General features: G+C 49.9%; 5 protein-coding genes across 15 annotated transcripts in view; 3 read left to right on the forward strand and 2 right to left on the reverse strand.

Moving 5' to 3' along the window:
- The first annotated feature begins 1,760 nt into the window (after window positions 1-1,760).
- PYCR2 (pyrroline-5-carboxylate reductase 2) lies at window positions 1,761-6,624 on the forward strand. The gene is made up of 7 exons (XM_003814915.5): window positions 1,761-2,457; window positions 2,730-2,800; window positions 4,123-4,302; window positions 4,427-4,648; window positions 4,862-4,954; window positions 5,136-5,299; window positions 5,887-6,624. Exons 1-7 carry the CDS (start codon window positions 2,391-2,393, stop codon window positions 6,050-6,052), a joined length of 963 nt encoding a protein of 320 aa, XP_003814963.1. The 5' UTR covers window positions 1,761-2,390; the 3' UTR covers window positions 6,053-6,624.
- A 20,745-nt stretch (window positions 6,625-27,369) lies between these two features.
- On the forward strand, window positions 27,370-40,493 carry LOC100969502 (left-right determination factor 1). 2 transcript variants are annotated; one of them, XM_034947848.3, is made up of 5 exons: window positions 27,370-27,537; window positions 36,591-37,955; window positions 38,740-38,986; window positions 39,134-39,373; window positions 39,682-40,493. In XM_034947848.3, the coding sequence occupies exons 2-5, from the start codon at window positions 37,706-37,708 to the stop codon at window positions 40,043-40,045; spliced, it is 1,101 nt and encodes a 366-aa protein (XP_034803739.2). In that variant the 5' UTR covers window positions 27,370-27,537; window positions 36,591-37,705; the 3' UTR covers window positions 40,046-40,493. The 2 variants fall into 2 exon arrangements, with proteins under 2 accessions (XP_034803739.2, XP_054963492.2); XM_055107517.2 differs by lacking the exon at window positions 27,370-27,537 and having other exon boundaries at window positions 36,593-36,962; window positions 37,595-37,955.
- A 1,257-nt stretch (window positions 40,494-41,750) lies between these two features.
- TMEM63A (transmembrane protein 63A) lies at window positions 41,751-81,279 on the forward strand. 4 transcript variants are annotated; one of them, XM_034947815.3, is made up of 25 exons: window positions 41,762-44,469; window positions 47,386-47,576; window positions 48,794-49,386; window positions 52,412-52,491; window positions 54,721-54,787; window positions 55,659-55,696; window positions 58,768-58,910; window positions 59,635-59,686; window positions 60,116-60,224; window positions 60,829-60,899; window positions 63,943-64,023; window positions 64,216-64,339; window positions 64,443-64,576; window positions 65,817-65,954; window positions 67,480-67,633; window positions 69,788-69,894; window positions 70,067-70,153; window positions 70,877-70,939; window positions 73,028-73,190; window positions 74,047-74,152; window positions 76,733-76,900; window positions 77,800-77,915; window positions 78,258-78,320; window positions 79,602-79,781; window positions 79,883-81,279. In XM_034947815.3, exons 3-24 carry the CDS (start codon window positions 49,201-49,203, stop codon window positions 79,773-79,775), a joined length of 2,424 nt encoding a protein of 807 aa, XP_034803706.1. In that variant the 5' UTR covers window positions 41,762-44,469; window positions 47,386-47,576; window positions 48,794-49,200; the 3' UTR covers window positions 79,776-79,781; window positions 79,883-81,279. The 4 variants fall into 4 exon arrangements, with proteins under 4 accessions (XP_063452621.1, XP_008966041.2, XP_034803706.1 ...); XM_063596551.1 differs by lacking the exons at window positions 78,258-78,320; window positions 79,602-79,781; window positions 79,883-81,279 and having other exon boundaries at window positions 41,751-44,469; window positions 77,800-78,219; XM_008967793.5 differs by lacking the exons at window positions 47,386-47,576; window positions 78,258-78,320; window positions 79,602-79,781; window positions 79,883-81,279 and having other exon boundaries at window positions 41,752-44,469; window positions 49,187-49,386; window positions 77,800-78,219.
- On the reverse strand, window positions 81,252-116,593 carry EPHX1 (epoxide hydrolase 1). 6 transcript variants are annotated; one of them, XM_055107504.3, is made up of 10 exons: window positions 116,343-116,525; window positions 115,245-115,416; window positions 97,797-97,984; window positions 94,809-94,989; window positions 87,898-88,125; window positions 87,433-87,562; window positions 86,763-86,971; window positions 84,314-84,422; window positions 82,167-82,292; window positions 81,252-81,669 (listed from the first exon to the last, which is right to left on the reverse strand). In XM_055107504.3, exons 3-10 carry the CDS (start codon window positions 97,977-97,979, stop codon window positions 81,468-81,470), a joined length of 1,368 nt encoding a protein of 455 aa, XP_054963479.2. In that variant the 5' UTR covers window positions 97,980-97,984; window positions 115,245-115,416; window positions 116,343-116,525; the 3' UTR covers window positions 81,252-81,467. The 6 variants fall into 6 exon arrangements, with proteins under 6 accessions (XP_054963479.2, XP_054963483.2, XP_063452701.1 ...); XM_055107508.3 differs by having other exon boundaries at window positions 115,245-115,478; window positions 116,343-116,412; XM_063596631.1 differs by having other exon boundaries at window positions 115,900-116,391.
- Window positions 116,594-136,262: 19,669 nt separating this feature from the next.
- SRP9 (signal recognition particle 9) overlaps window positions 136,263-140,095 on the reverse strand; it is a 12,703-nt gene continuing 8,870 nt past the window's right edge. Inside the window, exons 3-4 of one of the 2 annotated variants that reach the window (XM_008967791.4) lie at window positions 139,745-139,868; window positions 137,363-137,496 (exon numbers count right to left, since the gene is read on the reverse strand). In XM_008967791.4, coding sequence (XP_008966039.2) covers window positions 139,761-139,868 — 108 coding nt within the window. In that variant the 3' untranslated portion in view covers window positions 137,363-137,496; window positions 139,745-139,760. Of the gene's footprint in view, window positions 137,497-139,744; window positions 139,869-140,095 lie in introns of both variants that reach the window. The other variant, XM_003814910.5, reaches the window with a different exon arrangement.

Below are 140,095 nucleotides of genomic sequence, written 5' to 3' on the forward strand. Positions count from 1 at the left end.
TGGTGGCTCATGTTTGTAATCCCAGCACTTTGGGAGGCTGAGGCGGGTGGATCACCTGAGGTCAGGAGTTGGAGACCAGCCTGGCCAACATGGTGAAACCCCATCTCTACTAAAAATGCAAAAATTGGCCAGGCATGGTGACACATGCCTGTAATCCCAGGTACTCGGAAGGCTGAGACAGGAGAATCGCTTGAACCCAGGAGATGGAGGTTGCAGTGAGCCGAGATCGTGCCACTTCACTCCAGCCTGGGTAACAAAGACTCCGTCTCAAAAATAAATAAATAAATAACAATAAGAAATAATAATAAATTGATGTTTTATGAGGACAGGAACTTGTCTGTTTTGTTCATAGCTATACTCCCAGAACCTGGCTCAGTAAGTTATTATATAAATCAATAAACCTAACATTGACCTTTGAATGGTTAAATCAGTAAGGTACATACATATAATAAGTAGTCATTAAAACTGTCTTAAATAACTTTTCAGTGACATTGGAAAATGCTCATGTCTACTACAGAAATTTCAAAACTACATGTACATCATTTATTTTCAATGATGGAGAAAGTAGATATGCATAGGACATGATAGTGTAAGGAAATACACCAAAAATGTTTGTAAGAAACTATCCTTGGGAAGTATGATGTGGATGATTTTATTTTTACTTTTATCTCCAAACTTTCTTCAATATGTCTGTATTACTTTTCTAATTTAAAAAATACAGAGGCCAGGTGCTGTGGCTCACGCCTGTAATCCCAGCACTTTGGGAGGCTGAGACAGGCAGATCACCTCAGGTCGGGAGTTCAAGATCAGCCTGACCAACATGGAGAAACCCTGTCTCTACTAAAAATACAAAAAATTAGCCGGGCGTGGTGGCGCATGCCTGTAATCCCAGCTACTCAGGAGGCTGAAGCAGGAGAATCGCTTGAACCCGGGAGGTGGAGGTTGCAGTGAGCCGAGATTGTGCCATTGCACTCCAGCCTGGGCAACAAGAGCGAAACTCTGTCTCAATAAACAAATAAATAAATAAAACAGAGCATTATTTTGCTTAATAGTAAATATTATATTTGGTCCTCACTTTAAAGGGTGCACAAACTGAGGGCCTGGGGACTTGCTCAGGGAAGTTCACAGAAAGCAGCCCCTTGCCTGGGAGTGGGGCTGTGCATTACACGGAAAGGACTAGAAAAGCTAGCAGAGACACCATGGGAACTAAGGGTCCCCAGCTCTTCTGAGTCCTCTAGGAACACCACCTTCTTCCTCTCTACTTCTGTCATTTGTTCCCTGCGGCCCCTTATATTTACTACTGATAGAAAAGGAAACATCACATTGGTGGAGCTTTTAAAAGCAAAAGACAGGTCGGGCGCGGTGGCTCACGCCTATAATCCCAGCACTTTGGGAGGCCGAGGCGGGCGGATAACCTGATGTCAGGAGTTGAAGATCAGCCTGAACAACATGGTGAAACCCCGTCTCTACTAAAAATACAAAAATTATCCGGTCGTGGTAGCGGGCGCCTGTAATCCCAGCTACTCGGGAGGCTGAGGCAGGAGAATCGCTTGAACCCGGGAGGCGGAGATTGCAGTGAGCCGAGATCGTGCCACTGCACTCCAGCCTGGGCAACAAGAGTGAAACTCCGTCTCAAAAAAAAAAAGGAAAGTGACAGCAAGGGACTGGGGTGTGCGGGCTCGCGGAAGAATCGGAGACTCGAACTTGTCCTTCTTGTATCTAGTTTGGACAAATTCGCGAGAAACACTCAAGTTCAAGTGAATAAGCCGCGGCTGACCACCCTGGTGCCGCCTCTCCGCCACCCGGTCTGAACCTACGCCAGGAGGGCCTCGTTCATCCCCGCAAATCGGCAACCTGGAGAATTCCTGTGGGCCTTGAGGGGCATCTGATGGCCAGCGCCAGAAATAATATTAGCCAGGCCTGGGCCAGGCCTCAGCCCTGAGCCCGAGGTGGCTTAGGGACGGCGACCTCAGCCTTGGGGTGGGGGGGTGGGGGGGGGTCGGGCGTCCTGGGCCGGCGGGCGCCTGGAGCTCACGCCAAGCTGCCACAGGGGCTTCCGGGACTCCAGCTCGGAGTTCCACCCTCCAGTCGCGAGCGGAGGAGGCGGGCATGCGGCCCTGGCGAGGCCGCGGATTGGCCTGCCCCGAGATCCTGGCCACTGATTGGTCGCCCGGACGGGGCGGGGCCACGTGGCCTAAGGCGCCATCAGCCGCCCGGGAGATATCCGCCGGGGTAGAACAGAGTTGCACCATCCCAGAAGCTGCTGTTAGCTCTTCCGTCCTCGGCACGCCGCCCGTTCGCCCCTGCGCTGTCCGCCCTTCCCCTAGCGTTACTTCCGGTCCCGCGCTGAGGGGGTTTGTGCGGCTGCCAGGAGGCGTGAACCGCGGACCATGAGCGTGGGCTTCATCGGGGCCGGCCAGCTGGCCTATGCTCTGGCGCGGGGCTTCACGGCCGCAGGCAAGCGCGTGGAGGCGGGAGGCGGCTTCGCGGGCGGTCCCGAGGCCCGAGAGGGCCTCCGTCCCACCAGCATGAGCGAATGAAAGGGGAGTTTGCGTCCGGTGGGGTAGATGAGACTCTGGTTGAGCAGCAAGTGCGTCTTCTGTCCTCGCAGAGGGTTGAGGGGGAGAGGGAGACTGGCACTGTTAGGACGGCTCTGGGTTTTAGAGCCAGGGAAAGCGTGGTAACGGGCTGGGCCGCGACCCCTAGTTGAAAAGCTCTGTCTTCTGCAGGCATCCTGTCGGCTCACAAGATAATAGCCAGCTCCCCGGAAATGAACCTGCCCACGGTGTCCGCGCTCAGGGTAGGTGGAGCCGGGCGGAGTGGGAAGCGGGTGGAGGCCCAGGAAAAGGATGACCTGAGATGAAGTGAGTCTGGCCGGCCCCTGCGCCCAAGTGCTGGTCTTTGGCCGGCGGTGACCTTCACTCCAGGAACATCACAATCTTTCCACCTTCTCTTGGGCAGCTCAGTGTGGTGGGAACACCCAGGGAGACATACTGGGGGTCAGATCCAGACACTGGAGTGGTAGAGGATTAACTGAGGTGATTATATGATGAAAGCACCTGGCACATAGTAGGTACCTAATAAATACTCATTTTTTAAATTTTTTTTCAGACAGGGTCTTACTCTGTCGCCCAGGCTGGAGTGCAGTGGCGCGATCTCAGCTCACTGTAACCTCCGCCTCCCGGGTTCAAGCGATCCTCCCACCTCAGCCTCCCGAGTAGCTGGAATTACAGGCACCCACCACGCGCAGCTAATTTTTGTATTTTTGGTAGAGAATACTGTTGGCCAGGCTGGTCTCGAACTCCTGGCCTCAAGTGATCTGCCCGCCTTGGCCTCCCAAAGTGCTGGGATTACAGGGATGAGCCACTGCGCTCAGCCATTTTTCTTAATAGACGAGTTGTATGACCTTAAAGTACTCAGCCACTTTGAGGCTATTTCCTCATTTACAACAGTGGCCACTTTGCTGTTATTCTGAGTCGTGAATGAGCATATTGGGAAGAATCTGGTGAGTTAGTTGTTCTGTTCTCCAAAAACATATTCCAAGTCTTCACCCAAAACCTGTGCTCTGTGGGAGAGGATGGCTGATGAGGCAGGTGACAGGCAGTGTCTGTGCCTAGGGTGGGCTGATGTGCCTAGCACTGGAGGGTCCTGCTTCTCAGTTTGGAGTCATAGAGGGATGGATGGCTTCCAGCCTAGCCCTGGACCACATGGAGACTGTGCGGTCCCCACAAACAAGCGGCCAGGGTTAGGATAGGGCCTGACTCAGCTGTGCTTCTGACGACCAGGTATTAGCATTTCCCTTTGCCCTGCCACTTTCACCATAGGGCCTTCTTACCTGGCAGAGGAGTGCCTTAGATGCCAGAAGATTGGCAGGGAAGAAGGGCAGCCACTTCCTGGTTACCATGGAGAAGTTTGTCATGCTCCAAGCCTGTGCTTACTTGTCCAGCACCAACAATGGGAAACTGTATCATTTGGGGTAGGGGTAGAACCCTGAGGGCATAAAGCTAAGAATTCCAGGCTGCATCTGGCAGAATCGGTTTGGCAGGGGTTCAGCTGCTCCCTGGGAGGCCTTGGCATAGCCAGGCTGCTCCAGCACTGTGAGCTGGGAGTCTCCTCTTGCAGAAGATGGGTGTGAACCTGACACGCAGCAACAAGGAGACGGTGAAGCACAGCGACGTCCTGTTTCTGGCTGTGAAGCCACATATCATCCCCTTCATCCTGGATGAGATTGGGGCCGACGTGCAAGCCAGACACATCGTGGTCTCCTGTGCGGCTGGTGTCACCATCAGCTCTGTGGAGAAGGTGCCCATCTCAGCCCTGATGTCCCTTGTGTGAGGGGAGGGTTGACCCACGAATGGCAGCTAATGGGTGGGTGCTGGTGGGAGCCGTGCCCTGGCCACTCATTCGGCTCTCTCCCTCACCCTAGAAGCTGATGGCATTCCAGCCAGCCCCCAAAGTGATTCGCTGCATGACCAACACACCTGTGGTAGTGCGGGAAGGCGCTACGGTGTACGCCACGGGCACCCATGCCCTGGTGGAGGATGGGCAGCTCCTGGAGCAGCTCATGAGCAGCGTGGGCTTCTGCACTGAGGTGGAAGAGGACCTCATCGATGCCGTCACGGGGCTCAGTGGCAGCGGGCCTGCCTATGTGAGGCCCTCATTTGCTTGCTCAGCCTTCTAGGAACCCAGGCAGCAAGATGGGCTGGCAGGCAGGCTTGGACTGGGGGTGGTGCCCACCTCTTGGGCACAGCTGGCTGGTACAGGATGCTGACCCTTGGAGCTAGTTCTAGTCATCAGAAAGCAGACCTAAGGAAAGGCCCTTCAGTGCCTATGGCCTGGGGCTTAGTGAGTGTCTCCACAGGCATTCATGGCTCTGGACGCATTGGCTGATGGTGGGGTGAAGATGGGTTTGCCACGGCGCCTGGCAATCCAACTCGGGGCCCAGGCTTTGCTGGTCAGTATCTTTCCCCCGCATGTTCAGGACCAGGGTGTAGAATGGGGGTTCTTGTGCATCACTGAACTGGGGTGGGAGTTGGTTGGGAAGCTGGGGTAGCAGTTGGGCAGGAGCAGTGGGTATGGGGAAGCCTGTTCCAACGCACACCAGCAACTTTCTCCTAATGTGCCCTTCCCCATAGGGAGCTGCCAAGATGCTGCTGGACTCGGAGCAGCATCCATGCCAGCTTAAGGACAATGTCTGCTCCCCTGGGGGAGCCACCATCCACGCCCTGCACTTTCTAGAGAGTGGGGGCTTCCGCTCTCTGCTCATCAATGCAGTTGAGGCCTCCTGTATCCGAACACGGTGAGTCCATCCCGCGGACTTCTGTCCCAGACCCTTCAGTCCTGGTTGGTCCCTGGGCTGGGTTGAGCACCATTTGCGGAACCTGTTGTCTTGGGTCCCATTTAGCAGTGTTGGAGTCTGTGCTCTGTTAATAACCACAACTTAGTAGATTTTGTTTACCTAAGAGTTTGCAAGCCTTACTTCACTTAATTCTCACTGCATTTCAGATAACCAGGATTAACTTTGACTTGTAGATGGGAAGTTGAGGCTCAGAGATAATTTTCCCAAGGCCAAACAGTTAAAAAGTGATGGAGACAGGATTCTAATTTGAATCTATGACTCCAAAGCCTGTCACTCTCCCCGTGTGATCACAGATACCACTTGGGGCTCTGATCAAATGAGATAAATAAGCAAACCCTAACTTAGGTAACTAATACTTCTTAGAAGTACTAGTTGGGAAGTACTAGTTGGGAAGTGTTTGTCTTGGGGCTCTAATTTTTGGTGGTGTCAGATCAACAAGCTTGAGGGTTGTGTAGATAGTGGAGACTCAAAGCTCTGGCCCCAGGGTTTATTGCCTTCCTTTAATCCTTCTGGGGTTTTGTCTGCAGAGAGCTACAGTCCATGGCCGACCAAGAAAAGATCTCCCCAGCTGCCCTTAAGAAGACCCTCCTAGACAGAGTGAAGCTGGAATCCCCCACAGTCTCCACACTGACCCCCTCCAGCCCAGGGAAGCTCCTCACAAGAAGCCTGGCCCTGGGAGGCAAGAAGGACTAAGGCAGCATCTATCCCCTCTGATTCAGAGCCCTTAGTTGAGAGCCCCTGCCACCCCTGCCACCCCCCTGCCCCGCTCCCACCATTGCCCCTCCTCAGCTGTGCAAGGAGAAAGCATGCTTAGGAAGTTTTCAGGTCCTTGTGATAAAACCTCCTTAAATCTGTTCAGACCAAGCAATGCGAGCTTCCTCTCCTGTCCCATGTTGGAAGTTGCTCTGAAGGGGTGGTAGATGCTGGAAGCCAGACACAACCCTGCGTACGCTGCTCAGTTGGTGGAGACTGGGGCTGGGACTGGAGTCAGCCCAGCTGGGAGGAGGGGCTGGGGAGGATCTGCAGCTGAAGCCCAAGGCAGGGTTGGTTTGATGCCAAGGCAAAGTGGTGAGAGAGAAAACAGGAAAGGGGCTTTCTCTGAATTGGTAAATGGGAAAGAAGTGAGCAACTTAAGATTGTCACAATCACAAGTGTACAGGATTAGACTGTGTTTATATTTAACTCTTGCTTCATAGGTGTACCATTTAAAGAGTGTTATTTAATGCTAAGTTTAACTGCTTTAATAAAGTTTATTTTTAAATATCTTGCTTTTGTTAGGCTTAATCTTAAATAATCATCCTGGAGAACTTGATGCCCTTGTGAGGTCCTCCCTGCTTCTCTGCGAGAGCACTGTCCAAGGGCTAGAAGTAGGGATGAGAGGAATAAGGGGCCAGGCCCTTGGTCTGGATCAAGGTGTTGTTCTAGAATGAGCCAAAGCTAATGGCAGGGAAGAGCCAAGTGGGCTGCATGGGTTGTGGGTCAGCAGCCCAGAATAAAGGGGAAAGCCGTCTGCTTTGATGTGGGGCAGGCACTGTGCTGAGCATTTGATCCTCACAGCTGCCCTCTGAAGGAGGAACTGTTCTTTTCTCACCGTATAGATGTCGAGGCAGCCGGGCGCAGTGGCTCACGCCTGTAATCCCAGCACTTGGGGAGGCCGAGCCAGGTGGATCATGAGGTCAGGAGATCGAGACCATCCTGGCTAACATGGTGAAACCCCGTCTCTACTAAAAATTAAAAAAAAAAAATTAGCCGGGCGTGGTGGTGGGCACCTGTAGTCCCAGCTACTCGGGAGGCTGAGGCAGGAGAATGGCGTGAACCTGGGAGGCGGAGCTTGCAGTGAGCCGAGATCACGCCACTGTACTCCAACCTGGGCAACAGAGTGAGACTCCGTCTCAAAAAAAAAAAAAAACCATCTGGAGGCCTAGAGGGATAAGCAACTTACCCCCATTTGTGCTGCTGGTCAGTGGTGGGGCTGTCTGTGTTCTTAGCTATCAATTCTGCAGCCTCCCAGAAATAGCTGGGCATGCCATCCACATAGCCAGACATCCAGTGTTTCTCTAGGCAGGCTGGCGTGTGCCTGGTACTTGTTCCTAGGAGCTGCCTGCCTGTGCAGCAGGGCTGTTTGAAAAGGCATGCAAGGCCGGGCGCGGTGGCTCATGCCTGTAATCCCAGCACTTTGGGAGGCCGAGGTGGGCAGATCATGAGGCAAAGAGATCTAGACCATCCTGGCCAACATGGTGAAACCCTGTCTCTACTAAAAATACAAAAATTAGCCAGGCATGGTGGTGTGTACCCGTAATCCCAGCTACTCGGGAGGCTGAGGCAGGAGAATCGCTTAAACCTGGGAGGCGGAGATTGCAGTGAGCCAAGATCGCGCCACCGTACTCCACCCTGGCAAAAGAGCAAGACTTCATCTCAAAAAAAAGAGAAAAGGTATGGGCATTGGCATCAGCATCAGCTCTGGGTTCAAATCTTAGATTCCCCTGCTTTCTACTCCACAGCCCGGGAGAAGTTACCGAATTTCTCTGATCTCAGGGTTTCATCCCTTATAAATATGGAGCCCATGCTTCATCAAAAGGTTGTGGTGGGTGTTAAATGAGACCATGTGGCAGTGCTCAACAGAACATCTGGAACACCATGGCCCCTTCGTGTAAATGGTGTTCTTCCTTCACCCTCCTGCTGAGAAGAGAGTGGAGCCTTGTTCCATTCCACTGAGTCAGGGCAGCCCCAGCTCTAACTCCAAACCTGAGAGCACATGGGAAGTCATTCTTCTGGGCCAACACAGCAAGTGCAATACTAAAAACTCATTTAAAGCCCTCAGTATGTGGCCGGCCCTTTGCAGGCACTTCACATATACTCTCATGGCCTTAGGAGCTGGGTATAATTTTTTTTTTCCCCCAGAAAAGTGAGGCTCAAAGAGGTTAAATACAAGTTGCCCAAAAAGATTTGAACAGACATTTCACCAAAAAAGATAAACAAATGGTGAAGAAGCACGTCAAAAGATGCTCAGCCTTAAAATAGTTATTAGGGAAATGCAAATCAAAGCCCAATGAGGCACCACTTCACACCCACAAATATGACTGTTCTTGGTTTAAAAAAAAAATAGCAAATGTTGGCAAGCACGTGGAGAAATTGGAACCCTTGTGCATTGCTGGTGGGGATGTATAATGATGCAGCCACTTTGGGAAACAGTCTGGCACTTCCTTAAGAGATTAAACAAGCTGGGTGTGGTGGTGCACGCCTGTAGTCCCAACTACTCGGGAGGCTGAGAAGGGAAGATGGCCTGAGCCCAGAAGTTCAAATCCAGCCTGGGCAACATAGCAAGAGCCTACCTCTAAAAAAAAGAGTTACCAAATGACTCAGCAATTTCGCTCCAAGTTATACAGTGAAGAGAAAGACTTGCGTATGAATGTTCATGACAGTGTTATTAAGTAGCCCCAAGGTAGAAACAACCCAATTGGTCATCAGCTGGTGAATGGGTAAATATGTTACACCCACACAATGGAATACTCAGCAGTAAAAGAGATGCGAGTACAGACACATGAACCTGTAAGACATGCCAAGTAAAAGAAGCCAGTCACAAAAGGCCATGTATTACATGATTCCACTTATATGAAATGTCCAAAAAATGCAAATCTATACAGACAGAAATAGAGGTTGCCAGGGACTGGTGGCAATGGGAAGAGTGCAGAGTTTCTGTTGGAGCCATGGCAATGATGTAAAATAAGATCACGGTGATGGTTTGCACAACTCCATACATATGGTCATTGAATTGTACACTTAAAAGTGGGTGAATTTTATGGCATGTAAATCATACACAATAATGTTTTTAAAAATGAAATAAGCTGCCCAAGTTTTAATTAGCTAGGAAGTGGTGCCAGGATTCAAATCTGTATCTGATAGCAAATCCTATCCTCTCTGTGCTAGGCCTGCTGGCAAGTCATCCTAGATGACAATAGATTGTTGCCTGCATTTTCCTCTCCTCCATCCCCTGCAAGACCACCCCTTTTTCCAGGCCTAAATATACCAACATACATTTACTGAGGACCTACTGACTGCCAGGCCCCATCTTATGTCTTGGTGCAGGGGGTCACCCTGGCTAAGATGTGTCCTCACCTGCCGAGCACTGCTGCCCTTCCCTTCTGAACTTCAGTCAGGTATGATCAGGGCCAGATGGGAATGAGGGTGGTTGAGTCCCTGGTCCTGCTTCAGGGAGAGGAGGAGAGGGCCATTCCTTGGAGAAAATTTCCAGTCATCTCTCCCCAAGACCTCAGGCCTTTCTGGGGAGGCCAGGAAGTACCCAGGACTTCCGCCGCCCAGCTGCCCACCTTCTCACAGGGCTGATGAGCCTTGGGGCCAGAGCTGCCGGCAGTCAGGGCTGGCAACTCCCCGAGGTGGTCAAGAGAGCCCCCAGTGTGTCAGGCCCCAGACAGAGGCACTAGAGCTTGCATTCTAGGCCCATCAGGTGTCCAAGCCACCAGGAAAGCAACCAGATACCCCTGCAAGAGCTGGCATTGAGGGTTGGCGCAGCCTTTTCACTAAGGATTTGCTGAATGCTCCTCTCAGTGCCCTGTGAGGCCTGGGTGTGCCCTAGGCAGTCAGACTGTCCTGGCCCAGCACGATGGCTCACGCCTGTCATCCCAGCACTTTGGGAGGCCAAGGCAGGCAGGTCGCTTGAGCCCAGGAGTTTGAGACCAGCCTGGGCAACATGGTGAAACCCCGTCTCTACAAAAAAAAAAAAAAAAAAAAAAAAATGCAAAAATTAGCCAGGTGTTGTGGTGCATGCCTGTGGTTCCAGCTACTCGGGGTAGAGGTAGAAGGATCGCTTGAGTCCTTGAGGCGGAGGTCGCAGTGAGCCAAGATGGCACCACTGCACTGCAGCCTGGCCCACAGAGCGAGACCCTGTCTGAACAACAACAAAAGACTGTCCTTGTTCAGAGTTGTACAAGGGCTGAGAACAGATGTGGACACTGCAATGTGACAAATACGGGAAGCGAGAGAAGGCAGCCTGGAGTGGACTGAAAGTAGGGGAGCGTGCTGTTGGGAAAGACAGCCTCAGCCTTTCTGCCCCCTCTGAAAGGCCACATGAGAATGGGCCTGGAACATTCCTCACAAAGAGCTAAAGTGTTCTCAAGCCTGTGGTGGACTTGTCACTTTGCATGGGCGCGTCTTTCCTGTTTAGACTTGATGTATATTCCTTTAGTCTGCTTAAGTGTGTATCACATGGCACCTGGCCAAGCCCACCACTATATCTGTTCCCACTGGGGAGGGGCAAGGTCCTGCTGCTGCAGCACAGAGAGGTGTGTGCAGGCCCATGGCCCTGGGTCACCGCTGGGAGGGACCTGCTGGCCATGGGGACCGACACCCACCACTGAAGCTGTCTGTGTTTGCTGCTCTTTTCTAGTATGAGTAAAGTGGAGTAGCCTGGGCTTGACTGTGCTGTTGCCCCTGGCAACTCCAGTTACGAGACTCAGTGAGCAGAAGTGCTAGGATTTCTGCTCCTGATAATAGGCAACAGATGCCACTTGCGCACAGGAACCAGCCCCCTCTCCCTGTTCCCAGCTCCCTGCACTGCCCTCTTCTCAGGACCCCTGAGCAGCACAGCCTTAAGTACCCCCCAATCCTGATTTCCCAGTGGGTGTCTCTTAGGACCCCAGAAAAACGCTTCCTTACCTATTGCCTCCATGTTACTCTCCTGTAAAATGGGGCAAACTATTGCCCCAACTATTAATGATCATTACTTTGGGGAAGTAGGATTGAGATTGACTTTTCACTTAATTTCTTGATTTCTTTATTTTACTTTAGATTGTTGATTGCAGTAAGTAGGCATGATTTTGGTGGTTAAAAGATCTAAAGATTTTTCCCACTGCTCCCACTCGTGGGGCATGCTAGAAAACAAACGCACCCTCCCTCATCTCCTGCATCCTTCTTTCATCCCCCTGTCTGTGCGTGTCCCCTGCAACTGTTACTAAGCAACGCTCTCCAAAGAAACACCGAGAGTCAGCCTCAGCCCAAGGGGCTGGCTGCGCTTTCCTTCACTGTTTCAAGCAGGAGAGCTAGTCCTTTCTGCACATCTGAGCAAAATACTTGTAAAGCCTTGACTTGTATTCACTTTTACCAATAAACTAGATGGAACACAGAAGTGGATATTGTGATTATATGAAGTCCATAGCATTTTGAAAATGAAATACCCCGCTTTTCAAGGTCCAAGCCAGTGTGGGTAGTATACTACCTTTATGTAAGAAAGGGGGAAAATACAAAATTGGATAAAGAAATTCTAGAAGGATATACCAGAAACCACTAAAACAGCACCTGGTTGTGGGGGGCAGTGGGAATGTGGCAGATAGGGGCAGGGCAGGAGGGAGACCTTTCATTACAAACCTCTTTGTATAGTATTGATTTAGGAATCTCATAAGGGGATTGCTTAGTTACAAAATGCATTTGGACAGCCTTTAGAGGGGCCAGGCTGCCCTGGCCATGCGGTACTGAAGCAGGATGCGTGGCCCCACGTGGTCAGTCAAGGTGGGAGCACGTCCTGTGTGCCCTGCTTTGGCCTCGAGCTGTGTCTCGGACACTCCAGCAGGAATACTTAGCATGAGAGCTAGGCTGCAGGCCATCTTCCCAGTCCTAGTGCATGGTACCCAATAAACACAGCTGAACAAATGCTTGAATGAATGACAGCTCTTCTGCTTGAATGTCAGGTTGGACTGTTGCCTGAGTGCCCAACGAGGTCTCTGGTGTATTGGGGTGAAAACTCTGTGCAACTCCTAGACTGTCCTTGGACCTGGTCATTCCTGGTTTGGTTTTTAAAATTATTTATTTTTTTGTTTGTTTATTTATTTATTATTTTTTGACACGGAGCTCAGGCTGGAGTGCAGTGCAGATCTCTGCTCACTGCAACCTCCACCTCCCTGGATCAAGCGATTCTCTAATTTTTTTGGTATTTTTATAGAGACGGGGATTCCCCATGTTGGCCAGGCTTGTCTCAAACTCCTGACCTGGTGATCTGCCTGCCTTGGCCTCCCAAAGTGCTGGGATTACAGGCATGAGCCACCGCGCCTGGCCCTGGTTTGTTTTTGACTTTCTTTTATTCAATCAGCAGGTGTTGATTGAGCACTGAAGGGCTGTGCTTGTGCCCGATTGGCTGGGATGTGGGGAAGCCTAGTACATTTCTGTCCTGGCCACTTTGCCTCAGGGGTGCTCTATGAGTGTGCCTGCTCCTCCCCCCGTGTGTTGCCCAAGAGCCTGTTCGGTACGTGGATACTTCAGAGGCATCCTCCCAATTCTTACAACTTTAGGCTTCTTCAGGTAACAGGGAAGTACCTCAGGAATATTCAAGTAAAAAGGGATTGGGATGGTTATCAAATTTATAACAGTTTTCCATTTTAGGAAGGATTATGTGGATAAATGTTCTGTCCTCCTTGAAAATAAGTGACTGAAAACACATGCTGGTGGGCTGCAGCAGAGCATGTGAGGTTTGGCTGGACATCAGAGACTTGTCAATTGAGGTACTTTGATATTGAGCAACCACGAGAGGCTGAGAAACCAGTGTGGGGTCCGGCGCGGTGGCTCACGCCTATAATCCCAGCACTTTGGGAGGCTGAGACAGATGGATCACTTGAGGTCAGGAGTTTGAGATCAGCCTGGCCAACATGGTGAAACCCCGTCTCTACTAAAAATACAAAAGTTAGCCCAGTGTGGTGGTAGGTGCCTGTAATCCCAGCTACTCAGGAGGCTGAGGCAGGAGAATCACTTGAACCCGGGAGGCTGAGGTTGCAGTGAGCCAAGATCGCTCCACTGCACTCTGGCCCAGACGACCAAGCAAGACTGCATCTCAAAAAAACAATACAAAACAAACAAACAAAAAGAAACCAGTGGGGGTATGTACCTCTCAGTTACTGCTCCACCCTGAATTCTAAGATATGTGAATATGAAATTAGAATTTCATGTGTAGTATCTTTTCAATTAAATTACAATAAAGATTGCTTTCCTTCTGCCAGTGTAGTTAATGAACTTCTGGTAACAGTAAGAGCAAAGGCCTGAGTGCTAATCCTCACTGCTCAGGTGACTTCAGGTAAGTCATTAGTCTGCTTTAGTTTCAACTTATTATTTCATTAAAATGGGAAATAGATAATAATTGCTCATCCTTCTCTCAGGGTGGTCAGTTGCTTTGGGCAAAGCCTTTGGGTAACCTGGGTCACTGTGCAGCTGGGAGGCCCCTGGGCAGGTGACCATGTTGCTTTGACACAATCCCTCCCCCTTCTACAATCCCACACACTGCAAGCTTTCCTCTTTCCTAAGATGGGAAGCCCAGCCAATGCTCCTTGTCAAGCAACTTCACATATATGACTTGAAGCGTAGAAACTTTAAAAACAAACACGTGTCTTCTTTTTATGCACCAGATCTGGTTTTACGCATGCAAGGCCCATGATCTCATTTAATCTTTAATAATTATGATGTAGTTATTTGGAAAACTCAGGCTTGGACAAGTTGGGAGCACAGCCAGTGAGGGGAAAGGCCTGGGTGCCAATCCAGGTATGTCTAAAACCAAGACCCGTTTTACAGTGCACTGACCTGACCTGGCATGTGCAGGCACTGCTGCCCTCACTGCTCTCACTGAGGGGTCCTCTGGCTGGAAAACAAGGAATGATCCCCCAAAACTAGGCTAGGTGAGAAGGTGGAGGTGTAGGCAGAGGGTGATGCTGCGGGGATCCCTGGACAGGTGCCTGGGAAGAAGGCCCAAAAAACAGAGGGGGATGGGGACTGGCCTCCATATAGCCTGCAGTGGTGTGGGAACCTTGCCTGAGTCACTGGGAAACCCACTCAGAGAAGCAAATATTTTAATTGTTTTTTGTTTTGTAGAAACAAATATAACCATCATTACTGTCTGCTCTTTGAATTAAGGGAAAGGAACAAGAAATGAGCATTTATAAAGTTATGCCATTGCCCGGATCCCCGCATAATGCTCCCTTTGCCCTAAACAGTGTATCTTTCTGCTGAACCCCACGGCCTTCCCCAGTGCCCCGCTATCTTGCTCACGCCCCCTTTCCGGGGCTGCCTCCTCTTCTCTCCCCAGCTCCTTCCCGGGCCATTGGTCCTTGGCATCCTGGACTGTCAGTTATTTTCTCATGAACACAAGTCTTTGCTCTATAGTAGCGCTTCTGGGCTGACAAGGGGCTGTCACTCGTCGCATCCAGCAGGAGTCCCACGGCGATCTGGAGGCACGTAGGGAGGGGGCATCCCCATCCCTGTCCCCATCGCCATTCCCGTCCCCCATAGGAAGAACTCAAGGCACCCATCCAAGATGTCTGGGGAAGCTGGTGTCAAAGTCTCAGCCTCCAGACTCGAGTCTTCTTTCCCGTTTTCCCCACTCAGCTCACGGAAGAGTTCTTAAGACCCTTGAGGACAACATTGTATTTTTAGTAAAGACGGGGTTTCACCATTTTGGCCAAGATGGTCTCGATCTCTTGACCTCGTGATCCGCCCGCCTAGGCCTCCCAAAGTGCTGGGATTACAGGCGTGAGCCCCCCCCTCCCCCCCGCGCCTGGCTAGTGGTTCCTAGAAAACGTCCCTTCGCGGCTCCAAGCGGTCCCGGCCGCCCGCGACCGAGGAGGACCTCCCCGCGCCGCCAGAGGGCGCCAGGCGCCACAGCCGAACTCCCCAGGCCGCCTGCCCCGGCCTGGTTGGAGAGAAACCGGATGCAAACCCCCGCCCCGGCTGGGTGCCCACCTGCTAGTTGTGGCAGGTCATTTCGTGAGTTCACATAGCAAAGCAGCTCAGAGTTGGATCTAGGGGAAAGCGCTGGAATCCACGCTCCGCTTCCCCACGCAGCCTCGCCTGTGGCCCCAGCAGCGCCCTCTGCACACGGGAGGTCGGGCAGCTTAGCGGAGCTCCCCGGCCAGGGACTCAGGCCTCACCAGGGGCCCGCGTGTCCAGCCTGACGTGGGCCATCTGAATCGATATACACCCATCTTGCTCAAGACGAGGCCTAGAGAGTCAGTCACTTTAACGACAGGTGACCTTGGGTGAGTTATTCAACCTCCAAGAACTTATCTGTCAAGTGAGGGTGAGAAAGATCCCCACCTCATGGGCTGAGATGAGGATTCAATGAGATAAAGGCTGGGCTTGGTGTCTGGCAGGACAGCGCTAATAACCAGAGGTTGCTGTTGTGTTGATTATAACTGTTAGGGAAACTGAGGCCTGGAGAGGTTAACTAGAAAGACAGGACCCAGCACCGGAAGTGGGTCAGGCTCCACCCTGGGAGGGTTCAGGGTCCTTGTTCCCCAGGGCACCGCTGGCTCCAGACCTGGTTCCCAAACCTAATTGATCATCTGCCTTTTTAAATTAAGGGAAATAGAGAGGAAACTAGCATTTATTGAGTTCTGCTTCCAGCCTTATTACCCTTACTCCTCAAAATGCTTTTTCTATCTGAAAACCAGACCTGTGCTTAACTGTACAACCCACTGTTCCTAGTCACCTCATTTTCTCCACCAGAAATGCCTTCTCCTTGTCTTTTCTGCCTCTCTGAATGTGACAGACCCTCATCTCCCACCCCAAAGCTTGGAATCAGAATCTCTGGAGGTTCCACTGGAGATGCTGACCCTCAGCTGGGTGTGGGGCCACTGCCTGTGGAGCTTGATGAATCCTTGTTAAATTGAATTGAGCTGGTTGTGGCCTGCAGCCAACATTCCTAGGTGTCCAAAGAGATAGACCAGAAAGAAGGTGAAGAGGAAACACTGTAATTACCAGTCAATATATATTTATTTAGATCATGGGCACATAAAATGCAAATTATTCATGGACCAGGACCCCCCATGTTAGGGTGTCACTATCCTGACACATTCAGGGCCAGCCCTGGGAAATGGAGTTCCAGGCAAAGAGAAGCCTCAGGGCATTGTGGAGGTAAGGCTGGTGGGGAGGATAGAGAGAGAAGCTGGCCTTCCTGTAAACTTGAACTTCCTCTGCTGTGTAAAAATTCAGTGGGGTGAGGTGCAAAAAGCACCTGCCTCAACCCACCCTGCATGCATGCACACATTCATTCATTTATTTCAGTCCTCACCTACTGAGTGTCCACTGTGGGCCAGACCGGGCGCTATGCATACAATCCGACCTGATCACTTTATTCCCCACTGGAGTTCCTGGTCTGGTGGAGGAAATCCGGATACAAAGAAGTGATTGCAAATTCCATATGACAAGATAATAAATGGTGGCAGTGAGGAGCACTGGGAGAAGGGAGGAGGTGTTCAGGAAGACTTGGCAGAGAATGTCAGGTTGGACATGGGTTAGAAAAGATAAGGGGAGTTTTCCAGCTGAAGAAGTGTTAAAGGACCAGGGTGCTGAGGAGTGGCACCCTGGGTGATGGGCACTGCTTGTGCCCAGGTAGGGTGGCGGGAACCAGTGCCCAGTGTTGGTAAAGTCCTTCATATGATGGAGTGAAGAGTGAGTGTGTGCTGGGTGAGTGTGTGCTGGGTGTGTGTGTGACTGGACAACAGGTGAGTCTGAACAATGAAGATGCTGGACTTGGCACAGTGGAAGGCAGCTGAGGCAGCAAGAGGTTGATTTGTTCTGTTTTGTTTGAGAAAGTCTTGCTCTGTGTAGTGGCGCGATCTCAGCTCACTGCAACCTCTGCTTCCTGGGTTCAAGCGATTCTCCTGCCTCAGCCTCCTGAGTAGCTGGGACCACAGGTGTGTGCTACCACGCCTGGCTAATTTTTGTATTTTTAGTAGAAACGGGGTTTCACCATGTTAGCCAGGCTGGTCTCGAACTCCTGACCTCAGATGATCCGCCTGCCTCGGCTTCCCAAAGTGGCGGGATTACAGGCATAAGCCACCGTGCCCAGCCTAAGAGGTTTTTAAGTAGGGAGGGATCAGCCCTAATTTTTGCTTAAGAAAGAGAACTCCAGAAATGTTGGAAAACAGTGCCTTGAGTCTTGCAGCCATTTGGGTATAAAAGATAAGGGAAGCCAGTTGAAGAGGGTAATCCACAAGGCTTAAAGAGCCTTGGCTTCCCCCGGTGTATCCACCTAATATCAATTGCTTGTTTAAAATTCAATTTGTTTAATGCACAGATAAGCTGAAACCTCCATCTACAGGGTTCCTGCTGTTTGCTCAGTGCAGAGCACAATGGCTATTGTTTAGCAGGTATTTAATGGGGATTGTTGAGCCATGAGATGAGGGCAGGTGAGAGAGAAGCAGGTGTGGAAGCCAGGCCAAGGCTTCTGCTTGGTGACACCATTAACTGACCTGGAAAATCCTGGAAGGGGATAGGTTTGAGAGGAATAATAAAAATAAAAGCTGCGTTCATGGAGTGCCAGATACAGGTCAAAGCTGGAGCTGGACTTCCCCAACCTTCCCCAGTCCCCACAAACAACCCTATCCAGTGCGTGTTTCTATCCGACGCCCATTTTCACAAATGAGAAAAATGAGGCTCACTGGGGTTGCCCAGGGCCAAGATGAGATGAGCAGCATGGCTGGAGCCTGCGCTGAACCCCATTGCCATTGGGAGTTCCTCTTTAAGGGGAGGTGGGCCCCCCATTTTCAGACCATAGGGACAGAGGCAGGGCCTCAGAAGAATCTGGAGGCACAGATGTGGGTTTGCAACCTGGCACCATGACTGTGGACTTGGAGCTGAGTCCACATCAGTGTAGGCAGAGTGGCACATCACATTCCAGTTTGCATTACAGCAAAACTGTAATGACCAAGCCTGGGTCGCTTAAGCAACGGAAATGTGTTTGTCAACCTGGGCACGGTGGTGGCTCATGCCTGTAATCCCAGCTACTCAGGAGGCTGAGGTAGGAGAATTGTTTGAGGCCAGGAGTTCTAGACAAGCCTGGGCAACATGGTGAGACCCCTGTCTCTACCAAAGAAAGCCAGGTATGGTGGCTTATGCCTGTAATCCCAGTGCTTTGGAAGGGAGGCCAAGGTGGGAGGATTGTTTGAGGCCAGGAGTTTGAGACCAGCCAGGGCAATACAGCAAGACCCCATCTCTACAAAAAATAAAAGAAAAAGAAATGTATTTTCTCACAGTTCTGGAGGCTAGAAGTTCAAGACCAGGGACACCAGTCATACTGGATTAGAGTCCATCCTAGTGACCTCATCTAACTTAATTTTCTCTTTAAAGGCCCTATGTCCAAATAGACACATTCAGAGGTACTGAGGGTTAGAGTTTAAGCATATGAATTTTGGGGGTCCACAATTCAGCCCATGACAAGCAGCCTGGAGATCATGAAGAGTCAAGGGATGAGGGAGAAGAAGGAGACAGAGGGCCTGGGGAAGCAGGGGGAGGATTTCAGCACAAGGGTGGAGTGGAGGCTCCAGCTGGCCTGGGTGAGAGGGGCAGGGTGAGGAGGGCCACGTTCCTGAACCCAGACCCCTGGATAGGAGGATGCTCAGGAGAAGAATGAGGCTGCATGGCAAATGCACCCATCAGGCAGACCTACTTCAGACGAAGGTCAGTGTGGCTGTGGAGGCCCCGCTGGTCATCCCCAGCCAGGGCTGTGGTATCTTCATCATGGAGAATACAGGCCGCTCCCCAGAGCTGTGGTGTGCAGGGCTCAGGCCGCACTGACCCCTTCCCTGCTGGGCTGAGCAGCTGGAAATCCAGGCTGCAGGGGAGCCGTTTCCTCAGGGAGCCCTCCCACTCCTCACACAGGGTCTGCTTCAGGCCCAGGCCACCCCTGGAACAAAGGCGGTCACGACCACCCCTGAACCCCTGGCCACGGGACCCAGAGCCCCAGTTCAACCCCCACTGTGAACGACTGTGAGCACTCCTCATCTTGCCCACCTCTGAAGGGGCCAGCTTTGTTCTTTTCCTTCTCCTTGCCGCCTGTCTGGAATCGGCCTGTGGCAGCTCCCATCTGGTGGCCAAAGGACCTTGGGCTGTAAGATAGGAAAAGGCTGAACTCTGTTGTTGGACACATTCTGGGGGCTTCCAGCTACCAAGCAGGAGGATCAAACCTTCCCAGAGACCAGCATCTTTCATTAACAAAATCCAGCCTGTAATCCCAGCACTTTGGGAGGCCGAGGCGGGCGGATCACGAGGTCAGGAGATCAAGACCATCCTGGCTAACACGGTGAAACCCCGTCTCTACTAAAAATACAAAAAATTAGCCGGGCGTAGTAGCGGGCGCCTGTAGTCCCAGCTACTCGGGAGGCTGAGGCAGGAGAATGGCGTGAACCCGGGAGGCGGAGCTTGCAGTGAGCCGAGATCGCGCCACTGCACTCCAGCCTGGGCGACAGAGCGAGACTCCGTCTCAAAAAAAAAAAAAAAAAAAAAAAAAAAAAATCCAAAACCATGTCACAGGACCCTCAGGAGCCTACTCCGTGGGCATGGGGCAGCCACAGAGCCGGCCTTGGCCTCGGTGCTGCCCTCAGTCAGCTCGTGGTCTGGGAAGGGATCATACACACTGCCACAGTCACAGCCTCACACTTACACATGGACACACCCACACATGCTCCCACACACATGCGCGCACACACACATGCACACACACACACACACACACACACCATAGGATGCTTCTGTTTTATTTGACACCAAACTAACACATCTTGGAAACTTCTTATGGAAACACCAACAGTAAACATGGAAAGTGGAAATAAAACACACACCCGAGATGATTCCTAATTAGCGGAAACAGCCCTAGTCTAGATCCAGAGACCCTGGAGGGACACGAACGTGGTGCAGGTCAAATTCCCCGTTGTCCAGCGAGGGTCATGGGCTGCCCAAGGCCACACAGCTCACTGCCCTGTGCCATGTCCAATCCCCTTGCAGGCTCCCTCAGCTCATGCTCAAGTCACACAGGCCTCCCGGGGCCTGCCCTGTCAATGCTGACCCACAAACAGGCTCACATAATGCTCCCTCACAGGGGCACAGCAGCCTCGGCTTTGATCTGAGGTGGGGCTTTCCTGGCCTGAAAGTTGACGTGGCCAGCCTTCAACCTGTCCCCCATATCACCGTCTGCTTTTGGAGACCCAGGGCAGGAAGCTGAAGCCTTATGTGGGAAAATGAGGGCTGGTCCCACGGCAGCCCTGGGGACCAGCTCTCTCCTTCGCTTTATGTATTATTTCATTTTTAATTACAGAACCAAGGTAGCAGAGCCTCTCAGGCTGAGCCAGAAAATAATCAGCTTTTTAATTTGATTTTTGTTCTCCCAAAGGAGAACAAGGGGCTCCAGGGGCACCATGAGGCCTGGACCTTGGAGATATGGTTAGATCCTCTAACCTATAGATGCTTGACTCCAGGCTGGCTCACCATCTACAGTGGGGTGACCTCCGCAGGCCCCAGTTTCTCTCTCTGTGAAATGAGCGGTTGGACCAAAGCTTCCTCTCAGGTCCCTTCCAGCACCAAGCCTCTCTGATCTCTGAGCAGTCCTCATCCCACATGCGTGGCTTTGCAGGTTTTCCGACCTCTCTTCAATTTCTGAGCTTTCATCTTTTTCTGTAATGGCATAAAAATATCCTCCTTACCTCCCTGTCCCTGATTCTAGCGCCAGTCTGTGGCTGTCCAGGGGTGGGGTGGGGAGGGTCTCTTCCTGCCTCTCTCAGTTCTTTTCTGTCCCCTCTGGCTTTCCCCTTCTCTCCCCAAACCTCTAGCCACTAGTTATTTCCCAGAGTTTTTCCTCTGTGCTCCCCTCAGTATCATCTCTGCTCTTGTACCTCTGTAGCTGTGCCTGGCCATCTACTCTCCCTGCTCTCTTACCTCCTGCCAAAGACCCTGCATCTGACCTTCTGCAGAGTCCTGGATGTGGCCCCTGGACTTCCCATCAGTTCTTCAGACTGTCCCTGTCCAATCTTCTTTCCACTCCCCACTCCCGCACCTGCCTGTCCTCCCTTCCCTGCCTCAATGAATGGTGCCCCCTCCACCCTGCCTGATCTATGCCATGGGTCCAGGCAAGTGCAAGGTCTGGCCCTGGGACCAGAAGGATGGGCCTTGACTCAGGGCGAGGAAGGACCCTCTTCCTAGCTTCCCCCAAATAGCTTGATCCACCTCCCTTCTCAGTTACACTGTGCAGCTTTCTTGCTCTGAAAGGTTGGAGACATTTACTGTTTTTGAAATTGTAGGATCTCTGTTCCTCAGACCCAAGGTGCAGAATGTCCTGGTTATGAGTCGGTGACAGAGCCCTGCCAAATCCAGGTCTCCAGACTCCACCCCAGGGGTCTCCCTGGTCTGACACTGCAAGCTGTGCTCCTCCCCAACCTCCCAACATCTGGACTCGCTGGGAGCTCCCTGGAGCTGGGAGCATGGGCTGGTTTCAGCAAGGACCTGCTGTCACTGGGCTGAGGAGGACAGGCCACTGGTGCTGCCCCCTCACAGGAAGGTCCATGAACAATGCACTAGGTGCCTTCCTGTCGGAAGATGCTCTGGGAATTCCTGGGTGGCCAGAGCCCTCCACCCTGGGTCTAGGGAAACCGACCCTTAAAAGCTAGCCAGGCGCGGTGGCTCACACCTGTAATCCTAGCACTTTACAGGGCTGAGGCAGTTGGATCACTTGAGGCCAGGAGTTCAAGACCAGCCTGGCCAACATGGTGAAACCCCGTCTCTACTAAAAATACAAAAATTAGCTGGGCATGGTGGTGGGCGCTTGTAGTCCCAGGTACTCGGGAGGCTGAGGCAGGAGAATCCCTTGAACACAGGAGGCGGATGTTGCAGTGAGCCCAGATTGCACCACTGCACTCCAGCCTGGGCAACAGAGCAAGACTCCATCTCTAAATAAATGAATAAATAAATAAATAAATAATAGCTTATTTCCAGAGAAGGAGATGGAGTGGAGCCCACTTCTTATTAACACACAGCCGGCAGATGCTGGTCAGCCCAAGAGGGGAGAACCAACTGGTGTTCTGTGTGGACTCTGAATCCTGTTCCTTGCCAGAGCTGAGCCTTGGATGGCACAGAAACTTCCCAGTCCACACCAAGGATTGCTGACTGAGAAACAATCCGGCCTGCAGGCATGGGCCTGGGGCTCAGAGGGCTCTGGACAGCTGACTTCTGGATGGGAAACTGATTACCCTTCTCAGTCCTGGGAGACCTTCCTTGGCAGAGGCCTGGCAACATTTAGCACCAATGGGGGTTAATCCAGAGGGAAGTCCCAAGCACCCCTTTTCTCTCTCCTAGTGATTTAGAGCGGAAAGGAATGATCTCGTCTATCTACCTCATTTTACAAAAGAATTGAAATCCAGAGTTCACCAAGCTTGCACAGTGAGAATGCCCATCTTTTAATTCATTCGACAAATATTGATGAAGTGTCTACCATGATACCTCATTGTGCTGGTCATTGTTCTAGGCACAGGGACATAGCAGGAAACAGGTTAGACAAATTTTCTGAGCTCCTGGAAGCAACGCTCCAGCGGGGAGGCAGTCAATAGATGGTTAAAGAGGTGGAGAAGAAAATCTTAGATAGTACTAAGTACTATGAGGAAGATAAACCAGAATGATAAAGAGAAATAGTAATTGGTAGAGGCAGGAAGGAACATGTAGATATGTATGCATGGATAAGAGAGGCCTTTCTGAGGAGGTGACATCCGATCCTGAATGATAAGAACAAGTTAACACGCAAAGATCTGGGCACAGACCCTTGCAAGTAGAGAGAACAGCTTGTGCAAAGGCCTTGAGGTGCAACTGGCATGTCACGTTTGGGGAGAGTAAAGAGGCCTGTGTGCATTGTTCTCAGGGAGCAAGTGAGGAGAGGAGGAGAGGTAGGACCTGAGGTGGAGCAGGCAAACCTGGCCCAGGTCAGCTGGGCTTTAAGGACATGGGAAGAAATTTGAATTTTATCCAACGTGTAATAAGAAGTCACTGGAGGTTTGTTGTTTTTTTCTAGTAGACTTTATTTTTTAGAGCAGTTTTAGGTTCACAGCAAAATTGAGAGGAAAGCACAAAAAATTCCTATATACTCTCTCCCCCTACATGTATAAACTCCCCCACTATCAATGTCCCCACCAGCCTGGTACAGTTGTTAAATTTGATAAACCTACACAGACACATCATTTTGTTTGTTTTTTTGTTTGTTTGTTTTTTGAGACAGAGTCTTGCTCTGTCACCAGGCTGGAGTGCAGTGGCACAGCCTCGGCTCACTGCAACCTCTGTGCCCTTCAGGGTTCAAGGGATTCTCCTGCCTCAGCCTCCCGAGTAGTTGAGATTACAGGTGCCCACCACCACACCCAGCTAATTTTTGTATTTTTAGTAGAGATGGGGTTTCACTGTGTTGGCCAGGCTGGTCTCAAACTCCTGACCTCAGGTGATCCACTCGCCTTGGCCTCCCAAAGTGCTGGGATTACAGGCATGAGCCACCACACCCGGCCACAGACACATGATTATAACCCAAAGTTCAGAGTTTACATTAGGGTTGGCTCTTGGCGCACATTTGATGGTTTGAACAAATGTATAAACGCATGTGTCTACCAGTACAGTAACACACAGAGTAGTTTCACTGCCCTAAAAATTCTCTGTGCTCTGCCGGTTCATCCCTTCCTCCTCTCTAGCCCCTGGAAACCACACATTTTTTTACTGTCTCCATAGCTTTGTCTTTTCCAGAATATCATATAGTTGCAATCATATATATATGGCCTTTTCAGATTGACTTCTTTCACTTAGTAGTATGCATTTAAGATTCCTTCATGTCTTTTCATGGCTTGACAGCTCATTTTTTTTTTTAGCATTGAATAATATTTCATTGTTTGGATGTACCACAGTTTATTTACCCATTCACCCAATGAAGGACATCTTCCAAGTTTTGGCAATTATGAATAAAGCTACCATCAACATCTGCGTGCAGGTTCTTGTGAGGACATAAGTTTCCAGCTCATATGGTACTTGGTAAGTACCAAGGAGCGTGATTGCTGGATCATTTGATAAAAGTATGGTTAGTTTTGTAAGAAACTGCCAAACTATCTTCCAAAGGGACTGCCATTTTGCATACCCACCAGCAACGAGTGAGAGTTTCTGTTACTCTGCCTGTTACTTCATCAGTGTTTGATGTTGTCCATGTTTTGGATTTTGGCCATTCTAATAGTTGTGTAGTGATAGTTCATTGTTGTTCCCCACTGACATATTCCTTAATGACATATGATGGTTAGCATCTTTTTTTTTTTTTTTTTTTGAGACTGAGTCTCGCTCTGTCACCCAGGCTGGGAGTGCAGTGGCGCCATCTCAGCTCACTGCTGCTAGCTCCCACTCCTGGGTTCACGCCATTCTCCTGCCTCAGCCTCCCGAGTAGCTGGGATTACAGGTGCCCGCCACCATATCCAGCTAATTTTTTTGTATTTTTAGTAGAGATGGGGTTTTACCGTGTTAGCCAGGATGGTCTCAATCTCCTCACCTCGTGATCCGCCCGCCTTGGCCTCCCGAAGTGCTGGGATTACAGGCTTGAGCCACCACGCCCGGCCAATGGTTAGCATCTTTTTTTGGTTTTGTTTTTTGTTTTGTTTTTTTTTTTGAGACAGAGTTTCGCTCTTGTCACCCAGGCTGGAGTGCAATGGCATGATCTCGGCTCACTACAGCCTCCACCTCCTGGGTTCAAGCCATTCTCCTGCCTCAGCCTCCCAAGTAGCTGGGATTACAGGCGCCTACCACCACACCTGGCTAATTTTTTGTATTTGTAGTAGAGATGGGGTTTTGGCATGTTGGCCAGGCTGCTCTCGAACTCCTGGCCTCAGGTGATCCACCCACCTCGGCCTACCAAAGTGCTGGGATTACAGGCATGAGCCACCGTGCCTGGCCAGTTAGCATCTTTTTATATGCTTTCTTGCCATCTGTATATCTTCTTTGATGAGGTATCTGTCCAGGTCTTTTGCCCATTTCTTAATTGGGTGGTTAGTTTTCTTATTGTTGAGCTTTACAAGTTCTTCAGGCCAGGCACAGTGACTCACACCCGTAATCCCAGTACTTTGGGAGGCCAAAGCAGGAGGATCACCTGAGACAGGAGTTCAATATGGGCCTGAACCCCATCTACAAAAAATACAAAAATTAGCTGGGCACAATGGTGCACCCCTGTAATCCCAGCACTTTGGGAGGCTGAGGTAGGAGGATCACTTGAGCTCAGGTGGTTGAGGCTGCAGTGAGCCATGATTGTGCCACTGCACTCCAGCCTGGGCAACAGAGTAAGACCCTGTAAGACCCTGCTTCAAAAATTCAAAAAACAAACAAAAAAAAAAACACAGAAAAAAAGAGTTATTTGTATATTTTGAATAACAGTTCTTTATCAGATATGTCTTTTCCAAATATTTTCTCCCTGACTGCGGCTTTTCTCATTCTCTTGACAGTGTCTATTTCTTTTTCTTCTTGAAAGGTATAACTGAGGGAATGACAGTGTCTTTTGCAAAGCAGAGGTTCATTTTAATGAAGTCCAACTTTATATCAATTATTCCTTTCATGGGTCAAAAAATGTCATTGCCAAACTCAAGATGATCTATGTTTTCTACTATGTTCTCTTTTTGGAGTTTTATAGTTTTGTGTTTTACATGCAGGTGTATGATCCATTTTGAGTTAATTTTTGGAGAGTTTTGATTAATGGAACATGTTTTCTGATTAAAGTTTGTCACAGACCACTGTTGACTCCGAGGATGGAGAATGGGAGCAGGTGGAGGCAGTTGCAGTTGCCCTGGCAGGTGATGGAGGGTCACGAATGGATATAAAATGTGTTTTGGAAGTGAGACCAAGACACCTGCTGGGGACTGACTCTGAGGGATGTGGGATAGGAAGGATTCAAGAATGAGCCCTGGCCAGGTGCAGTGGCTCATGCCTGTAATCCCAGCACTTTGGGAGGCCAAGGCCGGTGGATCACCTGAGGTCAGGAGTTCGAGACCAGCCTGACCAACATGGTGAAACCCCACGTCTACTAAAAATACAAAAATTAGCCAGGAGTGGTGGCATGCGCCTATCATCCCAGCTACTTGGGAGGCTGAGGCAGGAGAATCGCTTGAACCTGGGAGGTGGAGGTTGCAGTGAGCCGATATCTCGCCATTGCACTCCAGCCTGGGCAACAGAGCAAGACTCTGTCTCAAATAATAATAATAATAATAATAATAATAACAACAGCAATAACAACAACAACAACAACAACAACAACAACAATAAGCCCCAGGGCTGGGTGCAGTGGCTCATGCCTGTAATCCCAACAGTTTGGGAGGCCGAGGTGGGTAGATTGCCTGAAGTGAGGAGTTCAGGACCAGCCAGACCAACATGGTGAAACCCCACCTCTACCAAAAATATAAAATTAGCCAGGTGTGGTGGCACACGCCTGTAATCCCAGCTACTTGAGAGGCTAAGGCAGGAGGATTTCTTGAACTCCGGAGATGGAGGTTGCAGTGAGCTGAGATCATGCCATTGCACTCCAGCCTGGGCAACAAGAGCAAAACTCTGTCTCAAAAACCAAACAAAACAAAAACAAAAAACAACAGAATGAGCCCCAGGTCTGGAGACCTGGCTGGGTGTACTGAGATGGGAACAGGTGGCAGTGGAAGGGCATTCAGGTAGATGATTCTGGTGCCCATTGGAGAGGCCAGGCTGGCAGTGGGAGCCCAGGAGGCAGCTGTGAATGACTGGCATGTGAAGTGGCACTTGGTATAGAGGAAAAAAGAGAAGCAGGCTCTTTTCTTGACCTCTGGCTGTTTGTAACACGCAATTCACACCCTGGGACCCTTCTGGCCAGGGGTTGGAGAGAGGGTAAGACACTATTAATTCACAGGACTGATTGGGTGTGGGCCAGGGCAAGGGAGATCAGTAGGGGCAGACTGAAGGCAAAGCCCCCAGACCTATTATCCCTCTGCAAACAGAGACCTCTTTCCTGAATGTGGATTTCCAATGGGTTCAAGAGTTTTGCTGGGGAAATAAAATAATTGGGCAATCAGCCAGAAGAAAGCGAATGTGGATTGGGAGACTGTTTACAATGGGCTGTTGCGTCCTCAGGAGGGAGGGCAGCCCCATCCTTTGTCATGCAGAGGAAGGAGCCTGGCTTCCTAGGCCTGTGGGTGGGTGGGGGTGGGGGATCTGGCTGGTCTGCAGGGTCAGATAGGGCCCAAAAGGCCAGGAATTGTGAAGTCATCCTGAAGCCACATCTGCTGTCCTGGAGGGCAGCAGGGGGCAGGAAATGGGAGAACGAGAGGAAGCTCACCACCCCCACTGAGGGCCCGGCCCTGGGACTGAACTTGAGGACATGATGCAGGGAGGAGGAGGAGGACCAGGTAGGAGGGCAGATGAGGAATGGGACCCTGTGCCCTCAGCCACCCTCCTGCCCCTGATAGGCCAGGATGTGACTCCAACCAGAGGCCAGGTTGCCAGGTGAGGGCCATGGGAAAACACAGGGGTCAGAGGTCATCCTGGGGCCTCCATGGGTGGGGATGAGCTGGACTCAGGCCTAGGCTCTGAGGTCAGCAAAGCTAAGAGTCCAGGAGTGGAGTGGCTTCTAATTCAGAGCCCAGCATCTGGGGTCTCCAGGGTGGCTTTTGTCCCCTCCCTGGGCAGGGGCAGACACTACTGAGAGTGCTCAGGAAATACCCCAAGGCCAGTCCAGGTGTCTTGGGCTGCCCCAACCCACACCATCAACCTCCCTGACCCCAGGCCTGAGGGCCCATGTGGCTCCTTGGGGTTTCCAGACATGCCCTGTGTGGGCCCTCCCTGTTGTCCTTGAGTAGCTCAGACTCCCATGGAGGACAGTGGGGAACGAGGCAGGAATAAAGACCCATGTTTCAGGTCATCCAGCCCCTTCCTGGCAAGAGTGAGTTCTCAGTTCAATCTCCAGTGTGCCACTCACCAGCTGTGTGGCCCTGGACAAGTCGCTGACCCTCCCTCTGATAGGCCGTCCACAAGTCAGTTGGTGAAGCCGGGAGCGGCTGGATTCCGAAAGATGGTGAGAGAGGACGCTTTGCAGCCAGGCCCCAGTGGTGGCTGGAACTTGTTGCCCAGGATGGCTCCGTGTGGTTGCCTGGCACGCATGTAATCCTCACTGTGTACTCGGGGCATAGATAGAATTGATGCCCCATCTCATAGTCAAGGAAGCTGAGGCACTGGCAGATGATGAATTTGTCCAAGGTCACCTAGCTAGGATTGCTCCTCCCCTGCCCCCCTACAGTGCTCTCGTTAACAATCTGTGACCTCGGGCAAGGATCTTAGATGCTCTGGGCCTCCTTTATGAAATGTCAACAATGCCTTCCTCTCAGGGCATGGGGGACAGCGAAGGAGAAAAGGAGAGGTAAGTGAAGCGAGGGGAGAAACCAGGCTTCCTGAAGGTGACTGTGGAACCAGCCACTGCAAGGGCAGCTCGGGCACCTGTGGGCTCTGGAACTCGCCTTTGCGGAGTGCCTGCCTGGCCCAGGTCCCCACACTGCACCTGTACTTCCTGTTGTTGAGGTTGCCCCTGTCTCTTCAGGTTCATTCAGGATACTGAAAAGGGGCAGAATCATCAACAAATATTTGCATAAGTAATTGAAAAGAAAGGGAGGCCGGAAGAGGAGCTTATGGAGATGAATGGCTTCTAGAATTTCCTTCTTCAAGGCAAGATTTGAGGACAGGGACTGGTTTATGTGAGTGTTTTCCTTTTTGAACATTTTTTTTTTTTGAGGCAGGGTCTTGCTCTATTGCCCAGGTTGGAGTGTAGTGATGCAATCTCGGCTCATTGCAACCTCTGCCTCCCAGGTTCAAGGGATTCTCGTGCCTCGGCCTCCCAAGTAAGCTGGGATTACAGGCACCCGCCACCATGCCTGGCTGATTTTTTGTATTTTTAGTAGAGACAGGGTTTTACCATGTTGCCCAGGCTGGTCTCGAATTCCTGACCTCAGGTGATCTGCTCACTTTGGCCTTCCAAAGTGCTGGGATTACAGGTTTGAGCCACCGCACCCGGCCTTCTTTGTCATTTCTCAATCCTGGAAAGACTTTTCTTTGAAAAGGGAAAGGAGGTGTTTTTGGATGGAGATGCTGGGAAGTAGCAGCTTTCAGGAGGCGTGGAAGGAGGGAAGTCGAGGCTAAAGTGTCAGCTGTGGAGAGAGTGGCAGGAGCAGCCGTCAATCATGAAATCACTTTTGCTATGGCACAAGGCAGTATGCACGTTTATGCTGCCACAGAGATGTGGTGGAATCAAAACACCGTCTAGGTGTTTTCCCCAACAGGAAGTGGTTCACTGATAAGTGGAGCTGAGGTATGACTTAAGCCACAAAGAGAACAAACAAACCAAACTTCACTGCATGAGCCTGGGCAGCTGGGGGCAGCTCCCTACACACAGGGCAGGCCTGGATCTAGGGAGATTGGGAAGCCAGTGGCACCTACTTCATCTGCCAGGGGACAACTTGCTTCTGTTGCTGCCAGCACTGGGTGGTGTTGAAACGCTGGGCTGGACTGTGGTCGCTTAGGCAGCAGACAGACTTCCCAATGAGGCCCTGGGGCTAGGAGGGCAGAGTGTTGGTGGGATAGGTCCCTGAATATAGGGGACACAGGTCCTCTTATAATTTCCACCTCCAGCTCTCTGCATGCCTGAGGGTATTTCCTGAAAAGTTTGTATACAATGACTGCACATAATCAAAATGAGTAACTGTAGAAGAAAATCGGAGGTGTAAATATTAGAAATGAGGAGCAGAATTATCACTATTAATTAGCAAATGACTGTTTTTCCTTCCCACAAAAGCAAACAAATCCATCTCTACACACTCTACTTCTGCATGGTTTTGAATTTTAAACAAATGGAATCGTATTCATCTTTCATGTCTGGCTTCTGTTCAATGTTCTGCTTGTGACATTTGCCAATGTTGTAGACAGTTTCGGTTCATTTTCTTTGCCATAAAGTATTCCATAAGACTATACTACATTTTATTTGTGCTTTACAGTGTCGATGGATATTTTTGGTGAGTTGCTTCAGTTTGGACTCTTATAAACAATGCTGCTGTATCATCAATCTTATGCATGCATTTCTGTCCAACTGAATGAAATGACTGTGCCTTTTTTCTTTCTTTTTTTTTTTTTTTGAAATGGAGTCTCACTCTCTTGCCCAGGCTGGAAGTGCAGTGGCGTGATCTCGGCTCACTGCAACCTCTGTGCCCCACCCCGCCACGGGGGTTCAAGTGATTCTTCTGCCTCAGCCTCCCGAGTAGCTGGGATTACAAGTGCCCATCGCCACGCCCAGCTAATTTTTGTAATTTTAGTAGAGATGGACTTTCACCATGTTGGCCATGCTGGTCACGGACTCCTGACCTCAGGTGATTGGCCCACCTCGGCCTCCCAAATTGCAGTGATTAGTGGCGTGAGCCACTGTGCCCGGCCCCTTTTTTGTTTTTAAGAGACAGGGTCTCGCTCTATTGCCCAGGCTGCTGTATTGCAGTGGTGCAATCATGGCTCATTGAAGCCTCGAACTCCTGGGCTCAAGCAATCCTGCCACCTCAGCCTCCCGAGTAGCTGGGAGTACTACAGGTGTGTGCCACCATGCCTGGCTGATTTTTTTTTATAGTAGAGATGAGGTCTTGCTATGTTGCCCAGGCTGGTCTTGAACTCCTGGCCTGAAGCCATCCTCATACCTCAGCATCCCAAAGTGTTGGGATTATAGGCATGAGCCGTGGTGCCTGGCCATTGGGTCTTAAGTTTACCTGGTATCTTGAACTGTAGTAAATACTGCCAAGTTCTCTAGTGTGGTGTAGCACTTTACGCTCTCACCAGTGATAGCTGAGAGTTCTCACTGCTCCAGATATTCATCAAATTGGTTTTACTCAACATCCATTATTATTATTATTATTATTATTTAGAAATAGGGTCTCACTCTGTCACCCAGACTGGAGTGCAGTGGCACAATCATAGCTCACTGCAGCCTTAGATCACTTGAGCCTCCTGGGTTCAAGTGATCCTCCTGTCTTAGCCTCCTGAGTAGCTAAGTGCACACCACCACACCTAATTTAAAAATGTTTTTGTAGAGATGGGGTCTTGCTATGTTGCCCAGGCTGGTCTTGAACTCTTGGCCTCAAGCAATCCTTCTGCCTTGGACTCTCAAAGTGCTAGGATTTAAGGCATGAGCCACCATGCTTGGCCCGTTCTTGATTTTTTTTTTTTTTTTTTTGAGATGGAGTCTTGCCCTGTCGCCCAGGCTGGAATGCAGTGGTGCGATCTTGGCTCACTGCAACCTCCGCCTCCTGGGTTCAAGCAATTCTCCTGCCCAGCCTCCCAAGTAGCTGGGATCACAGGCGTGCGCCACTACACCCAGTTAATTTTTGTATTTTTAGTAGACACGGGGTCTCACTACGTTTGTCAGGCTGGTCTCGAGCTCTTGACCTCGTGATGCGCCCGCCTTGGCCTCCCAAAGTGCTGGGATTACAGGTGGGAGCCACCGCGCCCAGCCCGTTCTTGATTTTTAAAAAATTCTATTATGGATACTTCGTTAACATGATAAAATGTATTTAGCTCAACCGTAAAGCTCATACTCAATGGGGAAATAGTAAAGGAGTCCTATTAAAACCAGGACAAAACAATGCTATCCATTATCATCACTTTTATTGAATATTGTTCTAGAAAAACTACTAAATGGAGTTAAACAATAGAAAAAAAAATCCAGAGGAATAAACTTTGAAAAAGAGGAATTAAATTATTAGTAGCAAATATTAAGATTTTGTACCTAGAAAATGCAAGAAATCAACTAAGAACTGTTAGGTACAATAAGAAGTTCCAGTAAAGTCTTCTATGCACCAATTTTGAACTCACTTTACTGGAATGTCTTATTGTTTGTAAGAAGTTTGAAGAGGACTTCTATGTACCAATTGGTACCATAGCCTGAAATCTTCAGGCTGGGCACAGTGGCTCATGCCTGTAATCCCAGCACTTTGGGAGGCCTAGGCGGGTGGATCACTTGAGGTCAGGAGTTCAAGACCATGAAAACCTGTCTCTACTAAAAATAAAAAATAGCCAGGTGTGGTGGTGTGTGCCAGTAATCCCAGCTACTCAGAGGCTGAGGCAGGAGAATCACTTGAACCTGGGAGGTGGAGGTGGCAGTGAGCAGAGATCGTGCCACTACACTCCAGCCTGGGCGACAGAGCGACTCTGTCTCAAAAAAAGAAAAAGAAAAAGAAATCAAGTCTTTAATGACACAAACAACACTTAAGCAGTGTGATGGTATAAAAAAATCCCATCTTCAATACAAATGAAAAGCAAACTACCCAGGAGTTGATTTAACAAGTTATTTATAAGATGTTTTAACAAGTTATATGTAAGACATAAGACAAACCATGAGGAAAGGCAAACTGTGTTCTTAGATGAGAAAATGCCAGTGCTTCCTAATCTGTGAATTTAACATAATTCAATAAAAACATTAGAGTATGACAAAAAAAAACAGCATAAACAAAGTATAAAACACAAATTATACATGGGAGAAATATTTGCAATGCATATAACAGAGAAAAGGCTAATGTCCCTGATATATAAAGTGTCTACATATCAATAAGAAAAAACAACTCAGTAGAAAATTGACACAAGGTATGAACAAACAGTTCTCAAAAACATTAACATAAGCTGAGCATGATGGCACACACCTATGTTCCCAGCTTCTCCAGAGGTTGAGACAGGAGAATTACTTGCACCCAGGAGTTTGAGACCAGTCTGGGCAACACGGCAAGACTTCCTCTTTACAAAGCATAAAAAATTTTGGCTGGGCACGGTGGCTCATGCCTGTAATCCCAGCACTTTGAGGGGGCGGAGATGGGCAGATCATCTGAGGTCAGGAGTTCGAGGCCAGCCTGGCCAACCTGGTGAAACCCCATTTCTACTAAAAATACAAAAATTAGCCGGGCGTGGTGGTGGGTACCTGTAATCCCAGCTACTTGGGAGGCTAAGACAGCAGAATCTCTTGAACCCTGGAGGAGGAAAATCTCTTGAACCTGGGAGGTGGAGGTTGCAGTGAGCCGAGATCCTGCCACTGCACTCCAGCCTAGGCAACACAGTGAGACTCTATCTCAAAATAATAATAATAATAATTCAGCTGGGTGTGGTGGTGCACATCTGTGGTTCCAGTTACTCGGGAGACTGAGGCGGGAGGATCCCTTGAGCCCAAGAGGTTGAGGCTGCAATGAGCTGAGATGGCACCACTGCACTCCAGGCTAAGCAACAGAGTGAGACCTTGTCTCAAAAAATAAATAAATAAAAATAAAATAAAAATGTGCAGATGAGGAACAAAAAGAGACTGACATTCTTCCATATTCCCTTTCCTATCTTTTGAAAGTTGTGCTATTTGTATTAATTACAAACAAAAACAAGGCCGGGCGCGGTGGCTCAAGCCTGTAATCCCAGCACTTTGGGAGGGGGAGATGTGCGGATCACGAGGTCAGGAGATCCAGACCATCCTGGCTAACATGGTGAAACCCCGTCTCTACTAAAAATACAAAAAAATTAGCCGGGCGCGGTGGTGGGCGCCTGTAGTCCCAGCTACTTGGGAGGCTGAGGCAGGAGAATGGCGTGAACCCGGAAGGCGGAGCTTGCAGTGAGCCGAGATTGTGCCACTGCACTCCAGCCTGGGCGACAGAGCGAGACTCCATCTCAAGAAAAAAAACAAAAAACAAAACAAAACAAAACCAAAAAAAAACCAAAAAAATTCAGTTTCAACACCAGAGGACAAAAAAGAAAAAGGAAACAAAATAAAAAGAAAAAAAGAAAAGAAAAAAGAAAAAAAGAAACAATGTTAACACACAATTTAAAAAATTTAAACATTTAAAAAATTACTAACAGTATAAGAGACTCCTACTATTTATTGGTCACCTAGTGTGTACCAAGAGGCTGTGCTAGGCACCCTGTAGATATCTCAATTAATACAAACACTGCAAGAAAAATACATTATTCCCATTTTATAGGTGGAAACGTATTGTATTGAAGAATGTGGAAAACCTGCCAGTGGCTGGGTGTGGTAGCTCACACCTGTAATCCTAGCACTTTGGGAAGCCAAGGCAGGAGAATGGCTTGAAGCCAAGAGTTCAAGACCAACTTGGCCAACATAGTGAGACCCCCGTCTCAGAAAAAAAAATTTAAAAATATGACAGGGCGCGGTGGCTCATGCTTGCAATCCCAGAAGTTTGGGAGGCCGAGGTGGGCAAATCACCTGAGGTCAGGAGTTTGGGACCAGACTGGCCAACATGGTGAAACCCCCGTCTCTACTAAAAATACAAAAAAATTAGCCAGGCATGGTGGTGGGCGCCTGTAATCCCAGCTACTCAGGAGGCTGAGGCAGGAGAATCGCTTGAACCCAGGAGGCGGAGGTTGCAGTAAGCCAAGATCACACCATTGCACTCCAGGCTGGGCAACAAGAGCGAAACTCCATCTCAAAAAATAAATAAATAAATAAAAAAGAATAATATTAAAAAATTAATTTGAAAAAGTAAAAGAAAACCTGCCAGAGGCCACACAGCTAGTAAATGTGAGTGGCATAGCAAGGTTTGAACTCACTCTTGCCAAGAAGGGTGTCATGCTGGACCCCCAAGCAGGCAAGCTGGGAGGGCACCACCTTGGAGAGACCAAAGAAAAGACCCAGAGACAGCAGGCAAGACATGAGCTTTATTCAAGGGACATACGCACAGGGGGAAGTCCAGGAGTGGCAGGCTGGACAGGAGCAACCGCTGCCATTTGTGAAAAGTGTGCAGGTCATGTAGAAACCTTCACATTGCAACTTTTGTTTGTTTGGTTGGCTTTTTTTGAGACAGGGTCTCACTCTGTCACCCAGGCTGGAGCGCAGTGGTGCAATCTCGGCTCACTGCAACCTCTGCCTCACGGGTTCAAGCGCATCTCCTGCCTCAGCCTCCTGACTAGCTGGGACTACAGGCGTCCGCCACCAAGCCCAGGTAATTTTTGTATTTTTAGTAGAGTCGAGGTTTTGCCATGTTGGCCAGGCTAGGCTCCAATTCCTGACCTCAAGTGATCCGCCCACCTTGGCCTCCCAGAGTGCTGGGATTATAGGCGTGAGCCACCACGCCCAGCCCAAAACCTTCACATTGCAACTTCCATCTAGCAACCTCTACTTAGCAGCCTCCACCTACCTCAAAACAATGGACCTCTGTTCCTTGTACAGCCTGTGTTCCAAGTAACAGGCCAGGGGCCTGACGTTCTTCATAGTTAAACATAATTAAACATCCAGGTTGGCCATTCCCAGGGTCCATAGCTTGGAACACTGAACAAACATCACCAAGGGACAAAGGGTCCTTCCCAGGCCATGCTTGAGTTGTTGCTGTCTGGCAAGATGTGCCCACCACACAAAGGCGCTGGATGAACTGAAACGGGTCCCTATTCCTGGTTTGTTTCCCACCCTCCTCAGCCCAGACAGAGCCCCAGGGAAGGACCCCTGATGATGCCAGAGTCTGAGCTACTTTGGGAGAACAGGAAGTGCCCACACAGGGGGTGCCTGGAACCACCAAGGAGCCACATGGGCCCCCAGGCCTGGGGTCAGGGAGGTTGATGGTGTGGGTTGGGGCAGCCCAGGACACCTGGACTGGCCTTGGGGCATTTCCTGAGCACTCTCAGAAGTATCTGCCCCTGCCCAGGAAGGGGGCAAAAGCCACCCTGGAGACCCTAGATGCTGGGCTCTGACTTAGAAGCCACTCCACTGCTGGACTCTTAGCTTTGCTGACGTCAGAGCCCAGGCCTGAGTCCAGCTCATCCCCATCCATGGAGGCCCCAGGATGACCTCTGACCCCCATGTTTTCCCATGGCTCTCACTTGGCAACCTGGCCTCTGGTTGGGGTCACATCCTGGCCCACCAGGGGCAGGAGGGTGTTCGAGGGCACAGGGCCCCACTCCTCATCCACCCTCCTACCTGGGCCCCCTCCCCCTCTCCCCAGCATGGCCAGACCACTGCCCTCCAGTGCCCTTAGCTCTGGGCCGAGGGCCAGGTCCAAATGTGCTCTGAGTCAGGGTAGGGATCACTCATTCCCTTGCCCCGCTCTCCTCCCTTAGATAGAAGATCTGGTTCTGGGGCCACTTTACCATCTCAAGCCCAATCTGGGCAGACCCAGGTGGGGATGGTTGGGGAAGCCAGGCTCCTTCTTCTGCATGACAAAGGGTGGGGCTGCCCTCCCTCCTGGCAACACTTCAGACCATTGTAAACAGTCTCCCAATCCACATTTGTTTTATTTTTCATTGTCAGATCTAGCAAATAAAAATATAGGACTCCGGTGAAATTTGAATGTCAGGTAGACAATGAATAATTTTTTTGGTATAATTATGTCCCAAATAGTGCCTTGTATTTTATCTGGTAGCCCTACCCCTGGCTGATCACCCAAATGTTTTATTTCCCCAGCAAAACTCTTCAACCAGCTCACAAATCCACATTCGGGATAGGGGTCCTCTGTCTTGGGGGATTGTCCCCCTGCCCCAGCCTAGACCTGATCACCTGGATTGAGACCACCTGGCTCCCTTTAGGGCATAGATCAAAACTAGGCTGTAAATAATTTGAGTGTGCCAAGAACTTTGTGAATTGCAAGACCTGACTTTATATGGACATTGATCATTAACTTTGTGAGCTTCAGGAAGTTGACACCTCTGAGCCTCGGTTTTTTTTCAGCTCAAAAATTGGGAGAGGTTGCCGTGAGCCGAGACTGTGCCATTGTACTCCAGCCTGGGCAACAAGAATGAAACTCTGTCTCAAAAGAAAAAAAAATTGGGGGAGAAGGTAGCCTGGATATTCCTTTCAACTCTAAACTCTAATTCTGTGAACAGCAGGGATGAGGGAGAGGATGAGGCTCCTTCCTTATTGGACAAAACCCCGTTGGAACTAAATGCTCCTAGGCTCCCTTGCCTAGGAAGGTCCCCCCAGAACAGTGGGAAATCTGGTTTCACAACTGGGGACCACCAGCTCAGGATCTCATGAGGCCCCAGGACCCTCTGGGCACGGGCCCGGATGCTCATCCCTGCAGACTGGATTGGTCCTTAGAGAGCCCTGGCGTTGCCCAAGCCATTCTGGTTCCTGTCAGTTGTTTGGTTGCAGCAAGGAACAAGACTCTAGGTCCACTTACCAGCAGCTGGGGGAACTGAGCCTCTTGCAGAGAACGAGAGCCCCACCTCTACTCTAGGAAATGAGCTTTTTAATTTAACTGGTCAGGCCTCAACCCACATTAGGGGTTCATGACCATTGTATAGACAGCTGTAGCCAGCTGTTCACAGCCCAGACAGACTTGCCCTATCTAGACAGCCCCCTCCTCCCAGCTCAGGGACCCGTCTGGCTGTGAGCTTCCAGGAGGTCTCAGGGGTGTGACCTCCCTCCCTCCTTCCCTCCCCACTCCCTACCTCCTCCCTCCACCCCAGGCTATAAAGCTGCCCAGGCTTGGCTCTCAGCACATCCAGCTGCCTGAGACCCTCCTGCAGCCTTCTCAAGGGACAGCCCCACTCTGCCTCCTGCTCCTCCAGGGCAGCACCATGCAGCCCCTGTGGCTCTGCTGGACACTCTGGGTGTTGCCCCTGGCCAGCCCCGGGGCCGCCCTGACCGGGGAGCAGCTCCTGGGCAGCCTGCTGCGGCAGCTGCAGCTCAGAGAGGTGCCCACCCTGGACAGGGCCGACATGGAGGAGCTGGTCATCCCCACCCACGTGAGGGCCCAGTACGTGGCCCTGCTGCAGCGCAGCCACGGGGACCGCTCCCGCGGAAAGAGGTTCAGCCAGAGCTTCCGAGGTGAGACCCTCCCTCCCTGCTGCCCCTGGTCCCATGGGGCAGGTCAGAGGTGCCCACTCCGGTGGTGTCAAAGGGCTCCTGGCCTTGCAGAGGTCTGTGGGAGGCTGGGTGAGGGCCACGGTCTAAGGGGCAGTGAGGTGGGGCCGGGCCTGTGAGGATGGCGGGGCCTCCGCATGCAGCGGTGCATGCAGTCAGGACTCCGGGGGTCTGTTTTCGTACTGCCACTCTGGTCTGAGTTCTACTTGGAGCATATTGCTTTAAAATCATCTCACAACCATTTGCTCACATGGAACTGGGGTATAACTATGTCTTGCCCATCTTCCAGCATTGTGAACATCAAAATGAGTCATTGTAAATAGAAGCGTGTTTGGGTAACTGAAAAATACTGCACTTGAGTAGACAACCTGGGTTATACCTGGCTGTCAGGGGTGCAGCGGGCCTGAATCCTCCTGCAGCCGGCCTGAATCCTCCTGCAGCCTCTCGCCTCCCTAGCTCCTCAGTGCCCAGAGCTAGACCCAATGCCAGGCACCTGGGTGAGGATTCTGCTCCCAGCATCTCAGCTGAGGCAAACTTGCTAGCTAGGGTCCCACAGGCGCCCCTGCCTGCTGGATGGAAATTGTTACTAAACAAGGCCCAGATCCAAGGGAGATTTGTAAACTGGGTTTGCCCCAGAGATAGAACAGGGCCGGTGTCTCCTAGCCTGGCTGCCAGCTCAGTGGCCCTGCCATCCTCAGAGCTCCCCTGGAGTCGGGGGAGGCCCTGCTGACCCTGCTCTTGTCCCCAGAGGTGGCCGGCAGGTTCCTGGCGTCGGAGGCCAGCACACACCTGCTGGTGTTCGGCATGGAGCAGCGGCTGCCGCCCAACAGCGAGCTGGTGCAGGCCGTGCTGCGGCTCTTCCAGGAGCCGGTCCCCAAGGCCGCGCTGCACAGGCACGGGCGGCTGTCCCCGCGCAGCGCCTGGGCCCGGGTGACCGTCGAGTGGCTGCGCGTCCGCGACGACGGCTCCAACCGCACCTCCCTCATCGACTCCAGGTGGGGGTCGCGCGGGCGCGCAGGGTAGGGGGAGGGCGCTGCTAGGCCCGGCTTGGGGGCGGGGACGCGGGGGGGCGGTGCGGGGTCCTCGGGGCCCGTCCCAGTCCCCGCCCTCAAGCGGCGCTGGGTCTCTGTGTCATGTCTCAGGCTGGTGTCCGTCCACGAGAGCGGCTGGAAGGCCTTCGACGTGACCGAGGCCGTGAACTTCTGGCAGCAGCTGAGCCGGCCCCGGCAGCCGCTGCTGCTACAGGTGTCGGTGCAGAGGGAACATCTGGGCCCGCTGGCGTCCGGCGCCCACAAGCTGGTCCGCTTTGCCTCGCAGGGGGCGCCAGCCGGGCTTGGGGAGCCCCAGCTGGAGCTGCACACCCTGGACCTTGGGGACTATGGGTAGGTGCTGAGGGTCAAACTGGTAAGCCGGAATAAAGAGACAGGCAATTACATTTATTTTGAAATGGACAACTTTTCAGAGTGCTGTGGGAATGAATGAGACAATGTATACAGTTCTTCCTCTGACTCTTAGGAGATCCTCTGTAAATATTGGTTATTAATTTTCAAGTTATTTCTAGCTGTCCATCCTATATCACAAACATCCAGCTTTTTGAAGTTGAGAGGTGGATCATAAATCTCCATCCCAGACGCCCTCTGACCTCAGCCCTCCCAGCTGACCGCTGACCCTGCTCTCTTTGCCCACACAGAGCTCAGGGCGACTGTGACCCTGAAGCACCAATGACCGAGGGTACCCGCTGCTGCCGCCAGGAGATGTACATTGACCTGCAGGGGATGAAGTGGGCCGAGAACTGGGTGCTGGAGCCCCCGGGCTTCCTGGCTTATGAGTGTGTGGGCACCTGCCGGCAGCCCCCGGAGGCCCTGGCCTTCAAGTGGCCGTTTCTGGGGCCTCGACAGTGCATCGCCTCGGAGACTGCCTCGCTGCCCATGATCGTCAGCATCAAGGAGGGAGGCAGGACCAGGCCCCAGGTGGTCAGCCTGCCCAACATGAGGGTGCAGAAGTGCAGCTGTGCCTCGGATGGTGCGCTCGTGCCAAGGAGGCTCCAGCCATAGGCGCCTAGTATAGCCATCGAAGGACTTGACTTGTGTGTGTTTCTGAAGTGTTCTAGGGTACCAGGAGAGCTGGCGATGACTGAACTGCTGATGGACAAATGCTCTGTGCTCTCTAGTGAGCCCTGAATTTGCTTCCTCTGACAAGTTACCTCACCTAATTTTTGCTTCTCAGGAATGAGAATCCTTGGCCACTGGAGAGCCCTTGCTCAGTTTTCTCTATTCTTATTATTCACTGCACTATATTCTAAGCACTTACATGTGGAGATACTGTAACCTGAGGGCAGAAACCCCAATGTGTCATTGTTTACTTGTCCTGTCACTGGATCTGGGCTAAAGTCCTCCACCACCACTCTGGACCTAAGACCTGGGGTTAAGTGTGGGTTGTGCATCCCCAATCCAGATAATAAAGACTTTGTAAAACATGAATAAAACACATTTTAATCTATAATTTTGTAATTTTCTATTTTATTTTAATTAATTAATTATTTTTGAGACAGAGTCTCACTCTGTCACCCAGGCGGGAGTGCAGTGGCCCAATCTCGGCTCACTGCAGCCTCCGCCTTCCAGGTTCAAGCGATTCTCATGCCTTAGCATCTTGAGTAACTGGGATTACAGGCATGTACCACCACGCCAAGCTAATTTTTTGTATTTTTATTATTATTATTATTGAGACAGCTCTGTCGCCCAGGCTGGAGTACAGTGGCGCTATCTTGGCTCACTGCAAGCTCTGCCTCCCGGGTTCACACCATTCTCCTGCCTCAGCCTCCCGAGTAGCTTGGGACTACAGGTGCCTGCCACCATGCCTGGCTAAATTTTTGTATTTTTTAGTAGAGACGGGGTTTCACTGTGTTAACCAGGATGGTCTCAACCTCCTGACCTCATGATCCGCCTGCCTCGGCCTCCCAAAGTGCTGGGATTACAGGCGTGAGCCACTGCACCTGGCCTAATTTTTTGTATTTTTAGTAGAGATGGGGTTTTGCCATGTTGCCCAGGCTGGTCTGGAACTCCTGACCTCAAGTCATTCGGCAGCCTCAGTCTCCCAAAGGGCTGGGATTACAGGCACAAGCCACTGTGCCCGGCTGTAATTTTCCATTTTAATCAAAGCTCTGCAAATTGAGGAAGGAGCAGAAAGTTCTACAGAGATTAGGTCAACCTGATTGTAAAACTAAGGAAAGAGCTTGAGTTGGCCAAGACTTGGTAAAGATCTTGGTTAGGTAATACATGAAACTAGGATTAAAATGCTTTCAGGGCCAGCACGATGGCTCACTTCTGTAATCCCAGCACTTTGGGAGGCCGAGGTGGGCGGATCACTTGAGGCCAGGAGTTCAAGACCAGCCTGGCCAACATGGTGAGAGTGCATTTCTACTAAAAATACAAAAATTAGCTGGGCATGGTGGTGTGCGTCTGTAATTCCAGCTACTCAGGAGGCTGAGGCATGAGAATCGCTTAAACCCAGCAGGCGGAGGTTGCAGTAAGCTGAGATCACACCACTGCACTCCAGCCTGGGCAATAGAGTGAGATTCTGTCTCAAAAATAAAATAAATAAAAATAAAATGCATTCTGATTCTAGAATCTATGGTACCTGCCCTCCCAGAATTGATACAGAAATTTCTTTTTTTTTTTTTTTTTTTTTTTTTGAGACGGAGTCGCCCAGGCTGGAGTACAGTGGCTGGAGTGCAGTGGCGCGATCTCGGCTTACTGCAAGCTCCGCCTCATGGGTTCACGCCATTCTCCTGCCTTAGCCTCCCGAGTAGCTGGGACTACAGGTGCCCGCCACCACGCCCGGCTAATTTTTTTGTATTTTTAGTAGAGATGGGGTTTCACCATGTTAGCCAGGATGGTCTCTATCTCCTGACCTTGTGATCCGCCCACCTCGGCCTCCCAAAGTGCTGGGATTACAGGCATGAGCCACCGCGCCGGGCCAATACTGAAATTTTTTTGTTCTTGACACTTTGACTTTCCTGGGCATAGTGACTGGGCTTTATTCCAATCCTACTTGCATCAAAATAAAATCTGTGATCAAAATTATCATCTATACTTAGAGAAGAAAATAAAGCTTCAGAGGATCTGGAATTTATAGCTGTAAGAGCTGTGCAGCTGGGCGCGGTGGCTCACGTCTGTAATCCTGAGGAACACCTGAGGTTGGGAGTTTGAGACCAGCCTGACCAACATAGAGAAACCCCATCTCTACTAAAAGTACAAAATTAGCCGGGTGTGGTGGCACATGCCTATAATCCCAGCTACTTGGGAGGCTGAGGCAGGAGAATCGCTTGAAGCCAGGAGGTGGAGGTTGCAGTGAGCTGAGATCACACCACTGTACTACAGCCTGGGCGACAGAGTGAGACTCTGTCTCAATAAGTAAATAATTAATTAAAAATTAAAAAATAAAATAGTGATTTTACAAGCACTTCACACAACTGACATAACAAAGGCTGTGGCTATCTCAACTCACATTTCGATCCATCAAGGCCTTCTCTTGATTTTGAAATAACCTTAACCTACTCAAGAACAAATTTAGAAATCCTTTCTCTCTCTGAAATCTTTGTCAGTGGCTCCAGCATTCTAATTACCAAGACCGGAACCTTGCACTTGCCTGGACCCATGGCACAGACCAGACAGGTGGGGGCACCATTCATTGAGGAAGGAAGGAGGACAGGCAGGTGCGGGAGTGGGGAGTGGAAGGAAGATTGGACAGGGACAGTCTAAGGAGCCAACGGGGAGTCCAGGGGCCACACCCAGGACTCTGCAGACCGTCAGATGTGGAGGTAAGAGAGCAGGGACGGGGGATGGCCAGGCGCAGCTATGGAGGGACAAGGGCAGAGATGATACTGGGGGGGCACAGAGGAAAAACCCTGGAAAATAACTAGTGGCTAGAGCTTTGGGGAGAGAAGGGGAAAGACAGATGGGACAGAAAAGAACTGAGAGAGGCAGGAAGAGACCCTCCCCACCCCACCCCTGGACAGCCACAGACTGGCGCTAGAATCAGGGACAGGGAGGTAAGGAGGATTTTTTTTTTTTTTTTTTTGAGACAGAGTTTCGCTCTTGTTGCCCAGGCTGGAGTTCAATGGTGAAATCTCAGCTCACCGTAACCTCCGCCTCCCAGGTTCAAGCGATTCTCCTGCCTCAGACTCCCTAGTAGCTGGGATTACAGGCATGTGCCACCACACCCGGCTAATTTTGTATTTTTAGTAGAGACGGGGTTTCTCCATGCGGGTCAGGCTGGTCTCGAACTCCAGACTTCAGGTGATCCGCCCACCTCGGCCTCCCAAAGTGCCGGTATTACAGGCATGAGCCACCGCGCCCGGCAATAAGGAGGATATTTTTATGCCGTTACAGAAAATGATGAAAGCTCAGAAATGGAAGAGAGGTCGGAGAACCTGCAAAGGCATGCATGTGGGGTGAGGACTGCTCAGAGCTCAGAGAGGGGTGCTGGAAGGGACCTGAGAGGAAGCTTTGGTCCAACCACTCATTTCACAGATAGGGAAACAAGGGCCTGCGGAGGGGTTGGTTTGCTCCTTGATTCCCAGGGCGCGCGGTCCTCCCCGAACCCAGCCTCGCTTCCCGCGCAGCGCCCAGCAGTCCCTGGCGCGGCGGGCCGGCCCTGCCCTCGCGAGCTTGCGGTCCGGTTGTGGAGGCCACCGGCTCCCTGGAAACATTTGGCTCCCGGCCGGGAGGCATGCCGCGCTCTCGGACCTGGGCTGGAGTAGGTGCCCTTGGCGGCCCTGGCTCGAGCAGTAATGGACTAGCCCCAGGGGGCGTTGGAAATGCTGCGACCCGCCCCCACATTTTTGCCCGAACGGAGACCCTCCGGGCTTTCACGGTCCGGCCTTCTACAGCGGCGGGGGAGCCGCGGCCTCTTGCAGGGCGCTCCGCGCGGTCCCCGACTACCCGGAGCCGAGGTGCGGGCTGAATCCTGCTGAGCTCCCCATGCTACCACCCCCGCAACCCCACTCTCCCGGGGCGGGTCTAAGAGCTCTTCGGGGAAATTCAAAGCACTACAGGGACCAACGTTTGCAGATGCTCTCCCTGCGCCGCGACCACCTTGTGCTTGGCCCAGTTCTCCCGGAGGCGTCCAGAGACTGGGCTCGTGCCGGGGGACGGAAGAGGGTGCGCCCCGGCGGATCCCTTCTTGGAGCCTGGACGTGAGCTGGCCGGTCCGGGGCTTGCAGACCTCCGGGAGGAGCTGCGGGGCTGAGCGGCAACCAGGAGGCCAGGCCGGGGCAGAGGACCGCCGAGGGCCACCGCGGGAGGCGCAGTCAGCTGCGTACAGGCTTGCGCCGCCGCGGGCCAAGACTCCAAATTGGGCAAGCGGTGGCCGCAGCTCTGCGCATGTGCAGGAGGCGCCGGAGTTTCACTTTGTAACTTTTAAGTGGTCGGAACACGCCCCGCGCTGCTGGGTCCCGCCAGACACGCCGCCGCCGCAGGTACAGGGGACAGGGGGCGTGAGGAGGGGCAATGCACCCTCCGCCTTTCCCGGGACGTGCGGGGCCGGGTCCACGTCGGGGTGCGCGCCAGGTGTCCGGTTCCGGAACGGCTCCCAGCCTACGCAGACCCCAGAGCCCCCGACCCCAAGCAGGGGGTGACGACGCGGGATTGGGTGGGAGGAGAGGGTCCGGGCAGCGCCCCCATTCCAGCCCTGCGCTCCTCGGGAATTCCTGGCGGCTTTTCAGGACTTTCCTCTCCGGCTTTTCGCTTTCAGGGCTGGTATCTCCTTCTTCCCCACCCCTCTCTTTGGGATTTGTCGGCGGAGTCCGACCTCCCACCTAACTAGGAGTGCAGCTATGGGCTCCTCGGACCCTATACGAGGCCGGGCTGGGAAAGGGCCAAGCGTCCGACTCTCCTGACGCCAGGAAGGCAGAGGCCACCCTCGGGCTGTTCCTGGGTGACCACTTCCTGCAGCCTTGGCGGAGTCCTGAGGAGGGAGGCTGGGGACTCGGGGACTGGGGGGAAGGGCGGGGGCGGAAAGGGTGAGGCGAGTTCTGCTAAGAAACCAAATCCGCAAAGGTTCCAGCACCTGATAAGACTAGCTACCTGAGGCCCTGGAGGGGCCTTGGTCATTCAGCCCCAGGCAGGTGGTGTGCTCTTCAAGGGCAGGGGTGGACAGCGTGGCGGACCCACTGACCCTCCCTTGACACCTCTCAGGTCATCCTCAAGTCTGCTGTGCCTTCAAGGGGGATATGAACGGAAGCCGAGGCTCCTTTTCCCTTCACGCCCCTCTCCTTTGTTTAGTGTGGGGGCAAAGGTCTCTCCTAGCTGTTCGTTGGGCTCTAACAGAGAAGACGTCAGGTGGGATCCTGCCCTTGTGTTTCCCATTAGCTGGAGGGGTGACTTAAAATAAAGGCAGACAGCTTCTAATTGCTTGCTAAGGCCGGGTCCTGGGCTAAGTGCTTTACAGGTGTTGTTTGGGATCTGTGCCTCCCAACAGCTCCGTGAGAGAAAGTCATCACTCGCATTTCCTGGCGAAGGAAGCCAAGGCACAGAGTGGTTAGGCTGCTTGTCTGAACTGCGTGGTGCTGAGACCCTAACTCCAGAGCCTGCTCACATAATCCCTGAGCCACACTGCCTCTGGTTTCAGCCAGGGGCTGTGTCATTTCCTTTGTGCTCCAGGGTAGAGGTAAACAGTTGTCCGGGTTACTGGGTCCTGTTTGGTGTTGCCATAAGGAGAAGTTTGTACTTTACTTTGCAACCTTATTCTGCATCTGAAAGACCAGAGTTAGCTCCTGAGGCAGAAGGCCTGGAGCTGCTTGTAGTTTCGCTATTGTCATCACAGGATTGAAAGATTTGGTGATGATAAAATTACCCTGAATTTGTACGGGCCTTCTTGCAAGAACGAACAATATCCATATACTTCCTGCAACATTCTGCTGGTATTTCTAGAGCTTGTCAAGTTGGCCACCAGGCCAGTCCTTGCTGCCAATGGAGACTGGCAGTGGATTAGCATAGGTAGTTTACTTTGGCAAATTTAGACCAGCTGTTGGATTTAGCCCTCTCCCACTGGCCACAATCAGACGCTTGCCTGCACATGGGTTGAACTTTGGGTTGGGAGCGTGAAGTCACCTGCTGCCCACTCTGGCTCTTGGGCCTCAGCAGTAATTCTTGGCTTTCCTACCCTCGGCATATTGAGTAGGAATAAGGGGATGAATGGAGAATTTCTGGAAGGCACAGGTAAGTGCTAGGCATTCACATACATCTAGGATGACTGAATATTGCCAGGGGTTCTCAGCCAGGCAGTGCCACTTCAACCACAGTGCCTAGCTGCTGGTTTGGCCTCCTCTATACAGCTGCCAGCTGGGTGCTCCCCTCCCCCTGCCTTCTCCTCAGCCTGGCAGCACTGTCGCATGGTGTCTGTGTTCCCAGCTGCCCGCTCAGAGCGTGCCTGTTTGTGAAGATGCAGAGGAGCTGTCCCATGGAGAGCCAGAGGGACGGAGCTGTTTCAGGGGGATCTGGACTTTACGTGTCTAATGGGCAGGGACAGGCTGGGACTGAGCTGAAAGGTCTGAGAGAGATTGTGGGTCCCCAGAGCTGTACCCTAACCTGGGTGCTCATCGGAGAGGGCAGACAGGACTGGCCACCTGACCTTACCTCCGTCTCAGGCTGATAGTATTTGCTAGCCACCTCCCTGAGTTCTTATCAAACTTTGTCAAACCACTCTGGGAAGCCTATTTGGCAAGAGACAAGTAACTTAGAGGCATGACTGGGGCTGGAGGAAGGGGGAAGAGGAGCCACAGGTGTTTCCCTCCGCAGAGGCCTCTCTCCTTCTCTGCAGCATTGGCGAGGGTATGCCACTCCCAGCACCACCACAGCACCCTCCCCTTTCCAGGGACAATGCTCCCTCTGTGAGCATTTTATGGGGATGTTTTTTCTTTCCACTTCACTTTTCAAGCCTTCCTTGTTCATGCTGCTGTGTTCCCTTTTCCTGATTCTAGCTCTTGGGGAACCGTGGGGAGCCTCCCCAGTAGCATTGGCCCTTGGGGCCCAGGTGAAGTCCTTTGCTTGGGGCCCTACTGTGAGCCCACAGCCTCCAGGGTTTCTGTGGGAGAGGGCTGCTCCCCTAGACCCAGCAGGTCCTTGAGCCATTGGCGAAGAGGAGAGAGGCTGGGGCCACAGGTGGTGCTGGCCGAGGAAGGAGGAGTAGGGTCACACAGAGGAGCACTGATGGATGGAGAACCAGTTCTGGGAGTTTGGGGAGAGATCCAGGCAGGAGGGAGCCCACTGGGCAGAACCTAAAGGTCCATATGGGCAGCATGCATACACGGGTGTGTGCTGGAGGGTTTCCATCCAGACCCCTACACTGGAAAAGGGTGGCTCCCATGTGATGCTTGGTGTCTGTGATCCTTCAGGAAAGTCTACAGTTTGGTACCCCAGGACTCACTGGTCAGGAAAGCCCTGCAGGACATGAGTGTTAGGCCCGACGCCTGGCCCTTGGCAGCTTGGGAGGTGGCCGGGGCTGCTTTTGCCTTTGCCAGAGACAGCTCCAACTGAGGACCTCTCCAACGGGCCCATCCACAGTCCTTCCTTCCCCTAGTGTCTGGTAAGTGTGGGGACAGGAAGGAGGAGGGGTAGGTGGTGGCCTCGAAGTGTTGGGCTGGGGTGTTCCATTGGGTGGTGCCACTGGGGGATTTTAAAGGGAAGCCAAGAACATCTGTGTTCCAGAGGTCACTCTTGTGACACTCTGTTCAGAGTCAGCAGCCCCATGACTCTGGCATCACAACCCCCACTACCTCCAGCCATTGCCAAGTCTCTTAGAAGGTTGAGAAAGTGACTTGGCTGTCTGTGGGATGCTCCCATGTTCTTGGGCTTTCCACTCATTCATGCTTCTTGTGCTTCGCGTGTGTGTGTGTGTGTGTAGGTAGGTAGGTAGGTAGGTAGGTGTCCATGTGTGATTGTCCCCAGCACTGCAGGCCTAGGGGTTACCCAACATACACACCTCACCAGCACTACTGGTATCCAAACATCTGTTTGGGTTCTCTATATCTTTTCTTCTTGTTCTCAAGATCTTTGTCCCTGTAACAGCTAGAAGCACCAGACTTAGCCGAAAAATCCCCTGGGAATTCTAGATTTACCAGATTTGGGCAGGTAGGATCTTAAGCAAGTCCAGGCTGAATATGTGTTCTGGCCCTTCAGCCACAGCATGAGAACTTGGACACTAACTCCCGGTCCTCTGGTGTCAGGGGACAGACACTGGAGATTTCTATTAGCTTCACCAGGGGCGCCAGGAGCCTCAGGAAGGAAGGGTCAACAACCCAGCCTGGAGCAGTGTTTGCTTTGGAAATGCTGGGCCTTGCAGTTAGACTGATGGTACCCAGGAGGGGTATGTGTGTGTGAAAGCGCAGAGCTAGGGGACCCAGAGGTCCCTGAGGAGGCCCTGGGACTCCTGGCTCCCTCCCCGTCCCTACCCTAGACCACCCCCTTTACTTTCTCCTCTGTGGCAAAGTAAAAAGAGAACTGGCATCTGAGAGTCAGGATATTGGGTTTGGGATTCAATTCTGCCCTGACCAGCTCGTTAACCTTAACTTTGGGGCAAGTTATTAAACCTCTGAGGCTTAGTTTCCAAGTATAGCAGATGGACCCATCTCTGAGGTCCCAGCTCTGACATTCTGTGAGCAGTGGGAGTGAGGTGTTGTCTGTGGCTCGTGGATGGACCATCGTGAATACTTGGATGTTCCCTTCTTCCCTGTTTGTTTATCCCGGTGTTTTCCTCTTCCTGCCTTTGTGTGCCTTTCTCCCTCTCCCCTGTCTGTACTCTAGATCCGCCAGTGGCTTCTGCAGGAGTGACTTTCCCAACACGAGTCCTCGAGGCTAGAGGAACTTTAGGACTTCTTAAGACAGCAGCTGCAGCAACTCTGTCCCTCCTTTGCTCCATATCGCCCCCTCTGGAGATCTGCCCACTGTGTCCTGGATGAGCCATCCACTCTGACCATCTGATCCCCTGAGATTGTCCCACAATGCAGCCATTCTCTGTGGACACTGCCAGGCATGCAGAGGTCCAATGTCTGGCTCTCCCGGACTCCTTGCTGCTGGCTCACTGTGCCCGATCAGTCCCTGGGGAAACGCCTACCTTTGGCTCTGCCAGCACTGGTGGGAACCTGCAAGAAATTTGAGCCCTGAACGTCTGCCTTGTCCTGTTGTCCTGTGCTCCAGGGAAGACAGGCGCGATGATGGACTCCCCGTTCCTGGAGCTGTGGCAGTCCAAGGCAGTGTCCATCAGGGAGCAGCTGGGACTCGGGGACCGGCCCAACGACTCCTATTGCTACAACTCAGCCAAAAACAGCACCGTGCTCCAGGGGGTCACCTTTGGTGGCATCCCCACTGTCCTGCTCATAGACGTCAGCTGCTTCCTGGTGAGAGCCCTCATGAGTCGTGTCCCACTGCCTCAGTTATTTGTTTAAATGCCCCACCCAGGGCCTTCTGGGAAACTTAGATGAGAAGTCAGACATAGCTGGGTTTAAATCCCAACTCTGCTGCTTACCAGCTCTGTGACTTAGGCATGTTACTTAGCTTCTGTGCACCTCCCCTTTCTGCTCCGGAAATGGAGATCATAATTCCTATCTCAGAGAATTTTGGAATTTGGATAAGGCCAGAATACTCACATAGCTATGCCTGTGATTACTACTGTGATTGCAGAGCTCTCAGCCTGTCGTATCTTTAAGGCCCTTGGGAAGGGTCATCTCAAGGGGTTGAGACATGTGAATGGAGAATACGGACTAGAATAGAGCAGCTGCAGTTCCCAAGTGTCACCTCCTGTTCCCCTCTGGCATCCCTGGGGTTTTTACAGAATCAGAAGCTGGGCCAGGTACGGTGGCTCATGCCTGTAATCTCAGCACTTTGGGAGGCTGAGGTGAGTAGATTGCCTGAGGTCAGGAGTTCAAGACCAGCCTGGCTAACATGGTGAAACCCTGTCTCTACTAAAAATACAAAAAATTAGCCGGGTGTGGTGGTAGGCGCCTGTAATCCCGGCTACTCTGGAGGCAGAGGCAGGAGAATTGCTTGAACCTGGGAGGCAGAGTTGCAATGAGCCGAGATCACGCCACTGCACTCCAGCCTGTGCAACAAGAGCGAGACGCTGTCTCAAAAAAAAAAAAAACAAAAAAAAAACAAAAAAAAGAATTAGAAGCTGATTCTTAGAGCGTACCTTCAGCAGGTGGCCTTTCTTTAACGTAGATCTCCTTGTTCACAAAGATGCCCCATGGCATTGTTCTTCTTTATGCAGACTCAACGTTGGCTGGCTGAGATTTATTGGGGTTAAAGTGCCCCTTCTTTTCACAAATGCCATGGGCTGGCCAGTGCCTCTTGATACTGTCTCCTAACATGTGGCAGAGACCATCTGAGTGAAGGGGGCAGATGGCTCTGATGGAGTAAACATCCTTGGACTGCTTGGAGCTGGAGACTAGGCTTGGGTGGGGAACATGGGGAGGGTGGCTTAGGGTAGCAAGGAGGAGTGGGCAGGGGTGTGGGGGTGGATTTCAGAGTTGGTGGGATTAGAGGAGGGTGGCCCTGGGTCTTCAGGGTGGGGAGAGTTTGGCCAAGGTGAGGAGTACAGAGAGCGGGGCCTGGGCAGGAACCCTAGCTGGGCTGGGTGGGTATTGTTGCAACAGCATTGGCTGAGAAGAGAGTCACCCTCTATTGTGCTGCTGAAGGTGAATTTTTTTTTTTTTTTTTTTTTTTTTTTTTGAGACAAGGTCTCACTGTCACCCAGGCTGAAGTACAGTGGCATAATCACAATTCACTGCGACTTCCTCCTCCTGGGCTCAAGCAATCCTCCCACCTCAGCCTCCTGCATAGCTGGGACTACAAGCACATGCCACCGTGTCTGGGTTATTTTTGTATTTTTGGTAGAGATGGGATTTCACACCATGTTGCCTAGGCTGGTCTCAAACTCCTGAGCTCAAGCAATTCACCAGCCTTGGCCTCCCAAAGTGCTGGCATTACAGGAGTGAGCCACGGTGCCCGGCCAGGGGTGGATTTTTATTGCAGTAAGTTTCGGGGGTGGGGGAGGGGGGACACATAAGAGCCAGAGGGCCCTGGAGAGCGTGGGTTTGTGGGAAGTGTCTGCACTGCACAGGCCAGGGCGGCAGCCGCTGTGGACAGAGAGGGCAGGCACCTGCTGAGCAGGTTTCGTGGTTTTCCTACAACATGACTCACCTGCCTTTGAAAATATGTCACCAACTTCCTGATTCACCTGAAGAAAATTCCACGAGAACTCAGTGCCTCTGGGGTTCAGGTCTTCTGGATTTCCTTTAGGAAAACAAAGCCTACCTTCAAAACCCCTGTTTCTGATCAGAGCAGGCAGGGGTGTGCTTACTAAGATGTATTTCTCTACCTCCCTGAACCTCAAAGAGAGGGACCCTGTCTAGGGAGGGAAGAGAGGCAGGAACATGGCAGGGAGCCTGCCAAGGTGGACTGTGGGGAGTGAGGACAGTCTAGAGTGTACAGATGTCTAGAGCTAAGCGGCTTAGTCCAGCCCTGAGGTTGCCATTGGACACAAGCTTGCTGAGGTGTCCCAGCTTACGGAGGCCAAGCCAGCCCGAGCACAGGTTCTCGTGGTGCCTTGCTGCCTGCATGCATGCTCTCTGCTGGGGGATTGCAGGGCCTGCGGGGCCTGCCTTCAGGGGAATCAAACTCAGAGGAAAAAACTGACCGTTTCTGGCTCAGCCTGAGGAGGCTCTGCTACCTTGGTTCTGTAATTTAAAATGAAATTTTCTGGCCAGCATGGTGGCTCACGCCTGTAATCCCAGCACCTTGGGAGGCTGAGGCAGGTGGATCACCTGAGGTCAGGAGTTCGAGACCAGCCTGACCAATATGGTGAAACCCTGTCTCTACTAAAATACAAAAATTAGCTGGGTGTGGTGGCGGGCACCTGTAGTTCCAGCTACTCTGGAGGCTGAGGCACAAGAATTGCTTGAACCCGGGAGGGGAAGTTGCAGTGAGCTGAAAGAAAAAAATTTTCTGTAAAGTGAAGAAGGATGCTGGTTCCTGGGGCTGCTCTGGGGCCAGACCTTACCCTCCTGCTCGGGGCCACTGAAGGCAGAGCAGGGCCCGAGACTGGGCCTTGTGGTGTTACTGCTGCCTTGAGAGCAAGAGACAGGGCTGACGTGCAGAACTAGGCAGGCTCCAGGCAAGCTTGGCATCAGCGCTGGCAGCCTTGGTGGCGTGGGCACAGGTGACAGGAGCTGGTGAAGGGGGTGAGCAAAGCATCCAGGCTACTGAGCTGCATGGCCTTGGGCACTTCAGTGCCCTCTCTGGGCCTGGGTGTTTTCCTTCTAGCCCTGCTGAGTGCGGGCAGGTGGGCTTTACCCCTGAGACCGCTGTGTCTTCTAATGAGAAGCCATCCAATATGCTTTTACTTGGTTTCTTTTCTGTTTTTAGTTCTTAATCTTGGTGTTTTCTATTATAAGAAGAAGATTCTGGGACTATGGCCGCATTGCCCTGGTGTCAGAAGCAGACAGGTAAAGACATATCGCCTAGGCTGTGAGCATGCGTGTGCGTACGTGTGAGTGTGTATATGTGCGTGAGTGTGTATAAGTGCATGTGTGCATATATGTGTGTATAGTGTGTGTGTGTGTCCCTGGAATGGGCTAGGGGCTTATGAAGCCCTCCATGTGGGCAGGACCCACACATGACACTGCTATGAGATTGTGTTCATTAAGTGTATCTACCTGGCCTGTACCAATAGCTGTTCTCTTTGCTCTTCCACACAGACCTATGAGGTCAGCCTCGCTACCCTCACTGTGCTCACAAACAAAAAACAAAAACAAAAATCCAGGCTCAGATGCTCAGCTCCCTCAGGGCTTCTGTTGGGCCAAGGCCATGAACCTTGTTGGCTTCAGACTGGTTGCTTTAGATACTGAGGGCTTTCATCATCCTCTGAAGAGGATGCCCATTTTCTTTCTCACCTTGAGTATTTTTAAGTGATCATCTTTGAAATTAATTAGCTTGGGGCCAGGGCTGAGTGAGGATCAAGGGCAGCAGAGCCATCAGGGAACTGCCCCACCCTCCTGCCAGGTCAGTGCCGGCTTTGGATGAGTCTGTTACAAAACACAGGCTCCCTCGGCCAGGCCTCAGGTCCTTTCAGTTCTGCATGGGGCTCCAGGATTCTCTGTTCATGTCGCCTGAAGGGTGACAGTGAATTCTGGATCTGCACAACCTGATGTTCCAGCTCCAGCTGGCTGTTTGCACCCAGGATCTTGTGTCAGATGTGGTAATAGGAAGTGAGTGATGAAAACTCAGGGACTGGCCCCAGCTGCCAGCCAGAGCCCCTCTGGGGCTCTGGCAGACCCTCCACTCTCGGGCGCCTCCTGACATGTGGCCTGTGCGGCAGGGTCCTTTGAACTGGGAAGAGGAGGTGTACCTGAAAATGCACCATCCTTCCCCGTGATCCCTGCTCTGGGATTTGCTAAAGCCTGAGGTGATGATGACCTTGGACTGTTGGAGAGAAACTTTTGGGACATCTGATGCCTGTATGGCACATTCAGCTGGAAGTGGGGCCATGTACTCTGGTTGAAAAGACCGCCTGGGGATCAGAGGGCCCTGCTGTATCCCTGGCTGTGCGACCTTGGTCAAGGCCCCAAACTTAATAGGGTCGGTCTCCTTCTGTCCTCTCTTCCCCATGAGGTCACTGTGAAGGTCAAAAGGGACAGTGTCTCTGCAAAGGCTTTTAAAGTTAAGTTTCGTCATGTGTTCTGTCTTTAGCAGGGGGGCAGTAGAACCAGGAATAGGAGACTAGAGAAAAGGAGTCACAGCCAGGCATGTTGGCTCACACCTATAATCCCAGCACTTTGGGAGGCCGAGGCGGGGGTGGATCATGAGGTCAGGAGTTCAAGACCAGCCTGGCCAAGATGATGAAACCCTGTCTCTATTAAAAATACAAAAATTAGCCAGGCATGGTGGCGGGTTCCTGTAAGCCCAGCTACTCGGGAGACTGAGGCAGAGAATTGCTTGAACCCGGGTGGCAGAGCTTGCAGTGAGCCAAGATCACCCCACTGCACTTCCAGCTTGGGTGACAGAGCCAGACTCTGTCTCAAAAAAAAAAAAAAAAGAAGAAGAAAAGCAGTCACATATACGTATTGCAAACACCTCAGATTTATAGCGCATGGGGTGTTTTTATGGGGGTACTCGCAAGAAAGGATCTGATTAAAATGCCACAATATAAAGTGCCATCATTTGTCCACTCTAAAACATATGTTTTGACATTTTCTCATCTCTGAAATTGGGAGGCATCTTGTTATTGATGGGTGGTCATAGTTTATTTGGCAGCATTTTTTCTTTAGTGTTTCATAAAATAATTGTGCAAATTACAACCAGTGGTATCTTAGATTTGATAAAATGTAGTATTTATTCCAAGTTTTATTTGATAATATAGGGAAATATGCTATAAATAGGCAACACTTTGAAGTCAGTTTAGCTAGACGAGTCACAGTGGTGTGGTTTCTGGGTGTTGACCCCTTGCTATTCATCCCGTACAACATAGAGTTTTATACCATGCCTGGGAATGGTCATTGTCCTTGTCTCTATCTTTCACAGAGTGAGTTATATTTTGTCCCAGCCATCGAGGGCTGGTAGCTTTGGTTCTGAGCTCCAAGAGGCAGCAAAATACTGGACGTGATCTTTTTGACCTGTTTGGCTTTTTTTTTTTTCCTAAGAATTATCTGTCATTTTTTTTCTTTTTGTGTCTCTAGCGAGTCCAGATTTCAGAGATTGTCATCGACTTCCTCCTCAGGTCAACAAGACTTTGAAAATGAGCTGGTTGGTATCTAAGGCCCAGTTGTGGTCATGGCCAGGGGGTGGGGACTGGCAGTCATGGTTTTGGGGAGGGAGCAGGGCAGATCTTGAGTGGCAAGTGCTGGAGAAAGTGCTTTTCTGCATCGACGAAGGCACCTGAACTTGGGAAATACCACAGGAGAGATGGCAGCTGGATGACCCGGGACCTTGAGACTGGATGAATTTGCAGGCAGGAAGGGGTACGGAATCCCTTGGGCTTCCCCAGCACTTCTCTCTCTTACACCTATGGCTTTGTATGACAGTTAATTATGGACTTGCTGGCTGGATTATGAGCCAGATGTGGGCAGGAGCCCTGCCCTCTCCAGCCCTGTTTCCCAGCGCCTGATGCATAGTAGGTGTTTAGTCATTGTTGAATGAATTATTGAACAAATATTTGTCTTTCCTAGCTGGATAACAGCCCAGCTGTAGGGGTATTAAGTTTGAGATGTGAAGGACAATAAAACCTGCAGACACCCTTTCCCCCTAACACCCACTCCAGTGGACCGTCCAATCCGTTAGGCTTGTTTCCTCTCTTTTGCCTCACCTCTTGGTCAGTGATTGTAAACAATCAAACAGCAGCCCATATCACTTTGCCCAGAGCTGCTCTGAGCTTTCATCAGCTTTTGATCTAAGTTTTGTGATTTGACCATGAAGTTGTCAGGAGATTTTAGCAAGAATTCCAGGCATGTGGTGTATATTGTGAAGTACTGGGCTCATGCTTGCTGAATATGGGATAAAAGCACTGTTTTTTATACAACAGGAGGTTAAATGGTTATTTAATGTCAAAGACAATGGTTACATCTGCCTGTCAAAGACACAGATGTTGGAAGCTAATCCCTGTTCTCTCCGTTTCCAGGGATGCTGTCCCTGGCTGACTGCCATCTTCCGTCTGCAGTGAGTACACCAGGGGGCAGCTGCTGGGGGGCCTTTGGGCTGGTTTTTTTGGGTGTTTGGCCAGTCAAGAGGCAAGAGCCAAGATGCTTGATTTTAAGATGGGGTCTCTTAGATACTTTTTAGTTAATGTCCAAAGCAGTATGTGAGGGCTGAGAATCATGGTGACCAGGCAGCCCGTGGGGTCAGGGGCAGAGGAAGGAGGCCTGTAGGATTGGAGCCTCCATGCTGGAGGGCACACAGTCCCTGCTGGAGCCTGGGGCTTCCCAAATTGAGCTGGATCCCAAGAGTTCTTGAAGATAGAGATGAACTTTATTTATTTCAACATATTCAGTGGAAATCATATGTTCATCTCTCATAATACTGCACAAACTAATTAAAGCTATTTTTTGCTTTAATTATTCAACTTAATATTTAACACCAATTAAATATCAATGGACGCTCTCCTAGGCAGGTTTGCATGTCTTTGAATTAGTGAAAAGTGAAGAAATATAATACATTCAATTCATTTGGTTACAAGTTTTCTTTTTTTCAATGGGGCCCATGGAGAGAAATCTAAAAGATTATTAAAGGTGATTAAGAGCCAGTTAGTTACCTCTCATGTGGTGGAGGGAGCCAGGAGGCGGTGCGGGGGGGGGGGGGGAGGTGGTGGTGACTGATGTGAGTCTTGGTTCTCACCTGCTGCCATATTCCATTGAATCTAAGAAGTTATTGTTGTAAGATGCATGTTTTTTTTTTTTCAGACCGAGTTTCGCTCTTGTCGCCCAGGCTGGAGTGCAATGGCACGATCTCGGCTCACCGCAGCCTCCGCCTCCCAGGTTCAAGCGATTCTCCTGCCTCAGCCTCCAGAGTAGCTGAGATTACAGGCATGCGCCACCATGCCCAGCTAATTTTTTTGTATTTTTAGTAGAGACGGGGTTTCTCCATGTTGGTCAGGCGGATCTCCAACTCCCGACCTCAGGTGATCTGCCCGCCTCGGCCTCCCAAAGTGCTGGGATTATAGGCATGAGCCACCGCGCCTGGCCCAGGTGCATGTTATTTTACATAGCACTAAGAACAAGAAAATGTTGTCAGCTAAGCTACCATCAACTATAACGATAGCGTACACCTCATTTCAGAGGAGTTGAAATATGGCTGGCTGCGGTGGCTGACGCCTGTAATCCCAACACTTTGGGAGGCTGAGGCAGGCAGATCACGAGGTCAGGAGTTCAAGACCAGCCTGGCCAACATGGTGAAACTCCGTCTCTACTAAAAATACAAAAATTAGCCAGGCTTGGTGGCGGGTGCCTGTAATCCCAGCTACTCGGGAGGCTGAGGCAGGAGAATCGCTTGAAACCGGAAGGCGGAGGTTGCAGTGAGCCAAGATCACCCCACTGCAACTCCAGCCTGAGTGAAAGAGCAAAACTGTCTCAAAAAAAAAAAAAAAAAAAAAGAAAAGAAATATGAAAATGATATCTTAGAATTGATGAAATGTGGTGGTTATATAATGAAATGTGGTGGTTATAAGGATGAAATGTTCTGGGCCTCAGTTTCCCCAACTGTAAAAGGAGGCTGAGGATAACATATGCTCAGCCTAATTCAAAGGAATGAATACATGTGAGAGCATGTTGTAAATGTTCGGTTTGGTAGGAGTTGTTCCCAGGGGAACTGGCAGGAGACAGAGCCCCATGGGAGACAGTCAACTCTGGTCTGGAACAGGAGGAAGCAGGAGGCGAGTTAGTTTATTTAGAAATGAGAACAATGTAGTTAATTGCAAAGCTTTGTCCTCTAGATAAATAGTAATCAGGACTCATATGAACAGGCATATTTCTGAGCATCTACTGATACCACGTACAGGACTAGGTGTTTGATGCTTATTATCTCTTGAGCCCCTGCTAAGCCGATGAGGTAGGCAGTGGGCAGTTTCCTTGCTCGAGGTCAGAGGCAGGTAAGCTCCATGACCTGCCCTCAGGTGGAGGCGGCTGCGCTGGATTACACTGTGGTCTGACTGCAAAGCCCACGCTGACATCTTTCAGATCTGCCTTTTTATGATGCAGCCCTTGCCCCCCTGAGCTCTTCCCAAAGCACTGCTTTCCCAGCCTAGAAGCTGCGCCTTCAGGGAGTGGGAAAGAGCAGAGTGCCCTGCCCCTTCTCCCTCTGTAGCACAGAAGTCTGGCTTGTGTGAACCTGGAATTTTCTGAGTCCCCAGTGGACCCAGAGCCTCCAAGTGTAGCACTCCAAGGGTGGGAAAGGGTGGAGCAAGTCACCTCCCCATCTCTGGGGACACAGGGAGGAGGCCAGGGTGGTAGGATGGACTGGGACTCTTGGCTCCACCTCAGGTCTCCACCTGAGGGGGAGACAGGAAACAGGTGGGGGCCTGGGGCCTGGGCATATTCCCGACTTTATTCTTTTTTTTTTTTTTTTTTTCTTTTTTGAGATGGAGTCTCACTGTGTCACCCAGGCTGGAGTTGCAGTAGTGGGATCTCGACTCACTGCAACCTCCACCTCCCAGGTTCAAGCAATTCTCCTGCCTCAGCCTCCTGAGTTGCTGGGATTATAGGCATGTGCCACCACACTTGGCTAATTTTTTTTTTTTTTTAGTATTTTTTAGTAGAGACAGAGTTTCACCGTGTTGGCCAGGCTGGTCTCGAACTCCTGACCTCAGGTGATCCACCTGCCTCAGCCTCCCAAAGTGCTGGGATTACAGGTGTGAGCCACTGCGCCCAGCCCTAACTTTATTCTGAATGTGATTCCTTAGAAGCAGGACAGGGCTGTGAGATGACTGTATTTACGTACCTTTCCCACACACGTAACTTGGGCACAAATGTTTCTAGCAACATCAGATGGAGTGCTGGTATTCCTTTACCTTGAGTATGGTACAGGGGCTAAGACGGTGGGCTCTGGAATTTATATCATGTGAGATCCTGAAAGTTATGCAAGTTTCCTGTGCCTTTATTTCCTCATATGTGAACAAAAATGTGGGGATAGCGATCGAACCATCTCATAAGAGTGTGGTGAGGATGATATGAGACACTTCATGCAGAGCCCCGAGGCCTGTTCCACTGCTCATTAAGATTCCTCTGTGTCTTGGCCAGTGATGACCAGATCCTGGAATGGTGTGGGGAGGACGCCATCCACTACCTGTCCTTCCAGAGGCACATCATCTTCCTGTTGGTGGTGGTCAGCTTTTTGTCCCTGTGTGTCATCCTGCCTGTCAACCTCTCAGGGGACTTGCTGGGTAATGACCCTCCTCACCCTTGTCTATGTTGTAATGGGGCAGAGTGGCAGTCCTAGGGAAAGGGCTCACTGTGGTAGACCAGAACCCCAGGAGTCATGCCCCACTTCAGATGTAAGATGGTCTCAGGGTGACTCTGAACATTTCTATCTGATTAAAGATCTGGAGCAAACCTAGGCTAAAACTGGGGCCCCAATATCAATGTCTGGTTCTATTTAAATAGGGAAAAAAGCCCCCCAAGATTTACAGAATCAGGGGCTATCAGAGAGTCTTTTATACTTTCCTGCCCTCACCCAAATTAGGAGGTCACAATTAATGGACCCAGAAGATATCCATGATACTTAATTAAAATCAGGGTGTGGCATTATATCTAAGGGCAACTGCAAGAATCCACCTTCCAAAATGCCACCATGAATCCACTTAGGATACCCAGTGGTTCCCAACGTTGGTTTTGTAACAACATAGGATGTTTTTAGTTTTCTCAAAACAAAATGAATTCACATTATGCCTTTACCTGCAATGAAAGGTTGAGAAGTTATCAGGGAGCATTTTGGTTTCAAGCAGAGGCCTTGATGGTGTAGCTCTGGAAAGACCAGTCAGACGTTGTCTTCCTGCTGGTCCAGACATGCTCCTCCTCCCCAGAGCTCCACAAACCAAGGCTGATTGGTTACGCCCTCTCCTGCTTCCCCACATGACCCTGGAACTAAGTATCTGTGCTTCTCTGCAGACAAAGACCCGTACAGTTTTGGGAGGACAACAATAGCAAACCTACAGACTGAGTGAGTATGGAGCCCGTGGGGATAGGTGCTGATGGGTGAGATCAAGGAGAAGGCAGGTCGGGAGCCCGGGGCAGGCCAGAGGTACTCCAAAGGGGGCCGGCTGGTATCTGAAGGCCCCTTGCAGCTAGTGTGTTGTTGAGCTGTGGGCATGAACACGCCACAGGCAGACACTGTTTTGCCAGGGTTTTAAGAAACACGGAGGGTCCTGTGGATCTGGAGTTCATTTGTCAGGACAGAGACGGGGACCCCTCTGAAGTATTCACTGTGGGCTGAGGGGTGCTGGCCACACAACCTCTGTGGGAGGCATCTCTTGTGGTGAAGCTGTTGGTCCTCAGTTCAGTGCCCACTGAGGGTAACCAGGCCCCAGCTCTGCACCCCCAGCTCCCTGCCTGGGATCCCAGCCCTGATGGCAGGTGGTTTCCCTCTCAGCAATGACCTCCTTTGGCTGCACACCATCTTTGCTGTCATTTACCTCTTCCTCACTGTGGGTTTCATGCGGCACCACACTCAGTCCATTAAGTACAAAGAGGAGAACCTGGTGAGTGAGGCGGGACTTAGGGACATGTGCTGGGAGGGACTCAGGTGGGAGTCGGAGTGGAAGGGCCTCCCAGGCTGTGCCACAGGCCCTGACCGCAATGAGCTCTGGGAGGGCCTCAGGAGCCCCGCTTGCTTATTCTTGCTCACACTTGGCACCATCTTTAAAAAAACAGTTTCCTGGTGGATTGTTTCAAGATTTGGACAGTTACTGGTGCTAAGTAAAGAAGTTTGGGTTGAGAGCAGCCCTTTCTCTTTGCCGCCCACAGCTTCACAGGGGAGGGGAGCTTCTGTGGCTTGGTTCCAGGCCTGGGTCCTCCTCTGATCTGCTGTGTGACCGCATTTGAGTCACTTCCCCTCTTTCTCAGTCTCCTGCCATGCAAAGAAGGCTCATAGAGTTGCTTTGGAAGTGGATTCTTTGTACAGCCTGGAAGAAGACGCTGTGTAAATGACATGCTTTGGGGCTCCCCCGGCCACAGAAGGAGAAAACTGGAGCCTTCTGATTTCCTGTTGTTTACTTTCCAGAGGCTGGAGTGGGGTAGGAAACCTGAGCATACCGGCACACTGGCTTGTGGGTGACTTCTCTCCCTGCTGTATTTCCCGGACAGGTGAGGCGGACCCTGTTCATCACAGGACTCCCCAGAGATGCCAGGAAGGAGACTGTGGAGAGCCACTTCCGGTAAGCAGGTGGGGTGGGAGGGGAGCTGAGCCCCCTCCACGTAGGACCAGCACAGCCCCACCCGCAGGGCGAGCACCTTAGGTGAGCGCCTTCTGTCTCTCACTTGGGTATCCAGGTGAGATCTGAGAAGGACCTGGCCCTGCCACACGTGTATGGAGTGGCTCCTGTGTGCCAGCCCTGCTGGTGCTGTGCAGTGAATAGCGCCCTGGTGGCCTATCCTCTTCAAGCAGCAGCCTGTGCACAGTGTCCAGAGCACAGACCAGGGTGTAGGTGCAAATAAACGTCTTGAGAGCATACGGGGGAAAAGATTGTTGAACCCGGGGTTCTTAGCATCACCTTTGCAGAATAAGAGAGACGTGAGCTGAGCATTTGTATGGACCCACAGGGCTAGGGTCTCACAGGTGGAAGGACCTTGGGGCCATCTCTGCGTTTGTTCGTTTGTCCACCCACTGAGCGGGTGTCTGTTGAGTGAGCACTGTGTCTGAGTCCAGGCTCTCCCTGGTAGAACCTCCTTTCCAGTGGCTCCCTTTGAGTATCTGCACCAATTCCTGCAGATGGAGGCTGGAGGAAAGTCTTTCCTGTGAGGAGATTACGTGTGCAGCCAGGGATGTGGGGAAAGGCCCAGAGCATCAGGAAAGGTGGTGGTGGGGTGCGGGGGGGCAGGGCAAGCAGGCCGGGAAGGCTCCCAGGACCCCATGCTGGAGGACCTGAAGGCTGGGCTGAGGAGCTGACATTTTATTCTTTCTTCATTCCTTTTTTTATTATCTTATTTTTTTAGAGACAGGGTCTTGCTCTGTTGCCCAGGCTAGAGTCCAGTAGTGCAATAATAGCTTACTGCGGCCTCAACTCCTGGACTTAAGGCATCTTCCTGCCTCAGCCTCCCAAGTAGCTGGGACTGCAGACACATGCCACCACACCCAGCTAATTTTTAAATTTTTTATGGAGATAGAGTCTTGCTATGTTGCCCAGGCTGGTCTCGAATTGCTGGGCTCAAGTGATCCTCCTGCCTTGCCCTCCCAAAGTGCTGGGATTACAGGCGTGAGCCACCATGCCCGGCCTCTCTTCATTCCTTATCAATACAGCAGCCACTAATTTGTTGCATGGACTAGGAGTTGGCTACACTTTAACTTTGCACTATTTGTGAAGAAAGCACTTGCTAAGCAAATTGCTAGACAGAATCGTAAACTGAATGTTTAAAATTTGAAAAACTTCTTCAGAAACTCTTAAGTATTTTAGAAATATTTACTAATATGTAAATACTCAATACCAGAATCATTTTTCTGTATTTCCTTGAAGCAACTCCTCAAAGTTGCCTGCTAGGCAACACCTGGAAACAGTAATTCCACTTAATGTATAACTTTAAAGAGAAAAAAAAAGTCTCCTCATTCTCATACAAACATTGCATGACTCATGCTTTCCCCTATTTTAAGAGGCCTTTTTAGTGAATGCTGTTGCAATCCGTGGGGATTGATGTATGAATTTGTCTTTCAAGCAGGGATGCTTAAATTGCAGTTTTCTTCCTCACAGCTCTTATTGAGACCAGAAATTGTCCTACTGTTTAATTTCATGATTGATATACCTATGGGCTGTCTCTCTCACTAAAATGTAAGCACATCCAGGCCCTGTTACCAGCACCTAGAACAGTGCCTGGCAGGTGGTAGGTGGGGATTTACATGGTTCTGGAATCCCCTGGAATTGTATGTATAATTTTGCGTGTATGGTGAGGGGGTATTGCATGGTGGCCATGAGCATTGACCTTGGAGCCAGGTTGCCTGTATTCACCTCCTGGCTCAGACACTCACTAGCTGTGTGATCTTGGGCACAAGCCACTTACCTCTGTCGGCCTCAGTTTACTCATCTGTAAAATGGGGACAAAACCTCACAGGTTATAATGAGGATTAAATAAATCAATATATGTAACAATACCTGGTCAATAGTGAGTATGTATTTTGCTGGTGGTTTTTTTTTTTTTTTTTTTTTTGAGACGGAGTCTCACTCTGTTGCCCAGGCTGGAGTGCAGTGGGGCAATCTTGCTCACTGCAACCTCTGCCTCCCAGGTTCAAGTGATTCTCATGCCCCAGCCTCCCGAGTAGCTGGATTACAGGTGTGTGCCACCACACCTGGCTAATTTTTGTATTTTTAGTAGAGACAGCGTTTCACCACATTGGCCAGGCTGGTCGCAAACTCCTGACCTCAAGTGATCCACCCGCCTCAGCCTCCCAAAGTGCTGGGATTACAGGCATGAGCCACCGCACCTGGCCTTGCTGGTTGTTAATATGTGTGTAGATATTTTCTGGTCTGAGGGTCGTTTGCTTTCCTTAGACCCTCTGAAAGGTCTGTGACCTTAAAAAAGGCTACCTGAATAGGATTTCAGTGATGGCTCAAGGTAGATACTGACCTAGCACAAACAATAAATCTGTTCCTTTGGGTCTTTAGAGGGGATAGAGATGTGTTCATTTTTCCCCAGGAGAAGTGCCAGCTGATTGCAAGCCAAGTGGGTATAAACTTGTCAGTTCCAGGCAGTTAGCTTCATACTACTAAAAAAGGCTAGCGGGTGCGGTGACTCACGCCTACAATCCCAGCACTTTGGGAGGCTGAGGCAGGAGGAATGCTTGAGGCCAGAAGTTCGAAATCAGCCTGGGCAACATAGCGAGACCCCGTCTCTACAAAAAATAAAAATCAGCGTGGTGGCATGTGCCTGTAGCCCCAGCTACTCAGGAGGCTGAGGTGGGAGGATTGATTGAGCCCAGAAGGTTGAGGCTGCAGTGAGCCATGATTGCGCCACTGTACTGCAGCCTGGGTGACAGAGTGAGACCCTGTCTCTAAACAAAACAAAACAAAACAAAAGCCCTCTTTGTATTAAATTTCAAAATTTCCCCCTTTTGGAGGATAAAAGACAAAGAGAAGAGAGGTCTCCGCTGGCACAGAAACCAGCAGCGAGATCACTCTGCCATCCTTTCCCTTGGATCCGTGGGCACGTCTCCTGCTTGGGGTGTTTTCTTTTCCAACGGTGTCTTTTGCCTCCTTCTCTCCCTGGCCACAGGGACGCGTATCCCACGTGTGAGGTGGTTGATGTGCAGCTGTGCTACAACGTGGCCAAACTGATCTACCTGTGCAAGGAGAAGTGAGTGGCGGGCGGGCCTTGCAAGATGCTTCCTCCTTCCTTGCTGGCCTTGCATCCCCCAGCTAGGAAGGGAGGCGGGAGGCCCTGGACCCCTCCTTCTCCCCTGGCGTTCGATGGTTGAACTGTGGGTATGGGGGTCCCTGCCACAGGATTCTGAATCTGAAGTTTGTGCCCCCGCTCCCACCCCTACAGAAAGAAGACTGAGAAGAGCCTGACCTATTACACAAACCTGCAGGTGAAGACAGGCCAGCGGACCCTCATCAACCCCAAGCCCTGTGGCCAGTTTTGCTGCTGTGAAGTGCTGGGCTGTGAGTGGGTAAGGGTCCCGCCCCCCGGCTGGGAGCAGAGGCATTGGCATCAGGGTGCCCCAGACACCAGCATGGGGCCACGTCATCCCAATGGGATGTGTCTTCTGGCAGGAAGACGCCATCTCTTACTACACACGGATGAAGGACAGGCTGCTGGAGAGGATCACAGAGGAAGAACGCCACGTCCAGGACCAGCCCCTGGGAATGGCCTTCGTCACCTTCCAGGAGAAGTCCATGGCCACCTAGTGAGTGTGGGCACATCCAGACCCCTTCTTGGCTGACTCCCTGTTCCCCTCCAGATAACTCACTGTCCCTCTCGGGTGGAGATGATACTGCTGACCCACCATCCCTGGGATTTATCTGTGGTGTTTCCTTCTCCTCCCTCAGCTACCCACACTCACTTTCAGCCAGCCCAGCCCATGTTTGTGTAACAGGCGGTGGGGGTGTGGGCAGCAGCCACGGAGTGGGTGATTCTGGCTGACCCCCTCGAGCTGATGTGGCCTGGCCCCACTGCCGGGCTCTTCCCTGCTGCCCTGGACCCATCCTGTTGGCTTCATGTGCCAACCTTGCCCCAGGGGAGATGGAGGCACCCTCCTTTCAGACATCTGCTCTGGGCCACAGATCCTTCTGTCTGTGGCTCCCCACCTTCCCACAAATGCAAAGCTGTGGGGAAGACCCCTGGGGCACGCTGGGGCGCTCACTGCAGTGGGGAGCTTGACCCTGGGGAGTGGCTTTTCACAGTGGCCCTTGGCACGGGACTCCGGCTCTCATGCCTGTGATCTCAGTGTCATCTCGCCTTAGGAGCAGCACGGGGTGGGTCGGGAGAGGGGTGTGGAAAGGTGTCCAGCCACTGCCCCTCCCCCTGCCTTCCCTGCCCCGGGCATTGTGACACTAGGAATGGACTCACACAGGACTTCCTGCCTCCTTGCAGACACTGGGGCAGGAGGAAAGGGGAAGGCATCTGAGGCAGGAGTAGAGGGGCTGCTGGGCTCCTTACGGGAGGTTAAAGGAGGAAAAGCTGTGACCTGTTGAGATGGTGAGGGTCGAGGTGGGAGCCCTGAGGAGGGAAGCTTGGGAACAGGCAGTGTGTAACGTGGTCTATTGCTACCCTTGGGCCTGGGGAAAAAGTGACAGAAGGAAAAGCTGAGCCACTGGCCTGGCAGTAGCATTGATCAGAGCTCCAGCTTAACAGGCAGGGTGGAGGGGGATGGCCCTATGGAAGAGCAGTGTGTTGCCCTCAGTTTCCTTATCTGTAAAATGGGAATCGTACTCCCTTTGTTGCTGGTGGTTGCGAGGATTAAACAAAATTCTCCACACAGTGTGCTTGCATGGCACCTCTTACATAGCGTTACTCATAATACACTAATCACAACAAAGCAAAGGTCCTATGCCACTGCCTCCCACTCCTACTCAGTCCCCACTTGCCGCATGTGTGCGTGGTAACCTGAGTAGCCTGGGCCTGGCTGTTGCTACATTTCCTTGCAGCATCCTGAAAGATTTCAACGCCTGCAAGTGTCAGAGCCTTCAGTGCAAAGGTGAGCCCCAGCCGTCCTCCCATAGCAGGGAGCTCTATACCTCCAAGTGGACAGTCACCTTTGCCGCTGACCCTGAGGACATCTGCTGGTGAGCTCCTAGACCAAGGAGAGGTGGGAGAGAGGCCTGGGTTCCTGGTGGGAGCTGCCCATCACCTGGAGCACAGGTGTGACCTGGCAGTCAATGGAGATCTCCACACATCTGCAATTCTGTGGGCCGTGATGCTGTGATGTGCTCGGTGTGGCCCAACTGGGGTATCTGCCCAGCCCTTCTCTCCAGTGTTCCTCCCTAGCATTCAAGTGCTACCCAGCAGAAATATAATGCCAGTTCTGTGTCTAATTTTAAATTTCCTAATAGCCATGCTAAAAAAGTAAAAAGAAACAGTTGAAATTAATTTTAATAATGTATCTCGCCCAATATATCCAAACTGTTATTTCAACATGCAGTCAATTTTTGAAAAATGTGAGATGTTTTACATTCTCTTTTTCACACTTAGTCTTCAAATATCTGGTGTGTATTTTACACTTCTAGCACCTCTCAATTCACACCAGCCACATTTAAAATGCTCAGTAGCCGCATGCAGCTTGTGCAGCCTTACTTAGGTCCAGTGTCAGCCTGGGGCCGTGCTGGGGAGCTGAGCTGTGTCCATGGGGGCCCTGGTGAGCCTCCAGCGCTGTGCTGAGGGTAAGGGCACCCAGCGCAAGCCCCAGCGCAGCTGCCTGTCCAGCCCTGCCTCAGCTCCTTGCACAGAATGAGCTTGAAGTGCTCCCCTCTGCTCGGTTCTAGTTCTGCCTCTGACAGTTTTGCTCTTTGGTTCACAAGGCTTCCTAAACTCAGGCTTGCTTTGTGGGTCTGTTCTTTGGGATGAGAGGCCAGGGCAGGTGCAAGCTATGCCTTCACTCCTTTGTCCCTGCCTTCCTCCTTCCTGTACCCCAGCTACAGCCCCGTTGGGAAGAATGTGTCGTTAGTCACAAAGCATTGCAGATGTGTCTAAGAAATGCCATGCTGGGGCCGGGCGTGGTGCTCACACCTGTAATCCTAGCACTTTGAGAGGCTGAGGCAGGCAGATTGCCTGAGCTCAGGAGTTCAAGACCACCCTGGGTAACATGGTGAAACCCTGTCTCTACTAAAAATACAAAAAAATTAGCTGGGTGTGGTGGTACACGCCTATAGTCCCAGCTACATGGGAGGCTGAGCAGGAGAATTGCTTGAATCTGGGAGGCAGAGGTTGCAGTGAGCCGAGATCACACCACTGCACTCTAGCCTGGGTGACTGAGCAAGACTCTGTCTCCAAAAAAAAAAAAAAAAAAAAAAACAGAAAAAGAAAAAATAAATGCCATGCTGGAGCCTTGTTTGGCCTGCTTGGGTGCTCATGCCATCTCTTTGGGTAGGTTCTGGCCCCCAGACTCTAGCTGGGGAGCCACATCTGAGAGAATAATTGTTCCCTCTGAGCTCTTGGGGACCTAAGATTTGGTCTTTCTGTAGTTGAAGGTCAGTGCGGAGAACTTGCCCCCAGGCTAGTCTCTTGGTCTGCCTAAATCTGACCTTCTGACCCACCTAAGCCACGAGCACTGGGAGACAAGCCTCAAGACCTGTATCCCCTCTCCCGCTGCAGGAAGAACCTCTCTATCCAGGGCCTCCGCTGGTGGCTACAGTGGCTGGGCATCAACTTCACCCTCTTCCTGGGGCTGTTTTTCCTGACCACACCCTCCATCATCCTGTCCACCATGGACAAGTTTAATGTCACCAAACCCATCCATGCGCTGAATGTGAGTAACTGTTCTGCAAGGCCCCTCCCAGGATAGCTGGTGAGAAGAGGGCTTGGTGGATGGGGAAGGAGTGGGGAGAGGAGTGGGGTGTGTGCGGGGAACTAAACCAGGGGGTCATGTTGCTCAGCTCACATCCTTGCTTTTAAGCCCTGAGCAGGCATGGCCACATTTATTACAAAGTCCTTATAGTAATGCCATACACACACACACACACACACACACATACACATACACACATATTATATGTATATATACACACACATGCATACATATATATTTTAATAGACTATCTAAATACTGAATGGTAGGCATCATTTGAGTTGAATGTGGTATATTCAGGTTGGTAGACTATCAAGCATCCATTCAAAATTGTATAGATTTTGTGGCACCCATGCAGGGCTCCTGACAGAAGCAGGGATGTACCAGTGAGGCATGTCTGTCATGGACACTACGGGGAGGGGCCAGGAAGGAAGGAAAAGAGCTTCGTTGATTGGGGTGGCAGGATCACAAATTATTTCTTTTACATTTTGGTTGCTAATGACCTTGTTATAAAACTATTTTGGGGCCGGGCACGGTAGCTCACGCCTGTAATCCCAGCACTTTGGGAGGCCAAGGTGGGCGGATCACCTGAGGTCAGGAGTTCAAGACTAGCCTGGCCAACATGGCACAACCCCATCTCTACTGAAAATACAAAAATTAGCTGGGCGTGTTGGTGGGCGCTTATAATCCCAGATAGTCAGGAGGCTGAGGCAGGAGAATCGCTTGAACCGGGAGGTGGAGGTTGCAGTAAGCCGAGATTGCACCACTGCACTCCAGCCTGGGCAACAAGAGCGAAACTCCATCTCAAAAAAAAAAAACAAAAAAAAAAACTATTCTGTATAGGTAACGAACGATTTTCAAAAATCTTAGATGAATCAGTGAGATAACAGCCAAACACTCACTCAACTGGCATCTACTCAAAAAGCTATTGGTTTCTCATGATTAGCTTTGCCAAACCATCTCCCTAGATTATTTTTCTTTTTAAATTTCACTTTGCATTTGGTTAATCATTCCCTGGGAAAGCACACGGGGCAGGTGGGCCTCCTTGTCTTCACTTTGCCATTCCCTATCTGATGAATTCTGAACCTCAGTTTTTCATCCAAGAACTGGAGTTAAAACACCTGCACTATTATACAGGGTGTGAGGCTGTTGTCATGATAATCAATGAGCTGATGTGTGGTTGAAGCTCTTATCTGACTCCATAGATAGTTTTAAACTACCTAAGTATAAATTCAGCAGCTTTGTTTAAGATTTAAAGCAGGTATTATAAATATGCATTCCTTTGCCAATCTTTTAATAGAAGGACAGGCCTATTCTTTTGAGGATGGATCTGCTGATGAGAGCTCCCCTTTGTCTACTTTACATCAACCACACCCTTATTTCATTGTTTTGTGATTCCAGTGTTGGTTTCTTTAAAGTAAAGGAAGAATTTAGATATTTGCCAAGCCATTCTGAATATAGAAACTTCCTAGATTGCATATCCCTTGATCTTTTATCGTTAATTTACTCTCATCTAATTAACAGCGTTTTGTTTTTTTTTTAGAAATTGACTTTTATTAAGTCTTTCCAAAGTAGCCAACTTAGTTTTCAAAGAAAATTTCTCTCTATTTTTATGTTCATCTAATCAGTGACAGTAATAAGTCAATCAGCTCATGTAATCCCAGTAACAAACAGCAGGATTGTGGACACACACAGTGGAGCCCTGATATGCTGCAGCTGGACAGTGGGAGCTGAGCAGGCAGGGCACCCCCGCCCCGGCCAGGACTCCAGGCCTTCGGTGTTCAGTCTTGCCATAGCATCAGTCATTGGTTTTGTATAGGGAGCAGAGAAGGTTATTTAATCTGGTTAGTCAGATAAGTGGAGTTTACTCGTATGTGAAATTGCTTTCTTTGCTGTGCTGTGAGGAGCTGTACAAATATAAGGTGCTGTTACTGATTATTCAGCCAACATTTATGGACTACCAACTCTGTACCTGGCACAGTTTTGGTTCTGGGGTCAGAGATGACAAACACCTACCCTGGGAGTCCACTGAGCGACCATACCAATAGGTCATGGCCTCAGAGCCGCGTGGCCCACGGCCCCTGTGACTCTCTCTCCTGTGGACCTTTCTCCTAGAACCCGATCATCAGCCAGTTCTTCCCCACCCTCCTGCTCTGGTCCTTCTCAGCCCTGCTCCCCTCCATTGTCTACTACTCTACACTGCTGGAGTCTCACTGGACCAAGTGAGTGCCCGGGAGCCCCGAGGCCCTGCCCCTAAGAAAGATATCTCTGACCACTCCCTTGTCCACACCCTAACCCCCCAGCTGCTCAGGCAGTGGGCACATGGCAGGGGCCTCACTGGGGGCACATAGAGCATTTGGGGGACTGCGAGTGCTCACCTTTGACTTCCTGCAGGTCGGGGGAAAACCAGATCATGATGACCAAAGTCTACATATTCTTGATCTTCATGGTGCTGATCCTGCCCTCCCTGGGTCTCACCAGGTATATGCCACCACCTTCTGCTCTAAATTCAGAATCAGAGTCACATCAGGAGAGCACTGTCCCCAGGAGAATGCAAACGGTTTGGTAGCAGAAGCAAACCTCTAACAATATCTAAGCCTGTCGCAACCACTCGGCGTGCAGTACGGCTGGGTCATTGATTCTTCTGGCAATATGATTGATTGTTCTTTTTAAAAAAGAAAAAAACACCATATTGGTCAGGCTGTTCTTGAGCTCCTGACCTCAGGTGATCCACCCGCCTCGGCCTCCCAAAGTGCTGGGATTACAGGCATGAGACTCTGTCTCAAAAAAAAAAACAAAAAACAAAAAAACAAAAAACCAGCTTGAAAATTTTGTGGCCAGGCACAGTGGCTCACGCCTGTAATCCTAGCATTTTGGGAGGCCGAGGTGGGCAGATTGCTTGAGCCCAGGAGTTCCAGCCTGGGCAGTCTGGCGAAACCCCATCTCTACAAAAGAGAAAAGAAAATGAAACTTATCAAGGACCTTCCACTTAGGGAAGGCCTCATCATGGCTTTATTTATCTCAAGGAAGGAAGTTTCTGTTAAAGCAGACTGTGACAGGTCATGCCGTAGTAAGTGGCATCGTTGAGAACAAAAGTCAATCTCGAGCTTTGGCCTGTTTTTAGAGCAAAAGAAAATGAAAGCATGTGTAGTGACAATATGGAATGCTGGAAATAAACTCTTAGGGGGTTCCTTTGTTTTTCAGTCTAGATTTTTTCTTCCGGTGGCTCTTTGACAAAACTTCCTCGGAGGCCTCCATCAGGTTGGAGTGAGTATTGCCAAGTTGAGTTCTGGAGCCATGGCCCTGGGTGAAAGTCCCACAGGGGCTGGGGCTGCAGTGGGATGGGTGGGGGCGGTCGTAGCCTATGCTTCTGAACAGGCATCTTCCTCCCCAGACAGCAGGGCTTGGGGCCTCACCTCCACCCTGCCAGGTTTCTGGTAGATACTGTGGGAGCTGACCCACTTTGTGCTATGCTTGCAGAAATGTGGTTAATTTTTTAGGCCAGAACTCAATTAGCAGCCGTCTCATTCATTGAAACTTACTGAGCACAGAGTCACATGGGGAGAAGGAATTGCTGGGTCTCGGTGGTGCCAGGGAGTGGGGAAAGGAGAATAATAATTAAAGATGGCAGCCAGGATGCCTCTGGGCTCTGGGGATTATTTTTGCCAGAATAGAATTAAATTTATTACTGATGTATCCTTGTTAGTATTTTAAACTTATACCATGCCACTTAATAGTAATAGCTATTGTTTAAGAAGGCACTATGCTAAATGCTTTATGCATCTTTTTCTCACTGTATCTTTACAACGAGCTATGAGGAAGATACTATAATTCTCTCCATTTTACAGATGAGGAGACTGAGGTTCGGAGACATTGAATAACTTGCCCAAGTTTACCCAGCTGGTTAAGGAACAGAGCTGGGATTCAACCCCAGCCCCTACAGACTATACATTAGGTCTTAATATAGGTCCAGAGGCTTGGCATTGACTTTCCTAAAAGAATGTGCTTACCTGTAAGGATGGGGCGAGTTATTTTAAATGAGTTCTTGCTGAGTAAGCTGATGAGTTGGGAGCTGGTGACTGTGACAGACACACATACATACAGCCAGCAATAGTCTAGGTTGACAGTGACTTTCAGATTGACAAATCCAGTGACCAGCTCAATCCTCATCTTATGATCTATCAGCGACATCTGACACATTTATCCGAGCCTTCCTCCTCGAAGCTCGGCCTTGGGTCTCTCATCCCACAGCATCCTCTTGTCACCCTCCTTGGTGGGTTCTCTCCCATCTCCCCAACTCTAGATTTTGGCTGCCTGAAGGCTCAGCCCCCAGTTCTGGGTCCACACTGCCTCTCTAGGTGACTTCAGCTGAACCCACGGCTTCCATGCCATGATACCGCTCCTGAATTAACTTATGCGGACAACATCCACATTTATGCCTCTAGCATGCACCTCCAGGCTGGTAACCCAACTACCCACCTCAAACTCCAGCTGGAGTTTTACTGGGTACCACGGATGTTACCTGCCCAAAACCAAACTCTCGACTTTTACCCTCAAATCTGCTACTCTACAACTTTCCCCATTCCATATTGTTTTTCTACTTGTTTTGGCAAAAAACCTCAAAGTTCACCTTGTTTCCTTTCTATCCCTCCCATGCCATACCCAGCCTACCAGAAAATCCTGACAGCTCTCTCTCTAAAGTAGATCCAGAATCCCTTCATATCTCACCACCTCCATCACAACCGCCCTCATCCCACATGGGGATGACACAGTGGCCATCTGCGTAGTCTCCCTGACCCCATTGGAACAGATCCCTTGCCCTGGGCTGGCCCCCAGCCCCTTTCAGCCTTGTCTTCTGCCTCCCCTCGCCCACTGCTGTCCAGCCCCTGGATGTGCAGCAGACGAGGACATCCTCAGGCGTCTTGTATGTTGTTCCCTTTCCCTGGAATCCTGTCTTCCCAGGTTTGGGGATGACTTGCTCCTTCACCTCTTCACATTTCTGCACGAATATCACCTTGTTAGAAAGGCTCCTCCAACCCCTGTATGACATAGGAACCCTCCCTGCTTTGTTTTCCTCTAGTGCTCACCGTCCCCAGCAGATGGAATATTTGTTTGTCTGCTTGTTTGTGCCCCCAGCTAGAATGTGAACTTCAAGAGAGTGGCGCAGGGGCTTTGTTCTATTCTCAATGCCTAGAAAGGTGCTTGGCGCACAGATGTGTTTCCCAAATATGTGCTGAATGAACGGAAGAGTATACAGCCCTCCCAGGGCCTTTCTGCTCCTGCCCAGCCTAGGGGCCCCTCCTCTCCCTCCAAGAGCGGCTCTCAGCTCACAGACCTGGGCCCCGGTTTCCCCAGGTGCGTCTTCCTGCCTGACCAGGGCGCCTTCTTTGTGAACTATGTCATCGCCTCGGCCTTCATCGGCAATGGCATGGAGCTGCTGCGGCTGCCAGGCCTCATCCTCTATACCTTCCGCATGATCATGGCCAAGACGGCTGCCGACCGCAGGAATGTCAAGCAGGTGCCATCCCCTGGGCCCAGGGCTGTGCCTCTGACTCCCTCCCATGTCCCCCTTCACTGACCCGAGGGCCTCTCACCCCCACTACCCCCGCTAGTGGGTAGCATTTACCTGACTACCCACTAGTGCAGGCACTGGGCTAAGTGCTTCTCAAACCTGGGTCCAGGCAGGCGTGGCCTCCTCCAGCCTCCTCTCTAGCTCACAGGCTGGAGGAGAGAGCTTGGGACTTTGGCATTTGAAACGGTTTGATCGCACACATACATACATACAACTCAAACCAACAGACTCTTTTTCTGTAACCCATTTGCATAAATTCTTAGCCAAACCCCAGATGTCAAAGGCATTTTCGGCTTGTGGCATTTATTCCAGGATTCCCTGAACTGGAGGGTGTGGCTTTCTCTTTTATTCTCCTCTGCCATGGTGGGCACTGTGCGAGGAAAGTGGGAGAAGTGCTGCATTCCTTCATTTCATTCTCAGCCCCCTTATGAGCTGGGCACTGCTAGTATCCCGATTTCACAGAGGCATGAACTAAGCTGGCCCAGGATCCCCTGCTAGAAGGGCTGGAGTCACTCTACACCTCTTCCCTGACCACCTCTTCCCTCCAGGGGCTCACATGCCTGTTGGGTGGAACGAAGGGAGCACTAGCAAACACGCATCACCATGCCTCGGGAGGGCTGGGTGCACTGAGTGAAGCAGGGCAGGCTGGGAGGGATGGGAAGGACCTTGGGAGGCGGGGAGCCACGCATCTCCTATTTCCAAAGTCCTCCTCCACCCTGCTCTCCCATCACCACTTAGAGAGCACAAAAGGGTGTTTGAGGTGGAACAAGTCCATGAGCTCCTCACCACCTCCTCCTCCCAGAACCAGGCCTTCCAGTACGAGTTTGGAGCCATGTATGCGTGGATGCTGTGTGTCTTCACTGTCATCGTGGCCTACAGCATCACTTGTCCCATCATCGCGCCATTTGGTGAGTGGCCCTGGAGCCTGTCCCAGGGTACATGGATGGCTGATTGCACCAAACCTCTCGGGGACAGCTATCACCAGGGCACAATGGAGTTCCCAAAACCACAGCCACAAGAGCCACAAGCTGCCAAAGACTCACGTGACACCAGATTTCACTCATTTCTTTCTTTTTTTGTTTTGAGACAGGGTCTCATGCTGGTGCCCAGGCTGGAGTGGCATGATCTTGGCTCACTGCAACCCCCACCTCCTGGGCTCAAGCCATCCTCCCATCTCAGCCTCCTGAGTAGCTGGGATTACAGGTGCCCGCCACCATGCCTGCCTAATTTTTTGTATTTTTAGTAGAGATGGGGTTTCACCATGTTGGCCAGGCTGGTCTTGAACTCCTGACCTCAGGTGATCCACCTGCCTCAGCCTCCCAAAGTGCTGGGATTATAGGCATGAGCCACAGCACCCGGCCTCATTCATTTTTAAATGAATTCCTCCCACTGGCCCTCAGCTAGGACCGCTCTTAGTACTTCTGGTCTGAGGTTCTCTGCCCACTGAGTACGTCGTTCATGGTTGATTTCTTTAGCAGCAAGTAAGACAGTGCCAGAGTCACAATCAAAGCTCTCGTGCTGCTTTCACTCTGGCAGATGCCTGCCTCCACGTGGATTACCACATTTCTCACCTCATCCTACAAGGCAGTTCCTGTTTCTATTCCCCCTTCACATAAAAGAACTTCGTATGTTGTTAGTAAGCAGGAGAACCAGGCTTTGAACTCAGGACTGTTTAAAGACCAAGGTCCTGGCCACTGAAATAAAACATCTGCAACTGGCAGATTAATGAAAGGCTCTAGAAGGAAACAAAAAACCCAAGAGACTGCTGGCAGTGATAGCTGAGTTTTAGGGGGAAAATTTGTTTTAGTTTTCCCTGTATACTTTCTTGTGTAGTTTTAAAAATCTACAGTATTTACACTTTAAAAACAAAATTTATTTTTTAAAAAAGAACCTGGGGCTGGGCACGATGGCTTATGCCTGTAATCCCAGCACTTTGGGAGGCCTAGGCAGTGCATCACCTGAGGTCAAAAGTTCGAGAACAACCTGGCCAATATGATGAAACCCTGTCCCTACTAAAAATACAAAAATTAACTGGGCATGGTGGCAGGCGCCTGTAATCCCAGCTACTCGGGAGGCTGAGGTAGGAGAATCACTTGAACTCAGGAGGCAGAGGTTGCAGTGAGCCAAGATTGCACCAGTGCACTCCAGCCTGACCAACAAGAGCGAGACTCCATCTCAAAAAAAACAAAAAATAAAAAAAAGAACCTGGCATAATAGAAAAGGCAGCACCCACTTTCTGCTGGTCCCCTGTGTGCTCCTGTGCCACCCCTGGGGTAAGACCCTTGGGCCTCATTCTCTGTTGACTGTGATGAGGGCAGGGATCAGCCGGGTGGGAGAAGGCCAGGGGTGTGGGAGCACTGACATACAGGGGCTCAGCATGGGAAAGGCTGGGGAGGAATTGAGGCCAGGCATCCAACTGTGAAACAGCCTCTTTCCAAGACGATTCTGGAATGTTAGTGTTCTGTGGGGACAGGATCACAGACACTGTGACTCCCTTGGTGGTGCAGGGTCTGTCCCACAGACCCTGACCCAGCGACGGATGAAAGACGTACACTGCCGGGTGCGGTGGCTCTCGCCTGTAATCCCAGCACTTTGGGAGGCAGAGGTGGGCGGATCACGAGGTCAGGAGATCGAGACCATCCTGGTTAACATGGTGAAACCCTATCTCTACTAAAAATACAAAAAATTAGCCGGGCATGGTGTCAGGCGCCCGTAGTCCCAGCTACTTGAGAGGCTGAGGCAGAAGAATGGCATGAACCCAGGAGGCGGAGCTTGCAGTGAGCCGAGATCGCACCACTGCACTCCAGCCTGGGCAACAGAGTGAGACTCTGTCTCAAAAAAAAAGACAGACAGACATACACTGACAGATATTTTGCCTGTCAGTGCGGCTAAGGGGCTCTGCAGCCTGAGTCTGCAGTGTAGTCCTCAATGCCAGGCGAAGTTCGCATTTATTTAGTACAGATTAAATGACAAAGGTCTCGAGTAAACACCACTAGAGGGTAATTAACATTGCTGACCCCCCCGAATAGCGAGCAATCATGCACCAGTGGATGATCAAAGGTTGGTCTTAGGACCACGAGTAAACAAGCTATTTAGGTAAACTCCCCCACATTCCTATGTATCTGCACCCTAAGCTTTTAAGAGAATACAGCTGCCTTCAGCCAAACCCTTTACTGAAGCTATGCAAACCTCTCGGCTTTCCAAGAAGGTTTGTGTCTATTTCCTATAACTTTATCTTAAATTTTCTCCCACCACCCTGACCGATCCCCTACACCTTGGGGTCACAGATAAGTGAGGAAGTGGGTAGGAGAGAGAAAGTGAAAAAAAACTAGTAGCCAGAGGTGCAGGATGCCTCATTTTGTGTTCAGGCAGTAGAGCAGCAGCCCCAGCCCTGGCTCCTTGCCAAAATAGCCGCCCCGGAGAGGAAGAGGACAGAGGTGTCTGTGTGGCCCAGCGAGGTCTCCAGCTCACAGCCCCATCCCCTGCAGGCCTCATCTACATCCTGCTCAAGCACATGGTGGACCGGCACAACCTCTACTTCGTCTACCTCCCAGCCAAGCTGGAGAAGGGGATCCACTTTGCCGCTGTGAACCAGGCCTTGGCAGCCCCCATCCTGTGCCTCTTCTGGCTCTACTTCTTTTCCTTCCTGCGCCTGGGTGAGCAGCCCTTCTGACCTGGGGCCAGCCCTTGGCCTCCCAGCCCTGCATCCCCACCAGCCAGTCAGATCCCTCATTGCTTTCACAGCATCAGCATGGCATCCAGTCAGAATGTGGTGCCCAGAGTGAGGGCTGGTTAGGTGTCCCATCAGAACGTGGTACCCAGAATGAGGGTTGGTTACATGTCCAGTCAGAATGTAGTGCCCAGAGTGAGGACTGGTTAGGTGTCCAATCAAAACATGATACCCAGGGTGAGGGGCTGGTTGGGTGTGGTGTTGACAGCCTGGCTCCTAAGCTAGCCCGAGTGCAGGTGTAACCCTTGTGAAGGCCTGGTCAATTGTCCCATACATCCCTGGAGAGAAGATAGTGCCTTTATCAGCTGTGCAGGGACTGAACCAGAGGAAATGGGGAAGCTGATCCAGATTTGCCCTTTGAGGCTGGTGGTTGGGCCCAGCTCCTTGTACCTCCCGGCATGGAAGAGGTGGGGACGTGGAGGAGAGAAAACTGACACTCCTGGGGGAAAGACACGTCTGCCCCAGTCAGACTGGGGGTGTGGGAGGGTCCATCCTCTCTAGCCCAGGGCACTGGAGACTGGAGGGAACGGACCAGCAAGGAGGCTGAAGAATTGCCATTGACTTGGCACCCCAGTGCCTGAAATCTGACCAGGGATGATGCCAGTCATTCAGTGGGTCCCTCTGTGTGTTCCTGGCTGTGAAGACACCATCCTTGCTGCTGGAGTTGAGGGGTGGGGGTGGGGGGTTAGGCCTTACCTTTATTTTCTGCCTGAGGGAGAAGTCACGGGCAGTTTCCACACCAGGTGCGGCCCCTTCCTCAGCAGGGTGAGGGTAGGTGGTGGCCCCTCCCTGCCCACCCCAAGGCTAGCCACCCTCTATCACCAGGTATGAAGGCCCCCGCCACTCTGTTCACCTTCCTGGTGCTGCTGCTCACCATCCTGGTCTGCCTGGCTCACACCTGCTTTGGATGCTTCAAGCACCTCAGCCCTCTGAACTACAAAGTAAAGGCCCCCGACCCCACTGCCCGGTCAAGCCCTGGGAGGAACAGATGGTGGGACGGGCTCGCTGTCAACCCCGCCCACCCTTGTCTGTATCAACACAGCAGCAGCCTTCTCCAGATTCTGCTTCTCCATGGGAAAGGCGTGGGTGGTTGGGTGCCATGTGTAGCTTCCCTTCCTCCCCTCATCCCTGCACTCCCCCACCCCGTCCTCTCTCGGGCTGCCGGGGAGCTTGGTGCCAGCTGGTACTATTATTCCGGGTGTTAATAGTCTGTGTGTTTGGAGGGTGTTCGTTCACAGAGATCAGTTTTGTTTATCATCGCAAGTTTTTGCTGTTATCTGCAGACAGAAGAGCCTGCAAGTGACAAAGGAAGTGAGGCAGAGGCCCACATGCCCCCACCGTTCACAGTAAGCTGTGCCCCTCAGCCTCCGAGCTTGTCGCCCTTTTTTTTGCTTTGGTTGTAACAGTCCCAACCAGATGGGCCCCGGCAAATGTGCTTTGATCATCTCTTGCTAAGATCACATGGCAGGCAAGTTTGTGAATTAATGGCAGAGAAGGAATCCTGGTCCCCCTGGGTATTTTAACCTGCATATTTGAAACTGTTGAGGAGATAGAGTCTTGTCTCGATTCATGGCCATCCCCCTTGGTTTCAGTTCCCTGCTCTCTTTCCTTCTCTGCATATTTAATGCCTGGTGAGTTTGGGGCTTTAGTGAAGGCACATGGTAAGGCGCTAGGGTTTGACAAAGGTTTGTCATCAGCGATGCACCTGCCTGTGTGAGGTCCTCCACTAGGCTCCAAGAGGGTGTCAGGCAGACTTCCCTTTGAATTCAAGAAATGAACATTGCACCTGCTTCAGAGGAAGACCCCATGGTAGAGAGACACAGGGCTCCTTGCCTTCCTAGTTCTCTCTGCACACAGCCTCCAGGGTCCTGCTCCTAGGGTGGGGCTGGGAAGGGAAAGCAGAGCCCCAGGGTTCCAGAGCTGTAGTCACCGGCCTTCCTGACAGCCGTGGCCAGGACAGAGCCGACCTCATCTGCAGGGTTCTTTCTGGTGGCTGCCTCCCAGGTGTCAGGCTCTCTTATCGGTGTCTGTCCTTGGACAAGTTCCAAACAAGGGAGGGCCTCAGAAGGACTCATTACCCAGCGACACACCTGTGGCTATGCTGGCCAAGCAGGGAACATGCAGGACAGGTGGATGATGTCAAGCCCTCACAGCCAGGGTCTCGGGAGGAGTATGGCAGGGCTCTGTGCCTGGGGTCAGTGGCTGGAGCCTGGGATTGGGAGGAAATGAGACTCAAAATGAGACTCTCACAGATATGTTGAGCATCCCAGGGGTTCCAGGGCAGCGTTCTAAGCCCCCCTATATAGGTAGACTTGTTTCTTCTACAAAGTGAGAAATCCTCCTAGGATCCAGGGCTAGGAAGTTTAGTTTCCTCTGAGAACTGCTCTCTTGTGCTTCCTTCTGTGATCATGAGAACTGTATAACTGTGCTTTCTCTTTTGCCCTGGCTGCTAGGAAATTCTGCAGGTGTCATATTTTCGGTCTTAATGTCCTAAATGGATGTTGGTGTTTCTTCATATGTCCTTTATGGCCACTGTCTGTGTCCTGTTGGGAGAAGGGCAGGAGGGGAGGGATGCAGTGTGGAAGCTCATGCCTGTCCAAGCCAAGCACAAATCCATTTGCTGACAGCCCTACGTGCCTCGGATTCTGAATGGCTTGGCCTCGGAGAGGACAGCACTGTCTCCGCAGCAGCGGCAGCAGCAGACCTATGGTGCCATCCACAACATCAGCGGGACTATCCCTGGACAGTGCTTGGCGCAGAGCGCCACGGGCAGTGTGGCTGCTGCCCCCCAGGAGGCCTGAGGCTGGGTGAGCTGCTGGCTGGGCCAGGCTCAGGGGAGCCTGTGGGGTGAGAAGACAGGTGAAGCGGCCTGACTCCCAAGTTCATGACTTCTTCCCATCTGTTTTAGGTCTCACTGCTCTGAAAAGACACAACCAGAATGGCCTGGGGCTCAGGCCCTTGGCTGAGTGGGAATGCGTTGGGACTGCCCAGCTGAGCTATCAGGTGCCCATCTTTTCTGGTCCCAGCAGTGGTGAGGGGAGCACAGGCAGGCCTCGCCCCTCCCTTGCTCACCCAGTTTCCCCTCCGGCACAAGCTTCCAGCTCTGCAGCTGGGGTGACATCCCCAGTGGTTTGTTGCCAAGACCATGTGGTGGACTTTTCGCCCCCCAAACTGATGAGTCTGGGAGAATATATGGAGAGAGAGATGTAACAAGGGGAAGGCCTCCTCCCTTCTGAGCACACACACAACCGATAACCAAAGAGATGCTGCAGTCCAGGTCTGAGGTCCGGCTGGCATCCAGCTCCCTGCTCCATGGCCAGTCCCTCCCCAGCCCAGCAGTCCCTCCAGGCTACATCCAGGAGTAAGCTATGGGGAGCAGGTTGGGAGGTGGCCAGTGCTCCTGCCAGCTGTGCACACATCTCTGTATCCCGCTAGAGTTCTGTGTTTTTGTATCATGTTGTCAGGGACACTAGCTGGGTCAGGGTTACCCCATAGCAGGCAGGGACAAGGACCACTCATAATATGCCCATTGGACCACAGTTAAGATCCAGCCTCTCTCACCTCTTCAGGGCTGAGTGCATGAGTCTGCACCTCCAGGCAGGATCTGTGCAGTACTCACCCCCTCCATCTGCTCCCTCCAAGGTGTGGGGGTGGGCAGTGCTCAGGGCCTCCTCGGAGCCAAAGGACAGCATGGTCGGCACAGAGGAAGGGGTACCTGGGCTGGGTGCAGGGCCATCCCACTGCCCTTGAGCTGTGGCTCTGGCAGGAAGGAGGGGCAGCCCGTCCCTCTTCTCCCTCCTGGGGATTCTGGGGAATGGGATGCAACTTAAGACTTCTGCCTGAGAAGCCTCCTCCCTGCTGCCTCCAGGGGGCACCAAGGCACAAGCCTGTGCAGTTGGGGCGGGATGGGGGTGCGGAAGAGCAGGTCCAGGCTCCTAGCACAACTGGCCTGGGGCCTTGGCACCTCTGCAGGCCCTGCCTGTGCCTGTCCGCTGGCCTGGTGGGCCTGGGCTTATCTGGGCCTTCTCACTCAGGGACTCTCTTGACGCTGACTTGCCCCCGCAGTGGTGGCCAGTGCTGCCTCTGCTCCAAGCTGCCCCTGCGCTGGGAGGGGTGGGGGCGGTGCCATTGGTCTGGTGCAGCATAGCCCTGGCCAGTGGCCTCATCCCCAGCAGGCCTCCCATGCCTCTGCCAGCAAGGAGGGGCCGGCCAGCTCTGCTTGCACAGGGGGCCCCATGTGGGGTCAGCGCACGCTCATGTCACTGAGTTCCAGCTGCTTTTAGAGTAAAGTCATTTATCATCAAAGCCATGTTGCTTACCACACGGAGTTGGGGGTTGGGGAGTGAGCTTGGAGGGGTGAGGGGGTGAGCGTGGGCTCCCAGCATGGGCAGGGGACGGAGGCAAACTCATTCCTCAGAAAAGGGGTATCTTCCCCAAGAAAAGCCTGGAGGGCACTTGTGGGGGGAGGTGGCGGGCGGGGGGAGAGGGGTGGGTCATTGCCGCTCCAGCACCGACAGGAACTTGCGGATGTCCTGGGCGAGCAGCTCCGGCTCCTCAAAGGCCGCAAAGTGGCCCCCACGAACCATGTAGGAATAGGAGATGAGCTTTGGGTACCTGAACCTCACCCACTTTTCAGGCGTGTGCAGTAGCTCAAAAGGGAAGGCAGAGAAGCCAGTGGGCACATAGACCTTCATCCTGGAAGTGAAAGAGCCGACGGAGGGGTGAGGCTGTGGCCCTGCGCCCCTCCGTCCTGCACAGCAGGGGGTTAAAGCGCCTGGGGGTGAGATCAGCTGGCCCACCCACAAGGAGCCATAAAGAAAAGGACAAATCCAGGGTCTCAACCGCTCTCCCCTGAGGGCCCTCTCTTTTCTGGGAGGGACAGCCTCTAAATCCCCACCTTTGAGGGTTTCCATGTGAGACTTGGGAATCCCAGAACCATCAGTGCCACTCCAGACCAGCATCCTAGACTGGGGAGCGGTACTGAGGGCCGCCCGGGAGCCAGGCACCTGGTCCCTCCATGAGGGCTTTCTCCAAACACCTCGACCTTTAGTGTTCCCATCCAAGGGCCCCTGGGGCACCTGCAGGCAAGGCTATACTTATCCCACCACCAAGTGCCCTTCGTGGAGCCCAAGACTGGCCGTCCCCCTGCCTCCAGCCTCAGAGGCCCCTGTTCTCGGCTCAGCCAGGCTCACCGCTCATGCTTCTGGGTCATCCAGCCCTGTCCCAGGTTCTCCTTGTAGAAGCGCTGGGAGGAGATGATGGTGCCTGTTGTCCAGTAGAGCATGACGTTGGTCAGCAGGTCGTCCAGGGAGAACTTCCTGGGAACGCAGAACACAAAGCCCCACTCTCAGTGCCACATGCAGTTGTGTGACAAAGGGCAGCCGGAAAGTCCTACAAATGCCAGGCCCTGCCCATGCAGCTTCCCTCCTCAGACCTCATGCAAGGTGTGTGGTATCCTCGTGTCACAGGCAGGCTGCGCCCAGGGCACCAGACTGGAGTGCATGGATTTAGTTGAAGTGTCTCTTATCACCCCAAGGTCCTCCCCCCACCCACCTTGCCTCTACACACCTGTCCCCTCTCTCCTGCCACTGACCTCTCCTCCCTCCCCTCAACCCCTGCACCGTGAAACTGCTCAGGGCACCAGCTACTGTGGTGACCACATACCAGGCAGCATGTTCTAAGCTCCTTACCTTCTTTTAATTCATGTTTTCCTCTCAACAGCCTATGGGACATAGGTACTACTATCTCCATTTTACTTATTAAGTGGAGAATCCAAACCTAGCCAGCTTGGGTCCAGGATGCATACTCCACAGCCCCCACTCCACCTTCCACTTTCCCCAGAGCACGCGCTCCCAACCCTACCTTCCTCACTCAAACCCTGAATCTCTAGCAGCAGGGAGCAGGGACAGAGATAAAGGAAACAGCCTTTTCAATATGATTTTGGTGGCAAAATGAAAACTGGTCAATGAAAACTAGTTCCAGTATACACGTCACCTCTGTGAACTGGATTTCTGCAAGTTGGCCAAGTGCTTCCATCTCCCTTTCGGCTCTGCCCGCAGCTTGAAAACGACCACGACCACCATTTCCACCCTAGTGTGTTCCTGTTCTTTCTGGAACACAGATCTGATCCTGTCTACCTCCTGCTCAGGGATTTGGTGCTCCCTGTAACCCGGGGCCAGAGCTGCAGGAGTGGCCTAGTGGGATAGTCTGGTGGGGCCTCACATCTTGCTCCAGGTATCCGTGTGCAAGGAGCAGGCCAGACCCCTTGCCAAGGTGGTCTTGCAGCAGCTCCATCAACCCCTGTGTCCTGCTGAATGTAGGGCAGGGGAAACAGATCCCAGACGAAGGCCCTGCTGAGGCTCCTGGAGGAGGTGAGGACCGCCTGCAGGAATGAGTTTGCTTTTGATCTGGCCCCAGTGTACCTGCTTCAGCCTCTGGACAAGCCACCCTTTCCAAGCACCCTTTCCTTGCATTTTTATTGCTTTTCTCTTTGCCTAAGTTTCTCTCCTCCATCCAGGAAACTCCTACTTATCCTCCATAGGCCCAAATCAGATACATTCTCCTGGTCATTTCCCCTCTCTGCCGCTTACACAAAGAGAATCCTCCTTCCACTGGACTCTCACAGTCCTTTGCGCATTCATTCAACATCTATGTACTGGGCTCTCCCACTGTTCACCCGGCATTGTTCTAGGTGATGGGGCTACAGCATGGCCAAGACAGAGTCCCTACCCCCAAGGCAGGATTCAGTCTCATTTTACTGTCTTTCCCGTCCCCAGCACTGTCTGGTCCTCTGTGTGTCACTGAAGGAATAAAGGGATGGGCCCTGGAAAGGGTGGGTCAGAGCTGACCTTGGTGAAGCCTGAGTCAGGCCACAGAGCTGGGAGTCAGGCATGTAGAGGATACAGCCTCTAAGGCTCTGAGAGATTAACAGCCTCCTGCCTTTCTGCGACCACCCTCCTGGAACACGCAGTCACGTGACCCTGATGCCAGGCTCTCCAGGGAATCAGGAGGAAAAGCCCAGGTGCTCTTGACAATAACGTGGTGCCTGCTGCCCTGTGGGCTCCCTAATCCCCAGAGGGGCCTGTTCAGCAAAAGGAGCACAAGCAGGTGAGCCTGCATCCTAGTCCTGACCATGCACTGTGAGGCTGGGAACAACTCACCAGGCCGCCTCACCCAAAAAATGCAGCTACGTTGGTCACGGGGTGAGGATTTGTAAGAAAGCCAACAATAGAATTTGCTGAGTGCCCCATGCAGAGCAACCAGACAAGGGGATGAAGAGGGTGAGGAGGTTGGCTGCTGGGACCAGGGTCATGACTGCAGGGGCAAACCAGGGCCTCACCTTCCCAGGCCTCCATCCTCCAGGTATCGGAATTCCGTATTGGTCCAGGTGGAAAACTTCTCTAGAATATAGGCAGCCAGACCCACAGGAGAGTCATTCAGAGCAGAGCCTGGCGGGGAGCGGGGAGCAAGGGAGAGACTCAGGCCTGGGGACCAGAGAGCTGGAGCTTCAGGTGTGATGTGTGGCACTGGCCGCAGAGGGCGGGGCTGTGTGCAGGAAGCCACGTTCGAGCACAGGCCTGCCTTAACTCCTGGGTGCTCACATGCCTCGCTTCCTTAACTCTGCCTCGGCATCCTCATCTGATAAACAGGGACGATACCTTCCTACTGTCTCCCAGGGCCTGGCACACTGCCTGCTCAGCTTCCTTCAAATTGAAGGGCCTATGCCTCTGCATTTGGTGGGGTCCCAATGAGAAGTGCTGTTTTTAAAAAGGCGGGGTTTTTCAGTCTATGTGCTCTGATTCATGAAAAATGAGAAGCCACCTAAAAAAGTCTAAAATAGGGGATCAGTTACAAATAAATATTGATATACTCATAAGCCAAAATACTGTACAGTCATTAAAAATGGCTGGAACAGGCTGGGGGCATTGGCTCATGCCTGTAATCCCAGCACTTTGGGAGGGCGAGAAAGGTGGATCACCTGCGGTAAGGAGTTCGAGACTATCCTGGCTGACATGGTGAAACCCCATCTCTATTAAAAATACAAAAAAATTAGCAGGGCATGGTGGTGCATGCCTGTAATCCCAGCTACTTGGGAGGCTGAGGCAGGCAAATTGCTTGAACCCGGGAGGTGGAGGTTGCAGTGAGCCGAGATCGTACCACTGCACTCTAGCCTGGGCAACAGAGCAAGACTCTGTCTCAAAAAAAAAAAAAAAATGCTGGGACAGTGGGACAGGCTGGGTGCGGTGGCTCACACCTGTAATCCCAGCACTTTGGGAGGCCGAGGCGGGTGGATCACCTGAGGTCAGGAGTTCGAGACCAGCCTGGCCAACATGGTAAAACCCCGTCTCTACTAAAAATACAAAACATTAGCCAGGCATGGTGGCAGGTGCCTGTAATCCCAGCTACTTGGGAGGCTGAGGCAGGAGAATTGCTTGAACCTGGGAGGCGGAGGTTGCAGTGAGCGGAGATCACACCACTGCACTCTACCCTGGGCAACAGAGCCAGACTGGGTCTTGAGAAAAAAATAAATAAATAAAGCTGGGACAATGGCATAAATGAATCTCACAAACATAATATTGAGCAAAAGAAGCCAGACTCAAGGGTATATACTCTGTGATTCTATTCATAGAAGGACTTAAACAGGCACAATCAAAACCATCTCAGTCAGAAGTCAGAGCGTGGTACCTGGGAGAGAACCCCGAGGGGCATCTGGAGTGTTGGAGCCATGTTGGTGATATGGACGTACTTCACTTGTGAAAATTCTCATCAAAATGTTCACAAGTTCTTTTGAAGGAGAGGGGATGTGGGGAGGGAGAAGAGGTTATATGAGATTGTCTTTAATGTTTTGTACTTTTTGCATTTTTAAGCTTTTTGACAATGAACATGTATTTTATAATCAGAGAAAAATGCTGATTTTTATAAAGTGCCGTTATTATGATTATGAGCTGCCTCGTGTGTGTGGGCATGGGTTTGCCATGAAAACTATGAAGAACTTCGAGATGGGCAAGACAATTCCTGGGTGTCTTCTGGACAAGATCTAGGGAGTTACCTAGCAGACCTTCTGGACTGACGTGATGCTACAGGGGTCCCATCTTTCCTTGTCATTGAGCTATTTTACAGTTCTGTGAATTGTAAAGAACTGAGGGTAATGCGAATGACTCTCGTTCATAGAGGCAAATGAATTTTGTCCCATGGAGATTTAATTGATATTACTCTGTGGATGTTGACAAGTTTTGTGTCTGTTAGCAAATTAATTTCAGTGTTCTTATTTGTCTTTGAATTGTTTCTTTTTAAAATTTTACTGGTTCCTTTATAAATTTACCTTTTTGAAAAAGTATTGTCCTTTAACAGGACCCTGGTGGCAGACATGGTTGCTGGGCCCTCCCTCACTGCCTGGGAACCTCTTCCCCAAGGCCCCAGGGCACCCTCTCCCCTCTCCCCTGCAGCCCCAGAGCTGCCCACTCCCAGGATTCCTCCTACCTCACCCCCTCCATCCCTCTGCTTCTCAGTGTAGGATATAGACTCAGGGGTGGGGGAGATCAGGGGTGAAAGCCACTATGAATACTGAGTTGGCTAAACAGAGTTGCTAAATTGGCCTGGGAATCTGCTGAGGGTCCATCCTCTTGATTCTATGGGAAAATGCCGTTTAAAGATCTAAAGAGCTGGGAGGTCCTTACAAGAGGCTTCCTTCTGTGGGCAGCATTGGGGTGGGGTGGTGAGGTTACCCCGCGGGTGTCTCCCTGCCCCAGTGGAGCCGGCAGTGGGCGAGGACCTCTGAGCACACTCACCTACGGTGTCAGGCTTGGTGCACTGGATGTGCATGTAGCCGCTCTCCCTCATCAGGCTGTAGAATACCTTCTCCTTGACGGGGTACAGCAGCTCCACATCCCTCTCAGTGAGGCCAAGAAACCTCCCGAAACGCTGTCCCAGGAGGAGGGTCAGGGTAGAGAAGTTGCTTAAAACCAAAGCCATGTTCAAGTGCAGGCCTTTCACGTGGCTGAAGGCAGAGAGAGGGGCCGGGGTGAGGCTGGGCTGGTGTCAAGGAGAGGGAGAGAGGAGAGATGGCGGAGGAACAGGCCTCAGGGCTGAGGAGCGAGCACAGAGCCAGCCTCTTTCAGCACCGGCCCCACTGGGAGGCCATGGGAGTTGGAGAAGGGAGGTTGGGGGAAAAATACAGTTTCTGGGGAGTTCTGCTCAGGGCTGTCCCAGAGCTTGGTCCAGCAGAGTGGTCTAATGCCTGACCTTCCCCTCCTATCACAGGCCTTCTCTGCCTGGGAACCTGACCCAGAGCCGCAACCCTGGGTTACAGACAGGAGGATCCAAGTCAACGTGCCTCAGGCACTGCTGAGTGACAGGTCACACTCCCTCCTCTCCCCTGGGGGGTCCTTGGCCCACCCTGCACAGAGGTCCACTTCTTAGAGGACACACACACACACACCACCCCAACAGTGACCTCACCTGGGCACCAGCTGGGCCATATTAGTGCAGATCAGGGACCCCCAGTCCCCTCCTTGAAGGTAGAATTCCTGGAAGCCCAGCCGCAGCATCAGCTTGTAAAAGATCCTGGCGGTGGCCACCGAGTTGAACCCTGGCAGTGATGGGGAAAGGCATGGAGTCACGGAGTCACAGGCAGATTGCTCCTTGGGCCCTCTGGTGTTCTATGAAATTTCTCAGGCCCGCCTACCCCCAGGTGGAGGTCAGAAAAGCTCACAGAGGCAAGAAGGAATCCTGGAGCCCAAATATAGGGGTGGCATCTCCAGCCCCGGAGGGCGGTGTGTCTGGGGCCGGCCTCTCAGGCCCCTCCTTTCCCAGCTTCCTCGGGCCAATTCCCTGCTCACCCCCCCGGAAGGAGAGCCTGGTGGGAACACCTGGCCCACCCTTGGCGAGGACGGGGCAGTTATGGAGCCTCTAGCAGCCCCGTACCCTTCTTGGAGGATGCCTCTGAGAAGCCATAGCCAGGGATGGAAGGGCAGATGACTTCAAAAACGTGCTCATCGCTCAGGCCATGGTTCTTGGGGTCAGTCAGGAGTGGGATGATCTTATAAAACTCGTAGAAAGAGCCGGGCCAGCCGTGCACCATCAGCAAGGGCTTCGGGGTACGGCCTGCGGGCAGCTGGGGGGGCTTCACGTGGATGAAGTGGATGTCCAGCCCTGGGGGGACAGAGCACAGTCAGGGTGGAGGGAGAGAGAAGACCCTGCATGGTCAGGCTCTGGCACCCCCCAGAGCCTAGATATTGATTCCTGCCACCCTTAGTGCCCCCGCCCCCCTTCATGGTATTGACAGTAATAAGGGCTGACACTGGTTTCACACTCACACTGTGCTCCAGGTGCACAGATGTCCTCACTCAGCCTTCACAACCTCCCTGCAAGGGAGCTACGATTATTGCCTCCCGGTTTCCTTAGAGGTGCCCCCTGACAGCTGGGCCAGGTCTGTACAGCCACTGCTGGGTTTCCAGAGCTCAGGACAGCTCCTGGCTCACAGCAGGCCTCCATAAATACTTGTTCAATAATTTAAAATCTGGAGGGTAGGGAGAAAGCCCCACGTATCCAGCAATACAGGATTAATCAAGTATAGTTTGACAGTATACTGGAGTCCAATACAGTCATCTAAACTGACAGGGTAGATGTATATTTATTTAACATAGAAAACTGATCAAAAGATATTGCTGGGAGGTAAAAGCAAATGATCAAGTCATATCCATTGTGTGACCCAGTTTTTATAAAAAGTCATCTATGCTTATACTGTACTTATACCATGTATTGGTGAATTTTAAAAGTCTGGGAGGATAAACTCCAAGAATGTAAAAAGCAGTTCTCCTGAGCAGTAGATTCCAGTGCTTTTAATTTCTCTTTGAGTTTTATGTACTTTCCAATTTTTCTACAATGAACAGGTATTAAATGCATAATTTTTTTCATACACATTGACAAAATGTCACCTTTTTCTGATTACCAAATGATATTTTCTTTAAAGTGGAGGATTTTTGGGCCTGGTGTGGTGGCTCACGCCTGTAATCCCAGCACTTTGGGAGGCTGAGGCGGGTGGATCACCTAAGGTCAGGAGCTCAAGACCAGCCTGGCCAACATGGTGAAACCCCGTCTCTACTAAAAATACAAAAAAATTACCCGGGCATGGTGACAGGCGCCTGCAATTCCAGCTACTCGGGAGGCTGAGGCAAGAGAATCGCTTGAACCTGGGAAGCAGAGGTTGCACTGAGCCGAGATCACACCACCACACTCCAGCCTGGGCAACAGAGCAAGACTCCATCTCAAAAAATTAAAATAAAATAAAGTGGAAGATTTTTTTTTAAGTGCAATGCTGAAAACATCATCATAGCCAAGGGCAGGTGAATGGATTCTTGTCTCCTCTGGACTGACTTGGGGCGTCTGCATATCAAAAGAAGGCAGCCCCTTCCCAGGCCAGTGCCCTGGACAGCACCTGGGGCCTTACGGCATTCACAGTGAGGGCGGCTGCCATGCCTGGAACTCTCTGCCACCAGGGCTGGTGCAGTCAGCTGGTCTAGCTAATGTTCTGTTCTGTCGTTAATATATTATACAAATAATACATGTTTACTGTAGAAAACTTAGAAAACACAGATAAGCCAAAGGGGGAAGACTCACATGTAATCCCACTCTCTAAAGAAAACATGGTGTTGTCTGTCTAAACTTTATTTTGGAACAGTTTTAGATTGCTGAAAAACTGCAAAGAGTCCAGAAAACTCCCATATACCTCACACCCACCGGGTTTCCTCCATTATTAATATTTTATGTTAGCATGGTACATTTATTACAATTAACGAACCTGACTGAGATATTATTAACTATAAAGTCCATTGATTTCCTTAGTGTTTACACTTTTTATTATATGGCGAGAACACTTAATATGGGTCCTACCCTTTTAACAGATTGTAAGTGTCCAACACTGACGGCGCTCTGCTGTACAGCCCATCTCTAGGATGTATTCGGCTGGCAGGACTCAAACTTTACACAGCAACGATCAGCAATGCCGTTTCCCCTATTCCCCAGCCCCTGACAACCACCCTTCTACTCTCTGCTTCTGCTGAGTTTGACTATTTCAGATTCCTTCTATAGGTGGAATCATGCGGTATTTGTCCTGTCCCTGGCTTACTTCACTTAGCATTATTTCCTCAGAGTTTATTCATGTTGTCACACATTGCAGGATTTCCTTTTTTTTTTTCTTCTTTTAGAGATGAGGTCTCACTGTGTTGCCCAGGCTGAAGTGCAGTGGCACAATCACGGCTCACTGCAGCCTCAACCTCCCAGGCTCAAGTGATCCTCCCACCTCAGCCTCTCAAGTAGCTAGGACTACAGGTGGGCAACACCATGTCTAGCCTATTTTTGTTATTTTTTTTTGTAGAGAAGGGGTCTCGCTATGTTGCCCAGGCTGGTCTCAAACTACTGGGCTCAAGCCATCCTCCCACCTTGGCCTCTCAAAGTGTTGGGATTACTGGCGTGAGCCACCACACCCGGCCAGGATTTTCTCCTTTTTAAAACCTGGATAATACTGGTATCTACACACAATAAAATATGAGCCAGATTTCCTTAGTTTTTCCCCTAATATCCATTTTCTGTTCCAGGATCCCATCCAGGACTCACACACCACTGAGCTGTCATGTCTCTTTAGACCCTTCTTGGCTGTGACAGTTCAAACTTTTTAAAAAGACTTAGAGAACATAACTTTTAACAAAAATAGAACCATACATACATTCTATTTTAGAATCTCTTTTTTTTTTTTTTAACTTAACAATGTATCCTGGGTGTCCTTCTATGTTGCCAAATTTACCCCTATTCTAAAGGACCAAGGCCAAGAACAGGCCTCCAGCCCCGGGCAGGGTGCCAGAACCACACATGGGTAAGTCCACGATGAATTCAATGCTGGAAACTGGCTCTTTTGGAGCCGTTGTACCTGAGGGAGGTTTTGTACCGTAAACGCCCAATGTCAGCTGGGTGTGGTGGCTCACACCTATAATCCTGATACTTTGGGAGGCCAAGGTGGGAGAATTGCTTGAGCCCAGGAGTTTGCGATCAGCCTGGGTGACATGGTGAGACCCTGTCTCTACTAAAAATGTAAAAAAAAAAAAAAAAAAGGAGAGAAAAAACAAAGGCTGGGTGCGGTGGCTCATACCTGTAATCCCAGCACTTTGGGAGGCTGAGGTGGGCGGATCACGAGGTCAGGCGATCAAGATCATCCTGGCTAACACAGTGAAACCCCGTCTCTACTAAAAATACAAAAAATTAGCTGGGCATGGTGGCGGGTGCCTGTAGTCCCAGCTACTCGGGAGGCTGAGGCAGGAGAATGGCGTGAACCTGGGAGGCGGAGCTTGCAGTGAGTCGAGATTGCGTCACTGCACTCCAGCCTGGGTGACAGAGCGAGACTCCATCTCAAGAAAAAAAAAAAAAATGCCTAGTGTGGTGGTGCATACCTGTGGTCCCAGCTACTTGGGAGGCTGAGGTGGGAGGATCGCTTGAGCTCAGGAAATTGAGGCTGCAATGAACTGTGATCACACCACTGCACTCCAGCCTGGCTGACAGAGTGAGACCCTGTCTCTAAAAAAAACCCAGTCTCATGAAGAACCCTGAAAGGGTCCAGTGGGGTAAGGCTGGCAGCTGCCAGGATGGAAAGGGCCCTTTACTGCCTCCTGCCTCTGGGCCTTTGAGCATGCTGTTCCCCTTTCTTGGACCACCTTCCCCACACACCTGGCAAAGTCCCACTCATTTCAGCTTAGATGCCACCTCCTCCAGGAAGCCTTCCCTCACATTCAAAGGAAGATTGTGGGGCTCATGAAGCTCCCAGAGCCTCCTCCTTCAGAACACCGCCACTATGTGCTGGAATTGCCCCTGAAGAGCCTATGAGCTGTGAAGGAGGGACCCTGTCCTCTCTATGCGTCCCCAGCCCCAGCAGAATGCCTGGGTACAGCAGGCGCCCTGTTAGTTTCTGCTGGATGGACACTGAAGAGCTGGGACAACACAGGGATCCAAGTCAAACTCAAGGAAGCCAGGCAATTTCGTGCCAGGAATCCAAACAGGAACCTACGGTAATTGCATACAGCAGTTTGGCTGGGATTAAGTGGCTTGGATCCTCTTGTTAGGCTCATAATAGAAGATATCAAATTACTGTAAAGAATACAGCAACACTCAAGAGGAGTCCAAATTTGATCCAAAAAATCATTCCAGATTTTTTTTTTTTTTTTAGTGTTCTTGGCTGAGCTCCAGGATGGGCTCTAGTTCCAGGACACACACCACTGGGATTTGACTTAGCTTTTCTCTGGCTCATTCTCCCACAGGCCTGGCCTGCTTGCATCAGAACAAGGATGTTTGCTGCCCTGGCACCTCCAAGTCGAGGTTTCCATCCATCCTTCCTTTCTCCTTTTTTTTTGAGATGGAGTCTTGCTCTGTTGCCAGGCTGGAGTGCAGTGGCACGATCTCGGCTCACTGCAACCTCCGCCTCCCTGGTTGAAGCAATTCTTTTGCCTCAGCCTCCCGAGTAGCTGGAACTACAGGCACGTGCCACCACGCCCAGCTAATTTTGTATTTTTAGTAGAGACGGGGTTTCACCATGTTGGCCAGGATGGTCTCGATCTCTTGACCTTGGGATCCACCTGCCTCGGCCTCCCACAGTGCTAGGATTACAGGCGTGAGCCACCGCACCCGGCTTTTTTTTTTTTTTTTTTTTTTGAGACGGAGTCTTGCCCTGTCACCCAGGCTGGAGTGCAGTGGCGCGATCTCGGCTCACTGCAAGCTCCGCCTCCCGGGTTCACGCCATTCTTCTGCCTCAGCCTCCCAAGTAGCTGGGACCACAGGCGCCTGCCACCACGCCCGGCTAATTTTTTGTATTTTTAGTAGAGACGGGGTTTCACCAAGTTAGACCAGGATGGTCTCGATCTCCTGACCTTGTGATCTGCCCGCCTTGGCCTCCCAAAGTGCTGGGATTACAGGCGTGAGCCACGGCGCCCAGCCTTTTTTTTTTTTTTTTTTAAGACAGAGTCTTACTCTGTCACCCAGGCTGGAGTGCAGTGGTGTGATCTCAGCTCACCGCAAGCTCCATCTCCTGGGTTCACGCCACTCTCCTGCCTCATCCTCCCGAGTAGCTGGGACTACAGGCACCCGCCACCACACCTGGCTAATTTTTTGTATTTTTATTAGAGACAGGATTTCACCGTGTTAGCTACGATGGTCTCAACCTCCTGACCTCGTGATCCACCTGCCTCAGCCTCCCAAAGTGCTGGGATTACAGGCGTGCGCCACCGTGCCCAGCCTCTCTCTCTTTTTTTAAGAGATGGGGTCTTGATCTGTCACCCAGTGCAGTGGTGTCCTTGTAGCTCACTGCAGCCTTGAATTCCTGGGCTCAAGCAATCCTCCTGCCTCAGCCTCCTGAGTAGCTGGGACTACAGGTGCATGCCACCACACCCAGTTAACACTATAATTTCAATTTCCTTTTTTTAGGAACTTTAGTTTATCTGACTGACCAACATGTCTTTCATATACTTTAAGTAATTCCTAGAATTTTAACAAATTAAAATCTTCACTGTTCCTTGAAAAGGCCAAATTATCTTAAACATTAAAAATAAGATTCCTAACATGTACAATTTCCTCAATATAAAAAATTAACAAGCTGGGCACAGTGGTGCTCGCCTATAGTACCAGCTATTCAGGAGGCCTGAGGCGAGAGGATTGCTTGAGCCCAGGAGTTCGAGGCTGTGGTGAGCTATGATCACGCCTGTGAATAGCTGCTGCACTCCAGCCTGAGCAACACAGCAAGACCTTGTCTCTGAAAAAGATTAATTGTATGGCAACCCACAGAGTGGGAGAAAACATTTGCAAATATCATATAAGAGATTTTATTCAGAATATATAGAGAACTCCTAAACCCTAATAAAACACCCAAAAAATGGACAAAAGACATGCACAGACATTTCTTCGGAGAAATTACAAAGAATCCAATAAGTACCGCATAAAAAATGCTCAACATCAGTAATCATTAGGAAAATGCAACTCAAAACCACAATGTGATACCATTTCATACCCATTAGGATAACCATTACCGAAAAAAAGAAAGGAGAAAAATATTGGCAAGGATTTGGAGAATCGGGATTCTGAGGTATTGTTGGGTGGGAAAGTAAAATGGTGCAGCTGCTGCGGAACGCAGTATGGCGGTTCCTCAGAAAATTAAACACAGAATTACCGTATGATCCAACAAGTCCACTTCTGAGTATAGATCCAAAAGAACTGAGAGCAGAGTCTTTTCTTTCTTTGAGATGGAGCCCAGGCTGGAGTGCAGTGGCGCGATCTTGGCTCACTGCAACCTCCGCCTCCTGGCTTCAAGCAATTCTCTGCTTCAGCCTCCAGAGTAGCTGGGATTACAGCTGCCTGCCAACACACCTGGCTATTTTTTGTATTTCTAGTAGAGATGGGATTTCACCATCTTGGCCAGGCTGGTCTTGAACTCTTGACCTCGTGATCCACCCGCCTCAGCCTCCCAAAGTGCTGGGATTACAGTTCTGAGCCACCCCACTTGGCCTGGGTCTAAATCTCATCTCCATCCTTCCTCTCAAAGATTGCCACATCATTGGACTGGATGGTGCATTTCTTTGGTTTTTAAATTGCATGTATGTGTTCCTGCCTACCTCTAAAGATGGACAGATTTGTTGTGACTGCAATATTTTTGCATTTAGTAAGGTTACAACGTATAAGTACATCTCAGTGACCTATAATTGGGTTCTGAATCTCTCCAACTTTATCTGACTGTAAGTCACATTGTGGAAGAAGGCTGTTCTCATGACATACATCCCTCTCTGGCTGGCGTTTTGCAAACATACCTTCAATCTTAGTCTTGAAGTGAGGGTATCTGTTGAGAATCTCCACCTGCTTCTTCCAGTCAAATTCATTCCGCCAGTAGGAGATGACTTTCTTCAGGTAGTTGGAGTTGAAGCCATAGTGGAAGCAGCTGTCCTCCAAAGGTGGGGTGAAACGGAACTTATCGATCCTCTGGTGTAAGTCCTGGAGCAAAATGCAGGACCCCAAGTTGAGAGGGATGGGAAGGACAGAGCACAACAGCAAAGTCTGTTTCCAGAAAACACAGCAAACCCTGCAGCCACAAGACACTGCACTCTGGGAGTGGCAAGGCAGTTTCCCACATCACTGGCTACTCCCAAAGCGGATGTGTTCTTCACTTCTTCCTTCTTCACTGTAGACTTCGCATTTCTTTTTTCTTTTTTTTTTGAGATAGGGTCTCACTCTGTTGCCCAGGCTGGAGGGCAGTGGTGTGATCTCGGCCCACTGCAACCCCCACCTCCCAGGTTCAAGCCAGTCATGCCTCAGCTCCCAGAGTAGCTGGGATTACAGGTGTGAGCCACCATGTCCAGCTAATTTTTGCATTTTTAGTAGAGATGGGGTTTTGCCATGTTGGCCAGGCTGGTCTTGAACTCCTGGCTTCAAGTGATCTGTCTGCCTTGGCCTCCCAAAGTGGTGGGATTACAGGTGTAAGCCACTGCGCCCATCCCATCTTTTACTCTTTAAGTGTATACACGATACTCATCTTTAATTTACCCAGGCGTCTCTACAGCGGGAGTCAGCAAACTTTTTCTGTAAAGGGCCAGATAGTAAATATTCTAGGCTTTGCAGGCTGCAGTGACTCCACTCTGTCTTCGTAGTGTGAAAGCAGCCACAGCCAATGCACAGATGAATGGGGGTGGTGTGTTCCAATAAAACTTTATTTATGGACACTGAAATCTGACTGCTACATAATTTTCACATCACAAACTATTATTCTTCTTTTGATTTTTTTCCCCCTAACTATTTAAAGAGGTAAACACTATTCTTGGCACGGGCGCTGTGCTAACACAGGTAGCAGGCTACATTTGGTCTATGGGCCTGGTTTCCTGACCCCAATATACAACATTGAATGATACATTATAACTGAGTTGGGATAAAAATTACAGGCCAGGCCCAGCACGGTGGTTCACGCCTGTAATCCCAGTGCTTTGGGAGGCCAAGGCAGGTAGATCACTTGAAGTCAGGAGTTCGAGACCAGCCTGGCCAACATGGCGAAACCCCATCTCTACTAAAAATAGAAAAATTAGCCAGGCATAGTGACAGGTGCCTGTAATGCCAGCTACTTGGGAGGCTGAGGCAGGAGAATCGCTTGAACCCAGGAGGCGGAGGTTGCAGTGAGCCAAGATCGCACCACTGCACCCCAGCCTGGTGACAGGGCAAGACCCTGTCTCCAAAAACTAAAAAATTTACAGACCAGGAGAGAGGGTGCAAGTCTCAGGGGCATGTATTAGGCCAGCCCCAGAGGGAGGAAGTTCATGTCAGCTTAGAGAGCCTCTCAAGCATCACCATTCCCAGGCTTCTTCCCAAGTGTTTCAGTCACCCCCAAACAGATTTTGGAAATCTCAGACTCCCTTAGGAGTCTAATTCCCTAAAGGAGCTTTCCTCAGGGCTCAGCCTTGGCCCTAAATAGCAAGGCTGCAGCAAGCAAGTCCTACCCAGGGAGCCTCAGCCTGGTTGCTCTTGGGTTTAGCCCAGCTTCTGCTTTTAAATCCCTTCCTCCTTGGAACTCTCATGACTTTTATCCATGCTTTTTGTGACATTTATCCTTATCCATCTTTTTCTTTTTTTGAGACAGCATTTCACTCTTGTTGCCCAGGCTGAGTGCAGTGGTGTGATCTTGGCTCACTGCAGCCTCTGCCTCCTGGGTTCAAGGGATTCTCCTGCCTCAGCCTCCCGAGTAGCTGGGATTATTATAGGTGCCCGCCACTATGCCCGGCTATTTTTTTTTTGTATTTTTAGTAGAGATGGGGTTTCACGATGTTGGCCAGGCTGGTCTTGAACTCCTGACCTCAGGTGATCCGCCGCCTCAGCCTCCTAAAGTGCTGGGATTAAAAGCGTGAGCCACCGCACCCAGCCTATCTTTATTTATCTTTTAGTCTACTTTTCTTTGTGCACATTCCTTTTCTCATTCACTGGACTGTATGCTGTTGGACGGAAGGGGCTGTCTCTTCTCCCAAGCACTCACTGGGCCTGCACGCAGTAGGTGCTCAAAACCCACGGAATGAAAGAAAGGATTGGCAGGGCCGTGCCAGGCCTGCCTACCGTCCTGTCCCCCACTCAAGCCTTGCTCCTCCCCAAGAATGCATTCTCAGGTCACCCCACCTGCCCAGTCACCTCCTTCCTGACTCTATCCCTGTGCAGAGGAGGGGCAGCAGCTTCAGGATTAGATTGGACTTCAAATCCTTCCGCATGTTAGCTAGGCCGCCTTGAACGAGTTGCTTTATGCCCCCGAGCTTAAGCTTCTGCATCTGCAGTTTGGGAACAACAATCCTCACCCCGTGGGATCACCGTAGGGATTGAATGCGACCAGGAATGGCTGACACACAGCCGGTGCCTAACCAGTAGCATCCCTGCCTTCTCAGTGCTTCCTGGGTCTCTGACGGGAACCTGCTCACTTTCTCCCACAACCTCACTCCCAAGGCTTCAGGCAGGGCATAGAGGTGGTGATGACAGCTGCTTTCTGTGACCTTTGATGCAGGTTAACTGGGTCTGCTGGCACCCCATCTCCTGCCTGAGCACTGCTGGGCCTTGGGTAGGGAAAGGAGGAGAGATAAAGTGGGAGGGCTGGGCATCCCTCTCCAAAGCAACCTGCACCTGCCCAGCAGAGGAAAAGCAGACTGAAACACACTCCCAAGTAGGATGGACCATTCCCAAGCCCCCGTCCCCTCCCGCATCTGGCCTAAGACCCAACCCCTGTCTTCGAGACACCACCCTCTCCACTGCCCAGCCCGGCCCGGCCCAAGGTGCCTTACGTGGATCTCCTCATCTGACGTTTCCACCTTGAAAGGGCGGATGCTGTCGTCCTCCCTGGCTGCGGACCTCGTGCCTGGCCCCCACCACCCATCTTCAAGTGGCAAAGTTTCCTCTTTGTCCCGGGAGATGAACCAGTAGATGGCAAAGCCCAGCACTGAAGTGAGGAGGATTTCTAGCCACATGGCTCCTGCAAGATGAGGGGAAGCCTTTAACAACGGAGCCCACCCAGCCCAGCCCTGACAGCCCAGAGACTCTGATCCACAGCAGGCTCTTTCCTGCTGCGCTCCAACCCTGTCCCTGATTTTATTTACACTTGACCTAATATATACATATTATATATATATACACACACTATATACATATTATATATAGTATAAATATTATATATATATGATATAGAAAAATGGAAAAACAACAGACAATGAGACAAAATCACCCACAATCCTACTAAGCTTTGAAAACTGTTCATCATCCTGGGAAAATAGGAACCTGGTTTGGCTTCTGCACAGCCCTGGGTAGGGGGTTTTGCGAGCTACATTTCTGAGGCCTCATTTTTTTTTTTTTTTTTTTTGAGATGGAGTTTCACTGTGTCACCAGGCTGGAGTGCAGTGGCACAATCTCAGCTCACTGCAACCTTTGCCTCCCAGGTTCACACCATTCTCCTGCCTCAGCCTCCCGAGTAGCTGGGACTACAGGCACGTGCCACCACACCCAGCTAATTTTTGTATTTTTAGTAGAGATGGGGTTTCACCATGTTGGCCAGGATGGTCTCGATCTCTTGACCTCATGATCCGCCCGCCTCGGCCTCCCAAAGTGCTGGGATTACAGGCGTGAGCCACGGCGCCTGACAGCCTCATGTTTTTTGCATGTCTGAGAAGGCTTCTGTCCACGACCTCTGGGTTCCCTCCCCCAGGGGAGAGGAGCACCTTTCCTGAATGGTGGCCCACAGCCCCTGCTCTGTCCTTCTTGGAGAGAGGCTTATCCTCAGGGCAGACAGGGGGTAATGGGGAGGCCCAAGTGCTGGGAGAGTAAGTTCAATTTGGGGTTGGGGGACACTGCTAGGAAGCCCAGCCATGGCCACACAGCTTAGCTGTGTGTGTAAGAGCTTTATTGAAACATAATTCATATACCATACAATTCGCCCATTTAAAGTGAACCCTCCAATGGTTTTTAGGATATTCACAGACATGTGCAGCCATAGCCACAGTCAACTGTAGAACATTTTCATCAGCACAGAGAAACTCCATACCCTTCAGCTGTCGCTCCCCTACTGCCCTCCACGTTAGGTCCTAAGCAGCCTCTAATCTACTTTCTGTGTCCACAGTGTTGCCTGTTACATTTCACATCAACTCAGTTGTCTTTTAATCCCCATTTGTCTGACTCCTGTGTCCTTTTTGATCAGAAGAGGAAGAAACCATAGTCTTGGCAAAGCACTATCAGGCAGATACCAGCCCAGCATTGTTATCTAGCTCTTCATCTTCCTCATTCCTAGGGAAGTAACCCACAGACTGTTCTTGTTCAGAGTAACCTGCATGAATATGCGGGCCGTCCTTATGCCTGAGTCAGAGGAGGGTCTCTAGATGCACTGCAGTTAGGACCCAGACGGAGGAGAAAGCATCGAGTTCTGACAAGGCCCCTGCAGACCACGCCCCAGCAGCGCCCCTCGCTCTGTCTTGGAAACCCAAGGCAGGAGGTGGTCCCTACTGGGAACCCCACCACTTGCGTGTCCTCCATTGGCTACATGTCAGATGTTTGGGACTCTGCTGGGGGGTTGCAGAGGCCCTGGAGTTTGCTCCTGTCAAGAGCTGCCCCTCTAAACCTAGAATTGGGCTACTGGGGGTCGTTCTATGAAATACTTGTCCACAGTGGTCCAGTGATAGAGCTCCAAACAGAAATCCACCCAGGGCGATGGCTCTCCCCTTATTCCTGCAGTTCTGTAGGAAATCTAATCAGGAAAATCAGCTTGGCACCCCCCACCTCCCCGTTTCTATCAGTGATCCCAGTGAACTCCCAGCTTCCCACCCTCAGGCCCTAGAGTCATCTCCAATTCTTCCCCCACAGCCCATCACCAAGTCCTCATGCCATCAGATTCAGCCCCCTGTGTGCCTCGCCCCCTCCCCTGGACCAGAGCCCTTATCACCCCACATGTGATTATGGAGACAGCTTTCAAGAGAGGAAACCCACAACCTCTTCTCTCATAGTCACCAGCATACTTAGAACCGACTGCAGCCTTCGTCCTGGGAATCATGCCCAGGTGTCCACCCTTGAACTTCCAATCTATCTCCCTCTCTGGATTGTGAAACTCTAAAGTGCCTCAAGGTCTCACTGATCAACATTTACTCAGTCTACCATGTGCCAGGGGCAGGCCTTCACTATCCCTGCTGGAGACACGTGGGACACGTTGATGCATGTTCCATCTCCAGCCAAGCCAGGCCATTGCTTTCCCTTTTTTTTTTTTGAGACAGAGTCTCAAAGAGTGCAGCGGTGCGATCTCGGCTCACTGCAACTTCTGTCCCTGGGTTCAAGAGATTCTCGTGCCTCAGACTCCTGAGTAGCTGTGATTACAGGTGCATACCACCACCTCCTGCTAATTTTTGTATTTTTAGTAAAGACAGGGTTTCACCATGTTGGCCAGGCTGGTCTCAAACTCCTGACCTCCAGCGATCCGCCCACCTCGGCTTCCCAAAGTGATGAGATTACAGGCACGAGCTGCTGTGCCTGGCCCTGTGGCTTTCATCTTTCAATCCCAAGCCCCAACAGTGCCTGGGCCCCAAGGACCCTATGTCAGCTGATCAGATGGGCAGCTGGGACCACACTCCCACAATAAAAACAAGGCAGGGAATACCTGGAAATGAGTTCCTCTTATTTAAGGAATTCAGAAAAGAAAAAACATGCATCAATTTCTTTCATTTCCAGAAAGACGTTGTATCTCTGCCAGGAAATCCTGCCCTTTAAGAAGATGGAGAAAAGTCAGCTACAAGCCCCTGTGGTATTGAAAGCAGGACTAGGGGTTAGGGACTGGGAGACACATGGGAGCGTGTGGGAGGCAGCGGAAGGCAGAGAGCAGAGCTTCCCCCAGCAACAGGAGCAGCTGAACACACTTCACCGGGCAAGCAGATCCTACCACAATAAACCATAGCTTGGGAAGGCAGGGCTGTGCCCGTCCTGGGCACTGCCTTGACCCACAGTGCCCAGCACTGGTGACTGGCCCAGCACAGCGAAGAGCTCCACCAATATTTTATGCACTAGAAGCTAGTAAGACACATTTTGCATGATGTTGTCAAGGAGGCTGCGAGCATAATGAACAATAAAGAGGGATCACCCTCCCCAGTGAACTTTACAAACCACCCTCCTTACCTGTACCTCAGCACAGGGAGAAGCACCGCTGTCGCTTCCCTCTAGGATATAAATGTGCAACTTTCCCCTTTCTGGGCAGAAAGATCCCAGTGCTTTCACCTGTCCACCAGGCTCCACGTTCTCACCCTCTGATTACTCCTTGGGAAAGAGAGCTGTGGAGCTCTGTACCTGGCGATGCTCTAAGGGCCTGTGAGAGAGGCAGGGCAGGCTGCAGGCACTGGCCCCCACTCCCCACGGCCTTTTGACAATTGCACAGTCCTGCCAAGTCAGCCAATCTCATGTGTGCACAGCGTGGTTATCTCCCCTGGACTTTGCACAGCAAACTGAACCACGTTGACCTGAGAGATACAGGGCTGAAATGATCAGTGCTCGAGTCCCATCTAAAAGAAGGGAATCTGGGACAAGGGGCATTATGATGGCCCCCACCAGCACTACCAGGTGTATCACCCAGGAAGAGGAGGGCAAAGTGACAGATTCAAAGAGAATTTTAAAAACACGATCTCTTGCATTCTAATTAAGATAAGAATATTAGTACTTGCTTGGCTCAAGGATGGTGCCTTACAGCCACTGATCTCAGATTACAAATAGGCTCTACTGCAGTGTGTTACTTTGCCACCTAGTAACAGCCCTTTATTTAATAGCAGGTAGTTAATGCACCAAAGAAAGGTGTTCTTGATTAGCCTGGTGTGACAGCAGGTGTTGACTGTGTGTGGGTGGGTTTTCAACCCCGCTGCCGCCTTGCGTTCCCACGTGAACAGTCCTTCTCTTTGCTGCAGGCAATATTCACTTTCACCAGCCCAAGCCCAAGGAGCCCACCCTGGGGAGGACGGAGGGGGTCACCACGGCTCCACACCCCCCGTCTGCTTTGTCGGAGAGCTGGCCAGGCAGAGTGGCGCCCTCTTGACTGAGCCTCAAACCTTTGCTTTCCTCTTACTCCAAATAAAGCTGCCTGGCGAAGGAGCTCGGAGGCCTGATGGCAGCCTGCTGGGCGCTTGACAATTCCTAGACCCTGGTAAATGTAATCCATGGTACATGCAAATCCACCCACTAAAGAGCCACAATTCATCAAACTTGACTTTCCTTTTCACTTATTTAAGGCAAGAATCAGAGTAGGCAAGGGGCTTAGCCTAAATCACACTGCAGTTGTGAGGATTAGAATCTGTGGCCACAGCACTCACTCCTGGTCTGTCACTGGGTGTGTTGCACCCCAACTCCCCTTCTTGTTCCCTCTCAGCACCTGTTTGCAGCCTTGAGTCTTCAGGCCAGAAGGGACTCCTAGAGCACAGACGTCTCCCAGGCCTGCATAGCTTTCCTCAAAAAATGTAATAATAAGAAACAACACCCTCCCCTATCTGGTGGGTCAGCCAGTCCTGGGAAGGACTGCGGGGGCGGCGGGGGTGGGCGGTCTTAGAGTGTGACCAATGAGTCCAGGCACCCACTCTCTATCTGCCTGACCCTGCCCACACATTCTGCTGCAGTTTGAGACAGAATTGCAGATACCCACCGCCCAGGCAGGGAGGATCTAGAGAGTGCCAGGCACCCAGCAGGCTGTCCTCAGGCCTCTGGGCTCCCTCGCCAGGGCTGTGGCTTTATTTGGAGTAAGGGGAAAGCAAAGGCTCGAGGCTCAGTCAAGAGGGTACCACTCTGCCTGGCCAGATCTCCGACAAAGCATGGGGGTGTGGAGCCATGGAGACCCCCTCTGTCCTCCCCAGGGTGGACTTCTTGGGGTTGGGCTGGTGAAAGCGAACATCGCCCAGAGTGAGAAGGACTGTTCACGCAGGAACCCAAGGCGGCAGAGGACCTGGGGTGGGCTGGGGAGGGGGTGGCACTAAGCAGATGAGAGCCCTCCCCTCCCTCTCATGGCTTCCCTCTCTCACGGCCACCCAGCACTCAAGAGGACGGAGCAGGGCTGCATCACCCCTACATCCACCGGGTGGGCCAGTTGATAAGTCACTGCCACTGGGCATGGAAGCTGGAGAGGAACTCGGCAGCCTCGAGTCCAAACCCCTGCTCTACAGCCAGGGAAAGCGGGGGCCGAGTGACTGAGTCTGGGGAAGCTTGATGGCCAACTTGGGTGATGCCATTTAAGGAGCCAGCCTGGGTTTCCCGGAGACTCCCCATCCCATGGCTCCCCTCAAAACAGCAACTCTGACGACCTTTGACTTTAGAAATGAAAACATCTTGGAGGTTACAATATGAGGGCTTTGGCCCAGTGTGGTAGCTCATGACTGTAATCCCAGTACTTCGTGGGGCCAAGGTGGTGAATCACTTGTGGCCAGGAATTCAATATCAGCCTGGGCAACATAGCAAGACCCTCATCTTAAAAAAAAAAAAAGAAAGTAATAAAGGGGCTGCTTGCTTTCCTCTTTGGGTCGTTCAAATCTCGGCTCCACTGTTTACTAGTTGAGGGGCTCTGGGCAAGTTATGAAACCTCTCTAAGCTCAGTAGCTGCATCTGTAAAATGGGGATAATAATGTTGAACTACTTATTATCAACATGTGTGTTCCTTCCTCTTCCCCTAAATCCCTAATTACCGTGCAGCATCTCTGCCTTGTAACAGACCCCAGAGGAGCCCCTGTTCCTGTTATTTAGCCCACACCCCAAGGTCCCGCTGCAGCCGTGTGCACATAAACAGGCTGGACGTGAGGGAGTGCATGGCGTCAGGCACCGTGGTCTGGCAGCATCTGCTCTCCTCTCCATGTGCCTTCACCAAGGACATGATTTGGGAGGATGACCAAAAGCACAAGGCTATGTACATCTTCGGGTATCAGCGTTTTGCAAGATATGTCCCTGGGGTAATCTCCACCCCTCTTTTCCATCTGTTCGGAGAAGGTGCATTCTCAGCATCAAGGGGCAGAATTCTGGTGGCTAAGCCTTCACCTTTCCAAGGAGAGCTATATTTATCTCTTCCCTGTGGTCAGCTCCTGCTGATGTAGCAAACATTAGAACTTCTTCAAAACATCAAAGTTTAGGAGACACCATGAAAAACTGAGAAGTAAAACAATACAAAATGAGAGTGCCTGCTTTATTTTGCTAGCACCTGAAATCAGAGCTTCGTTGATCTGCCTCAAAAGTTCCAGAGATATATTTTATCTGATTTGAGTTTTTGTTTCGTAATGCACTTTTCCAGAATACTGACAAGTTACTGGGCTGAGAGTTTGTGCAGGAGGGGGTTGGAGGGGAAGCCTTTCAGAATGAAATCATTTTATTCTCGAAGCCAAGGTACTCTTCCCAACAAAATGGTTCACTTGCCTAGTAAAGAAAATACAATTTTGTTGCAAACCAGCATGATTTTTTTTAAAAACGGGACTGGAAGATAGTGGTCATTTAGCTACAAGATACTGAGCTCAGAGGGGAACTTGATGAACATTTGGCTCCTACTGTAAGAAATGGGATTGCATACATTTTAATTCCAATTCTACACTGAAGTCAAATTTTGGGCATGCATTTGTGAAACGTGGAAGAAAATCTCACTAAGTTCAAGGTGAAGAAGTTAGATGAGCAATCAATGGTCTTTACCCTTCAAAGATGGACTAAATGTAAACTGTTAGAAAGCAACAAATGATACAAGTAGAGTACTTGTTAGTTTACTTGTGTTTATCTTTCTGGATCTGAGGTATAAAGGACAGTTTTAAATACAGGAGAGCAAATAAAGTAGGTGCTTTGTTCTTTGGCACAGTTAAAAGGTAAATCACCTGTAATCCCAGCACTTTGGGAGGCCAACGCAGGCAGATCACTTGAGCCCAGGAGTTTGAGACCAGCCTGGGCAACATGGCAAAACCCCATCTCCACAAATAATAAAAAAAATTAGCCAGGCATGGTGGTGCATGCCTGAGGTCCCAGCTACTTGGGAGGCTGAAGTGGGAAGATTGCTTGAGCCCAGGTGGTTGAGGCTGCAGTGAGCTATGATCACTGCACTCCAGCCTGAGAGGAAGAACCTGTCTCAAAAAAAAAAAAAGAACCAAAAAATGAAAAACAGGCTGGGTATGGTGGCTCACACCTGTAATCCCAGCACTTTGGGAGGCCAAGGCGAGCAGATCACTTGAGGTCAGGAGTTCGTGACCAGCCTGGCCAACATGGTGAAACCCCGTCTCTACTAAAAACACAAAAATTAGCTGGGTGTGGTAGTGTGCACTTGTAGTCCCAGCTACTCGGGAGGCTGAGGCAGAAGAATCGCTTGAACCTGGGTAGGCGGAGGTTGCAGTGAGCCGAGATTGCCCCACTACACTCCAGCCTGGGCAACAGAGCAAGACTCCATCTCAAAAAAATAAGAAAAGGTAGATCAGTTTAATAATTTAATGGAACTTAATATTTCTGTTACACTGGGGTAAAAATAAAAGTTTGCTTTTTAAAAATTCTCTTAAGTGATGTCACTAAGTCAAGTTTTAAAACATACAATTCATTTTAAGATTGATACTTAAAGTTCAAATGAACTCTTTTTCTGTTATTTGAATGTGGTTTTTAAAGTGCCAAGAAGTTATTTGTTTTTTAAAGTAAATAAGAGATTTGGATTGGCGCCTTGGAAAAGCAAGTATAAACATGTTTTTGGACCAGAGGTTGGTTCAGCAACACTGAGTGTAACTACTGGCTGGGTACGGTGCAGGCACCGGGACTAACACACAACCCTGTAACTGTAGGAGCTCACACTTTAGCAGGGCAGACAAACGGATAACAGATAAACACCCTTCCAGTTATAGACACATACTATATGCACACAGATGGAAGAGAAGTGTGCACAAGCAGAAGTGGTTAGGTTTTGCCACAAAGTTTTCACAGAGAAGGGGTCATCAAGCAGGGTTTTTAAGTATGAATAGGAGTTTACCAGGAGAAAAATAATGGTGGAATGGGAATAATCCAGGCAGAAAGAAGAGCATGTGGAATGGAATGGGATGGAAGTGAGGAAGCGCATGGCATGAATGAAAAAACACAAGAATCTCATAGGCTGTTTTCGGGTAAGAGTTGATGATTCCACATTTCCGAGTGTAGTTGTCTCATTTACTACTATACTATCTCTTTTATAAATTGCTACTTCATCACGAGCTGACCCAGGAGTTTTAACTTAGAAATCGTGTTTACAATTCAGATTACCCTTCTGTAAATTACATGCTGAAAAGAGTGAGCTAAGAAAATATACTTGGGGACAGGTGTGGTGGCTCATGCTTGTAATCCCAGCACTTTGGAGGCCAAGGTGGGCAGATCACCTGAGGTCAGGAGTTCAAGACCAGCCTGGCCAACATGGTGAAACTCCGTCTCTACTAAAAATACAAAAATTAGCCAGGCATGCCTGTAATCCCAGCTACTCAGGAGGCTGAGGCAGGGAGAATTGCTTGAACCCAGGAGGCGGAGGTTGCAGTGAGCCAAGATCACACCACTGCACTCCAGCCTGGGGAACACAGCAAGACTCTGTCTCAAAAAAACAAAAAAAAGAAAGAAAGAAAATATACTTGGGAATGTGAGGATTTTGTGGTTGAGTGAAGAAAGGTGGCCCGGACAGGAGATTACTCAGAACTCAACGGTTCACCACAGCTGTCCTTGATGAGCTGGTGGCTGTGGCAAACACACCATCAGATTGGGATGTTGAGGCAGACTGCTAGCAATGTTCTCTCCTTCTTCCTTAGCAAAGGATTTTTAATTTTAGTTGGAGAAGACCAGCCAAACACTTGACATTTCTTGGCCCCCTCACAGCTAAGTATGACAGAGTGATTAAGTGCGGACGAAGAGTTATAAATGTATTAGAGCAGAGCCACCTGGGGCCCAGACAGTACCTTGTGTCAAAATGTTCTCCAGTGCATCTGAAATCGCACTGTGATCCTGTCCCCCTAAACTTTGTCTTCTCTTGGTGTTCCCTCCCTCAGTAACTGACATTACCCGCCCTGCTACCGCCAAGCCAAAAACCCAGGCAATGTCCTTGAAAGCCCTCTCCTTCACTCCGCCACAGATATCAGTAAGTTCTGGCAGCTGAACTTCCAAAGTACATCTCAAATCCATCTCCAACCCAGCCCAGGTTCCTGTGGCTCTCCCCTGGACTACTACCCTGCCCGGTCCACTCACATCTGCTCTACCCCTTCCGACACAATGGCCACTCTGAAGCCACAGCAATCTTTTTACAACTTTTTTTTTTTTTTTTAGATGGAGTCTCTCTCTGTCCTCAGGCTGGAGTGCAGTGGCACGATCTCGGCTCACTGCAACCTCCGCCCTGGTTCAAGCAAGTCTCCTGCCTCAGTCTCCTGAGTAGCGGGGACTACAGGCACATGCCACCATGCCCAGATAATTTTTGTATTTTTAGCAGAGATGGGGTTTCACCATATTGGCCAGGATGGTCTCAATCTCCTGACCTCGTGATCCGCCCCGCCTCCGCCTCCCAAAGTGCTGGGATTACAGGCATGAGCCACCATACAAACCTTTTTTTTTTTTTTAATGGAGACAGGTTCTCACTATATTGCCCAGGCTGGTCTCAAACTCCTGGGCTCAAGTGATCCTCCTGCTTTAGCCTCCCAAATAGCTGGATTACAGGCATGAGCCAGGCCAGAGTGATCTTTTGGAAATGCAAATCTGATCATGTATATCCCATCCCCTGCGAAACCCTTAAAGAGCTTCCCATTGTCCTTGGGTTAATGTGGCCTTCAAGGCCTGTGTGATCTCACCACTCCCCTAGCCTGTCAGAGTGCTACTGGTATCAATATTATGGAGAAACAGTTTACTTGAAAGCTAAGTGAGAGTTTTAGGGCTGGGATCTCACGCTGCCCCCCGATCTTTCAGTTTTGTGCTCACCATGCTGTCCTACTGTGGGGCTTTATGAAGGCGAATCCCCCTGTTGAAAAGCTATTCCCTCCCCTTCCCACCTCCCTAACTTCTATCCACCTTTCAGATTTCAGACTGACTGTCCCTCCTCTGGGTAGCCTCTCCTGACCTATCCCAGCAAGGCAGATCTCTCAGTCCTAGCCTTCGTCGAGCTCACATTTGTCAGGGTGATTATGTGACTGACAGCTGGACGGAAGCTCCTGTAGGCCACTGACCATGTCTGCTTTGGCTCCCATCTGGACTCCCAGTGCCTGGCCTTCTAGTAGATGCTTAATTATTTGTTGAATGAATGAATGAATTTAAAAATTCTTTGAATGAGAGCATAGAAAATTAATCAGAACTTTTGAACAAGAAGAGCTGAATTCCCCTTGAGGAATAATAAATATAACCTACTTAGCCTAGTTGGTAGAGACAGACCATAAGATGCAGGAAGAGGGCTGAGTAGGTGGCATGAGGCACTATAACGCCCCCTGACCCCAAAGAAGACTGGAGAACCAGTATCCTAGGCGCACTACAAATATCAGGGTTTTGGGTCTAAAAAGATGGGGTCAGACTCAGATCCGGCCACACAAAGTAAAGGGGCAGGTCTACCGCCTGCCCAAAGACTCCCCTCCCCCAACCCAAGCAAGCAGTCAGAACCTCACCACAAGAAAGTGCTCCGAAAATCGCAGTAAAGTGCTAGCCGGCCATGACTCAGCACTTGCCATGTGCCCGGCCTTGGCTAAGTGCATTGCAGGGCAGAATGCCCAAGTATTTTTCCAGAACAAAGGCCATGAGGTGGACCCAGCCCTGCAACAGTTGGGCAGGCCTGGCTCTGACTGCGTTTCTCTAATAGTGACTGAGACTCACAGCAGCGTGAAAAGCCAGTGCTTCTCCTGGGGGAAGTCTGCCACTTTGGGGAGGAAAGTGTGGGGGCAGAGAGGGTAAGGGAAAAACTATGGCATGACCTGCCCCTCAGATGCCAGGCCAGAGAGGTAGGTGGGCTTGGAGGGTCTGCTGCTTCTGCAGGCCTGGTCCCAAGCCTGCCCCCATACTGCCCTCCCCAGCACCCCAGCCTCATCACTCCTCCCTGGGGAAGGCGAAGGGAACATCCAGTGGAAAGAGAAAAACAGATGGCTTCCCTCCCATTCCTGGCCTGCCTGCCAAGCGGACGCAGGATGGGAGCCTGGGAGCGTTCCTGCTGCGAACTCCCTGTCAGCAGCTACCCAAGCCTTGGGGCTCCCAGGGGCTTCCCAAAAGCCATCCTGAAGCTCCCAGCCCCACTCCCTTGGCTGGCCCAAGAGTGATGGAGGCAAACCCTGGGGGGAACTCCCAGCTTCTCCCTTAGCCATTGTCCCTGAACCCCAGGGACCCCTGGAGACTCAGGATGGAAGAGGCCGGATGCAGGCAAACTGGGATTGTGCACCAGGCCAATGGCCGTGTTTATCTCTGTGCAAGCGCCGGAGCCAAGCCCTGGGAAAACAGCTTAGAGCCAGAAACCAAGGGAAAGGAAAAATGCAGTTTACAAGCAGGAAAAAAAAAGCTGGGGGAGAGTAAAAGAGCAGTAAAAAGTGTCAGGAGACAGCCTTCTTGGGGGCAGGAGTGCTGTTCTGGGGCATATCGCCCTCTGTGTGGGAGGGAATTCCCTCCACCTCCATGCTATCTACATGTGTGGAGAGATAGAAAGAAAACAATTTGGGATTGGCACTGGGATGCCAATGTGGTTGAGGGAGCCCCGAGCCAGCCCGCGGGCGGTTAGGCCCTCACTGCCTGCTTTGCTGCCTGGCCCTGCTGCCTGCCAGCCATGTAGCCTCAGGTCAGTGACTCCACTTCTCCAGGCCTCCGTGGCCCCATCTGCTGTGGAGGGTCTGGAGAGGGGAAGGGGAAGGCCACGCGGGTGGGCTGGCCAAATCCTGTGTGCCTTTGGAGAGGGGACGGCTACTTCCACACTCTTTAAAGGCCACACAAACTTTAAGTTACAGAACTCAAGAAGACCGAGAGACGCCCCACATGCTGCAGGGCTCATGAGCTCTTGGCCTGGAGTTTCATTTGAGGTCCCATTCCATCTCACATTCTGCCAATTAAAATTAGAGCTGTTGAGTTTCTTCCATTGGTTCTAAATTACCAGAGAAAAAACTCAAGCAGAACCCAGTTCACCACCTATAAGGAAAAAGCATTGCCCTCTATGCAATTTCAGTCCTTGACATTCTCTTTTTTTATCTTTTAAAATTAAAAAAAATTAGAATAACTTGTTTTTTCTTTTAATTTTAAAGACAGAGCCTTGCTTTATTGCCCAGGCTGGAGTGCAATGGTGCAATCTCAGCTCACTGCAGCCTCCACCTCCCAGATTCAAGCAATTCTCATGCCTCAGCCTCCTGAGTAGCTGGGATTACAGGCACCTGCCACCACCATGCCCGGCTGATTTTTGTATTTTTAGTAGGAAAGGGGTTTCGCCATGTTGGCCAGGCTGGTCTCAAACTCCTGTTAAGCGATCCGCCTGCTTTGGCCTCCCAAAGTGCCGGGATTACAGGCATGAGCCACCGTGCCGGGCCAGTCCTTGGCATTCTCTACTTGAGTGGAGAGAGGCTCCTATTCCAGGGGATAATAGGAGCAGATCATATAACACACTTACCGGAGTTCCTTCCCACCATTAACCACACTCTGCACCTCCCCCTTCTCCCCAAGGTGTCTTTTCCTCAACAATGTGCTCCACGATCTGGAAGCTTCCTTGCAGTGTGTAACAGGAGAGCACTGAAAGCCGGGCCTCATGGAGGAACCTGAGCCTGCCGTCTCATCTAGCAGAGCAGCAAGAGGACTAGGGGTGCTTCCTGTAGGGCAGCCCGAGGACCAGGGTCCGAGTTCTGGGTTGTTTGGTCGTGGCAAAGGTTAGTTTGTTTGTGGCAATGCTTAGGTTTCAAAAAGGAGTTTAAAAGTCCCAAAAGACTAAAAATATTTATGGGGTTCAATCAACAGTCCTGAAGGCAACTCTGAAATTAAGATGTTCCATCTCGACCGGGTGCCGTGGCTCACGCTTGTAATCCCAGTACTTTGGGAGGCTGAGGCAGGTGGATCGCTTGAGCCCAGGAGTTCAAGACCAGCCTGGGCAACACAGTGAAACCTTGTCTCTACAAAAAAAAAAAAAAAAGAAAAGAAAATTAGCTGGGCATGGTAGTGCACGCCTGTAATCCCAGCTACTTGGGAGGCTGAGGATGGCTTGAGCCTGGTGGGGCGGAGTTTGCAGACAGCTGAGATGGCGCCACTGCACTCCAGCCTGGACAACAGAGCCAGACCCTGTCTCAAAAAAAAAAAAAAAAAAAAAAAAAAACGATGTCCTGACAGGGTATCACTATGACCCTGATAGCAGCCTTCCTAGTAGGGTGTGGAAGTCCTGCCTCAGTGAGGCACACATGGAACCGGAAGATGGCAGGGTTGCTTCTTCCACCTGGTGGCTGTGCCCCGACCTGGTGGCTACATTTGCTGGGCCCACTGCTATTTCCCCACAGGAACAACTTGGCAGCAAACAGGTCCTGCCACAGCCAGAAAAACTGGGACGTGGGAAAGTATATTCATTTCCCCCAAAGAGCTGGTAAGAGTCAGTCTTCTCTTATCACTGCAGGATATACCCATACCTGGAAAGATGGCCTTGGGGCTTGGCACTGGGACCAATGTATTTCTCTTACTTTCCTAAAGTCTCTCCGAAATTAGCCAAGTCTCACCAGTTCTAGCAGAAAGAGGGATACAATTTTGTAGGACCGGAAAGTCACCCCTCAATGCGGCCAGTGTCTCTCGTTTCACAGGGAAAGCAAATTCCCAGGCTGAGTTGCCAGAGGACAAGCTGAGGTGGTGGCCTTTGGTGAGGGCTGGAGGGCCAATGGCTGCCTGCTCCTGGCCTCTCACAGCATGGCTCTCTGACCCTTCAGGGACGCACTGAGACCTCCTGCTCCCAGTCACCAGCCTCCCACAGCCTTCAAGAGTCACAGTCCAGGCTGCTCCTGGACTAAAGCCAGCCAGGCGGGCCCGTGGCAGAGACACTCAGAACACGGCCTAGACTTCAGGATGTGTCTGGGCACCCCCAACCGCTGTGAGGAGGGCTAGAGAAGCCCTGAGCTGTGACACTGGGGTGGGAAGACTTAAACACACCATCTCCCATACTACAACCGTCTTAAGAAGAGGTAGTTTTTCTTTTTAAAAGTTATTTGAGACAGGGTCTCGCTATGTTGCCCAGGGTGGTCTTGAACTCTTGGGCTCAAGAGATCCTCCTGCCTCAGCTTCCTAAAGTGCTGGGATTACAGGTGTGCTCCACCACTCCCAGCTAATTTATTCTTTATAGAGACGAGGTCTCACTTTCTTGCCCAGGCTGGTCTCAGAACTCCTGGGCTCAAGTGATCCACCCACCTCAGCTTCCCAAAATGCTGGGATTACAGGTGTGCGCCATCTTGCCCAGACAGTTTTTCTGTTTTAAAGAGAATTAAAAATGAAGCTCAGATATGTGAAGTAGTTAATCCAGCTCTTAAGTACCAAAAAGACATTAAAATTCAGTCTCTATTCATCAAACTTCCCAAATGCTAAAGGCAGCAAAAACTCCTGCTCCTGACCTAAGAACAAGGCCTGTGATCCTTAGTTTGTGGAGTAGCTGGAGAATTTTCCAGAAGTCTCTTTAACTCCTCAGAGAAAAGAACACTTTCCCCTCTTCTGCAAGCTTGCTCAGTTAGGCCTTGGAGAGCCTAATGGGTGTGGCTGTGCGGGGGATGGACCATGCACTAAACCACACCCACCCACCAGGCAACAGACGGAAAGACACAGACAGCAGGGCGGGTGGGCATGAGGACTCCACACCAGGTCTCTGAACCCATCTCCTGGAATGCCGTAGGTCAGGCTGTGGCAGTCAAATGGCTGCTTTCTGCTGAGAAAGGATGAACTATGACTTCCCCTGGGAAAGTAAATAAACCTTGACAATAGGGGAGGCTGCTCAGTGTGAGCTTGGTTTGCACAATCGTGTGCTCAGTTATATAACGGAGGATTGGATTGCGCAGTTTTCTCCTTGTTGAGAGGAAGCTCTTCCAGGAGCGCCCACCAGCTCCTCCCTCCTCAGGAGAGGGGTGCGGCTGGATCCTTGGCAACGCTTTGGTCCCCTAACGGGGGAACTGCTGGGGTGCCTTCTCCCTCCTGCAATCCCCACCTTATCCCACAGCCCCTTGGAGACTCTGCTCCTAAGCCACTAGGTCTGGGTCAAGAACCACACACAGGCAGCCCAGGGGGCCAGCTGGGCTGGGCAGTGACCCTCCTGCCTTGACTCAGGGCCCTTGAACTCTTAAGATTTTGCCTCCCCTACCCTGTGGCCAGGGCCTTCACTCTAGTTGAAGTGTCTTCACTGGACCCAGCAGAGGCTACAGGGCCCACTGAGTCCCTTCAAAACTTACCGTTTCCCTCCTACACATTCCTTTCCTGAAATCCCTTCAGACTTTGCCACAGAATCATCACATAGCAGAGCTGCAAGAAGGCCTGCAGATCGCTGAGCCTAACCTCATTTTACAGATGAGGTCCAGAGAGGGGACACATTCATGGCAGAGCTGGGACATGAGCCAAGTCTTTTTTCCAGCCCAATCCTCTTCCCACATCACTGTATTACCTCTCAAAGGAATGAATTGCTATTGATGGGATTTATGGCCCTAGCAGAGGTGGGTTTTCAGTATGAGATCCTAGGCGCCCCTCGAATCACTATCTGTCTACTCCATCTGTGCCCACTCTGTCCCCGAGTGGGTGGGCTTCGAGCTACTTCTTCAGCAGGGGTGAGCAGCTCATGCTTGGTCCTCCCTTATTTGGTACGCCCAGCTGTGATCCATGCGGTTGAACCTCTTGGCGTAAGAACTGAGAAATGAATCTCGGTAGCCCCTGCTTTCACATGTCTGGGCCTGGGCCAAGATACCAGAACAGGAATCAAGGTGCCAGGTGAGCAATCACCAAGCCTGGGTATCAGGTCGACAGGAGGGGCACTGTGCATTGGTGAACCTGGGCTCCCTGAAAATGCCAGTTATGCTTAAGACATCAGGCAGGAACCAGGACACCCCAGGAGGGGCCTGAACACAGTCACTCCACCTCCTGCAGTGGTCAAGATGCCCTTTCTGCAAAGGTCCCTCTGCCCACAGAGCCCTCATTCAGGGCTTCCTGAAGATGTTCCCAGCCGCGTAAGTCCATGCCAGCTAGTGTGCTTCAGGCACAGCTGAGAGGCAGGAGGCATCACGCAGAGAGCATGTGGCTTGTCACAGACGGTGCTGAGGTTCACCCTGGCTGTCTTGCTGAGCAGTTATTTTCCGTGGAAGGTCCTTCCTTTCCTGGAACTGGGAAGAAGGCCGCAGAAAGCTCAGGAGTCCCCTCACTTACAGACTGAGCTAGTTCAGTTTACCCAGTAGGTCACTCATCAGCTTGACCCACACGCTGCAAACACAAACATCAGGCCATTCAAGCTGGGCACACTCCTGCCCCCAGCCTTTGCACCTGCACCCCAGGCAGCAGCTTGGCTGCTCCCTAACTCTTCAGGTCTATGCCAGTGCCACCCTTCAGTGAGGCCTTCCCTTTCCACCTGGCACTCCTCTCCCCTCTTTAAAGTTTTATTTATCTCCATATTACACATCATCTTCTAACATACTTTATAGTTTACAAATGTATTTTGTTTATTATCCCTCTGCCCCTAGAACTGCAAATCCCACGAGGGCATGCTCCCCGCTGTGCCTCAGTTCCACAGTGAGCAGTTCCTAAGTACCACCCATGCCTCCTCAGCGCCTCCTAGGTGTGGAAATTTGGGAAAGAAAAACTGCTTGGAGAGCACTCCCAGAGTTTTTGCTGCTAAGTCAGACCAAGTAGGGCCAGTGAAAGGCCCCCTATTATCCCCCAAACCTAGCTCCCTGAAGGAGGCAACCGTTACACCAGAAAACAATGTTACTTTCTGGAGAAGTGTGGCTTCCTGAAAATGTTTATTTTAAATTATGCTGGATGCAGAGGAGGCTGCACAGTGGTACCGAAACAGGCACCAACCCCAAGGTCCTCAACAATTTTCCACCAACAGCTCATCAATCCCAGCAAAGGGCTGTCCTGGAAGCTGGCCTGCCAAGTGCATGGGTCCCTCTCACCTCCCACCTCCCGCCACAAGCTGAGCCCTCACAGAACTTCCAGGACGAGTGTTGCCTGTAGGGGCGGATCCAGGCTTTGCAGAACCTGAAGTTTAAACAATGGGAGGTGGGCTATGGAGGGGGCATTCAACTTTAAGGAAAAAAAAGTCAAAATTAGGATTACAACATTGCTAGGCACCCCACCTCCAAGATCTCGGGAGCCGCCAGGGCAAGGAAGGAGACAGAAGCTCAGAGAAAACCGACGTCTTCCAGGGAGGGAGGCAGGCGGCCACTCGGTCTCCGCGGCGCTTTTGCTCAGGTTGACCACATTCCCTGGCTTCGACTACAAGGTGAACTCCCGGGCAAGTTTCCTGTTCTACAAGAGGAGAGGGCTGGCCTTCAATCCCGAGACCAGAGCGAGGGGGTGCGGGGCGGCGGCTGCGGCAGCAGATGGAGATGAAAGCGCATTTCAACTAAAAGGTGTGATCAGTGTCAGGCCTCTGAGCCGAAGCTAAGCCATCATATCCCCTGTGGCCTGCACGTACACATCCAGATGGCCGGTTCCTGCCTTAACTGATGACATTCCACCACAAAAGTGAAAATGACCTGTTCCTGCCTTAACTGATGACATTGTCTTGTGAAATTCCTTCTCCTGGCTCATCCTGGCTCAAAAGCTCCCCTACTGAGCACCTTGTGACCCCCCCACTCTGCCAGCCAGAGAACAACCCCCCTTTGACTGTAATTTTCCTTTACCTACCCAAATCCTATAAAACGGCCCCACCCCTATCTCCCTTCGCTGACTCTCTTTTCGGACTCAGCCCGCCTGCACCCAGGTGAAATAAACAGCCATGTTGCTCACACAAAGCCTGTTTGGTCTCTTCACACGGACGCGCATGAAAATCAGTGTTCCGACTTGGGTGACAAATTAAGTGCATTTCACCGCCGAGCGAGCCACGGCCCTGGAAGCAGAGCTCGCCCAGGCCAGGGGACGCGGTGCGCTCCCGGGGTCGCGAGCCTCCCTCCCTGCGGCGTCCGCCCGCAGTCTGGGACGCGGAATTCCCTGCGAGAAGTCCGCGGTCGCCTGCAGGCTCCTTCCCCCAGTAGGCGGCACGCGCAGTCTCCTGGCCGGGGCAGGAGCTGGGGGCGGACCAACTACAAGTCCCTCTGCACCCCTGCGGGCCGACCGCAGCCCCGACCCCTTGGCGCCCCGGCCCGCCGCCCACCCCGGCGGCCGAGCCCGCGCGGAGCCCGAACCGCGTCTGCGTCCGGGGAGTGCGTGCCCGGCCGGCCCCGGGCGCTTACGGTCTCGGCTCGCAGGCTCCGGCGGCGGCAGGCGCGCGATCTCTCCGGCTCCCTGGCTCTCCTCGGCTAGTTTTCAGCAGCCCCGGCGCAGTCTCCGCCCAAGCCCGGCCTCCGAGCGGGGCGTTCCCCGGCCTGGAGGACCCGGGAAAGTCTCTAGGCCTGCCTAAGGCTCCACCTCTGCCGGGGATAAAACGGGCTACTTAAAGGGCGGTCCGCGGCCCCGCGGCCAGAAATGGAGAGAAGCGTTTGGCAGCTCGTACAGCAGTTTGATCCCGTAACTTCGTCAGTTGAATCTAAAAACAAAAATCCAAACTTGCATGATGTATGTCCTTTTTTTTTTTGGAGACAGAGTCTCACTCTATCACCCAGGCTGGAGTGCAATGGTGCGATCTCGGCTCACTGCAGCCTCAAGCGATCCTCCCACTTCGGCCTCCAGAATAGCTGGGACTACAGGCTACGCCACCACACCTGGCTAATTTTTTAAGTTTTGTAGATACGGGGGTCTCACTTTGTTGCCTAGGCTGATCTTGAACTCCTGGGCTCAAGCGATGCACCTACCTCCGCCTCCCAAAGTGGTGAGATTATGGGCGTGAGCCACTGCACCTGGCGGTGTATGTCTTTTTAATTTCATCTTTCTAGCAATTCATTCTTAGTATATTTAACAAACATATTGGTCCGTGATATGCTTGGAAATCTAAAAACAAATTAGTGTCTTTAAACAGAGAATGTGAGAAGCAATGGTCTGAAGCACTCTTGGGGGTCTTCATGGTGAGGACCAGTATAGGATGCTGAGTTCAATGCCAGGGGAGCAACCTCTTAGTGAATCCCCTCCCGCTTTGGAGGGAGCTCAGGGCCCAGGCGGGTGGTTGCTGGGGCTCTTTTAGCTTCCGTGAGAGCGTTGATCCCCAGCCCCTCATCGTTAGAAAGCCTGTCCCATCGCCTCTGCCATCACCCCTCCTTAGCTTCTCTCTTCACCTGCTCAGAGGTGCAGTTCTTTCAACCACCAGCATCCTCACGATCTCGGTGGACAGACTACAGCTAGGAGGCCACATGCAGGGCCCAGGGCTGGAGTTCTAAGCTTCTGACTGTCACCTTGCACACTTCAGGATATGGTTCACCACCACCCACCTTCCCTTGGCCTCCAACCTTTCTGCTCACCCTGGCCCAAGAATTCTGGCCGGCAGACGCACTCACCTCACTCCCACCTCCAAACTTTTGCTCTTGCAGTACTGCCGGACAGGGTGCCCGCCTCCATCCACATGTAGAGTCCTCTTGTCCTTTAATTCTACACCCTCCTATAAAAGCTTTCTCTTGCACCTGCAGTCTCTGACATCTCTGTATTCCTTTCAGAACCTGCAGTCTGGGAGAGTTCTTTCCCCTCCCCTCCAAATAGTTCACACAGAAGCTCTGCCTCTGGCCACTTCACCAGGGGACCCAAATTCGTTACTCTTAAAACTGCAGTGATGGTGAAACAGGTAGGAGTCAGGACTTAACGCCAGAGGTGGGGCTTGGACACCAGATTGAAGACCAAATTGAGGACTAGCTAAAACAGGGACTGGGTGGAAGATGAGCATAAGATATGCCCACCATATCAGTGTGCCATGTCAGTTTACCAGGGCACGCCCCTGGAGTTATCACCCCCCTTCCATGGCAATGACCCGAGGACCCAAAAGTTACTACCCTTTTCCTAGAAATGTCTGCATAAACTGCCCCTTAATCTGCATGTAACTAAAAGTGGGTATCAACATGACTGCAGAATTGCCCAGAGCTGCTGCTCTCAGCACACTGCCTGTGGGGCAGCCCTGCACTGCAGGAGCAGGCCCCCTCTGCTGCTGCTGGACACTGCCACCTCCATAAAAGTTGCTGTCTCACACCACGGGCTCTCTCTTGAATTCTTTCCTGGACAAAGCTAAAAACCCTGCTGGGCTGAGACCCAATCTGGGGTCTCAGCTGCCCTGCATCAAAACTCTTCTAAAATTAGATATTGGTGATGGTTACATCACTACAACTCTGTAAATATACCAAAACCCGTGAAATTTTACACTCTTAAAGGGTGAGTTTTATGGGTATGTGAATTATGTCTCAATAAAGTTGTTATTTTATTTATTTATTTGTTTGTTTTTGAGATACAGTCTCACTCTGTTGCCCAGGTTGGAGCGCAATGGCGCAATCTCAGCTCACTGCAACCTCCGCCTCCCAGGTTCAAGTGATCCTCCTGCCTCAGCCTCCCAAGCCACTGGAATTACAGGCACTTGCCACCACACCCAGCTAATTTTTGTATTTTTAGTAGAGATGGGGTTTCACCATGTTGGCCAGGCTGGTCTCAAACTCCTGACCTCAAGTGATTTGCCTGCCCTGGCCTCCCAAAGTACAGGGATTACAGGCGTGAGCCACCAGGTGTGGCCAAAGCTGTGGTTTTTCAAAAACTGCATTAAAATGGCAACCTCTTGTATCCTAATACCCTCCTACTTGGTTAATCATCCATCCAGCGTTGGGCTGCGAAATCTAAAATAGTGCAAGATAGTTCTAAGTACAGTCTACATATGGGCAGTGTAGAAACAAATGCATCAGAGTCCAACTCAGCAGGGCAAAATTTAGACAGATTTTCACTGCTTTTGGCTAAAAGCCATTGAAAGGTTTACGGGGCAAAAGAATGGGTATAGTGTGCTCTTTAGAATAAATTATATTGTGTAAAAAATCAGAGCAAGGCTGTTGTTCTGCATAAACATCTGGAGAGTTTCCAGGTACATCAGGTAGAATGAAATAATGTGTGGGAGGCAATCTTGGATAAAAATTGTAGATCAATTCCTGATTCAACAAAAAGGAAACAACATTGTTTCTGCCAAAAATGCACAATATGGATAGAATCATGAGGAAACATTGCACAAACCCGACATTAACATTCTACAGGCTGGGTGCGGTGGCTCAGGCCTGTAATCCCAGCACTTTGGGAGGCCGAGGCAGGTGGATCACCTGAGGTCAGGAGTTTGAGACCAGCCTGAACAACATGGAGAAACCCCGTCTCTACTAAAAATACAAAATTAACCCAGCATGGTGGTGCATGCCTGTAATCCCAGCTACTTGGGGGGCTGAGGCAGGAGAGTCACTTGAACCCAGGAAGCAGAGGTTGTGGTGAGCAGAGATCACACCATTGCACACTCCAGCCTGGGCAGCAAGAGCGAAACTCCATCTCGAAAAAAAAAAAAAAAAATCTACAAAATAGCTGGCTTGCACTTTTCAAAAATGTCAGCGTGAAAAAAGGGCAATGTAATGAAAGATATGGAAAGACTGAGAAGCTCTTCCTGATTAAGGGGGACAAAAGAGCTGCGAAACCTCATTGCAGTGCTCTCTGTTCTAGATTGGATCCTGGCCCAGAAAAAAAAATTTATATAAAGAATATTGTTGGGACAATTGGGGAAATTTGAAGGAGTTCTGTAGATTCAATAATAGATTATATTAATGTTAAATATCTTGAGTTTGAAAACTGAATTGTTTCTTAAGTGAACATCACTGATCTTAAAAAAATGTACACTGAAGTATTCAGTTGGTGCAAAGGTATTTGCGGTTTTGCCATTACTTTCAATGGCAAAAACCACAATTACTTTTGCACCAACCTAATATTTAAGGAATCATGTTTGAAATTTAAAATGTTTCAGTGTGTACACATATATAGGAACTATATGTGTGTGTGTGTATATATGTGTGTGTGTATATGTGTGTGTGTATGTGTGTGTGTATATATGTGTGTGTGTATATATATACACACACACAGAGATATTGAATTAGAAAGCAAATGCAGCAAAGTGTTAACAATTAGTGTCTGGGTAAGACATGTATGGGAGTTTTGCAACTTTACTGTAAGTTTACTGCCATTAATTACCATTATCCACAGCTAATGACATTCAGAGGCCCCATAACAAAACAGCTGACTCCCTATTTGATCACCTGCCATTGAGGCCAATCAGTTTACTACCCACCACACACAGAACTTTCAATTGATGTTTTAGTGTCTCATTTCTAAATACTGAAGGATCACCAAACACTTGGGCAAAGCCTGTGACATGAAAGGCAAAGCCCAAAATAGAGAAAAACTGCTCACAGGCAACAGAGACAAGGCAAAAAGCAGAAAAATCTTCAAAGAAATCACAATGCCCTTGAAGATATGAGAAGAATTCTATCTATGAAAAAGGGACAATTTGAAAAAAAGGAACATTCAGAGAATTAGATAATACTTCTTGAAATAAAAATTCTAACAGAAAAGTCAGGAGATAGAATTGAGAATTCTCCCAGAAAAACAGAACACAAATTAAAGAGATGGACAGTCGGGCAGTGGTGGGTAGGGGAAGGAAAAGAAAATCAGATGACCAATCCAGGAAGCACCCAGACTAATATGAGTTATATGAGAGAGAAAGAGAACACCAAACAAAAGAAATTATTAAAGAAATAATCCAATAATACTTCCCAAACCAAAGGACAAGTAGCTCCAGATCAAAAAGGCACACTCAAAAGTTAGAAAACCCGTACCAATGAGACATAGTGTGAAATTTCAGAATGCTAAAGAAAAAGGGAAGATCCGAACTTCCCTAAGCTTCTAGAGAGAGGGAAAGATTTTCAAAAAGGTCAACACAAAGATCATCAGACTTCTCAAGAGCAACACTGGCTGTCATAAAGTAGTGCATGCAGCAAGGCCTTGAAATGTCTATGGGAAAAGTATTTCTAACAATTCTATAATAAAATGTGGGGACAAATTAAAGGTATTTTCAGACATTCAGGGACTAAAAACATTTTTACTTCTCATGCACCTTGTCTTGGGTACTTACTAGAGGATATAATCCAGCAAAACAAGGGAGTTAAAATATAAAAGGGGAGGCGGGTGCGGCGGCTCATGCCTGCAATCCCAGCACTTTGGGAAGCCAAGGCCTGCGGATCACGAGGTCAGGAGATCCAGACCATTCTGGCTAATACGGTGAAACCCCGTCTCTACTAAAAATACAAAAAATTAGCCAGGCGTGGTGACGGGCGCCTATAGTCCCAGCTACTTGGGAGGCTGAGGCAGGAGAATGGCGTGAACCCGGGAGGCAGAGCTTGCAGTGAACCGAGATTGCACCACTGCACTCCAGCCTTGGTGGCAGAGCGAGACTCAAAAAAAAAAATATATATATATATATATATATATATATATATATACACACACACACACATGTATACACATATATGTGTGTATATATATACACACATATATGTATATGTGTATATACATATATATGTATATGTGTGTGTATATATATATATACACAAAAAAGGGGAAGACATGGTTTTTGGGAAACAGAGAATCTAATACAGATTATCAGCAAAGAGGAGTCTCAGCTTGACAGCTGTGCAGCAAAATTAGAGGGCAACTTGTCCAGATTAGAAGAAAAAGACACGGAGTGGGAAGGAGAGAAAGACAAAGGGTGCTAGGAAGCAGGCCTCGGGTTGTGGGGGAGGGAATAATTAATGCATTTACTGATAAAGTTTTTTTTTTTTTTTGAGACGGAGTCTTGCTCTGTCTCCCAGGCTGGAGTGCAGTGGTGCGATCTTGGCTCACTGCAAGCTCCGCCTCCCGGGTTCACACCATTCTCCTGCTTCAGCCTCCTGAGTAGCTGGGACTACAGGCGCACGCCGCCACGCCCGGCTAATTTTTTTTTTTTTATTTTTTAATATTTTTAGTAGAGACGGGGTTTCACCATGTTAGCCAGGATGGTCTCGATCTCTTGACCTCGTGATCCACCCGCCTCGGCCTCCCAAAGTGCTGGGATTACAGGCGTGAGCCACCGCGCCCAGCCAACTGATAAAGTTTTTGGAAAATAATATCAATGGACATTTGTCACATCCAATGGTATATTGGGGGGGGGGGAAATTAAGACAGTATATAGAAAAATAAGCAAAGGGAAAAAACTACAGGAAAAATGGAAAATTGTTTGAGAAAGAAAATGTAATAATGGCACATTGCTTGGCTCTGTAGCAGACAATATTTATATAATCATAATTTTGTAGGCATTATGATTTAGGCCTGGTGTAGTGGCTCACACCTGTAATCGCAGCACTTTGGGAGGCAGAGGCAGGTGAATTACTTGAGGCCAGGAGATTGAGACCAGCCTGGCCAACATGGTGAAACCCTGTCGCTACTAAAAATACAAAAATTAGCCGGGCTTGGTGGTGCATGCCTGTAATCCCTGCTATTCGGGAGGCTGAGGTACGAGAATTGCTTGAACCCAGGAGGCGGAGGTTGCAGTGAGCTGAGATTGCACCACTACACTCCAGCCTAAGCGACAGAGTGAGATCATCTCAAAAAAAAAAAAAGACATTATTGATTTTACAAAAATTATAATTATTACTTTTGTAAAATTATAAATTTTACAAAAATTATAAATATATTGGGGGGATGGAGTGGGAGCAGTAGGGTTTAGTGTAAGAAAAATGCATTATAAGCATAATATTTAAATATACAGAGACAAATACCAAAAGACTTGAAAGTAGAATAGGAGGGCCGGGCGTGGTGGCTCATGTCTGTAATCCCAGCACTTTGGGAAGCTGAGGCGGGTGGATCACCCGAGGTCAGGAGTTTGAGACCAGCCTGGCCAACATGGTGAAACCTCATCTCTACTAAAATTACAAAAATTAGCGGGGCGTAGTGGTGGACCCTCATGTTAGGCAGGCTGACCACCTGGGGCCTGGTCCTGCCTCCCTCCTTGATGCTGACAATCATGGGCAGCGAGGCAGTCTCCGAGGCGATGCATTGTCGCGGCCCTAGAAATGGCCAATTGAAGGCCAGGGCCTCCAGGGGCTGCTGGCAGGTGCCCACACACTTGTAAGCCAGGAAGCCCAGGGGCTCAGCATCCAGTTCTTGGCCCACTTCATCCCCTGCAGGTCAGTGTACATCTCCTGGTGGCAGCAGCAGGTGCCCTCGGTCACTGGTGCTTCAGGGTCACAGTCGCCCTGAGCTCTGTGTGGGCAAGGAGAGCAGGGTCAGAGGTCATCTGGGAAGGCTGAAGTCAGAAGGCCTGGGGCACAGCTTAGTGGGCACCTGGGAGGGAGATTTATGATCTAGCTCTCACTATGTTTTAAAAGCTCAATATTTGTGAGAAGATGAATGAATAAACATATTTGAATCATAAATAATTAAATCAGCTAGGTCTCCTAATAGGCCAGACAATGGACTAGGTACTTCACATGTATTATCTCAGGTGACGTCTGCATTTCATCCTCAGGTAGGTTCCTGCATTAACCCCATTCCACCTGAGGCCACTGACACCCAGAGGTGTTCAGTGACGTGCCAGAGGACTTGCAGCCAGTGGAAGGCAGAGCTAGATGGAGGCCAGACCAACTGGTTCCAAGGCCTCTTCTTAACCACTGTGCTACGCAGCCCCCGTCTGCTCCAGAGAGCTAACTTGTCCATGAGGAAAGAATTCTCAAAGCAGGAGGAAAGCTCATCTCCTCTAGTAACAGCTAAAGCTAGGATTTTTCAAAGATTTAATCACAGAGAAGGGTGAAGTGAAAGTAGATGATTACAATCGTGTATATGGAGTCAATGGCAATACAAAAATCCATTGAAAATTGTCAAAGATATTTTGCAATAAAATGAATAATGCAATTTCTTCCTTTTTTTTTTTTTTTTTTTTGAGATAAGTGTTCACTCTTCTTGGCCAGGCTGGAGTGCAATGTCTCGATCTCGGCTCACTGCAACCTCCACCTCCCAGGTTCAAGCAATTCTCATGCCTCAGCCTCCCTAGTAGCTGGGACTACAGGCATGTGCCACTGTGCCCAGCTAATTTTTGTATTTTTAGTAGAGACTGACTGGGTTTCACCATGTAGGCCAGGGTGGTCTCAAACTCCTGACCTCAAGTGATCCACCTGCCTCGGCCTCCCAAAGTGCTGGGATTACAGGTGTGAGCCACCACCCTGGGTCTCTCTCTCTCTCTTTTTTTTTTTTTTTGAGACAAGGCCTGGCTATGTTGACTAAGCTGGCCTCCAACCTCAGCCTGCCAAGGAGCTGGGACTACAGGTGTGTGTCACTGTGCCCAGCTGCAAATAATTTTTTTCTAACATGTGGCTTGTCTTTTCATTCTCTTAACAGTGTCTTTAGAATAGCAGAAGATTTTAATTTTAAAGAAGTCCAGTTTATCATTTTTTTCTTTTACAGATTTTTTTTGGTGTTGTTTCTCAATCTTTGCCTAACCAAGGTCACGAAGATTTCTTCCTATCTTTTCTTCTTATAAGTTTTGTGGTTTTACATTTAGAACTATGATCTATCTTTTTAATTTTTGTATATAGTACAAGGTAGAGCTCAAAGTTCACTTTTTAAAAACATTTGGATATCTAGTTTTTCCAGCACTATTTGTTGAATAGACTGCCTTATCTCCATCAACTTGCCTTCACACCTTTTGATTTTCTTTTTTTTGAGATGGATTTCGCTCTTTTGCCCACCCTGGAGTGCAGTGGCAGGATCTCAACTCACTGCAACCTCCATCCTCCAGGTTCAAGCGATTTTCCTGCCTCAGCCTCCCAAGTAGCTGGGATTACAGGTGCATGCCACCACACCTGGCTAATTTTTTTGTATTTTTAGTAGAGATGAGATTTCACCATGTTGGCCAGGTTGGTCCCGAACTCTTGACCTCAGGTGATCCACCTGCCTCTGCCTCCCAAAGTGCTAGGATTATAGACGTGAGCCACTCTGTCTGGGATCAACAGGCGTGTGCTGTTGGTAGAAGAGCTGAGGCAGGACTGGCTTATCTGTCACAATGTAAAACAGTCTAGGAAGATGTCCAGGGTCCAGGGTCTAAAACCCCTTGTGGCCTTTGGAACACCAAGCTCTGTGCCAAAGGGTGGAAGGCTGCCCTGCCGCACCACAATCTAAGCTCAGGGCATAGAACCCCTTGTGGCTTGGATGGAACGCAGGGCTCAGGGCATAAAACCCCTCGTAGCCTCTGGAATGTGCACAGACTTGTTGGTTCCTTGCTTCTTACTTACTTGTAAACATGTCCTCCATTATCTCAAGCAGCAGAGCATATACTATATGTGTCAAAGGAAATGCTAAACCGTCACAGCTAGGCTTAATGCACCACCTTTCTACCCCCACATCCCCACGCCCTCACCTGTTTACCCTCATGTCCTCACCACCTGCTTCTTTGTTTGATCACCAATAAATAGTGTGGGATCCCAGAGCTTGGGGCCTTCACAGCCTCCAATCTAGCGCTGGCCCCCTAGACCTACTTTATGCACTCTTAACTTGTCTTTTCTCATTCCTTTGATCCTGCTGGGTTTTGTAGCCCCCATGGCCTGGTGTTGGGCCTGATCACCCCAACATTTCTGGCGCCCAGCGTGGGGCTATGAAGACCCCAGTAGCTAGAGCATGTGGAAGTGGAGGACGCATCATCAAAGGAAACCTGAGGACGACCGAAAGGAGCTCGGTGGGTAAGCTGGGCGCTCAGAAGAACCAGGGTAACAATGGGACAAAATGAAAGTAAACATTCTGCTTAAACTTTCTTTTTTTTTTTTGAAACGGAGTCTTGCTCTGTCGCCCAGGCTGAAGTGCAGTGGTGTGATCTTGGCTCGCTGCAACCTCCGCCTCCCGGGTTCATGCCATTCTCCTGCCTCAGCCTCCCGAGTACCTGAGACTACAGGCGCCCGCCACGACGCCCAGCTAATTTTTTGTATTTTTAGTAGAGACGGGGTTTCACCTTGTTAGCCAGGATGGTCTCGATCTCCTGACCTTGTGATCCGCCCACCTCAGCCTCCCAAAGTGCTGGGATTACAGGCATGAGTCACCGTGCCTGGCCTATTTAAACTTTCTAAGGCATTTACTATGGAGAGGAGGAGTGAAAGTTAGTACTCAACATTTATTAACACTCTTTAGTACAGTAGAGCAGTTTTGCCCATGGTTCCCAGAACAAGGGACAATGGAGTTGGATGAATGGGAAAGAATTGGCAGAGATTTAAAAAAGGTGCATAAAGAAGGAGCCAGAATTCCAGTTTCTGTTGGTCAGTGTGGGCGTTGAGAAAGGCAGCTCTTGAGCCATTTCAAACAGATGGCGAGGCAGATTCAGATGAGAAAGAGGCAGATGAGTATAAAAAATTACCTTCAGATTCTGAATGTAAGGAACAGGAACCAGAGGAAATTAAAGAAAAGAAAGGAAAGCTGAAAAAGGTGTATTTTACTAGCCTGTCAGTTCCACCTGCTGAATTAAGTAAATGGCCACCTCCTTCCTCTCCCCATAATGGGCGAGAAGATGAATTAGCTGTAAAACTTACTGCTCTGGTAGCTGCAACATTAAAACCTGGAGCAATTGGTGGTGCCATACAAAATTCTATTCAGAAGGCCAGAGCTGAAGGAGACCTAGAAGCATGGCAATTTCCCATTATTATAACCCAACAAGGAGGGCAACATATAGCTAATTGGGCCACTTTTCTTTTAAGTTGTTGAAGGAATTTAAATAAGCCATTAGTCAATATGGGCCAAATTCTCCTTTTGTACAAACTTTACTAAAAAATGTGGCTCTTGATAATAGATTAATACCATATGACTGGGATACTTTAACAAAATCTGTCCTCACTCTGACCCAGTACTTACAGTTTAAAACTTGGTGGGCTGAGGCCGGGTGCGGTGGCTCATGCCTGTAATCCCAGCACTTTGGGAGGCCGAGGTGGGCGGATCACGAGGTCAGGAGATCAAGACCATCCTGGCTAATAAGGTGAAACCCTGTCTCTACTAAAAATACAAAAATTAGCCGGGCGTGGTGGCGGGCGCCTGTAGTCCCAGCTACTCGGGAGGCTGAGGCAGGAGAATGGCATGAACCGGGGAGGTGGAGTTTGCAGTGAGCCGGAGCTTGCAGTGAGCCGAGATTGCGCCACTGCACTCCAGCCTGGGAGACAGAGCGATACTCCGTCAAAAAACAACAACAACAACAACAACAAAAACTTGGTGGGTTGATGAAGCTCAAACTCAGGCAAGGGAAAACACACAAGCACAGTCTCCTGTGCCTGTTTCCTTTGAGCAGTTAATGGGGTTGGGCCCTAATTGAGGCTGATTAGATAGACAATCAAGCAGTAATGAAAAATATTGCCATTGTTCAGTTATGCACTGTATGCTTACGGGCATGGAAAAAAATAAATGTTACAGGGAAAAAATATCCTTCTTTCATTAGACCTATGAGAGGGAAGGCTCATTTGGCTGAATATATTAAGGCTTGTGATGGCATTGGGGGTAATTTACGTGATGGCATTGGGGGTAATTTATGTAAGGCTACTCTTTTAGCTCAAGCTATGGCCGAATTAAAGGTGGGAAAAAATATGCCCCATTTCTCAGGGTCTTATTTTAATTGTGAGCAATTTGGACACACAAAAAAGGAATGTAGAAAAGGAAATCAAAAGGCAAAAACTATTACCATCAGTCAACAGAAAAGTCCCAGTGGATGCTCCCAGTGTAAGAAAGGCAATCACTGGGCAAATCAGTGTCATTCTAAATTTAGCAAAGATGGGTAACCTCTTTTGGGAAACAGGAAGAGGGGCCTGCCTCAGGCCCCTCAACAAACCGAGGCATATCCGGCACAGCCAGTGCCCTTATAAAAGTACAACAATTGTCCCCCGCCACAACAGGCAGTGCTGCCGTAGATCTTTGCAGCACGGTTCCCATTTCCTTACCTCCTGGGGAGCCACCAAAGGGCCCCATAGGAGTTAGGGGCCCTTTACCCTCAGGAACAGTTGGTCTATTTCTTGGAAGGTCTAGTTTAAATTTAAGAGGTGTCACTGTACATACAGGAATAATTGATTCTGATTATACCAGAGAGATTCAATTAGTTATTAGTTCCTCAATTCCATGGTCTGCTTCCCCAGGAGAAAGAATTGCTCAGTTGTTGCTGTTACCTTATACAAAACTGGGAAGCAGCACACTAAAAAGAATAAGAGGCTTTGGTAGTACGAATCCAGCAGGAAAAACCTGTATATTGGGTTAATCAAGTGTCTGACAAAAGACCTATTTGTATAGTAAGTATTCAAGGAAAGGACTTTGAAGGGTTAGTAGATACTGGAGCTGATGTTTCTATTATTGGTTTAAATCAATGGCCCCAACATTGGCCAAAACAAAAGGCATCCATTGGTATTATTGGGGTAGGAGCTGCCTCAGAAGTTTTCAAAGTTCTTTAATTTTGCCATGCCAAGGGCTGGATGGCCAAGAAGGGACAATTCAACCTATTATTATACCTATGCCTGCCAATCTACAGGGTAGAGACTTATTGCAACAATGGGGTGCTGAAATATCTATTCCTATGGACCAGTATAGTAATAACAGTAAATAAAACAAATGATGAGAAAAAGGGGAAATCTCCTGGGGAAGGGACTAGGAAAAAATGAAAATGGCCAACCAGAACCTTTAGAACTAAAAGGACAAACAGATCGAACTGGATTAGGCTATCATTTTTAGGAGTGGCCATTGCTGAGCCTCCTGCTCCCATTCCTCTTGTTTGGTTAACTGCCAGACTGGTTTGGGTAGAGCAATGGCCACTGAAGAAGGAAAAACTGGGGGCTTTAAAAGAACTGGTACAGAAACAATTGCAAAAGGGACACATAGAGTCTACCTTCTCTCCTTGGAATTCTCCTGTGTTTGTTATTAAGAAAAAATCAGGAAAATGGAGAATGTTAACAGATTTGAGGGCTGTTAATGCTGTAATTCAACCCATTGGTGCACTGCAACCAGGCTGCCTTCTCCAACAATGATCCCAAAATACTGGCCTCTCATAGCGATAGATTTAAAAGATTGCTTCTTTACCATTCCTTTAGCTACCCAAGATTATGAAAAATTTGCTTTTACTGTTCCTTCTATAAATAACAAAGAACCAGTGGACAGATACCATTGGAAAGTACTGCCACAAGGCATGTTAAATAGCCCGACTATTTGTCAAACTTATATTGGAAAAGTTATGAAGCCAATTAAAGAACAATTTTACAAATGTTATATTATCCATTACATGGATAATTTTATTTGCAGCTGAAACTAAAGAGGAATTAATGCTATGCTACAAACAACTGGAAAAGGCTGTGACTGCAGTGGGATTAATCAATCATAGCCCCGATAAAATCCAAACTTCTACTCCCTTTCAGTATTTAGGAATGAAAGCAGAATAAAGTACTATTAAGCTTCAAAAGGTTCAAATTAGAAGAGATGATTTAAAAACTCTAAATGGCCAGCCTGCCTTCCTTTCCTTCCCTCCCTCCCTCCCTCCCTCCCTTCCTCCCTCCCTCTCTCTCTCTTTCTCTCTTTCGATGGTCTCCCTCTGTTGCCGAGGCTGGACTGTACTGCCATGATCTCGGCTCGCTGCAACCTCCTTGCCTCGGGCTCCTGTGATTCTCCTGCCTTGGCCTGCTGAGTGCCTGGGATTGCAGGCACACACTGCCACGCCTGACTGGTTTTTGTATTTTTGGTGGAGACAGGGTTTCGCCATGTTGGCCGGGCTGGTCTCCAGCTCCTGACCTTGAGTGATCTGCCTGCCTCGGCCTCCCGAGGTGCTGGGATTGCAGATGGAGTCTCGCTCACTCAATGCTCAGTGTTGCCCAGGCTGGAGTGCAGTGGCTTGATCTCGGCTCGCTACAACCTCCACCTCCCAGCCACCTGCCTTTGCCTCCCAAAGTGCTAAGATTACAGCCTCTGCCCGTTTGCCACCCCGTCTAGGAAGTGAGGAGCATCTCTGCCTGGCTGCCCATCGTCTGGGATGTGAGGAGCGCCTCTGCCCGGCTGCCCCGTCTGGGAAATGAGGAGCGCCTCTGCCCAGCTGCCCCGTCTGGGAGGTGAGGAGAGCCTCTGCCCGGCCGCCACCCCATCTGGGAAGTGAGGAGCGCCTCTGCCTGGCCACCACCCTGTCTGGGATGTGAGGAGCCCCTCTGCCCGGCTGCCCCATCTGGGAGGTGAGGAGCGCCTCTGCCCGGCCGCCCCATCTGGGAGGTGAGGAGTGCCTCTGCCCAGCCGCCACCCCACCTGGGAAGTGAGGAGCGCCTCTGGTCGGCTGCCCCGTCTGGGAAGTGAGGAGCGCCTCTGCCCGGCCGCCCCGTCTGGGATGTGAGGAGCGCCTCTGCCCGGCCGCCCCATCTGGGATGTGAGGAGCACCTCTGCCTGACCACCCCGTCTGGGAAGTGAGGAGCACCTCTGCCCAGCCGCCCCGTCTGGGAAGTGAGGAGCGCCTCTGCCTGGCCGCTGTGCAATCTTCCAAGTGTGAAGTGACAGCCTTTCTGCAGGTGTACCCAACAGCTCCAAAAAGACAGCGACCATCGAGAACAGGCCATGATGACGATGGCGGTTTTGTCAGAAAGAAAAGGGGGAAATGTGGGGAAAAGAAAGAGAGATCAGATTGTTATTGTGTCTGTGTAGAAAGAACTAGACATAGGAGATTCCATTTTGTTCTGTACTAAGAAAAATTCTTCTGCCTTGGGATGCTGTTAATCTATAACCTTACCCCCAATCCCATGCTCTCTGAAACATGTGCTGTGTCCACTCAGGGTTAAATGGATTAAGGGCGGTGCAAGATGTGCTTTGTTAAACAGATGCTTGAAGGCAGCATGCTCGTTAAGAGTCATCGCCACTCCCTAATCTCAAGTACCCAGGGACACAAACACTGCGGAAGGCCGCAGGGACCTCTGCCTAGGAAAACCAGAGACCTTTGTTCAGGTGTTTATCTGCTGACCTTCTCTCCACTATTATCCTATGACCCTGCCACATGCCCCTCTCTGAGAAACACCCAAGAATGATTAATAAACACTAAAAAAAAAAAAAAAAAAATATGATGTTTGCAGTGATAGTATTGAAGAGTTGTAATCATGAATGGATAGTGAGTGTGACCAGATTTCTCTGTACTTATTGAGGTAATCATGAGATTTTCTTCCTTATTCTGTTATTGTTGTTCATTATCAATAATGGTCACATATTAAACTAATCTTCTATTCCTCAGGAAAAAAAAAAACTAAATGATTTTCAAAAATTGTTAGGAGGCATTAATTGGATTCATCCCACTTTAGGCATTCCTACTTTTGCTATGTCTTACCTCTTTTCTACCTTACGAGGTAATTCTAACTTAAACAGTAAATGCTTCCTGTCCAAAGAGGCATTAGAGGGACTTCAATTAATTGAAGAAAAAAATTCAACAGGCACAAGTGACTCGAATTGACCCTATGCAGCCATTAGTTTTTAGTTTTTCCTACTAAACATTCACCTACAGGAGTTACTGTTCAACAGAATTATCTGGTTGAGTGGCTTTTTCTACCTCACAATACAACTAAACGCTCACTCTATACTTAGATCAAATTGCTGTACTAGTAGGACAAGCAAGGCTGCGCACAAGAAAGTTAATGGGATATGATCCAAATCAAATTATAGTTCCATTAAACAAGCAACAAATTCAGTAAGCTTGTATTAATTCCCAGGAATGGCAAGTAATTTGACAGGTTTTATTGGCATTCTTGATACATTATCCTAAATCCAAAATATTCCAACTTCTTAAATTAACATCATGGATATTGCCTTCCATTACTCAAAAAGCTCCTATTGAAGGGGGCCATCACTGTTTTTACTGATGGATCTAATAACGGAAAAGTCTCATTTGCGGGACCTCAACAGCAAGTTTTTCAAACTGACTTTGCTTCTGCTCAAAGGGCTGAACTTATGGCTGTAATTACAGTACTAAAAACTTTTAAACAGCCAGTAAACATTGTTTCTGATTCAGCCTATGTAGTGCAAGCCACACAAAATATTGAATATGCCTTAATTCAAAATGTGACTAATGACCAACTTAATCTTTTATTTCATTCTTTACAGCAAGCAGTACAACAAAGACATTCCCCTTTTTATATTACTCATATAAAAGCACATACTAACCTCCCTGGCCCTTTAACTACTCAAAGGGCGGATAATTACATGGGGAAGAGGATTTGCTTGTGTCTCTCCAGGTGACAATCATGTGCCTGTATGTGTGCCCACCAAACATCTGAAGATCTATCATGAACTACAGCAGGAAGAGAGGACTCTGGGAAGAGCCAAAAATCCCGGTATGAGTGATGGCACAAATAAACCTCTCAGAGATGAAGGAGAAAACCGAGAATAGTCGTCAGGCAAATTCTCCAACATAGGGACAAATCAAGAAGTTGGCGCAGATGGCAAAGGACAACTTGAAAACACAGAACAAACTAAAAACAACTAGTAACCTGATGGTGGCCATGCTGGCGGTACTCACCATGGCAGCAAGCCTCCCTACTATAGGAGCAACTCAGAATTTCACTTATTGGGCATATGTCCCATTTCTTCCTTTAATTAGGTCTGTGAGTTGGATGGACCCTGTTATTGAGGTATACACCAACAACAGTAGCTGGATGTCTGAGCCCACAGATAACCAAGGGCCAATGCATCCTAATGAGGAAGGGATAAAAATAAATATATCCATAGAATATAAATATCCCCAGTATGCCTGGGACCTGCTGTTGGAGGTTTACGGATTGACACACAGGCCTGGTTGGCAGTATTCCCCGAAAAAATAAATTATGGGCTGTTTTGCATATGATTTCAGGGCACAGTTTAAAATATAATCATTCCCATCCTAAAACCCTGAGGTTCCATCTGAATAAGTTCAAATATAAACAAAATAGAGTTTAGTTTAAAGGTGGGGATGCTTGAACTTGGGAAAATTGTATAGCAAGTTAAGGCTGAGGTGCCATAAAATAATTCCTATGGAATCATCATTAATTAGTCCCCTAAGGGGATCTTTAAAGAAAATTGCACCAGAAGGCCTTCTTGTAGAACAAATGTAACAAACTGATAGAACCATTGGCAATTAAATAATACACAATATATTCGGACAAAAGCTGAGGTCCCTATCATATGGAGTCCTACTGGCATTGTCGCCCCTAGTCCAAAAATGGTATCTCCTGCCATAGGACAGGAACATTCTGAATTATAAAAATTAGCTATGGCTCAAAGTTCAATCCAAATTTGGGAGGGTAAATATAACAAGAATAAAGGGGAAGGAGGTAAAAATAAATATGCTCTTTCTTTTCTTTCCAACAGGACTTTTTGGATTCAAAGTTGTGTCCGGCCACCTTTTCTGCTAGCAATAGGAAATGTTACTCTTGATATAAACACACACTTTATTTCATGCCCCGCATGTCATTTGTTTACCTGTATTAGTTCAACCTTTAATAAAAATCAGACTGTCCTAATAATTAAAGCCAGGGAAGGAGTCTGGATACCTATGTCTTTAAATAGACCGTGGGCGGCATCTCCATCCATTCATACAGTAAATGAAATCCTTAAAAAACTTTTATCCCGTTCAAAAAGATTTATAGTTGCTCTCATAGTTGCTATAATTGGCCTCGTTGTTGTTACTACTACTACTGCAATAGCTGTACATGAATGGCTCTACATTCATCTGTACAAAGTGTTAAATTTGTCAATAAGTGGCAAAAGAATTCCACAAAATTATGGAACTCTCCAACTCAAATAAATCAAAAAACCAAATTAATGATCTCCATCAGACAGTGATTTGATTGGGAGAGCATTATTGTAAGCTTAAAAAGTAAAATTCAAATGCATTGTGATTGAAATACCTCTGGTTTTTACATTACTCCTCATCTGTATAATGAAACAGAGCATGAGTGGGAAAAAGTTGAGACATTTAAAAGGTCATACTGGAGCCGGGCGCGGTGGCTCACACCTGTAATCCCAGCACTTTGGGAGGCCGAGGTGGGCGGATCACGAGGTCAGGAGATCGAGACCATCCTGGCTAACACGGTGAAACCCCACCTCTACTAAAAATACAAAAAATTAGCCGGGCGTGGTGGCGGGTGCCTGTAGTCCCAGCTACTCGGAAGGCTGAGGCAGGAGAATGGCGTGAACCCAGGAGGCGGAGCTTGCAGTGAGCCGAGATCGCGCCACTGCACTCCAGCCTGGGCGACAGAGCGAGACTCCGCCTCAAAAAACAAACAAACAAACAAAAAGGTCATACTGGAAATTTATCTTTGGATATTGCAAAACTGAAGGAACAAGTATTTCAAGCCTCTCAGGCACATCTGACACTAATGCCAGGAAGTGAAGTGCTTGAAGGAGCTGCAGATGGATTAGCAGCTATTAACCTGCTAAAATCGATCAAGACACTTGGAGGCTCTGTGATTTCAATAATGATTGTGCTTTTAATCTGTGTTGTTTGTCTTTATACAGCCTGCAGATGTGGAAGCTGCCTCTGGAGAGAAAGCCACCGCCAAGAACAAGCAATGATAACTATGGCGGTTTTGCAAACAAGGAGAGGGAGACATGTTGGTAGAAGAGCTGAGGCAGGACTGGCTTGTCTGTCATAATGTAAGTCTTGAAAGATGTCCGGGGTCCAGGTTTTAAAACCCCTCGTGGCCTTTGGAACACCAAGCTCTGTGCCAAAGGGTGGAAGGCTGCCCTGCCGCACCACAATCTAAGCCCAGGGCATAGAACCCCTTGTGGCTTGGATGGAACCCAGGGCTCAGGGCCTAAGACCCCTTGTAGCCTCTGTAATGTGCACAGACTTGGTTCCTTGCTTCTTACTTGTAAACATGTCCTCCATTAACTCAAGCAGCAGAGCATATTCTATATGCATCAAAGGAAAGGCTAAACCATCACAGCTACGCTTATGTACCACTACCTTTCTACCCCACATCCTCACGCCCTCACCTGTTTATCCTCATGTCCTTACCACCTGCTTGTTTGATCACCAATAAATAGTGTGGGCTCCCAGAGCTTGGTGCCTTCACAGCCTCCAATCTGGCACTGGCCCTCTGGACCCACTTTATGCACTTTTTTTTTTTTTGAGACCCAGTCTCACTCTGTCACCCAGGCTGGAGTGCAGTGGTGCGATCTCTGCTCACTGCAAGCTCTGCCTCCCGGGTTCACACCATTCTCCTGCCTCAGCCTCCCAAGTAGCTGGGTCTACAGGCGCCCGCCACCACACCCAACTAATTTTTTTCGTATTTTTAGTAGAGACGGGGTTTCACGGTGTTAGGATGGTCTCAATCTCCTGACCTTGTGATCCGCCTGCCTCGGCCTCCCAAAGTGCTGGGATTACGGGCATGAGCTACCGTGCCTGGCCCACTTTATGCACTCTTGTCTTTTCTCATTCCTTTGACCCTGCTGGACTTTGTAGCCCCCATGGCCTGGTGTTGGGCCTGATCACCCCAACAGTGTGCCACTGTGTCCAGCTCATTTTTGTATTTGTAGCAGAGATGGGGTTTCACCTTGTTGGCCAGGCTGGTTTCAAACTCCTGGCCTCAAATGAACCGCCCACCTCAGCCTCGCAAAGTGCTGGGATTACAGGCATGAGCCACTGTGCCCAGCCTTGGATCATGATGTTTAATCTTAACAGTCTTACAAGCAAAGTACTATTGTTGGCCCCATTTCCAGAGATGAAAATGAAGGCTTAGAAAAGTATCTAGTCTAAGACCACAGAGTTAGGAAATAGTGGAGCCAGGATTTAAAGCCAGGCAGTCTGACTCGGAATGTCTGTTCTTAACTACTCTGTTACAAGCTACCAGGACTCAAAGAACCCAAATGCCAGTCCCTCCTTTTCAGGTCATCTCTGTAGTGTTAAATAAGGGGGAAAAAGGTCAAGCCTCTCCCCTCCCCTGACAGTGATCCCATTAATTTTGGGGGGGAGGAAAAAAAACAAAAAGCCAAAATAATCCTATACTATTTGATGTTACTTTTCTAATTCAAGAAAACAAACTTGCTATTAACATATAGTGCAGAGAAAGTCATATAATATAAAGTGCTGAGAAACAAAAAATTTGCTTTCAGCATTACTAGGCTCATTTTGGACTAAATGAATATAGTATATCCCAGCTCAGAAATCAACAATTTCTGAAAAGTTAAAAACTTCAACACAAACAATATATATTTTATCTAATATTTTATTTACTGATCTCTCTGAAACATGCCAAAATTCATATAGCTAAGGGAACTTACCATGCTAAAATGTTGTTCAACATGACAAATTTATACAAAACATATTTCAATGTAGTGCCATTTCATTCTTGAGGAATCAACATTACATTTAGGTGGTGAAATTTAGGATACAAATATAATTATCAAATATCGTACTTCTAGTTTACTGGAAAACATAACAGTTGTGACAGTCACACCTAACACCTTGGTTAATTAAAGACAGAAAATGGGCAGGGGTGTCACAGAAGTATGCAAGGATTTGACAGTTCAAACTAATCCATAGCCCTTCTGAGAAACTACAGATGGAAAATATGTAGTAAATATTTCTGTAATATGGTGGTTTCAGTACATTATAGCACAGTGATCATCATTCCATTCATACACTCAAATAACTGCTGCTTCTGATCACTGAAAACTAGATTCAAAGTCATTGCTCAACAAGCTGATACTACAAACCCCTTATATTAACAGGTAGTTTAAATGTGGAAATAAGGCAAAGCATACTTGTTAGTCACAATTACTTTTAGATATAATTGAGACTACACTGCTATACATAATTAGGTACACAGTATGTATAACAATGCATACTATGGTGTGGAGTTAATTCCAATTACCATATTTTATATTTATTGGTCACAACAGCATACATTTTATGCTCCAAAATACATGGATCTGACAAAATGGTTACATTTAATGTTCTTTTAAAGAAAGATGAACTAAATTTAAGAATAATTGGTTTTTCCTAATATCTCATTTTCAAATTACTGATACAAATTTGCCAGAGAAACAATTACATCTTTTACTTAACATCAAATAATCTCCAGTTTCTAAGACAGATGCATTTCTTGTTCAATTTCCAAAAGTAAATAAAGGCTTTCTAACTGAAAACATTTGCATCCCTAGCTCTCTAAAGTAAACATTAAAAAGAAAATTACAAAAAATGACCTCTAAGCTTCTGAACAGTCCACTTAGTTACATAAAGTACTTTCTGTCCCAACACTTTCTCTAATTCAAAAGATATTTACTTCCTAAGTACACAACAAAGTCTTCATTTCAAACCATTCACTCAGTTTCCATGGTAACATTGCGGGCTTCCTTGGCTACCATAAGTCGCATTAGTTGACTGTGGAATTTCTCAATCTTCTTTACATCTTGAGCTTGGTCTGTTTTATACACCAAACACTGTCAGAAATTTTAGAAGTACATATTAACTATATAAAACTAGATACTGACAATGTAGAAAACATACAATTGGGTAAAATTTTGAGAGTTTTTCCTACCACTGTTTTGCTCTATTCTCCTTGGAGGTCGTACTAGGGAAATTGCACTCAAGTTTCCAAGCCTCCAGCAATTCCATGTCTTAAAGTACAGTAATTTAAATGCCACTGCTGTGGACAAAAAACTGAATGAAGTCTATTAGAAGCTTCTGAAAAATGTTAAATGTTAAATCCTGCTATGGTCTGATGAGAAGAACTCAAGGCTTAGAATTAGATATTTTCTTCCTTCGAATTAGGTATTAGATTATCTCCCTACATATTTTCTCCCAGCCATAAGTAACTGAGTTATGCTGGAAAAAAAAACACAGAAATCTTAAGATCTCTTTTTCTACTGGTGAAATTGGGGGTTTGATGATAATTTTTAGAAAAAAATCTAGAATTCTCTATGTATAGCTGGTCAACACATAAACCAGGTAAATCTTTATTTTCTTGGCCAGGCGTGGTGGCTTACGCCTGTAATCCCAGCACTCTGGGAGGCCGAGGCAGGCGGACCACCAGGTCAGCAGTTCGAAACCAGCCTGGCCAATATGGTGAAACCCCGTCTCTACTAAAAATACAAAAATTAGCTGGGCATGGTGGCGTGTGCCTGTAATCCCAGCTACTTAGGAGGCTGAGGCAGGAGAATCGCTTGAACCCAGGAGTCAGGGCTGCAGTGAGCCAAGATCATGCCACTGCACTCCAGCCTGGGCGACAGAGTGAGATTCCGTCTCAAAAAAAAAAAAATCTTGATTTGCTGAAGGTATGTATTTTTGAGACAGTGTCTCACTCTGTGGCCCAGGTTGGGGGTGTAGTGGTGCAATCTCAGCTCACTGCAACCTGCGTCCTGGGCTCAAGCCATCCTCAGCTTCCTGAGTAGCTGGGACTACAGGCACACACAACCACACCTAGCTAATTTTTCTATTTTTAGTAGAGACGGGGTTTCTCCATGTTGCCCAGGCTTGAAGATATTACTTTTAAATCAAACCAAATTCTTCCTTGTTAGCAGTTAAATTCTTCACTAGATACTTAAGATCTGCTTATGGTTGGTCATAAAGCCATCTGTTGTAGAATCTTCAAAAACAACAACTTTAAGCTGGCAGCCCTTTCCTCATTTTGTAGTACAGATCCACTTTTCTTCAGCCCATCTTAAAGGTTCACATGAGTTTTAAACAACAGGAACTAATGATCCTATAATAAAAGTCAACAACTTAAATAACTTGAAGTTCAACCTCATCATGCCCAACTGATCTGAATTCATTCAGCCTTTTAAACAACTCACTTAAAAAAAATTTTTATCCACGCATTGTACAAATTTGTGCAGCAATCTTGTAAAAAGGCCATATTAATCTTCATCATCAAAATTTTAGCATATGTCCTATGAGAGAATGTACATACCTTCTCACTGAAGTTTCTGACAGAAAAAGATTTTAGGTCCATAGAAGACAGTACTCTAAATCAATTATGGGATTAGAAAAATGATGGATACATGGGATTATAAAAAAGTCAAAGTTAACATGGATCCTTAATTATATTCAATCATTAACAGGGCAAAAAGAGCCATCAATTGGAGATAAGGCCTTTTGTATTAAAGTTCGTTCTGCATTTATTCCCCTATTTTATTTTATTTTTTTTGAGACCGAGTCTAGTTCTGTCACCCAGGCTAGAGTGCAGTGGCACAATCTTGGCTCATTGCAACCTCCGCCTCCCAGGTTCAAGCGATTCTCCTGCCTCAGCCTCCCGAGTAGCTGAGATTACAGGCACCCACCACCACGCTAATATTTGTATTTTTAGTAGAGACGGGGTTTCACTGTGTTGGTCAGGCTGGTCTCGAACTCCTGACCTCATGATCTGCCCACCTCAGCCTCCCAAAATGCTGGGATTACAAGCATGAGCCACCGTGCCCAGCCTATTCCCCTATTTTTAAGACAGGACATAGGGGTTTTTCTTTAGCAAGTATACCTAACCACTCTGTGACAATCACAATTAAAATTTTTCTGTGTGGAATGTCAAGATTTAAGAAGTACTTAGTGGTTCACACCCATAATCCCAGTGGTTTGGGAGGCTAAGGCAGAAAGATGGCTTGAGTCCAGGAGTTCCAGATCAACCTGGGCAATATAATGAGACCCTGTCTTGACAAAAAAATTTAAAAATTAGCGGAGTGTGGTGGTGCACACCTGTAGTCTCTGCTATTCAGGAGGCTGAAGCAAGAGGACCGCTTGAGCCCAGGAGGTTGAGGATGCAGTGAGCTATGATCATGCCACTGCACTGCAGCCTGAGCAATAGAGCAAGACACTGTCTCTAAAAAAAGAAAAGCAATCAACCAACCAACCAACAAACAAAAGAATACATGTACTCCATCTACCAAGGGTAAGCACTAATGTTAGATACTTTCATATATTTTTTTACTATCACTATGATACTTTACAGATGAGGAAATTGAGACCAGAAGGCTAAATTTTTGGCCTAAACTTTTCCAAGGCCAAAATGCTAGTAAATGACTAAGCTAGGATTCACATCTCTTCAGT

Source organism: Pan paniscus, chromosome 1 (genome assembly GCF_029289425.2).
Source record: "Pan paniscus chromosome 1, NHGRI_mPanPan1-v2.0_pri, whole genome shotgun sequence".
Lineage (NCBI taxonomy): Eukaryota > Metazoa > Chordata > Mammalia > Primates > Hominidae > Pan > Pan paniscus.

Excerpts from the sequence above, each read along its gene's own strand:
- PYCR2 (XM_003814915.5), top strand. The coding sequence starts at position 2,391 with ATGAGCGTGGGCTTCATCGGGGCCGGCCAGCTGGCCTATGCTCTGGCG. Across the intron at positions 2,458-2,729 it reads GCGGGGCTTCACGGCCGCAG|GCATCCTGTCGGCTCACAAG; the intron begins GCAAGCGCGTGG and ends TGTCTTCTGCAG. Across the intron at positions 2,801-4,122 it reads CCACGGTGTCCGCGCTCAGG|AAGATGGGTGTGAACCTGAC; the intron begins GTAGGTGGAGCC and ends CTCCTCTTGCAG.
- LOC100969502 (XM_034947848.3), top strand. The coding sequence starts at position 37,706 with ATGCAGCCCCTGTGGCTCTGCTGGACACTCTGGGTGTTGCCCCTGGCC. Across the intron at positions 37,956-38,739 it reads GTTCAGCCAGAGCTTCCGAG|AGGTGGCCGGCAGGTTCCTG; the intron begins GTGAGACCCTCC and ends TCTTGTCCCCAG. Across the intron at positions 39,374-39,681 it reads CTGGACCTTGGGGACTATGG|AGCTCAGGGCGACTGTGACC; the intron begins GTAGGTGCTGAG and ends TTGCCCACACAG.
- TMEM63A (XM_063596551.1), top strand. The coding sequence starts at position 49,201 with ATGATGGACTCCCCGTTCCTGGAGCTGTGGCAGTCCAAGGCAGTGTCC. Across the intron at positions 65,955-67,479 it reads GACCCTGAGGACATCTGCTG|GAAGAACCTCTCTATCCAGG; the intron begins GTGAGCTCCTAG and ends CTCCCGCTGCAG. Across the intron at positions 69,895-70,066 it reads CTGGAGTCTCACTGGACCAA|GTCGGGGGAAAACCAGATCA; the intron begins GTGAGTGCCCGG and ends GACTTCCTGCAG.
- EPHX1 (XM_034947823.3), bottom strand. The coding sequence starts at position 97,979 with ATGTGGCTAGAAATCCTCCTCACTTCAGTGCTGGGCTTTGCCATCTAC. Across the intron at positions 88,126-94,808 it reads CTTCAAGACTAAGATTGAAG|GGCTGGACATCCACTTCATC; the intron begins GTATGTTTGCAA and ends CTGTCCCCCCAG. Across the intron at positions 82,293-84,313 it reads GAGGATGGAGGCCTGGGAAG|GAAGTTCTCCCTGGACGACC; the intron begins GTGAGGCCCTGG and ends CTGCGTTCCCAG.